Here is a 144,179-nt window from a genome sequence, read left to right as displayed (position 1 = left end):
GGAAAAACAGCCAACATTTACACTGATTCCAGGTGTGCTTTTGGGATAGCCCATGACTATGGGCCCACATGGAAAGCCAGAGACTCCTTGATCGCTTCAGGTAAACCCATCGAAAATGGGGAAGCAGTGAGGTCTCTGATGGAAGCCCTCTTGTCACTAACATGAGAGGTGATGATAGCAACGAAAGGCCACTGTAAACAGATGCAGAGGAGGCAAAGGGGAAAGCCACGGCAGATCAGGTGGCAAAAATGGCTGCCAAATTACCTAAGCAGACCCCTGTCTTAAGTGGCCACAGTTCAGGTCCCTGAAATAACTCCTCCTGTCTCCCGAAAGTTCTTAAGACCTTACAGAACCAGATGGGGAAGGAGGAAAGGGACTGGTGGATGGAAAAGGGGGGACTACAAATAAGAAGGGAAACTTTGCCTTCCCAGGTCCCTCTAATCCACGATGGCACAGGCAACCCATGGAGTGACGCACCAGACAAAAACTGCTATGTGTGATTTAGTACGTAGCATATGGTACGCCCCAGGGTTCAGCACTGTAACAGTCAGACATACTCAAGGATAAATGGTTCGTGTCCAGAACAACGTGGACAAGGTGGTTAAGGTACCCAAGAAACACATCTTGCTTTTTGTATCTGTTTCAACGTTTACAGACTACCTTCAACTACACAAGGTGGACATGTATGAGTATGTATTGATATGTGACTTGTTTTCAGGATGGCCAAAACCGTACCCAAAGAAGTAAAAAAGATTATGGCCGAAGTTGTGTGCAGGTATGGGGTACCTTAGATCATTGAAAGTGACACAGGTGTTCACTTCACAGGTGAAGTGATGCAGGAGATGATAAAGGTTTTGGGTGTAGGACAGGCCTTACATGCTTCGTACCATCCACAAAGCAGCAGTAGAGTAGGGAAAAGGAACTGAACGGGACACTAAGTTAAAGATTCAAAAGCCTTAGAGTGCCTGCTGGTAGCCCTCTTTTAGTAAGGTATACGCCTAACCGTGAGACGGGCCTTTGTCCCTATAAGGTCCTTTTTGGGTCAGGCCCTAGGATAGGATTTTATTTCCCACAGAAGCTTCAGATGCAACATGGTTGTCTGACAGATTATGTGATCAGTTTTGTACAATTATTTGACTAAAGTACATTTTCCAGTTATTGCTTCACTTCCAGGTTTTGATAAAGTACCAGGAACCCACCCACTTGTGTCTGGAGATTGGGTGGTAGAAAAAGACACGTTAGAAAAGTCCTAAAACCCTGGTTTGATGGTCCATTCCGAGTGTTGTTGACCACAAGCACAGTGAAGCTCAAAGAAAAGGAAAATTGGATTGATTTCAAGGAAGTGTTGAGACTGGTTTTCCCTTGTGTGACTGTTGATCATGACTTAAAAGAATATGGAAAAATTGTATGAAAACATTGATCCAGAAAATCAGAAGCACTGATGACCTCCAGTCCCCCCATATAATGTCAACGCCAGTTAGGGAAAGAACATCTGACTTCCCCGTGCTCAAATCCAGTGTCACGGGAGGCTGTTCGCTAGGTATGGCTTGTCGTGGAAGCTGGTGAAGAGGAGGCGGAGCATTGGGACAGATGTTTAGGTTTAGGGAGAGAATGAAATTCAAGGGGGGACTGTTAAAGATGTGTGAATTTTATTCTATATTTTGTATATCTAGGACTGTAATGAGTTAACTTTTTCTTTTCCAAGTGCCTCCCCCCCACCCCTCTCTTTGTTTCAAGGCTGGAGTGGAGAGAGAGGGGGGTAAAGTGCTGTGCTGTAAGAAGTGTCTGATTTCTCATCTTTATACAGGTGTCCCATAGAGTGTGGTGGAGATGCATAGACCAATCATATGACTTGATGATATATTATTCACTGCCTATAGAGAAGCACCTCTTTGAAGTGTCACATATGACGTATGCAGTATTATTGTTAGAATAGAAGCCATTACAAAATGGCGATGGTAACGAGATGTTTACATTAGTTCACATTCCAAAGTGGTATTCACTGAGCAGATGCCAGGGTGTTATCTATGTTTCTCTTATCACTTTTTCCTTTTTGACCAATGAAACAATGTTTAAGCCTCAGAGAGGACTGCCCTCTTTTGAAGATGTATAATACGGCTTACCTGATGTAATAAAAGTTAGAGATTGCTTTGACCAACTTCTGTGTCAGTGTTCAGTCTCTCAGCCACGCGTGGATATTAACCCCTGGGGGGGTACAATGATCTGGAACACCAGAGTGTATCTAAAATGCCCTAATTTAGGGCTGCTTTAACACTAACATGACCTAACCACTATTAACCTCGCTGAGGATATACATATTTATAATTGTGAATTCATGGATTCTCTTATTCTGCCTTCCCCCTCAAGTACGATTGAGACTATCAGGTCTTATATATGTTTGTATGTATCCTTGTTTGTTTGAAGTGGGTGTGCAGTACGCCAGTCCTTCAGGGGGAGCGAATGTGAGGTCACGGGGGTCAGTTAGCAGACCGAGGGTTGCTCTTGGTACTCACGATTTGTAGGATACCCTGGGCAGGCGTACAGCAGTGATGGAGAGGCTGGCACATGGATCTGGGGCACTCTCTGTGTATAGGGACCAGGCCGGGTGGTAGGTGAGGTGCCCTGGGTGTTGGGAGTTTAGTGTGCCGGTGGCAAGATCCCTTACAGTTTGTGACGCTAGTGCCGGTAACGGTGGCACACCGATTTGTTGGAGGAATAATTGAGGTACACAAGATTGTAGTGAACCAGAACTCCTTTTTACTGAACAGTTCAACTATATCCAGGCTTCAGATAGTTCCATATGCAGGATAATGATGTCAGGCAGGCTTTACATAAATGGCAGGTAAAATCCTAGCAAGATAACTCAGAGGGAATAAACTCACAGATCAGCCTGTACTTTCTGCAGAATCCTGTCTGAATTTCTCCAAGGCCCGGATGCCTAAAAGCTGGCTTTATACTTGGGTAGGGAAACCTTCCTCTGGTATAAATCCACTTGCTGTCAATAACCTTCTGCCCTTCAGCTTTCTACTTGGCTGGATAAGGTTAGCACTGCTCTATACTTTGCAAGCTGCAGGATAACTTCAGGAGGAAACTTCTTCTGGAGGCAAGCTAGGAGCTGGGCTATCTAGCTGCATGTTAGAAGCTGCTCTTCAGCTGAACACCTGACTAAAGTGCACACTTGGCTACTGACCACACACCCCTCTCCTGGACTGGACCTGACTATATATACTAGGGGGTTCCCTAGCTCCCTATACAGCTTGGGAGGAGAAACTACACCCCTAGCAGGCCTGGTACACAGGAGATAGCATGAAAATACACATTACAATGCAATATAAAATACCATGATCATGTTCCACAGGAGGTGGAGAACAACATGACCCAATTGACTCTTGAGTAGTGCCTACCTTTACGTAGTGGGACACTACAGGTGGATCATTGTTTATTTAATATTTAACATTAAAGTTACATTTTATTCATGCTTACTGTGATCCATAACATGACTTAACCCCTCAGGTGAACACCGTCAAAAAAACAACCCAAAAAACTGCTAAATAAACAATTTTTTGGTCACCTTACATTACTAAAAGTGCAAAACCAAGCGATCAAAAAGGCGTATACCCTCCAAAATAGTACCAAACTAACCGTCACCTCATCCTGCAAAAAATTAGCATCTACCCAAAACATTAAAAAAAACTATGGCTCAGAATATGGAGACACTAAAACATAGTTTTTTTTGTTTCAAAAATGATGTTATTGTGTAAATTGTTATTGTTATTGTGTGAAAAAGGGGTATTCCCATCAGCAGTTTTCATACTTACCTGCGGCGCGACGTTCACTTCCTGGATTCGGCTTGGCGGGCTCAGTCAGCTTGATTGACATCTTCTCCCAGCCGGGCCGCGTGCTGTCTTCAACGCGCACGCCGCTGCGCATGCTCCATGGTGACTTATTCCTGGCCTGTATAGTACAGAGCCGGCGTGCACGTTCGCGGCTCTGTGCTATACTGGCCAGGGAGAAGTCACCATGGCGCATGCGTGGCGGCGTGCGCGTTCAGGACATTGTCCGGCCGGGAGAAAATCTTCTGTCTTCTGCGCAAGCGCAGCCACAGGATTCAACAGGCGAGGCGAAAGACAACAATCAGGTAAGAGGGGACTTATTTTCTCAAAAAGGGTGGGAATTCGGTAATAAAATGTATTTACAAAAATGATCACTGTCAAATCATTAACAGATTTAACAGTGATCATTGTGATGGGAATACCCCTTTAAGTAAATAGGGGGGGGCGGAGCCTGGATGCTGAGGTGAATGACCACATGAAGCCTCCTCCAACCTGAGCGTCTATAAGCCATCTCACCAGCAGTGACCTGATCTAAAATGGTCAAATATGGCAGAGAAAAGGGGCCTGACCCACTGGGCACACCAAAACCGCAAAGAGGGCAGCAGGACTTGCAGCGCTTTTGAACAAGAAAGACACTCAGGCACAAGGCATAAGCATTAAGATGGCGGTGGCAGTGGGCACAGAGGAAGGAGAGGAATCGGATGCGGAGAGCTTACAAGGAGATGAGACAGAGGCACAGGACCGCTCACCAGTATCCAAATCCTTCTTAACTAAGGTACTGGGTCAAGCGTTAGAGCGGGCAATCAGACATGTTCTGTCTGTACTGTCGGACATTAAAACTGAGCTCTTGCAGATAGGGCACAGAGTGGAGGCATTAGAGGCTACGGCCCAGGAGATAGTGACACACTCGGCAGGCATGGTGGATTGAATTGCGATGCATACTACAGAGCTCGACAGAGCCATTATATTGCTTGAAGATCAGGAGAATCATAGTAGGAGGCGTAATATACGTATTAAGGGGCTCCCGGAGACATGGGCAGCGGAAGCACTCTGGAAAGTGGCCATGGAGATTTTCTCTGATTTACTAGGCCAAGAAGCTGCCTCATCGATAATAATACAGCGCATACACAGAGCGTTAAGGCCAGCCCTGAAACCCTCTGAAAGACCCAGGGATGTAGTGTGCGGCATCCTGTCATTCGTGGACACTGCCCATATCCTTTCAACGGCCAGAGAGAAAGGTCAGCTCACATATGCAGGAGCAGACATAGCCTTATATCAGGACATTGCAGCGTCCACTTGGGCAAAGCGCTGTATTATGAAGCCGCTTCTGGAGGCCCTACGAGCACATAAAATGCCCTACTCATGGCTGTATCCTTTTGGCCTGTCCATACTTGAAAGTGGGAAGAGAATTACCATCCATACTCCAGAGGATCTGGAAAAAAAACGTGGCCGGCCCTAGGCATTCAACCTCTGGACATACCTAGCTGGATGCCTGTGATACATCCACCTACACTACAGAAGCTGCCACGAGTGGAACCCTGGAAGAAGGTACGGGCAGCCAAGTCCGCCAAGATGACAAAAGTAGTGAGCAGATCAGCGTCTCCCCCAATCTGAGGATCTGTGATGTGAAAGAAGCTTGCTTTCCGTAGGAGATATGGATTCCTACCATATGTAACTGTCCCATGGGGAATGACCCAAAGAAGAGGACACAGTAGACGTAGTGCATTTATACAGGGGGGACTCTGATTTAAAGCTTATATGTGTCAAGTAGCAGTGAGTGGGGTTTATAGGTTTATAAGCCTCTTTCGATTGACAGTGTTTAAAAGGGGTTTATGGAATCAAGGGGATACATGTAATGTTTTTGTCCGTAAAGAAAAGTATTTTGAGGCATTGGCTGTATCCTTCGGTGCCCATGTTGGAGGAAGTCTTGGGTATAGCAAAACAGATAATGTACATGGAAAGATTAGACACAGAACAATGTAAAGTTAGAGCCACAAAGAATTTCTTCAACAAATGGAGAAGCTTCATTGTTAAGATACTACCCCAAGACAAGATAAAGGAGCTGGTAGCCCCGTTCCTGGGCACTCAGTGGTATCTCTTAGAAAAAACAAAGGGTACGCTTGGAAGGCTAGACAGTGAGTGGCAAGAAGGATGAGATAGGTAGTGAGTTATGGAATTCAGGTTTATGCAACAGGAGACTCACACGATGAGCCATAAGGAGCTAATTTTGTTAGTTGGGGATATAGTTTGATTTTGATTTTGGGGGGAGGGGCGTGTTCAGCGCATAAAAATAACAAAAATGTAGAAAATGTATACTGCTAATGTCTTTTCTATCGAACAATTTGTGAAAATGGAAATGTAATGATGAGACATGTCAAGTCATGTACAATATTGTCATTTTCTGACAATAAAATTTGTTTAAAAAAAAAAGGGGTTTATTCCAGGGTAAGTTAGCCCTGGACAAGACCGGCTATATCTGTAGAACAAATCACATCTACTAACAGAGGAAACTATAGTCGGGATTACAGTTATCTGTTGTTACTGTATTCATTTGTCTTTGTGTCTGTCTTTGCTCTCTCCCTTACTACTTGACTACTTCCTAATTGCACTTTCCCTTTTACCGTATTATCTGAAAACCCTTGTGTTTCTAAACACTCGTTTTTCTTGATTGCTCAAGTGACTTCAAAGTGACACAACACGCCATGAGTGACCTTAAGATAAACTCTTTTAATGTGAGGGGGATGAATTCCCTAACAAACGTAGCCAATTGATGATTTCCATACGTAAAATGCTATCTCATATAGTTTTTCTGCAGGAGTCTCATCTTCGGCAGAAAAAAATGCCAAAGCTGCCAACCCATCCATATAAACAATGGGTTCATAGCACACATCCTACATCTGCTTCTAAGGGGGTATCGATTGCTATACATCATACAGTTCAGTTTGTACTGAAGCAACAGCTAACGTATGCTGAAGGTAGAATGTTGATTTTAAAGGGAGAAATAGCATCTGAGAAGTACACATTAGTTAATCTTTATGCCCCAAACACATCAACGGTACAGTGGCTGCTAAAAACCTTAGACACAATTAAACTATTCGCCGAGGGCCCCATAATATTAGGAGCCGACCTAAAATTGGTTTTAAGTCCTGTGCTAGACCAAAGGATTACACGTTCTTTTCCAATCCACGTAGATCTTATCAAAGCCTGGATTATGTATTAACTTCTGCCTCTCTCTTGCCTTCTCTCAGTGCCGCTGTAATAAGAAGTATCACCATCTCAGACCACGCTCCCTGCACTGTGTCTCTCACCCTGGCCTCCTTGCCTAGAAGGGACTGGAATTGGAGACTCAACGAGTCTCCATCTGAATAACAAGCAACACACGGAACAGGTCGGATCTCAGTTAGAGATGTACTTTGAAAATAACTCTTCCGCACACAGCTCACACTCGATAATTTGGGAGGCTCACAAGGCCTACATTAGGGGTATATTTATCGCTCTGGGCACTAAAATTAAGAAAGAACAACAGAAATCTCTAGACTCCCTTCTAGCACAGATACAGTGGGATGCGAAAGTTTGGGCAACCTTGTTAATCGTCATGATTTTTCTGTATAAATCGTTGGTTGTTACGATAAAAAATGTCAGTTAAATATATCATATAGGAGACACACACACAGTGATATTTGAGAAGTGAAATGAAGTTTATTGGATTTACAGAAAGTGTGCTATAATTGTTTAAACACAATTAGGCAGGGGCATAAATTTGGGCACTGTTGTCATTTTATTGATTCCAAAACCTTTAGAACTAATTATTGGAACTCAAATTGGCTTGGTAAGCTCAGTGACACCTGACCTACATACACAGGTGAATCCAATTATGAGAAAGAGTATTTAAGGGGGTCAATTGTAAGTTTCCCTCCTCTTTTAATTTTCTCTGAAGAGTAGCAACATGGGGGTCTCAAAACAACTCTCAAATGACCTGAAGACAAAGATTGTTCACCATCATGGTTTAGGGGAAGGATACAGAAAGCCGTCTCAGAGATTTCAGCTGTCTGCTTCCACAGTTAGGAACATATTGAGGAAATGGAAGACCACAGGCTCAGTTCAAGTTAAAGGGGTTATCCCATCATAATGATCACTGTTAAATCTGTTAATGATTTGACAGTGATCATTTTTGTAAATATACTTTATTAACAAATTCCCACCGATTAGGATAAAATTCATCCCCACTTACCTTATTGTTGTGACTCGGTCTCCCCTGGTTACGACCACCGCTCTTCTGAAAAATCCCGATGGTCGCGCTTGCCCAGAAGACTCCTTCTTTTCTCCCAGCCGGGCCACTTGCTGTCCTGAACGCGCACGCTGCCGCGCATGCACGAAGGTGACTTCTTCCCGGCCAGAATAGTACAGAGCTCTGTACTATACTGGCCAGAAATAAGTCACCATGGCGCATGCGCAGCGGCGTGCGCGTTCAGTCCAGTGCGCGGCCCGGCCGGGAGAAGACTTCAATCAAGATGAAGCCCGCCCCCAGCCAGAATCCAGGAAGTGAACACGCGGTGGCAGCAGGTAAGTATAAAAACGCAAAGTGGGATAACCCCTTTAAGGCTCGAAGTGGCAGACCAAGAAAAATCTCGGATAGACAGAAGCGACGAATGGTGAGAACAGTCAGAGTCAACCCACAGACCAGCACCAAAGACCTACAACATCATCTTGCTGCAGATGGAGTCACTGTGCATCGTTCAACCATTCGGCGCACTTTACACAAGGAGATGCTGTATGCGAGAGTGATGCAGAGGAAGCCTTTTCTCCGCCCACAGCACAAAAAGTGCCGCTTGAGGTGGGCTAAAGCACATTTGGACAAGCCAGCTTCATTTTGGAATAAGATGCTGTGGACTGATGAAACTAAAATTGAGTTATTTGGCCATAACAAGGGGCGTTATGCATGGAGGAAAAAGAACACAGCATTCCAAGAAAAACACCTGCTACCTACAGTAAAATATGGTGGTGGTTCCATCATGCTGTGGGACTGTGTGGCCAGTGCAGGGACTGGGAATCTTGTCAAAGGGACGCATGGATTCCACTCAGTATCAGAAGATTCTGGAGACCAATGTCCAGGAATCAGTGACAAAGCTGAAGCTGCGCCGGGTCCGGATCTTTCAACAAGACAACGACCCTAAACACTGCTCAAAATCCACTAAGGCATTTATGCAGAGGAACAAGTACAACGTTCTGGAATGGCCATCTCAGTCCCCAGACCTGAATATAATTGAAAATCTGTGGTGTGTCTTAAAGAGAGCTGTCCATGCTCGGAAGCCATCAAACCTGAATGAACTAAGGATGTTTTGTAAAGAGGAATGGTCCAAAATACCTTCAACCAGAATCCAGACTCTCATTGGAACCTACAGGAAGCGTTTAGAGGCTGTAATTTCTGCAAAAGGAGGATCTACTAAATATTGATTTCATTTCTTTTTTGTGGTGCCCAAATTTATGCACCTGCCTAATTTTGTTTAAACAATTATAGCACACTTTCTGTAAATCCAATAAACTTCATTTCACTTCTCAAATATCACTGTGTGTGTGTCTCCTATATGATATATTTAACTGACATTTTTTTATCGTAACAATCAACGATTTATACAGGAAAATCATGACGATTAACAAGGTTGCCCAAACTTTCGCATCCCACTGTAGCAGAGAAATAAACAATCATCCAGTAGAGCCTTCCAAGGGGAACACTCCAATTGCATGAACTCTTGTCTCAGAAAATAGCTAAGCACATGTTTAACTTTCAGCATAAAATATACGCACACGGTAATAAAGGGGGGAAGTTAATGTCCTCTCTTCTTAAAAAAAGCAGAGATGTGACGTATATACCCAAAGTCAAGGGGTCGGATGGATCTGTTCACACAGAAACACCAGCAATTGCAAAAGCCTTCCAAAAATTCTATACAGAACTGTATAATCTTAATCAAAAAGAAAACCGGGACCAGAAGGAGTTAAGACAAACACGTATTTCTGAATTCTTAAAATCCCTTAACTTGCCCACTATATCACATATTACACTGATATAAGTACGTCAGATAATAAATTGTTTTCCTCCGGGTAAAAGTCCAGGTCCAGGTGGCTTCCCACTACTTTATTATAAAAAGTTTTAAAAGATCCTTGTACCCAGATTCACAGAAGTGTGTAATACACTATTGCTGGGATGGGAGGTTCGCTTCCTAGACAAACACAGGAATCTTATGTGACACTAATACATAAGGAAGGCAAAGACCCGCAAAACTGTGGCAGCTATAGGCCAATTTCTCTGTTGAACTTGGATCTAAAGATTTGGGCAAAACTATTAGCGGCCAGATTAGGAAAAATATTAACCCCCCCTAATAGGGTGTGAACAATCCGGTTTTGTTTAAGGTAGGGAAGGGAGGGATAATTCTCTTAGGATTTTCCAATCTATTCACTTGGAACGTACAAGAAAGATAATACTAGTCTTAATGGGTATAGATGCTGAAAAGGCGTTTGATAAGGTGAATTGGGACTTCATGAGATTGACACTAAAAAAATTTGCCTTTCCAGACTCCTTTATCAAGTCTATACTTACCCTATACGAACAGCCACACGCTCGCTTGAAAGTAAATGGCACGCTCTCTCTGACGTTTGAAATTACAAACGGGACAAGACAGGGGTGCCCTTTTTCCCCTTCTCTGTTTATCCTGGTAGCAGAGACATTTATACAATTGATTAGACAGAATGGGGTAATCTCAGGTATTAATTATGGGGCGAGAGAACTGAAATGTACAGCATTCCCTGACGATTTACTAATCTTAGTGACGAATCGGAGTGAGGGACTGGGACTTCTGGAGAAAAGGATAGAGGAATTTTAAAGTAAACTCAACTAAATCAGAGGTTCTGAACATCACTCTGCCTCAGACACAGGTAGCTGAGTTAAAAGCTTTATCTCCTTCTCACTGGTCCTCAGGACCTATAAAATATATCGGGATACAAATCCCAAATGGTCTAGATGACTTATATAAATACAACTACTCTCCCCTGTTAGAAACTATAAAGCAGCTTCTGCAAAAAGGACGAATGTCCTAAAAACATACGTATTACCTAAAATTCTATACACCCTACAAATGGTACCCATACACCTTCCGTTAACGTTCTTTCAAGACATTAAAAATATATTTAATAGTTAACTGTGGAACAGAAAACGAGCTTGTATACCCTATAAAATCATGACTAGACACAGGAAGAAAGGGGGATTGGGTTTACCTGATGTGGCCAAGTATTACAAGGCGATACAACTTAATAGGAGGTTAGAATTAGTAGAGCCTAAGAGACAATTGGATGTTAAAGAAATATGTGAATATAGCACAGGCCGTATGCTCCAAAGCATTATGTGGCTAACTTTACACAAAGTAAAAGAACTACAGGGTGGGCCATTTATATGGATACACCTTAATAAAATGGGAATGGTTGGTGATATTAACTTCCTGTTTGTGGCACATTAGTATATGTGAGGGGGGAAACTTTTCAAGATGGGTGGTGACCATGGCGGCCATTTTGAAGTCGGCCATTTTGAATCCAACTTTTGTTTTTTCAATAGGAAGAGGGTCATGTGACACATCAAACTTATTGGGAATTTCACAAGAAAAACAATGGTGTGCTTGGTTTTATTCTTTCATGAGTTATTTACAAGTTTCCGACCACTTATAAAATGTGTTCAATGTGCTGCCCATTGTGTTGGATTGTCAATGCAACCCTCTTCTCCCACTCTTCACACACTGATAGCAACACCGCAGGAGAAATGCTAGCACAGGCTTCCAGTATCCGTAGTTTCAGGTGCTGCACATCTCGTATCTTCACAGCATAGACGATTGCCTTCAGATGATACGAGATGTGCAGCACCTGAAACTACGGATACTGGAAAAAACTAAAGTTGGATTCAAAATGGCCGACTTCAAAATGGCCACCATGGTCACCACCCATCTTGAAAAGTTTCCCCCCTCACATATACTAATGTGCCACAAACAGGAAGTTAATATCACCAACCATACCTGAAACAAAGGAAAGTCTCTGCACTTTACTCACTCATAGGAGACCAGGGGGAGAGTTTAAAACCGCCATATTTGGTGGAATGGGAAAAGGAACTGAAGATAGTATTGACTGAGCAGGAAACAAAAAGAATCCTGGCATCCTCGCACGGTTATTCGCAATGTATTCGTTTCCAGGAGAACCATTTCAAACTCCTGTCCAGGTGGTATAGAACACCAGAATTCCTTTTTAAAAGAGGACTGAACCCTACAGGTCCTGGAGATGTGAGGGAGAGGTGGGATCATTGTCACATATCTAGTGGAATTGCTATTTGAGAGCTCCCTTCTGGAGAGGGATTGTGTCATGGCTGTATGTGAGCAACAATAGTACACACAGTAAAAGAGCTACTGACCGGACCCAAACTAGGGAGGATAAAGGGTGACCCCTGTCCGACCCTCAAAGCTCTCCCTATGCTGCTAAGCACATGCCCGGATCCAAATGGCGGAACGAGGCATGCCCACGTACCTAAGACTGATGACCACTGTAACCCCTACAATAGTGGAAGGGGCACGGCCACCGGTGCCCTACTCAGTATATGGAGGGAACCGTGGCCACCTCAGATCCAGTCAGAAAATGATCTGGTACACAACAATGTCTGTACACTTAGCTGAAGGTGTTGCAGCCGCAGAGGAGACGGATCCAAGGACAGCTGGCAATATCCGGAGTGCTTGCTGCAGCAGAACACAGGTCCAGTGAACTGATAGCTACAAGTGAAGATACTAAAGCAAGAGCTACAACTGAAATGAGAACTATAATCCACGCCCTACAATAGGAGGAGGGGTGATATAAAGAGAGGGAAATCAAACGCTTGAGGAACAGCTGGGAGGAAGGAAACCAAAAGTAAACAGAGCAGTGAGAACTCCTCCCAGCTCTAGTAGTGACATCATCACAGGGGTGGAGAAACAGAGCTGTGAGAACGTCCCAAAGCTCTGGTAGTGACAGATTGAGGAAGAAATAAAAAAGCTTACTTCAAAAGAATTTAAGATTACCCTAGAGATGCTAGTTCTATCTAAATCATCTAGTCAGTACTCTCCCTCAAAAAGAAACAGTGACCCATTTACTTGCTGCAGTCAAAACTCTCATTCCACTCCACTGGTTGGAGGTAAATCCCCCTACAATAGCGGAGTGGAGAACTAAAGTAAATCAAACATGCCAATTTGAAGAGATGACGAGTTGGCGCAACAGAAATCACGAAGGGTTTGTAAAAGTGTGTCAGAAATGGAAATCACAAGCTGCACTGTGAGATAGTGCGTAAGTTTATTTTGATGTAAGGCAAAAACGTTACTTATCAAGATAGTATTAAAGGATGAGGAGGTATCGCAGTAACTCGGGAAGTACAAGGGATTAGATGGGTCTGAGAGAGCAAGATATCTTTATTCACTATTTTTTATTTATTTTCTTTATTTTTTTATTTACTATTTGTTTATATGTTTCCAATACTGGCTAGTTGATGGTTTAAATCTTGAGGGTAGTATTTGGAAATATGTACAGTCAGGTCCATAAATATTGGGACATCGACACAATTGTAACATTTTTTGCTCTATACACCACCACAATGGATTTGAAATAACACAAACAAGATGTGCTTTAACTGCAGACTGTCAGCTTTAATTTAAGGGTATTTTCATCCAAATCAGGTGAACGGTATAGGAATTATAACAGTTTGCATATGTGCCTCCCACTTATTGAGGGACCAAAAGTAATGGTACATAATAATAATTATAAATCAAACTTTCGCTTTTTAATACTTGGTTGCAAATCCTTTGTAGTCAATTACAGCCTGAAGTCTGAAACGCATAGATATCACCAGACACTGGGTTTCATCCCTGGTGATGCTCTGCCAGGCCTCTACTGAAACTGTTTTCAGTTCCTGCTTGTTCTTGGGGCATTTTCCCTTCAGTTTTGTCTTCAGCAAGTGAAATACATGCTCAATGGGATTCAGGTCAGGTGATTGACTTGGCCATTGCATAACATTCCACTTCTTTCCCTTAAAAAACTCTTTGGTCGCTTTTGCAGTATGCTTTGGGTCATTGTCCATCTGCACTGTGAAGTGCTGTCCAATGAGTTCTGAAGCATTTGGTTGAATATGAGCAGATAATATTGCCCGAAACACTCCAGAATTCATCCTGCTGATTTATTCAGCAGTCACATCATCAATAAATACAAGAAAACCAGGTCCATTGGCAGCCATACATGCCCACGCCATCACATTACCACCACCATGCTTCACTGATGAGGTAGTATGCTTAGGATCATGAGCAGTTATTTTCCTTCTCCATACTCTTCTCTTCCCATCTCTCTGGTACAAGTTGATCTTGGTCTCATCTGTCCATAGGATGTTGTTCCAGAACTGTGAAAGATTTTTTAGATGTCGTTTGGCAAACTCTAATCTGGCCTTCCTGTTTTGAGGCTCACCAATAGTTTACATCTTGTGGTAAACCCCCTGTATTCACTCTGGTGGAGTCTTCTCTTGATTGTTGACTTTGACACACATACACCTACCTCCTGGACAGTTTTTTTTGATCTGGCCAACTGTTGTGAAGGGTGTTTTCTTCACCAGGGAAATAATTTTTTGGTCATCCACCACAGTTGTTTTCCATGGTCTTTTGGTGTTGCTGAACTTATCGATGCGTTTCTTCTTTTTAAGAATGTTCTAAACAGTTGTTTTGGCCACGCCTAATGTTTTTTCTATCTCTCTGATGGGTTTGTTGTGTTTTTTCAGCCAAATGATGGCTTGCTTCACTGATAGTGACAGCTCTTTGGATCTCATCTTGAGAGTTGACAGCAACAGATTCTAAATGCAAATAGTACACTTGAAATGAACTCTGGACCTTTTATCTGCTCACTGTAATTGGGATAATGAGGGAATAACACACAGCTGGCCATGGAACAGCTGAGAAGCCAATTGTCCTATTACTTTTGGTCCCTTAATAAGTGGGAGGCACATATGCAAACTGTTGTAATTCCTACACCGTTCACCTGATTTGGATGTAAATAACCTCAAATTAAAGCTGACAGTCTGCAGTTAAAGCACATCTTGTTTGTTTCATTTCAAATCCATTGTGGTGGTGTATAGAGCCAAAAATGTTAGAATTGTGTAGATGTCCCAATATTTATGGACCTGACTGTATATGTATCACACAACCATATGCTTTAAAATGTGCTTTGTAAAAAAACAAAAAATTCCAAAATAAAGAATTTATTTAAAAAAACCTAAGCAAATAAAAAAAGTATACATATTAGGTATTGCCGTGTCCGAAACAATCTGCTCTATAAAAATACTACATTACCTAACCCTTCAGGTGACCACCGTAAAAAAATTAAAAAAAATTTAAACTGTGTCAAAAAAGCAATTTTTTTGTCACCTTACATCACAAAAAGTCATATGTACCCCAAAATAGTGCCAATCAAACCATCATCTCATGCTGCAAAAATCATACCCTACCTAAGACAATTACCCAAAAACTGAAAAAACTATAGCTGTCAGAATATGGAGACACTAAAACAATCCCTAGTACGACAAATTTCTGACCTAGTCACTGAATCGACACCTTTGCCGGGAGGTCAAATTTCCACCGATCAGAATCAGAGGCAATTTACCATTCCTTTCGCTAGCCTTCTGTCTCCAATTCTATCAAAAAAAGATCAAAACTCTGTGCAACCTGTAGATGAGAGTAAGGCCTAGTTCACACGAACGTGTGTGATCCGTGGCCGTATTGCAGCCCGCAAATTGCGGGCCGCAATACACGGCCACAGTTCCGTGTGCATTCCGCATCACGGATGCGGACCCATTCACTTTCAATGGGTCCGCAAATCCGGAATTGTGGAACGGCCGCACGGAAAGGGACCCCTCGGAAGCACTACGGAGTGCTTCCGTGGGGTTGCGTCCCGTACTTCCGTTCCACAAAAAGATAGAACAGGTCCTATCTTTTTGCGGAACGGGCGGATCACGGACCTATTAAAGTGAATGGGTCCGCGATCCGATGCGGCTGACCCACGGCCGGCGATCGTGCATTGCGGGCCGCAGCACGGGCACGGGTCACACACGTTTGTGTGAACTCGGCCTAACAGTGATGATCAGGTTAGTTTTTCCGTTGGCAGGTGAAATGGAGGAATTTAGCAATATTCACATTCATGCTGATTTTGACGAAGGGGAAATTCTGGATTTTAGGGACAACTCGTACGACCCGTTGATGGTATGCCACTGCTCGTCTGATCAAATTGCATTACAGTCAATTTTGGAAAATAACCGTGATTATTCTTTTACAGAACTAAATGTAGAAGACATGGTCAATGATCCAAAATTCATTGTTAATGAAAGTTGCCTGGATGTACTTCTACGTCAGTTGAAGTGCCAGGATGACGATGGTTGCAACCTAACCATAATTTCCATTACAAAACAAAGGAAGGGAAGTGCATTGATCATTCGAGGTCGTTGCAAGAGAGGGCACTCGTCTTTACTATGGAATACCCAGCCCAAAATAGGACATTTTTGGAGTGGGAATGTCCTTTTGGCAGCGTCTATCTTGTGCAGCGGACTCAACTTTCAAAAGGGGCATGAGTTGTCTAACATTTTTGGTTTGTCTATATTTTCAGAGACTACTTTTTATCGTTACCAGACCAGTTTCATTTTCCCTGCAATAGATATTGCCTGGCAGCAAGAAAAGAAAAAAGTTCAAGAAGAAATGCAAGAAGTTCCGATTTGTTTACCTGGAGATTATCAATGTGATAGCCCTGGCCACTCAGCGAAATATTGTACATACACCGTTATGGATCTGTACACCGAAATAATAATTGATTTTGAAGTCGTTCATCGAAGCCAGTGCAGTTCTTCGGTTGCAATGGAGAAGTTTGGTTTCAAAACAGTAATGGAAAGAGTTATTAACAACGGCTTTGATGTGTATGTCTTTGTCTCTGATTGTCATGTCAGTATACAAAAGTTGATGCGCGAGTTGTTCACTGACATTGACCATCAGTTTTTGTTCACTGACATTGACCATCAGTTTACTATCAAGATAGTAAACAATTTTGTCACGGTCCCTCAGGTGACTGATGTCAGGAGATCAAGGAGACTGGTTGAGTGTGGAGGAATCTAACAGTCTCCTTGATTTCTCCTGATTCCTTGTTGATAGAGTTAATGACCACTTCCCTTGTCTCAGCTGTTGCTCAGTGGTCATCACTTCTACCCTTTATATTAGTAGAACTACAGGTAACAGCACTCCGCTGGTCAATTGCAAAAAGATATGCAATTATGGAGGTGCTGGTTTGTTTGTTTTTCTTCCCTATTGTCACTGCCACTGGGGGGGGGGGGGGGGGTAGCGCCCCCTGGTGGTGAGTTTGAACCGTGCACCACCAGCCCATTTACCATGTTCTTTTAATTAGATAGCTTGTACAGCTGTATTCTACTTAGCCCATACTGCAGGCTCACAGCCTGGGAGAGGCATGTGTAGGATACAGCTGGGTACTACTTTGCCCAGATTGTAGGCTGTAAGCCCAGAAGAGGCATGTTAGAGTAGGACCCATCTGATTAGAAGCCACCTTGTCGTCTGGTAGATGGGCCCGAAATATTTTTGATCAATTATATTTGCAAAGAGCTTCTAGCTGCATTTGCAGTAAGTATGGCCACCAGGCAGTTATTTTTTCAGTGTTTGCTTATATCTTTGTGCAATTGACCAGCGGAGTGCTGTTACCTGTAGTTCTACTAATCCAATTGTGTTTCAGCCAAGGTAGCGTGCACCTGCATTCTCATATTTACTTATTATGGAGGTGCTGGTTCGTTTGTTTTTCTTCTACCCTTTTTAGTCTGACCCCACCCTTTTGACTATGCGGTAGATTGCTTCATTTGATTTTGGAAAAAGCTGGAGTGTGGTTCTCCCTGTGTTCCTGCTCATCTTTCTACAACAGAAGCTTAGTATCGCTTGTTTGTATTTTGTCTTTCCCCTTGGTTGTTGTTGCTAGGCCTCAGGGAGACGCTTGTTCCTTCATCTGGGAAGGAACGGGTTGTCTCAGCCCTGCCAATATCTTTAGGGCTCCACAGGGTCTCCAGGGCTTCCACTTTCCTGTGTATGGGCATCTCTACCTTCAGGGGGTGCCCATACAGTTAGGAGTCAGGGCCAGGAGTAAGTTCTTTTTTTGGTGTGACCCTTTCCCTTCCCCAGTTTTGAGGCCTAGTGGCTTTTCCCTCCCCCCTGGTTGTCAGGGTGGCGTTTACTTCTTTACCTCATCCGTGACACATTTCTGGTGAAGTGTGAAAACATGCGACCACAATTAACTTTTTCTTCATGGAACGATGGAATTCACATAGTCGACATGCATGAGTGGGAAGATGCAGAACACTACAACAAATGTTCCCATGAAGAATTGAGCAATGAAAACACATCCGTTTTATGGCTGAAAAAAGAGAGCACCGCTTTTCGTAGATTGGAGGAGATCATCAAAAATCCACAGATCATCAGCGATGTTTCACACTTGATCCGTAATTGTCATACCGGACCACTAGAAGCCTTCCACAGTTTGGTATTGAAGTATCGTACCAAAAGGATACACTTTGGAATAGATGGCATGGAATCTAGAACTAAACTTGCAATTTTAGCTCATAATTCAAATATTGGAAGAAATCACGCAGTTGTTCAAGTACCGACCACAGTGTCAGCACCTATTAGTACCATAAGAACCAAATTGATACTTCCACAGGGGAAAAAGCGGTGGATAGTGAAGAATGTTTACAAACCAATAAGCGTTGAATATGTATATAAAAATTTTAGCTGACTGTTTGAAAATTGCTGTGGGAGAGATCACATCGGAGTGGAAAAGTCGAACACCTGATCTTCCACCCAACATTGCAAATGTTGAGCGCCCAAAAAAGGAAGACGATCTTTGACATTGGTCTCGGTTTGGTAAAAAAGTAACTATTGAAAGGTTAGTTCTCCAAAAAATGGTAATGTTGGTTTTCAGTTACAACAAAAATACAGTTCAGGTATTACGTTGCTTTCTTATTATTTAATGTTCAGTTTGTATTACTTTTGTTAAAACATTTTTTTGGGTAAGTGATTTTCTCTTTGCAGAATCCTTTTCAAATTCAAATAGAAATAGGGACAATCCACCATGAACTTATAATACACTTTAAATGGTAAGTGCCGGCAAATATTTTTTTCCCCCTTCTTTCAAATGCTAAATAAAACAGTTATGCAATATCATCTACCTTTTTACGCAGGGGGAGAACTTGGAAACCCCGTGGCTTGCCCCTACCGGACGGCCCCAAGCGGTGCGCTGACTAGGTGAGCAGAGTGCACCGTGCACAGCTCCCACCTAACCAACTACCCTTTTTTTTATCCTTAGCTGTCATTGAATCTGTTGTTCCATCTCCCTTTGTCTTTGTTTGTGTCCTATTTTATAGGTGGAAGGCCTGTGCAGAGGAGTATTGTTCTCTAGCTGTGCCGTATGAATACATGAGGTCACTTATTGGTAAGAGCATGAGAAGCGGGAGGGAAAGTGCATCCATGTAGCTTTCCACAGACACTTTCTAGCTCTCTGTTTTGTTACTATCATCTACCTTTTTACGCAGGCGGAGAACTTGGAAACCCCGTGGCTTACCTCGACCAGACGGCCACAAGTGGTGCGCTTACCAGGTGAGCAGAGTGTACTGTGCAAAGCGCCGACCGAACCAAATACATTTTTATTATCCTTTGATGTCTTATCCCTTCATAATTTTATTTTTCTAATTCGACAGGCAGGACGCAAGAGTGTTTGAGCAGTTTGTGTTTTATTATTATTTTTTCCACAAATGAATGGACGAAACTGTCCAGATGTTTAATAAAAATATTTTTATTCCAAGTAATGTATGATAAAATATTTAAAGTGTCTATATATATATATACACTGCTCAAAAAAATAAAGGGAACACAAAAATAACACATCCTAGATCTGAGTTAATTAAATATTCTTCTGAAATACTTTGTTCTTTACATAGTTGAATGTGCTGACAACAAAATCACACAAAAATTTAAAAATGGAAATCAAATTTTTCAACCCATGGAGGTCTGGATTTGGAGTCACACTCAAAATTAAAGTGGAAAAACACACTACAGGCTGATCCAACTTTGATGTAATGTCCTTAAAACAAGTCAAAATGAGGTTCAGTAGTGTGTGTGTGGCCTCCACCTGCCTGTATGACCTCCCTACAACGCCTGTGCATGCTCCTGATGAGGTGGCGGACGGTCTCCTGAGGGATCTCCTCCCAGACCTGGACTAAAGCATCTGCCAACTCCTGGACAGTCTGTGGTGCAACGTGACGTTGGTGGATAGAGCGAGACATGATGTCCCAGATGTGCTCAATTGGATTCAGGTCTGGGGAACGGGCGGGCCAGTCCATAGCATCAATGCCTTTGTCTTGCAGGAACTGCTGACACACTCCAGCCACATGAGGTCTAGCATTGTCTTGCATTAGGAGGAACCCAGGGCCAACCGCACCAGCATATGGTCTCACAAGGGGTCTGAGGATCTCATCTCGGTAGCTAATGGCAGTCAGGCTACCTCTGGCGAGCACATGGAGGGCTGTGCGGCCCTCCAAAGAAATGCCACCCCACACCATTACTGACCCAATGCCAAACCGGTCATGCTGGAGGATGTTGCAGGCAGCAGAATGTTCTCCACGGCGTCTCCAGACTCTGTCACGTCTGTCACATGTGCTCAGTGTGAACCTGCTTTCATCTGTGAAGAGCACAGGGCGCCAGTGGCGAATTTGCCAATCTTGGTGTTCTCTGGCAAATGCCAAACGTCCTGCACGGTGTTGGGCTGTAAGCACAACCCCCACCTGTGGACGTCAGGCCCTCATATCACCCTCATGGAGTCTGTTTCTGACCGTTTGAGCAGACACATGCACATTTGTGGCCTGCTGGAGGTCATTTTGCAGGGCTCTGGCAGTGCTCCTCCTGTTCCTCCTTGCACAAAGGCAGAGGTAGCGGTCCTGCTGCTGGGTTGTTGCCCTCCTACGGCCTCCTCCACATCTCCTGATGTACTGGCCTGTCTCCTGGTAGCGCCTCCATGCTCTGGACACTACGCTGACAGACACAGCAAACCTTCTTGCCACAGCTCACATTGATGTGCCATCCTGGATAAGCTGCACTACCTGAGCCACTTGTGTGGGTTGTAGACTCCGTCTCATGCTACCACTAGAGTGAAAGCACCGCCAGCATTCAAAAGTGACCAAAACATTAGCCAGGAAGCATAGGAACTGAGAAGTGGTTTGTGCTAACCACCTGCAGAACCACTCCTTTATTGGGGGTGTCTTGCTAATTGCCTATAATTTCCACCTGTTGTCTATCCCATTTGCACAACAGCATGTGAAATTGATTGTCACTCAGTGTTGCTTCCTAAGTGGACAGTTTGATTTCACAGAAGTGTGATTGACTTGGAGTTACATTGTGTTGTTTAAGTGTTCCCTTAATTTTTTTGAGCAGTGTATATATATATCTACTCACCTAAAGAATTATTAGGAACACCTGTTCTATTTCTCATTAATGCAATTATCTAGTCAACCAATCACATGGCAGTTGCTTCAATGCATTTAGGGGGGTGGTCCTGGTCAAGACAAACTGAATGTCAGAATGGGAAAGAAAGGTGATTTAAGTAATTTTGAGCGTGGCATGGTTGTTGGTGCCAGACGGGCCGGTCTGAGTATTTCACAATCTGCTCAGTTACTGGGATTTTCACGCACAACCATTTCTAGGGTTTACAAAGAATGATGTGAAAAGGGAAAAACATCCAGTATGCGGCGGTCCTGTGGGCAAAAATGCCTTGTGGAGGCTAGAGGTCAGAGGAGAATGGGCCGACTGATTCAAGCTGATAGAAGAGCAACGTTGACTGAAATAACCACTCGTTACAACCGAGGTATGCAGCAAAGCATTTGTGAAGCACAACACGCACAACCTTGAGGCGGATGGGCTACAACAGCAGAAGACCCCACCGGGTACCACTCATCTCCACTACAAATAGGAAAAAGAGGCTACAATTTGCACAAGCTCACCAAAAATGGACTGTTGAAGACTGGAAAAATGTTGCCTGGTCTGATGAGTCTCGATTTCTGTTAAGACATTCAAATGGTAGAGTCCAAATTTGGCGTAAACAGAATGAGAACATGTATCCATCCTCTGATGGCTACTTCCAGCAGGATAATGCACCATGTCACAAAGCTCGAATCATTTCAAATTGGTTTCTTGAACATGACAATGAGTTCACTGTACTAAAATGGCCCACACAGTCACCAGATCTCAACCCAATAGAGCATCTTTGGGATGTGGTGGAACGGGAGCTTTGTGCCCTGGATGTGCATCCCTCAAATCTCCATCAACTGCAAGATGCTATCCTATCAATATGGGCCAACATTTCTAAAGAATGCTATCAGCACCTTGTTGAATCAATGCCACGTAGAATTAAGGCAGTTCTGAAGGCAAAAGGGGGTCCAACACCATATTAGTATGGTGTTCCTAATAATTCTTTAGGTGAGTGTATATATACTGTATATATATATATATACATTTTGGGGCATCCGTAAAAAATTTAAAATATGGATTTGAAAACTCTCAGAGGAATTTAGTTTGTAATCGTAGACATTAGATGGTACCCAATCGATTTCAACAGCCTTTTTTTTTTTTTTTGGGTGGTCGGGGATTAGTTGGTCAACCAAAATTACATATCCCAAGTTCACATTTCCCTTTCATTTGCCGTTATTTGGATTCTTTACAAGTAAAGTCAAAATAAAAGTTAAACTGGTCACAAATTGGTGATCCATTCAGTAGAATTTTTTAAGTTGTGGACACCAATAACTGCACAACAGTCAGGAATTCAGGGTTGTTTCCGGTATCGAATTTTCAATACCCAATCAATACTTTTGCCTGGTATTGACCTCGATACCAGGATTTGCCTTTTTTCGATACTAGGCTTCGCTATTGCGCAGACAAGTATCAGAGAACAAGGAGCGCACTGCTCTCAGCGCGCTCCTTGTTCTCCTCAGCAGCACAGGGAAGGAGGAGCAGTCTCTCCCTCCCCCCTGTGCCGCTGCTACCAATGAGGAGAGAGGGGCAGGCGCACTGCGCCACCAATGAAAGTAAATGTTTAATACAAATCCCGGAGGCGGGTGCTGGCGGGGACCCTTCAGGTGCGCACCCGCCTCCTGTATTAAATGTTAATTATATTATCATTGGTGGCGCAGTGTGCCCTCCCCCCAGTATTAAAATCATTGGTGGCACAGTGCGCCCCCTGCCCTCAACCCCTAGTATTAAAATCATTGGTGGCACAGTGCGCCTCAACCCCCCAGTATTAAAATCATTGGTGGTGCAGTGCCCCCCCCAACCACCCCCAGTATTAAAATCATTGGTGGCAGTTCCAATCGGAGCCCCAGCAGTGTAATCCTGGGGCTGCGATCGGTTAATATGGCAGCCAGGACACTACTGAAGCCCTGACTGCCATGGTGAGATCCCTGCTGCTGTGTGCACTATGCACAGGGCAGCAGGGAGAGTGTGAAGTCCTATTCACCCTGATAGAGCTCTATCAGGGTGAATAGGACAAGGGATTAAAAGATCCCAGGTTCTGGCCCCTAAGGGAGAAAATAGTTCCATAAAATGCGGAATGCACACTACTATTTTGGGTGTTTTATTTTTTTCTCATGGCATTGAGTATCGCAATACTTTTTTATGGTATCGAAACCGAATAAAATTTTAGGTATCGAAACAACCCTACAGGAATGTAGTTTAAAGGGGTATTCCCATCACAGACAATGGGGGCATATGGCTAGGCTATGCCCCTGTTGTCTGATAGGTGCGGGTCCCACCTCTGAGACCCGCAACAACAATGAGAACGAAGTGGGGAAATCAACGGAGGGCGCACTGCGCATGCGCAGCCGCCCTCCATTCATTTCTATGGGGCCGCTTAAATTAGCCTGGCGCTGGCTCAGCTATTTCCGTCTGCCCCATAGAAATGAATAGGAACAGGGGCCGCGCATGCGCGGTGCGCTCCCATTCACTTCTATGGGAGCAGCATTTGGCAGTAGACAGACCCGGGGTCCTCCAGCCACAGCTCTCCCCACACCATTCTCGTTGTAGGTGCGGGTCCAAGAGGTGAGACCCGCACCTATCAGACATCGGGAGCATATCCCAGAGATATGCCCCCATTGTCTGTGATGGGAATACCACTTAAAATTATGATTTTCGAAGTGAACTGAATAAGGCAAAATGAAATAAGCTTTTCAACTATTCCCTTACATGGTCCGTCCATTGAAGTTTTGTAGATTAAATCATTCTTAACCCCCTTTACCTTAAAAAAAAAAAAAAAAAACTACGTTGCATATAATGTGGAGTTTTCTCTGAGAGTTTGTAAATCCATAATCGATGACATTTTCTGAAATATACTGTATGTAATGAATGTCCAAAACCATGATGTGAGGATTGGTAAAGGCAATGAGGGGATATGGAGGAGGCCTTTAAAAAAATATATATATATATACCAGTATATAGATATAGACACTTTTTTTTGTTTTTATATCTGTGTATATTTTGTAAAATGTATTATTGAATAAACATATATTCAATTTATATTGTAATCTAAGATTTTGTATTTCTTTATTGTGCACTATGGTTACATAAGTGGTTTCCAGTTACTACATTGTTATTGACAAATCCTCTGTATGGGTCATCATTATATGATTGTTGATATTTTCAGTCTGCAGATTGAAAAGGCATCAACGCTTCATTGTAACACCGGTGCCTTGTGAGTTTTTCAGAGGACGGTGACCACAAGTTCAGCTCACACATGGCCTAGATGTTGCTTGTACCATATTGAAGTGAATGAGGCCCAGTGAGAAACAAAGCGCAGCAGCCATACAACGTATGCTTGCTGAGCGGAGTGAAGGATGCATCGCAACAGCTACAGAAGACCTGAACCGAGGATAGGTCATCTGTAGTGCAATATTGGCAAAGCCAATAAATAGTTAATTCTCTAAAGCACACATTTAGCATGACAATGTTGTAGGTCTCTAGGAATGTAACCTATAACTATAAATGTTTGCGGTCATGAACAATTTACTACAATGGGTACAAGATCGTCAAATTCCTATTTTGGAATTAGTGGACGTCCAGCATGGGAACACCTATATCTAGTGGTGTCACCAGGGGGGGCCAGAGGGGGCCACGTCCCCCCCTACATCATGCTGTGCACCCCCATGTGCCCCCCCAACTAAAATGCCCCCCCCAAGTGAGCCGCCGCAGTCGGGCACAGGGAGATGATCGCTTCCATTGCGCTCATCTCCATAGTCATCTGCCTGTGCTGCGGCGGGGCAGGGGAAGGAGAGGCGTGTCCCTTCCCCTTCCTCTGATAGGCTGCAGGCACTAGGCCGGCAGCCTATCAGAGGCCGGCGCAGGCGGTGCGATGACGTCATCGTGCCGCCTGAGCCATACAGTGCGGGACACAGGCCGGAAGAGGCCTGCATCGCATCGCTGACATGGAGGTAAGTATAAGTGTTTTTTTTTTGTTTGTTTTTTACAATAGTTTTACAGGCTCTTGTTACTGGCACATTGGGGGGGCTTATTACTGGCACATTGGGGGGCTTATTAATGGCACATGATGTGGGGGCTTATTACTGGCACATGATGGGGGGGCATATTACTGGCACATGATGGGGGGCTTATTACTGGCACGTGATGGGGGGCTTATTACTGGCACGTGATGGGGGACTTATTACTGGCACATGATGGGGGACTTATTACTGGCACGTGATGGGGGGCTTATTACTGGCACATGATGGGGGGTTTATTACTGGCACATGATGGGGGGTTTATTACTGGCACATGATGGGGGGGCTTATTACTGGCACATGATGGGGGCTTATTACTGGCACATGATGGGGGGCTTATTACTGGCACATGATGGGGGGCTTATTACTAGCACATGATGGGGGCTTATTACTGGCACATGATGGGGGGCTTATTACTGGCACATGATGGGGGCTTATTACTGGCATATGATGGGGGGCTTATAACTGGCACATGATGGGGGGCTTATTACTGGCATATGATGGGGGGGCTTATTCCTGGCACATGATGGGGGGCTCTTGTTACTGGAACATTGGGGGGGGCTCTTATTACTGGCACGTGATGGGGGGCTGGGCTCTTATTACTGGCATATTGGGGGCTCTTGTTACTGGCACGTGATGGGGGCTCTTGTTACTGGCACGTGATGGGGACACTTATTACTGGCACGTTATTGAGGGCACTTATTACTGGCACATTATTGGTGGGCACTATAGGGGCATCTACTGAGGCCACAAAGAAGGGGTATTTTATATGGGGGGCTCTGTACAGTAGCATTTTATACTGGGACACATTATGGTGGGTACTATGGGGAAGGGGGAGAGGAGTACTATGGAGTCATCTACGGGGGGCACTAAGAAGGGGTGTTTTATACTTGCAAATTATGGGGGACACTGAGGGCATCTACTGGGGCACGATATATGGGGCATTTTATACTGGTACATTATGGGGGGCACTAGGAGCAAGGGGGGGGAGCACTATGGGGGTATTTACCGGGGGCACTACAGGGAGTGCAGAATTATTAGGCAAGTTGTATTTTTGAGGATTAATTTTATTATTGAACAACAACCATGTTCTCAATGAACCCAAAAAACTCATTAATATCAAAGCTGAATATTTTTGGAAGTAGTTTTTAGTTTGTTTTTAGTTTTAGCTATTTTAGGGGGATATCTGTGTGTGCAGGTGACTATTACTGTGCATAATTATTAGGCAACTTAACAAAAAACAAATATATACCCATTTCAATTATTTATTTTTACCAGTGAAACCAATATAACATCTCAACATTCACAAATATACATTTCTGACATTCGCACCATTGCGTGCAGCAGCAACCACAGCCTCCCAGACACTGTTCAGAGAGGTGTACTGTTTTCCCTCCTTGTAAATCTCACATTTGATGATGGACCACAGGTTCTCAATGGGGTTCAGATCAGGTGAACAAGGAGGCCATGTCATTAGATTTTCTTCTTTTATACCCTTTCTTGCCAGCCACGCTGTGGAGTACTTGGACGCGTGTGATGGAGCATTGTCCTGCATGAAAATCATGTTTTTCTTGAAGGATGCAGACTTCTTCCTGTACCACTGCTTGAAGAAGGTGTCTTCCAGAAACTGGCAGTAGGACTGGGAGTTGAGCTTGACTCCATCCTCAACCCGAAAAGGCCCCACAAGCTCATCTTTGATGATACCAGCCCAAACCAGTACTCCACCTCCACCTTGCTGGCGTCTGAGTCGGACTGGAGCTCTCTGCCCTTTACCAATCCAGCCACGGGCCCATCCATCTGGCCCATCAAGACTCACTCTCATTTCATCAGTCCATAAAACCTTAGAAAAATCAGTCTTGAGATATTTCTTGGCCCAGTCTTGACATTTCAGCTTGTGTGTCTTGTTCAGTGGTGGTCGTCTTTCAGCCTTTCTTACCTTGGCCATGTCTCTGAGTATTGCACACCTTGTGCTTTTGGGCACTCCAGTGATGTTGCAGCTCTGAAATATGGCCAAGCTGGTGGCAAGTGGCATCTTGGCAGCTGCACGCTTGACTTTTCTCAGTTTATGGGCGGTTATTTTGCGCCTTGGTTTTTCCACACGCTTCTTGCGACCCTGTTGACTATTTTGAATGAAACGCTTGATTGTTCGATGATCACACTTCAGAAGCTTTGCAATTTTAAGAGTGCTGCATCCCTCTGCAAGATATCTCACTATTTTTGACTTTTCTGAGCCTGTCAAGTCCTTCTTTTGACCCATTTTGCCAAAGGAAAGGAAGTTGCCTAATAATTATGCACACCTAATATAGGGTGTTCATGTCATTAGACCACACCCCTTCTCATTACAGAGATGCACATCACCTAATATGCTTAATTGGTAGTAGGCTTTCGAGCCTATACAGCTTGGAGTAAGACAACATGCATAAAGAGGATGATGTGGTCAAAATACTCATTTGCCTAATAATTCTGCACGCAGTGTATAAGCACCCTTGTTCTGTGGCGGCGGACAGAAAATAATCTGGAAGTGCCCCTCCCGAGACCAGGCTCTGGATCCGCCACTAGTCTGGACCGCTCACAGGAGTGTACATTTCTTCTAAACTGTAATCCGTATGCTCTGACCTGCAGAAATCATCACTCGCTCGGTAACAACTAACAGGCAGTGCCTGTAGGCTGTAGCCTGGCCCTGGTACCGAAGCTAGCCGAGTGGTGTAAGGTTAAGGTACTAGTAGAGATGAGCGGCCGCTTAATCCTGATTTAAAGTTAAAGTTACTGCAGGATATGGATTACAGTTTAGAAATGTCAAATGTACAATCCTGTGAGCGGCGGGGAGGGAGATCTGTGGATGACACTGTTATAGGGAGGGGGGTCTGTGGATGACACTGTTAGGCCCCTTTCACACAGGCGAGTATTCCACGCGGATGCGATGCGTGAGTTGAACGCATTGCACCCGCACTGAATACCGACCCATTCATTTCTATGGGGCTGTTCACATGAGCGGTGATTTTCACGCATCACTTGTGCGTTGCGTGAAAATCGCAGCATGCTCTATATTCTGCATTTTTCACGCAACGCAGGCCCCATAGAAGTGAATGGGGTTGCGTGAAAATCGCAAGCATCCGCAAGCAAGTGCGGATGCGGTGCGATTTTCACGCGCGGTTGCTAGGAGACGATCGGGATGGAGACCCGATCATTATTATTTTCCCTTATAACATGGTTATAAGGGAAAATAATAGCATTCTGAATACAGAATGCATAGTAAAATAGCGCTGGAGGGGTTAAAAAAAAAATTTAAAAAATTAAACTCACCTTAATCCACTTGATCGCGCAGCCCGGCATCTCCTTCTGTCTCCTTTGCTGAACAGGACCTGTGGTGACGTCACTCCGGTCATCACATGATCCATCACATGATCTTTTACCATGGTGATGAATCATGTGATGGATCATGTGATGACCGGAGTGACATCACCACAGGTCCTGTTCCTGCAATGAATGCTCACCACAGGTTCTGTTCAGCAAAGGAGACAGAAGGAGATGCCGGGCTGCGCGATCAAGTGGACTAAGGTGAGTTAATTTTTTTTAATTTTTTTTAACCCCTCCAGCGCTATTGTACTATGCATTCTGTATTCAGAATGCTATTATTTTCCCTTATAACCATGTTATAAGGGAAAATAATACAATCTACAGAACACCGATCCCAAGCCCGAACTTCTGTGAAGAAGTTTGGGTTTGGGTACCAAACATGCACGATTTTTCTCACGCGAGTGCAAAACGCATTACAATATTTTGCACTCGCGCGGAAAAATCGCTCGTGTTCCTGCAACGCACCCGCACATTTTCCCGCAACGCCCGTCTGAAAGAGGCCTTATAGGGAGGGGGATCTGTGGATGACACTGTTATGGAGGGGGAAATGGGGATGACACTGTCATGGGGTGGTTCTGTGAATGACACTGTCATGGGGTGGATCTGTGGATGACACTGTCATGGGGTGGATCTGTGGATGACACATATAGCATAAGATGCTATATACAGTATGTGTCATCCACAGATCCCCCTCCCTATAAAAGTGTCATCCACAGGCAACTAGGACATGTTGAAATCTGAGTGATTTTATTTTATTTTTTTAACCACAGACAGCAGGACTTTTCTTCCCTGTTGCGGTTTTAGGTATTGGGTAAAGTATCGCAGCATTTCTAAGCGTACTTGTGTAAACGTATAGTTGTTATAGCTGCCCCCCCTACTTTTGTCCTGGCCCCCAGTGTGCCCCCCCCAAAATTTGAAAGCTAGAGACGCCACTGCATATATCACTGTCGTACGGCTTTTATCTCCATTAGGGCTCATGCCCACCGCTGACCCATTCACTTGAATGGGGTCCGCGATCCGCATTGCAAAAAAGTAGGGCATGCACTACTTTTTTGTGGAGCGGAAGGACGGAACAGAACCCCATGGAAGCATGGGGACCCCATGGTAGTACTTCCGTTCCGTGGTCCCGTTCCGCATCTGCAGATTTGCGGACCCATTCAAGTGAATGGGTCCACATCCGTGATGTGGAATGCACACGGCTGGTGCCCCGTGTATTGCGTACCTGCTGTATGCGGGCCGCAATTAGGCCACGGCCGTGGGCATGAGCCCTTACTCTGCAGTGCAACAGATCAAATGTGTCAAATTTTTTCCTATTTTTATAACTATCACTCAATCTTTACGCAAAGCAAAGCATTACATGTTTCACTTGACCGTTCCACCTTGTTCTGCATAACACTATTTGATTGCGCCAACATGGTCGTATTAGAAAGTGCCATTCTGACATCTTATGTAAGAATAACAAATGTTTGGTTGAATTCATTGATTAAAAAATTTCAAACAATCATGGCTGAATCATTTAGCAGGTCAGTTCTACCTGTGCATACTAGTCCTATCTACTATATGCCAATACCACAACTATGTGGATGCAGCACAACACGTCTTTCAATCTATAAGGAAGGGCTAATTTGATAAATAAATAAGCGTAAAAAATGTGATGTATCCCACACAAGTGTCATTTTGTAGAACATTTATCGTAAGCTAAATCGATTCTTTTTATAATACAAATTACAACAAAAGGTTTTAAAAATGTTTTTTGATTTATTTGGCCAAAAAGAACAATAAAAATTTGTAATATCGAAATTGAGAAATCAAAATTCTGAAAATGTACACTGCATATTAACAAGACTACTCCATGGCCAGATACTCTGCCGGCTCTTCTCTGCCCATTAGAAAACCACAGTAATATTGGTCCGGGTCAGGAAATACTTTTCTTATTACCGAGACGGCACAAGAAGGAATTAGTCTTCTTTTTCCAACGCCAAGATAACCGTGTATCCAGGCTGTGAATCCATGATATGCAGTTTTTCTCAGTAGACTGTAAAATATATAAAATATGAATATTTTCAGTTATGAACAATAAAATAATACATATTTTCATAAATTTTACAAGCATTACTGTATCAAAATCCAAACTGCCTGTACCATGGTTTTGCATCAATACGGTTATATAGTGAACCGTACGTAATCCAAATTTGCAAATCTGTTCAAGTCTTTATCCGGTGGAGGATGCATGACTTGCCCAATTGCCTGCATTGAGACCTCCACCCTTCCTCGATTTTGACAAAATTGATTTTAGTAATCATGTTCAATTATACATCCCATGTCTTCTAAATATGGATCAATATTTGCCACTTCTTTGCAACAGATTGATTCCACTTCAGTCGGCATCAGTTCACAGTTTGCACAATTACACCATACGTTATTGCCAATTCTGTTGTCTGACTCTTCGGTCCCAATGTTCTCTTCATTGTTTATTAATCGAGTGTGATTTTCAGGAAAACATGGTTCCGAATCAACAGGGCTTCCACATTTTCTTAGCAGTCGCATCTTCAGCCATTGCAACTATTTAGCTAGTGAAGACAAATATGAATTGTTAATAATGGATTAACCAGAAAATGTATTAAATAAAAATAAAAAATTGTGAATGGATCAATCATTATATTCCATGTATGGCTAGCACTAGTGCCACAAAATAAGTATTATTTCTAAGGTGCAAGAAAATCAGTGCAAAGTAAATTAATAAATTATTTAGTCAAAATATGAAACTTCCATAAAAAATAAATGCAACCTATCTAATAGAAAAAAAACTATCCGCAATTATACCTGCAGCATTATTGTATGAATATATAAAAAATTAAAACCGCTAGCTTTTGTTTTATCTTTTAAATAAATGTATTGGTTTTTTATAATTACTTTTTCAGATCGTGATGCTGTAGCACCAGGTGGCAGTTGTTCTGAGGCTCCATCCGTCTTTAAACCTGAAAAAAAAAAAAGAAAAATATTACAAACTATGCCACAGGGTACTTGCGTGCATGCGTGTGGCAGGTGGTATGGCTAAAAGCAGTATTGACCTAGGTGGACGGGAGAAGTAGTATCAGCCCAGTCAGTTGTTTTCATAGGGGTGTTAGGACAAGTATTATTTTTGAGAGTAAATGCACAGGAAGGTTGGACTAATCCTCCCCGAAAAACGGACAACCTGTCTCGTACAAGGGTGTTATCATTGTAATGTACATGTTGATATCTGTGTATTTTACCCACATAACTTGTAGTGTAGCACAACAAATTCGCAAAGAAATAAGAGTTGCGTGTGGTGGATTAACCCCTTCAGGACCCTGACATTTTTCACCTTAAGGACCAGGCCATTTTTCGCAAATCTGACATGTGTCACTTTATGTGGTGATAACTTTAAAGGGAATCTGTCACTAGCAATTTACCAATTTCTTTTTTTCATGAATCCATGTTTAACAGAGTACCTTTTATCCATCGGTCTTGTTCTTTTAATTGTCCGTCTTGTCATTTCTTCAAAAAATCGATTCTTATGATATGTAAATGACGCTGTAAGGAGCCCAGAGGGGCGTTCTTCTTTCTCCACGGTACCCAGGAACGCCCCTCTGAAGTGCCGTGCCCGGCAAAATTTGAAAATTAATAACGCCTTCAAGTTCATCTAAATCGCCTCCCAGAGGCGCGGCTAAGTACTCAACAACGCCCCCACCCCCCCTCAGCGCCGCGCTCTGCGGCAAACACCCCGATCCTCCTCTCGCCGGCATCCCAAATCCCGCGCAGGCGCAGTGCCGGCGATTGCCTGCGCTATGATAAGATGACTGTCGGCACTGCGCCTGCGCGGGATTTGGGATGCCGGCGAGAGGAGGATCGGGGTGTTTGCCGCAGAGCGCGGCGCTGAGGGGGGGTGGGGGGCGTTGTTGAGCACTTAGCCGCGCCTCTGGGAGGCGATTTAGATGAACTTGGAGGCGTTATTAATTTTCAAATTTTGCCGGGCACGGCACTTCAGAGGGGTGTTCCTGGGCACCGTGGGCTCCTTACAGCGTCATTTACATATCATAAGAATCGGTTTTTTGAAGAAATGACAAGACGGACAATCAAAAGAACAAGACCGATGGATAAAAGGTACTCTGTTAAACATGGATTCATGAAAAAAAAAATTGGGTAAATTGCTAGTGACAGATTCCCTTTAAAACGCTTTTACTTATCCAGGCCATTCTGAGAGTGTTTTCTCGTCACATATTGTACTTCATGACAGTGGTAAAATTGAGTCAAAATCTTTTATTTTTATTTATAAAATAAATTCCAAATTTTCAAAAAAAAATATGAAAAATTAGCAAATTTACAAATTTCTATTTCTCTACTGTTATAATGGATAGTAATACCTCCAAAAATAGTTATTACTTTACATTCCCCATATGTCTACTTCATGTTTGGATCATTTTGTGAATGCCATTTTGTTTTTTGGGGACATAAGAAGGCTTAGAAGTTTAGAAGCAAATCTTGAAATTTTTCAGAAAATATCTAAAACCCACTTTTTCAGGACCAGTTCAGGTCTGAAGTCACTTTGTGAGGCTTACATAATAAAAACCACCCAAAAATGACCCCATTTTAATAACTACACCCCTCAAGGTATTCCGCAAAACGGACAAGAATAGGACAACACGGAGTGCTGTCCGCATCTTTTGCGGCCCCATTGAAGTGAATGGGTCCACACCCAAACCGCAGAAAATGAGGCTTTACACAATGATTTCATTTTTTAAAACAAAAAAAATCCTGTTTTAGTGTCTCCATAGTCTGAGAGCCATAGTTTTTTCAGTTTTTGGGCGATTATCTTGGGTAGGGTATGATTTTTACGGGATGTTTGATTGGCACTATTTTGGGGTGCGTATGACATTTTGATCGCTTGCTATTGCATTTTTTGTGATGTAAGGTGACAAAAAATTGCTTTTTTACGCAGTTTTTATTTTTTTCAAAAATTACAGTGTTCACCTGAGGGATTAGGTCATGTGATATTTTTATAGAGCAGGTTCTTACGGACGCGCCAATACCTAATATGAATACTTTTTTTTTTATTTACTTAAAGAGGACCTTTCACCAGGATACATGTATTGAAATAGTTATATTACCTTACGAAAGGACCCCCCCTTTCGTCCGCTGTGGTCCCCGTTTGTTTTGGCACCTCATATGCTAATGAGGCGATTCGGTTCAACTAGGCGGGGACTTGAATTTGTCCTGGGCGCGGTTATCTTCTCCCTGGCTGCGAGCGCATCCAATCAGAGCGCCCCGCTCTTAGCCAGGGAGAAGGAGCTCAAGTTCTCGCCATCTTGAAATCCCCGGCGGATGCTGCTGCTGCTGCTGCTGCCGCCGCTGCTGCGGTGCTCTCCGCCGGGTATTTCAAGATGGCACACAGTTGGATAATCCATGGCTGGTTATGATAAAATAGAGGACCCCAGTGCTTCATTTCCACCAACATTTGAAAAAAAACAAAAAAAACACATAACCAGCCAAGGTTTAACCAACAGCTGTGGGCTGCCATTATCAGGGTGAGACGGTCCATGGTTTTTGGCCCCTTCTTAGCCTAGTAATAACAGCCCGCAGCCGCCCCAAGAGCAGAACCATCATATAAAATGGTTTCATCTTTGACGGCAACATGGCTCTTCCCAGCCCTCTTGGGGCTTTGGGTACCAGGGTAATTGAGGGGGGATTACTGTTGGCACTGTGGTGGGAAAAACACTGCTGGCTGACAATAAGACCCAGTCATAGTTATGGGAGCGTCTGTAAAGATCCACCCATTACTACCACTGCAAGAAAGGAAGTGCACAAAATAAAATCCATGTTAGAAATACCTTTATTGAAATAAATACTCCCAAACTACTGCCCTCGTTAACCATTTTAATCAATAATTTCCACGTGACTCTTTTATGCTCTTCTGCGATTCTGATGTAATCCAAGATACGACCTAAGAAAAAATAAACAGATAACAATGAAAATCCTATATATTCCATTACTATACAAAGACAGTAAGACACCTTCTGTGGTGGACATTGACCACATTTTTATAACTCCAGACTAATTTGAGGTCCCCCATAGTGGCAATAGCTACAGTAATATTGCCCACAGTGGCCCATGATGTCTCCTATTCTGGACTGGGTTGGCGAGTGTAGTACTAACCTATAATCACCTCTATCATGCTCGTCGTCTGAGGGGGTTGTGGTGCTCAGTATTATAAACCCCAGCATGCTCGTTGTCAGAGGGGGTTGTGGTGTTCAGTATTATAACCCCCAGCATGCTCGTTGTCAGTGGGGGTTGTGGTGCTCACTATTATAACCCGCAGCATGCTCGTTGTCAGAGGGGTTTGTGCTGCTCAGTATTATAACCCCCACCATGCTCGTTGTCAGAGGGGATTGTGGTGCTCAGTATTATAACCCCCAGCATGCTCGTTGTCAGAGGGGATTGTGGTGATCAGTATTATAACCTCCAGCATGCTCGTTGTCAGAGGGGGTTGTGGTGCTCAGTATTAAAACCCCCAGTATGCTCGTTGTCAGTGAGGTTGTGGTGCTGACTATTATAACTCCCAGCATGCTCGTTGTCAGAGGGGATTGTGGTGCTAAGTATTATAACCCCTAGCATGCTCATTATCAGAGGGGGTTGTGGTGCTCAGTATTATAACCCCCAGCATGCTCGTTGTCAGAGGGGGTTGTGGTGCTCAGTATTAAAACCCCCAGTATGCTCGTTGTCAGTGAGGTTGTGGTGCTGACTATTATAACTCCCAGCATGCTCGTTGTCAGAGGGGGTTGTGGTGCTCAGTATTATAACCCCTAGCATGCTCATTATCAGAGGGGGTTGTGGTGCTCAGTATTATAACCCCCAGCATGCTCGTTGTCAGTGGGGTTGTGGTGCTGACTATTATAACTCCCAGCATGCTCGTTGTCAGAGGGGGTTGTGGTGCTCAGTATTATAACCCCTAGCATGCTCATTATCAGAGGGGGTTGTGGTGCTCAGTATTATAACCCCCAGCATGCTCGTTGTCAGAGGGGATTGTGGTGCTCAGTATTATAACCCCCAGCATGCTCGTCAGAGGGGTTTGTGGTGATCAGTATTATAACCCCCAGCATGCTCGTCAGAGGGGTTTGTGGTGATCAGTATTATAACCCCCAGCATGCTCGTTGTCAGAGGGGGTTGTGGTGCTAAGTATTATAACCCCTAGCATGCTCTTTTTCAGAGGGGGTTGTGGTGCTTAGTATTTTAACCCACAGCATGCTTGTTGTCAGAGGGGGTTGTGGTGCTCACTATTAGAACCCCCAGCATGCTCGTTGTCATAGGGGGTTGTGGTGCTCACTATTATAACCCTTAGCATGCTCGTTGTCAGAGGGGGTTGTGGTGCTCAGTATTATAACCCCCAGCATGCTTGTCAGAGGGGGTTGTGGTGATCAGTATTATAACCCCCAGGTTGCACGTTGTCAGAGGGAATTGTGGTGCTCAGTATTATAACCCCCAGCATGCTTGTTGTCTGAGTGGGTTGTGGTGCTCAGTATTATAACCCCCAGCATGCTCGTTGTCTAGGGGGTTGTGGTGCTCACTATTATAACCCCCAGCATGCTCGTTATCTAGGGGGAGTAGTCCTGGAGATTGCCCAGCTTGTTTTCTAGGGGTGATATTACAGTTGTGTTCAAAATTATTCAACCCCCAATGCTGTAAAGGGTTTTAGGGAATTTAGTGTACATTTGTAATTGTGTTCAGTTTTTGTGATTTCTTCATTGACACAATTATTCACAATTATTCAACCCTTTAAAGACTACCACTCTTAAGAACAGAGGTTCATTCAAGTGTTTTCGATCAGGTATTGAAAACACCTGTGGATGTCAAGGAGCAGCAATCAACCATAATAAGCACCAATTTCCACGTGACTCTTTTATGCTCTTCTGCGATTCTGATGTAATCCAAGATACGACCTAAGAAAAAATAAACAGATAACAATGAAAATCCTATATATTCCATTACTATACAAAGACAGTAAGACACCTTCTGTGGTGGACATTGACCACATTTTTATAACTCCAGACTAATTTGAGGTCCCCCATAGTGGCAATAGCTACAGTAATATTGCCCACAGTGGCCCATGATGTCTCCTATTCTGGACTGGGTTGGCGAGTGTAGTACTAACCTATAATCACCTCTATCATGCTCGTCGTCTGAGGGGGTTGTGGTGCTCAGTATTATAAACCCCAGCATGCTCGTTGTCAGAGGGGGTTGTGGTGTTCAGTATTATAACCCCCAGCATGCTCGTTGTCAGTGGGGGTTGTGGTGCTCACTATTATAACCCGCAGCATGCTCGTTGTCAGAGGGGTTTGTGCTGCTCAGTATTATAACCCCCACCATGCTCGTTGTCAGAGGGGATTGTGGTGCTCAGTATTATAACCCCCAGCATGCTCGTTGTCAGAGGGGATTGTGGTGATCAGTATTATAACCTCCAGCATGCTCGTTGTCAGAGGGGGTTGTGGTGCTCAGTATTAAAACCCCCAGTATGCTCGTTGTCAGTGAGGTTGTGGTGCTGACTATTATAACTCCCAGCATGCTCGTTGTCAGAGGGGATTGTGGTGCTAAGTATTATAACCCCTAGCATGCTCATTATCAGAGGGGGTTGTGGTGCTCAGTATTATAACCCCCAGCATGCTCGTTGTCAGAGGGGGTTGTGGTGCTCAGTATTAAAACCCCCAGTATGCTCGTTGTCAGTGAGGTTGTGGTGCTGACTATTATAACTCCCAGCATGCTCGTTGTCAGAGGGGGTTGTGGTGCTCAGTATTATAACCCCTAGCATGCTCATTATCAGAGGGGGTTGTGGTGCTCAGTATTATAACCCCCAGCATGCTCGTTGTCAGTGGGGTTGTGGTGCTGACTATTATAACTCCCAGCATGCTCGTTGTCAGAGGGGGTTGTGGTGCTCAGTATTATAACCCCTAGCATGCTCATTATCAGAGGGGGTTGTGGTGCTCAGTATTATAACCCCCAGCATGCTCGTTGTCAGAGGGGATTGTGGTGCTCAGTATTATAACCCCCAGCATGCTCGTCAGAGGGGTTTGTGGTGATCAGTATTATAACCCCCAGCATGCTCGTCAGAGGGGTTTGTGGTGATCAGTATTATAACCCCCAGCATGCTCGTTGTCAGAGGGGGTTGTGGTGCTAAGTATTATAACCCCTAGCATGCTCTTTTTCAGAGGGGGTTGTGGTGCTTAGTATTTTAACCCCCAGCATGCTTGTTGTCAGAGGGGGTTGTGGTGCTCACTATTAGAACCCCCAGCATGCTCGTTGTCATAGGGGGTTGTGGTGCTCACTATTATAACCCTTAGCATGCTCGTTGTCAGAGGGGGTTGTGGTGCTCAGTATTATAACCCCCAGCATGCTTGTCAGAGGGGGTTGTGGTGATCAGTATTATAACCCCCAGGTTGCACGTTGTCAGAGGGAATTGTGGTGCTCAGTATTATAACCCCCAGCATGCTTGTTGTCTGAGTGGGTTGTGGTGCTCAGTATTATAACCCCCAGCATGCTCGTTGTCTAGGGGGTTGTGGTGCTCACTATTATAACCCCCAGCATGCTCGTTATCTAGGGGGAGTAGTCCTGGAGATTGCCCAGCTTGTTTTCTAGGGGTGATATTACAGTTGTGTTCAAAATTATTCAACCCCCAATGCTGTAAAGGGTTTTAGGGAATTTAGTGTACATTTGTAATTGTGTTCAGTTTTTGTGATTTCTTCATTGACACAATTATTCACAATTATTCAACCCTTTAAAGACTACCACTCTTAAGAACAGAGGTTCATTCAAGTGTTTTCGATCAGGTATTGAAAACACCTGTGGATGTCAAGGAGCAGCAATCAACCATAATAAGCACCAATTAGGCAGATTTAAAAGGACTGTGATACTCAGCTCCTTCTAGACATTTACTGGTGTGTTTACAAACATGGTGAAGTCAAGAGAATGGTCCAGGAAGACAAGAGAAGAGGTGATTTCTCTTCACAGGAAGGGCAATGGCTATAAGAAGATTGCAAAGATGTTAAACATACCAAGAGACACCATAGGAAGCATCATTCGCAAATTCAAGGCAAAGGGCACTGTTGAAACGCTACCTAGTCGTGGCAGAAAGAAGATGCTGACTTCGACTGCTGTGCGCTACCTGAAGCGCAAAGTGGAGAAAAGTCCCCGTGTGACTGCTGAGGAACTGAAAAAAGATTTGTCGGATGTGGGTACTGAAGTTTCAGCTCAGACAATAAGGCGCACACTGCGTAATGAAGGCCTCCATGCCAGAACTCCCAAACGCACCCCCTTGCTGTCTCCAAAGAATAAGAAGAGTCGACTGCAGTATGCCAAAAGTCATGTGGACAAACCACAAAAGTTTTGGGATAGTGTTCTGTGGACTGATGAAACAAAATTAGAACTGTTTGGGCCCATGGATCAACGCTATGTTTGGAGGAGGAAGAACAAGGCCTATGAAGAAAAGAACACCTTGCCTACTGTGAAGCATGGCGGGGGGTCAATCATGCTTTGGGGCTGTTTTGCTTCTACAGGAACAGGGAAGCTTCTGCGTGTGCAAGGTACCATGAATTCTTTAAAGAGAGCGGCATGACGTAGGCGTGCCGCGCTCCTCCTCCGGCTGCCGCCTCCGCTCTCTCTCCTCTCTCCGCCTCGCCTAGCTTACCTCTCCCGATGTGAGCCTGAAGGAATGCCGCCCCCTGGCCAGGCCTGGCTAGTCGAGCCTAGATGGGAGTTCGAGTTACCTGCTCTTGCCGCCTACTGCACGCTACTGCACGCTGTGACCTGCCGTAAGCTGACTGCCTGATCCCGCCTGCCTGCTGTGACCTGCGGCACGATGTTCTTTCTGAGGTGCCGTGTGCTGGCGGTGGTAAGCCTCTGATATATCGGACTGCGGCTCTTGTTCTCCTGTTCTACCCTGCTCCCTGTTGTACGTGGTCATCAGTTATCTGCCGCCACCAGTCACCTGCTGTATACCGCCCGCTCTAATCCGTCACCTGACGCCCGATGCCCGCTCCCTGCCGTGACCTGCTGTGGCATGCTCCATGTTGCCCTGCTGCCTGGGGGGTCCTAGGTGTTGGTGCTGGTAGCCACTAGGTAAATTGGGCTGCGGCCCTTGTGGGTGAAGTAGGGGTTCGGTGCCAGACGCCCCGTGGGTGAATTGGATGTCCCGCCCCTGATACCGAGTGCTGAGGAGTGTGTCGACCCGTGGTGTGGTTGGGGGATGGTGGTGGCGTGGTGTTCCTAGCCTGCTGTGCCATCTCTTCTGTCCCTGTTGGGGACCCCGGCTGTTTGTGGCGGCTGGCTGCGGGCCCTGGGGCTGTCAGCTGTGTGGTCTGCTGTGGTCGCTGGGGTCTGGGGCTGCGATATCAGTGGAACTGTCCCTCTTTCTGTGCAAAGCACAGACGAACAGTAAAGGCCCATAAAGACCCTCATCAATTTACAGTCTTCTGGACTTTGCCTGCTTTCCTCTGGATGGACTGGCCCCCCTGATAAACTCAGTTGCTAGGGGCAATCTGATATCGCATCTGTGTAGCTGAAAAGCCAAACTTTGGTGTCTGCAGCATATTGCTTATGGGACATACTCCTTAAAACCTTGCTTCAATAATCGGTTTTGATACTAACTGGGTTTGTTCCATTCATATCTGTATCACATTTGTATGACTGTTATATAACTGCCGGCAACCTTATTTTAGCCTGTTAGCGGTTTATTTCGCCTCCACCTATATGACCGTTATATAACTACAGGCAACCTTATTATCACGGTCGGCGTGACTACCACATACGTGACACAGAGGGAGGGAACAAGGAAGGCCCTGCCCAAGTGAGAGGGAAGGTGGTGACCCCTGACTCACCTAGCGGCTGGCACCTGGCTGCCCTGACGTCCCTAGACGGGTTCCTCACCCGTACGCCGATCACGTGCCTAAAGCCCTGGCTTTCCCTAAGCTGAGCCCTAGATAGTGAACAGGGCGGTGGGAACACTAGTCCGCACCACTAGCTCTAAAGGAAAACACCAAGGGAAGGACAGACAATACAGACTCAACATATAATCCCAGGTGGGCGACAACAGGAGACAACAAGAAGCCCAACAGGGATCCGGAGGGTAGCACTCTGGAACGACAACCAGGATTCACAACTCCAGTGGGTCAGTATAGATGTCCAGGCAGGAAGCTCTATAACTGGCAACTAGAGAAGTGTGAGGGGAGAATATAAGGAGGTTGGGAGTGGCAGACAAGAAACAGCTGAGGAGGAGAAGCTACGGATCCCTGATTGAGACAAAAAGGATAGCAAGGCAAACACAGAAAACAATCACTAAGAAACAACGTGATCTTTAGATATAGAGCGCGCAGCCACCCGCTGCGACCTCCTGACCCCGGGTATAACGGAGTCAGACGTGGCTCTTGATACCCTCGTGACAGTACCCCCCCTTTCACGAGGGGCCTCCGGACAATCAGGACCAGGTCTCTCCGGATGAGAGGCATGGAAAGTCTGAATTAACCTGTTGGCGTTTACCTCTGACGCTGGAACCCACATTCTTTCCTCGGGACCGTAACCCCTCCAATGCACCAGATACTGAAGAGAGCGGCGGACCCGACGAGAATCAACAATTCTGGCTATTTGAAACTCCAGATTACCATCCACAATAACAGGAGGAGGTGGCAGCGGTGATGGTTCTAGAGGTGGAACATACTTCTTGAGTAACGATTTATGGAAGACGTTATGGATCTTAAAAGTCTGAGGTAGCTCCAGGCGAAAAGCCACAGGGTTAATGACGGCTACTATTTTATAAGGACCAATGAACCTAGGGCCCAGTTTCCAAGAGGGAACCTTCAACTTAATATTCCTAGTAGACAACCACACATAGTCATTCACCCCTAGGTCCGGACCTGGCGACCGTTTCTTATCGGCCATGCATTTATATTTACCACTCATCTTTTTCAAGTTAACTTGCACCTTCTGCCATACCGATGAAAGAGATGAAGAAAACCGTTCCTCTTCGGGAACCCCAGAAGACCCCCCCTCTTTGAAAGTACAAAATTGGGGATGAAAACCGTATGCACCAAGGAATGGTGACTTGCCAGTGGACTCCTGATAATGATTATTTATGGCAAACTCAGCTAACGGTAAATATGATGACCACAACTCTTGGTTTTCAGACACAAAACACCTTAAATATGTTTCTAGGTTTTGGTTGGTACGCTCAGTCTGTCCATTCGACTGAGGATGGAAAGCTGAGGAAAAGGACAAGTGTACCCCCAAACGGGAACAAAAAGCTTTCCAAAACTCAGAAATAAACTGGGTTCCCCGATCCGAAACCACATCGGAAGGGACCCCGTGAAGCTTCACGATTTCACTGATAAACACCTGAGCAAGAGTTTTAGCATTAGGAAGTGCGGGTAGCGCAATAAAGTGTACCATTTTGCTAAACCTGTCTACTACTACCAAAATAACAGTTTTACCAGCAGACAACGGTAAGTCAGTGATGAAATCCATTGACAGATGTGTCCATGGCCTATTGGGGATAAAAAGTGGCAATAAACACCCTGCTGGACGTGTATGAGAGACTTTCGCGCGTGCACAAGTAGAGCAAGTAGACACGAAATCCATTACATCCTGACGCAACCTTGGCCACCAAAAACGACGAGATAATAGCTCCAAGGTTGCTTTACTACCCGGGTGCCCAGCAAGTGCCGAATTATGATGTTCTTTTAATAATTCAAGACGCAGGTTTAACGGTACAAACAATTTCTCTGAGGGGCAAGAGGCCGGGGCGTCCCCCTGGGCCTCTAACACCTTTCCCTCTAGAACAGAGTGTACAGCAGAGACAACCACTCCTCTTTGTAAAATAGGTACCGGATCACTAACATTACCCCCTCCAGGGAAACTACGAGATAACGCGTCTGCCTTGGTATTTTTTGCCCCAGGACGATAGGTGATTACAAAGTTAAATCTGGTAAAGAATAGCGACCACCTAGCTTGTCTAGGGGTGAGACGCTTAGCCGATTCTAGGTACAGAAGGTTTTTGTGATCCGTAATCACCGTGACGGGGTGGATTGCTCCCTCTAAGAAGTGACGCCACTCTTCAAGCGCCAGTTTAATCGCCAACAGTTCCCTATTTCCAACATCATAGTTCTTCTCTGCAGAAGATAATTTTTTGGAAAAGAAAGCGCAAGGGCGCCATTTGCCAGGAGACGGACCCTGAGACAATACAGCCCCCACTCCCACCTCTGACGCATCTACCTCAACAATAAAAGGCTGGGAGACATCAGGTTGAATTAGAACAGGTGCCGAGGTAAACCTCTCTTTTAGAGAGGAAAATGCATTTTTAGCGGCGTCAGACCATTTGGAAAAATCAGTCCCCTTCCTAGTCATGTCGGTAAGGGGTTTAACGATCACTGAATAATTTTTAATGAACTTTCTATAGAAATTTGCGAAACCCAAAAACCGTTGTAGGGCTTTAAGGTTCTCAGGAAGATCCCAATCTAAAATTGCCTGGACCTTCCCAGGATCCATACGGAAACCTGAAGCAGATAATAGATATCCCAGGAACTGTATTTCCTGAACGGCGAAGACACATTTTTCAATTTTCGCATAGAATTTATTCGTCCGTAGGACCTGCAGTACTTGCCTGACATGCACCTCATGTGTTTTCAGATCAGCCGAATAAATTAAGATATCATCTAGGTATATGACTACAAACCTGCCGATGAGATGACTAAAAATATCATTAACGAAATGTTGGAAGACAGCGGGGGCATTGGTCAGACCGAAAGGCATAACTAGATTTTCATAATGCCCCTCAGGGGTGTTAAAAGCTGTCTTCCACTCATCCCCTTCCCTGATACGAATCAGATTGTAGGCCCCCCTAAGATCAAGTTTGGAGAACCACCTAGCACCCGCAATCTGATTAAAAAGGTCAGGAATGAGAGGAAGAGGGTATGGGTCTCGGATGGTTATCTGGTTTAGCTCACGGAAATCTAGGCAAGGACGCAGGCCCCCATCTTTCTTTTTAACAAAGAAAAACCCTGCAGCCACGGGTGAAGAAGAGGGTCTGATGTGTCCCTTAGCCAGACTCTCGGAGATATAATCTTTCATGGCTTGTCTCTCGGGACCCGAAAGATTATACAACCTGGACTTGGGTAATTTTGCACCGGGAATCAGGTTAACCGGGCAATCATAAGGACGATGAGGTGGTAGCTTCTGACAACCCTTTTCAGAAAAAACGTCCTCAAAGTCCGAAATAAATGTAGGTAGGGAAGCTATGGAGGCGATTAAGCAATTGTTATTTAAGCAATTCTCTCTGCAATGCTCACTCCACTCCAATATCTCCCTGGCCTGCCAATCCACCACTGGATTGTGCGCTACCAACCAGGGAGGACCCAATACCACAGGAGAGGGAAGGCCCTCCAGAACGTAACATGAAAGACACTCATTATGGTGGTCCCCTACCCGAAGGTGTAAATTATGAACAATGTGGGTGAGGTTTCTCTGAGACAGAGGAGCCGAATCTATAGCGAATACGGGAATAGGTCTCTGCAGCGTACAGAGAGACAAACCCATAGTGCGGGCAAAATGGGCATCTATCAAATTTACCCCTGCTCCACTGTCTAGAAAAAAAGAAATAGACTCCGTCTTAACACCAAAAACAAGAACCGCTGGTAACACAAATTGAGATGTTCGTATGGAGGAAACGTATACCCCCCGGCTGACATCCTCCGCACAGCCTGGGGTTAGTAGTTTTCCGACGGTCTTTTGTTTTTGAGAAAGGAGGGACAGACATTAATGAAATGACCCTTCCCCCCACAGAAAAAACAAGCCCCCCCCCTACGGCGAACCTCCGGAGGACGGACCTGACGAGAAGTTCCGCCTAGCTGCATAGGCTCATCTAAGTCAGTACAGACTAATTGTTGCTTGGGAGAGGTAACCAATTGCTCAGGAATTTTCGATCTCTCCCTAAGACGCCTATCTATTCTGATAGAGAGGGACATAACAGCATCAAGGGAAAGGGGGGTCTCATACAGCGCCAGTGCATCCTTAACCCTTTCAGATAACCCAGAGCAGAACTGACTCCTGAGAGCCGGGTCGTTCCACTGAGTATCCGTAGCCCACCTACGGAACTCTGAGCAATATTCCTCTGCTGACCGATCTCCCTGTAGGAGTCTCCGTAACTTCGACTCAGCCAGGGCGACTCGGTCAGGGTCATCATATATGAGACCCAAAGCCCCAAAAAATCCCTCCACTGACCGGAGAGCCTGGGAACCAGGGGGTAACGAGAACGCCCAGGATTGTGGGTCCCCCTGAAGCAGGGAAATGACAATCCCTACCCGCTGTTTTTCATTACCTGAGGAGTAAGGGCGCAACTTAAAGTATAATTTGCAGGCCTCACGGAACGTCGCAAATTTGTCCCTTCCCCCAGAAAATCTGTCAGGAAGAACAACCTTGGGTTCTGTAACAACCTGGTTACCCATAGCAACCGCTGGGGGTGCGGTCTGCTGCATTTGCTGCTGTTGTTGGAGGACAGACGACTTCAATCCTGCCACCTCCAAAGACAGGCCTTGAAGCTGTTTTGCCAAGGCAGCAATAGGATCCATATTGGATTCTAAGTAGAGAAAAAAAAACAACAAAAAGAAAATTTTATTTTATTTTATTTTTTCTCAAAAAGTAAGGGCCAGTTATAATATCACGGTCGGCGTGACTATCACATACGTGACACAGAGGGAGGGAACAAGGAAGGCCCTGCCCAAGTGAGAGGGAAGGTGGTGACCCCTGACTCACCTAGCGGCTGGCACCTGGCTGCCCTGACGTCCCTAGACGGGTTCCTCACCCGTACGCCGATCACGTGCCTAAAGCCCTGGCTTTCCCTAAGCTGAGCCCTAGATAGTGAACAGGGCGGTGGGAACACTAGTCCGCACCACTAGCTCTAAAGGAAAACACCAAGGGAAGGACAGACAATACAGACTCAACATATAATCCCAGGTGGGCGACAACAGGAGACAACAAGAAGCCCAACAGGGATCCGGAGGGTAGCACTCTGGAACGACAACCAGGATTCACAACTCCAGTGGGTCAGTATAGATGTCCAGGCAGGAAGCTCTAGAACTGGCAACTAGAGAAGTGTGAGGGGAGAATATAAGGAGGTAGGGAGTGGCAGACAAGAAACAGCTGAGGAGGAGAAGCTACGGATCCCTGATTGAGACAAAAAGGATAGCAAGGCAAACACAGAAAACAATCACTAAGAAACAACGTGATCTTTAGATATAGAGCGCGCAGCCACCCGCTGCGACCTCCTGACCCCGGGTATAACGGAGTCAGACGTGGCTCTTGATACCCTCGTGACACTTATTTAGCCTATTATTTGGGGGAGGTAACCAGTTAGCTTGCACATATCCTGGGTTTTCAGTATTTACTGTACATCTACTCAGTGACCACTCTTTTCTTTGATGCGTATACCTAACTGGTATTTGCCTCTTTTTCCTATGTGCTCCGGCTAATATAAATGAGTGGTACCCTGTACATACTTATATATGAGATATAGCTATTCATTTATTAATTTAGTGACTTTTAAAATTACCTTTATTAATCGACGTGCGGGTATAGGTATGTATATACCAACAGACAATGCTACAATTCAAAAGAATTATATATAAGTTACTTTTGACTGGGGAGTAGCAACCCCTCAACATACATTAGTGACACACAGATAGTCTAGATACTTGGTAGTTCGAGGAATGAAGACATGTACTGCGGTAGGGCAGGGCAGACAATTGCTTACCCTAAATGCCCTAACGTCTGCTCAGCCCAGGGTCGCCCCCTGATGGTGGGAGTTCCCTGTCCCCGAACCTAGGGCTAACGAATCCCTAGATTGACCCTATCCAGGGAAAAAGTATTGGATACACAAAAACAGTTAAAAAAGGCCCATGAAGCCGCAAGTGGAAGGTGTTCCAAAAATATGGAATAACCACCTGCCCACTCGGGGCATACACTGGAATTAATCAGGATATGAGGAGAGGAGAGAGGAGATAGATTTATAAGATAGCACACAATCCTCTCACAATAACAATAACACGTACGTTTTCATATGCCCATCCTAATACAAAAACCTTGACGCGTTTCACCTGAAACGAGGCAGGTTCATCAGGAGGTAGATAGGTACTTGGACATAGTCCAGGGATGGTACAAACAAAACCTGAGACTAAAAAATATGATAATATATGTGGGTCTATACTTAGCTATAGATGCTTCAGAGAGACGGGGAAGTAGAAGCTCAATGGCTACCAGGCGGCAAGATAAGCCCCCATCACAGGATACATGATAGTAATACTGGCAATGTTACCCCCCTCTTAGCTAGCCTGCTCAGAGGTCCAGGTGATAAGGAATCTTCTAAATAATCTAATTAATTGGTAATTTTGTGAGATATAGCTATGTTGGAATTGTGTTCATAGATGCAATATATTGAATTATATAAAAATGCCGCCAAAATATCGTAAATCAGGTGGTCTGCCCTCTCCAAAAGGTGGATTAGGGGGGAGCCCACAGGCTCGACTTGATAAATTTTTGAAATCACCACCCCCTAAAACTAGAGGAGGGGTACAGAGATCTGCTCTTCAGGCTGAGACAGGATTGGATAATGCGGATCGGTCAGAACAGGGTATATTAAAGACTAGCTCCTCCCATAGTGAAGGCTTTGAGAGCATTAATAAAAAATTGCAAGATATACTGGGAGTTGTAAATGCTACCAGCACTTCGGTTGCAGAGTTGGCTTCTTCCCTTGCAGTAGTACAGGGGGACGTCACCATAATAAGAGACGAAATGACGAAGCTGAGACTAAAGGTGAAGGAGTTGGAAACTGCAGTTAACTCTGTCAGTGTAGAGAACGGTGTATTAAAGAACAAATTAAAAGAAGTAGACGAAGACCGTACTTGGTTAAGAAGGAAAGTGGTAGAACTGGAGGATAGATCGCGTAGGTATAATTTGCGATTAGTAGGGTTCCCAGAAGGGGCTGAACAGGATAACTCGCCGAATTTTATCCAGAAGTGGTTGGTAGAAAACTTGGGGCCAGACTATTATGCATCTACCTTCTGTGTGGAAAGGGCCCACAGGATCCCCTTTAAAAAACCACCTCCAGGTGCCCCTCCTAGGGCAATTTTAGCTAAATTTGTCTGCTCAAAGGATCGGGACTGGGTTCTTAGACGTAAAAGAGAAGTACTAGAAACATACTTCAACAATAACCAGATATCAATATTCCCTGATTTCTCTCAAGAGACGCAAAGTAAAAGAAGATCCTTCTATGATGTTAAGAAAAGACTGATCTCAGCTAAGATTAAGTATTCAATGTTATATCCCGCTAAATTAAGAGTGGTAGACAATGATACTGTCCGTTTCTTTTCTACACATGAGGAGGTGGCACAATGGTTGGATTCTAGGGGTCTATGAAATATTATGAAGAGGAGGTGGGGAGGGGGGTGGGTGAGGGGAGGTGGCGGGGGGGAGGTTTGGTGGAAGGTGAGAGGTTGATGGGTATTGTAAAATGCCTTGTCAATCATGCAGGGGGGTTTTTGGGGGTGGGTTTTAGGGAGGGATTGGCTGCCGTTCTCCGTTACGTGGTCATGCGTGCCTCTCAGCTGAGATTGTGGATGCCTTTACTCATATGATATGCCTTGTAACATTTTATGTTGGAATGTGAGAGGGTTGGGAGACAGAGTGAAGAGGACGGTGGTATTTGACCTTGTGATCCGTCATTTGCCTGCGATTGTGGTATTGTTAGAGACTCACGCAACAGCAGATAGGATTTATACACTGAAAAGGAAATGGGCATCTTTGGAGTACCATGCTTGTTACTCTTCTTATGCAAGAGGTGTCAGTGTGTACATCCATCGAGGGATAGAGTTTCAATCGTTAGACAGCTCCATCGATAAAGAGGGGCGATATATATTTCTTCATGGGTTTTGGAAAGGGCAGGAGGTGATATTGGCTTTTATGTATATCCCCCCTCCATTTAAATCAACGTTTTTTTCACATTTAGCTCAATATATATCTACTAAAAATCAATGTGCCTTATTGGTGGCAGGTGACTTTAATGCGGTACCAGACCCTGAGTTGGACCGGTTCTCTTCACTCTCTGGGCGCGGTCGCAGTGGGTCCCCCTTGACTGCTGTGTGCCAGGAGCTGGCGCTGGTTGATATCTGGCGCCACCTCTATGGCAATAAAAAAAAATTCTCATGTTTTAGCCAGTCATACGGGTCTATGTCCCGTATTGACCTGGCTTTTGCTAGTCGGGATCTGTGCGGTCGCGTCCTGAGAATGAGGTACGAGCCTCATGGAATCTCGGACCACTCTCCAGTCTTGATTGCGTTTGCGGAGGCTCCTACTTCAGGAAGAACCTTTAAATTGAACTCGCATTGGTTTGAGGTGATAGGGGAGCAATCCCGTGTAGATCAGGATATTCAGGAATTCTGGGGCTTCAACGTAGGCTCAACACATATTCATTATGTGTGGGACGCGTTGAAGGCCCATATTAGGGGTCTGTATTTTAATAAAATCCATAGATTCAGAATGGAAATACGACGTAGGGAAAAACATTTGACAGACTCAATAGGGAGTTTGCGTGCCGCATTGATTAACCGTCATGAGGAGCAACTCATTAGCCAATTAAAGGAGGCTAATTCTCAGCTTAAGACACTTTTATATAAAAAAGCACAACATAAGCTCCTTTTTCAGGGTCAGAACCGTTTCTGCGAATCTGGTAAAACCGGAAAGTTTTTGGCTCGTTTGGTGGCCAACCAGAGAGAGGTTACCACTATAAAATAAATTAGGAATTCTCAGGGAATTGGGGTGAGATCTGCAGAGGAGATTAGAGAGGAATTTGTGAAATATTATACTACCCTCTATAAATCTGAGTCTATGTTTAGACGTACCGACATGGATCAATACCTTCAACAATTGGCGCTCCCCCAGTTATCTACCCAAGAGAGAGGGATGCTGGACTCCCCCATCCTTTTGGAGGAACTCCAAGCGACTCTCCCGTTCTTAAAGTATAGTTCATCTCCCGGCCCAGATGGATTGCCGTTTGAAACCTATAGGTACCATGCTAGATCTCTTTTGCCGATTCTACTTCAAGTTTTTAGGGAATCCTGTGCACTCGGCTCTTTGCCACCATCATTTAGAGAGGCGGTGATTGTTCTGGTCTTGAAAAAGGAGAAGGACCCATGCGATGTGGGGTCATATAGACCCATATCGCTCTTAAATACGGACTATAAGATCTTTGCAAAAATCTTGGCTAACCGCTTGAAGCGGGTTATAGCCGGTCTGGTTCATCCTGACCAGACGGGCTTTACCCCGGGCTGCCAAATACAGACGAGCATATATAGGGTCTATCTGAATCTGTCTGTCGGGGGTAGTGTCGACCACTCCATCCTGTCATTAGACGCCGCAAAGGCATTTGACAGGATGGAGTGGCCTTTTCTCTGGGCTACGATGTCTTGTTTTGGCCTTGGGAATTCATTTTTGGAAATGACCCAAATGTTATATGAACAGCCAGTTGCATATATTAATATCAATGGTGTGAGCTCCTCTCCCGTTGAGATGTGGAGAGGGATGAGACAGGGCTGTCCCCTGTCTCCCCTCCTTTTTGCTCTTTTTATTGAACCGTTGGCTTGTCGGATCCGCTTGGAGAATTGTATAGAAGGCTTCGGGGTGGCGGGAGTGAACGATAAAATAAGTCTATATGCAGACGATGTGATTCTGTTCCTGGATCAGGGATGGAAAATCCTTCCATATGTCATAGAGGTAATAGAGAATTATGGTAAATTATCAGGTTATATGATCAACTGGACAAAGTCATCGCTCCTCCCGCTGAACCGGAAAGCTGTAGATGTAGGGAGCCGAGTCCTTGTCTTGGCTCCGAACGATTCCTTGAACTATCTGGGGGTTAAGATCGGGGTTCCAATAAGTAGGTTTTATGACCTGAATTTGGCCCCAGTTTTGAATAAAGTTAGGACCAAAGTTGGTGCTTGGCGGAAATTAATATTGGCACAGACAGATCGAATTGCATTGATCAGGATGATTATTTTGCCTATAGTTTTGTTCCCGATGTGTGCTTCTCCTATCTGGATTGATGATATCTTTTTTCATAGATTGGAGACCCTGAGTAACGACCTAATCTGGGGCAGAAAGAGGGTGCGTATAAAGCAGAGATATTTATGGTTGTCGGAGGCAGATGGTGGGCTGTCGCTACATTTTTTTCAAGGTTATTATTTTTGTGCGCAGATCCAGCGGTGTTGTTATTGGAAAGAGAGTTTACTTTCACGTTATTTGAATAAAGTTATTGACAGGCCAATAGAGAATGTTTTTGCGTGTTTGGAAACTGGGACTATGGGAATGAGGAGGTCCTTGCCTATCCCTTGCTCACTACAGAGGGTGTGGAACAGGCTGAAGGAGATCCTTAAAGTCTCCGGCCCGTTTGGTTTCACCCCTCTGTGGGGGAACGGGGGGCTGGAGGAATTCTTCAAAATTACAGATTTTGGTTATTGGTCACGAAATGGCATCTATACGGTGTCTCACCTTTTTTATTTAGGTCGCTTTAAATCACTTTTGGAATTCGGTTTTAATCATTGTTCACCACTAGATGTATTTATGTATGCACGTTTGAAACATGTATTTGAAGCCTCTAGGAATAGGGGTCGTATTTTTCCACGAGAGAATATTTTTTTCGATTACTGTGACGCCCAGAAGGATGAGAAGGTGAAAATATCTAGATTATATACTAAACTCCGAATGGCACTGGCAACTGTAACGCCTTTTAAAAGCCCAAGTAAATGGGAGCAAGAGTTGAACTGCCCTCCTTTACAGTGGCCCACTATCTATAGGAACGTGACAAAGGCGACAGTTTCCAGCGCACATAGACTAATTCAATTTAAGATCCTCCATAGGTTGTACTACACGCCCAAAATCCAAGGGAAATTTCCCCAAAATAGGGGCCGGGACTGTTGCTGCCCTAAATGTGGATATGTTAATGCGAACTATGTCCATTTGCTTTGGAGTTGCAATAAAATAAGAAAATATTGGGATGAGGTTTTCTTTGCTTTACAAAAGGAATTCTCAATGAACTATAACCCGGGGATCTTGATAGTGATCTTTGGAGACTATGGTTCAGAAACGGAAGTCCCCCCCCAGGTTAGACGGATTTGGATGAGAGGTTTGATGGTGGCGAAGGCTATATTGGTGAAGTACTGGGGCTCTGTCTCTCAGCCCTCTTCTAGGGAGTGGGATCTATACCTTCAACAAATTAAAATTTATGAGGATATTGAAAGGAAGCGGAGAGTAGCACGCAGAGCCACGTAGATATCTTTAATGTATTTATTGTTTGTTGTATTTAAATGAATTGAGGGGAACGACAGCCAATGGGGGGGGGGGAGGGCTATAAGGATATTTATGACTGTTATACTATATACACTGATCTGTTATAAATTGGTCTATGTACTAATTTTATGTCTTTTCAAAATAAAAATTTAAAGAATAAAAAATAAAATAAAAAAAAGTACCATGAATTCTCTTCAGTACCAGGAGATATTGGATGAAAATGTGATGCAGTCCGTCACAAACCTGAGGCTTGGGAGATGTTGGACCTTTCAACAGGACAATGATCCCAAGCATACCTCCAAGTCCACTAGAGCATGGTTGCAGATTAAAGGCTGGAACAGTTTGAAGTGGCCATCGCAGTCACCAGACTTATATCCGATTGAGAACCTCTGGTGGGACTTAAAGAAAGCAGTTGCAGCGCGCAAGCCTAAGAATGTGACTGAACTGGAGGCTTTTGCCCATGAAGAATGGGCGAAGATACCCGTAGATCGCTGCAAGACACTTGTGTCAAGCTATTCTTCACGTTTAAAAGCTGTTATAACTGGAAAAGGATGTTGTACTAAGTACTAAGATTGAATGTCACTTGGGGGTTGAATAAAACTGATAATGATGTGAGCACAGAAAATACATTTGTGGTTATTTCATTATAAATGTTATGTTATATTTGTCTGACTTACAAGTGCCTCTTTGATTTAATTGTAAACAAGATGACTGAAATGATCAAAATCAATGTCAAACTGGCCAAAACACTCAATTTCAGTGGGGGTTGAATAATTTTGAACACAACTGTATACTTACCTACACGCTGATGCTGCTCCTGCCTCCTCAGACGGTCCGGTCCTACTCCCGATCCTCTGATGCTCTCTGTCCGTGCTTCCAAGATGGCGCCCGCCCTGGAAGTACTAGATGCTCAAGTTCTCATGAATCTCGCAAGAACTTGAGCTCCTTCTACCTGGCTGAAGGATCACGCTCTGATTGGATCGCGCTCACAGCCAGGAAGAAGGAGACGCCCACTGAGAAAGACTCAGTCTCCTCCTCCCTGTACCGATGCCTCTCATTATAAAAAAAGGTGCCAAAAACAACGGGGCCACTGTGGAGGAACGGGGGGGGGGGGACGGGGGGGGGGGACGGAAAAAAACAAGCAATGGCATCAGTGGGGGCAGCCCTATAAGGTAACTACATAAGTGGACATTTACTAAACTGATGAAAGGTCCTCTTTAAAAGCAATCAAAAAGCTCTCTGTTATAGTCCCCTTGTGGGACAATTAAGTGGTAAAAAAAAAAGTAAAAAAAAAAAACAAAAACATTTATTCAATAAAAAAAAATCCCATTAAAAAAATTACATTTTTTTTCCATTGAAAATACACTTTTCAATGAAGAAAAATGAAAAAAAAAATAATAATTTTCCCATATGTTTGGTATTGCTACGTCCGTAACGACCTGGACTACATAAATATCATGTAAATTATCCCCTACGGTGAACGCCGTAAAAAAAGACAAAAAAAGACAGAATTGCTAATTTATTCTTAGTTGCCACTGAAAAAATGTAATAATAAGCGATCAAAAAGCGCCATTTACTCCAAAATTATACCAACGAAAAATACAAGTCGTTCCACAAAGATCAAGCCCTCACACAACTCCATAGAAAGAAAAATAAATAAAAAAGTTATCAGTATTGGGAAGTGGCAATGCAAAAAAAAGGGGTTTTATTGCAAAAAAGTAGTTAAAGAGGACCTTTCACTTGTAAAAACATTGTGAACTAAGTATGCTGACATACAGAGCGGCGCCCGGGGATCTCACTGCACTTACTATTACCCCTGGGCGCCGCTCCGTTCTCCCGTTATCCCCTCCGGTACGTTTGCTCTGTAAGTTATAGTAGGCGGTGTTTTCCCTTGTCCTGTGGGCGTCTCCTTCTCCTAGGCTGCAGAAAAAAACCTCCCAGGCTGTGAGCTGCTTACTAACACAGACCCTATCTGGGAAGGATTTATTTATTACTTAAACACTATTGCCTACTCGGCTAGCTAACCACTCTTGTCCCAGACTAATAAAACATAACTTTTACTTCTTCATGCTTAAAAAAACAAAATAATATATTGTGAGCTACCTATAGGGTTAAAAGCACTGTACCCCATGAGGCTTACTGCATATAAAGGGTCACTTAGGTGTATGAATTGGCGGAAGTGCACTAACACCGCTCAGTCATACATCATTATCCCAGTTGTATAGACATATTCAGAAAAAATTGCCTGATAACTACTTGGCCCCCATGTTTGGGGAATACGCACCAAGGTTAGATACACTTAAAGGTACCATATGTAGTGGTATCAGGCACACAAAACACTGTAAGAGCTCAGTAGGGTCAGCAAGTTAAAACCTAAATTCCGCTGTGAGCTATGCGCTGCGATTGGCCAGCGCTACAGCCTAGGAGGGGGAGACGCCCACAGGACAAGGGAAGACACCGCCTACTATAACTTACAGAGCAAAGATACCGGAGGGCATGACGGGAGAACGGAGCGGCGCCCGGGGATAATAGTAAGTGCAGTGAGATCCCCGGGCGCCGCTCTATATGTCAGCATACTTAGTTCACATTGTTTTTACAAGTGAAAGGTCCTCTTTAAATGTAAAATAACTATATGTATCACTGTAATCGTATTGGCCCATAGAATAAAGATATTATGTTATTTATACCGAAAAATGAACGCCGTAAAATTTAGAACGTAAAAACGCAATGGCAGTATTGCTGTTTTTCCCCATCAGAATCAGAATCAGCTTTATTCGCCAAACACGACACAGTCGATCGTGCTCGGAATTGGGTTAGGCACAGGTACAGGCATAGTACTAGGGGGAGGGGGGGGGGGTAGGGTTATGCAATGGGCACATCAGGGGCGAGGGATTATGAGCGGGTGATGGGGCGTGGTGAGTTCAGCAGTCTGACGGCCGTTAGGAAGAAAGTGTTCAGCCTCCTCGATGTCCTTGCAGGGATGGCCTGATACCTGCGGCTGGACTTTAGACATCTGAAGAGATGATGGCCCGGATGGGAGTGGTCGATATTTTCAGAGCCCTGGAGCACAGTCTGTTGGAGAAGATAGAGTCAAGGGGTGGTAGTGGCAGTCGAGTAGTTCTCTCCGCCGAGCTGATGACCCTTTGTAGTTTTCGCTTGTCACTGGCTGATGAGCCGGCTGTCACGAGGGTATCAAGAGCCACGTCTGACTCCGTTATACCCGGGGTCAGGAAGTCGCAGCGGGTGGCTGCGCGCTCTATATCTAAAGATCATGGTGTTTCTTAGTTATTGTTTTCTGTGTTTGCCTTGCTATCCTTTTTGTCTCTCTCAGGGATCCGTAGCTTCTCCTCCTCAGCTGTTTCGTGTCTGCCACTCCCTACCTCCTTATATTCTCCCCTCACACTTCTCTAGTTGCCAGTTATAGAGCTTCCTGCCTGGACATCTATACTGACCCACTGGAGTGGTTAATCCTGGTTGTTGTTCCTGTGTGCTACCCTCCGGATCCCTGTTTGGCTTTGTTGTCTCCTGTTGTCGCCCACCTGGGAATATATGTTGAGTCTGTGTTGTCTGTCCTCCCCTTGGTGTTTTCCCTTAGAGTTAGTGGTGCGGACTAGTGTTCCCATCGCCCTGTTCACTATCTAGGGCTCAGCTCAGGGAAAGCCAGGGCTTTAGGCACGTGATCGGCGTACGGGTGAGGAACCCGTCTAGGGACGTCAGGGCAGCCAGGTGCCAGCCGCCAGGTGAGTCAGGGGTCACCATCTTCCCTCTCACTTGGGCAGGGCCTTCCTCGTTCCCTCCCTCTGTGTCACGTATGTGATAGCCATGCCGACCGTGATATTATAACTGGCCCTTACTTTTTGAGAAAAAAAAAATAAAATAAAAATTTCTTATTTTCTTATTTTTTGTTTGTTGTTTTTTTTTCTCTCTCTACTTAGAATCCAATATGGATCCTATTGATGCCTTGGCAGAACAGCTTCAAAGCCTGTCTTTGGAGGTGGCAGGATTGAAGGCGTCTGTTCTCCAACAACAGCAGCAAATGCAGCAGACCGCACCCCCAGCGGTTGCTATGGGTAACCAGGTTGTCACTGAACCCAAGGTTGCTCTTCCCGACAGATTTTCTGGGGGAAGGGACAAATTTGCAACGTTCCGTGAGGCCTGCAAATTATATTTCAAGTTGCGCCCTTACTCCTCAGGTCATGAAGAACAGCGGGTTGGGATTGTCATTTCCCTGCTTCAGGGGGATCTGCAATCCTGGGCGTTCTCGTTACCCCCTGGTTCTCAGGCTCTTCGGTCAGTGGAGGGATTTTTTGGGGCTTTGGGTCTCATATATGATGACCCTGACCGAGTCGCCCTGGCTGAGTCGAAGTTACGGAGACTCCTACAGGGAGATCGGTCAGCAGAGGAATATTGCTCAGAGTTCCGTAGGTGGGCTATGGATACTCAGTGGAACGACCCGGCTCTCAGGAGTCAGTTCTGCTCTGGGTTATCTGAAAGGGTTAAGGATGCACTGGCGCTGTATGAGACCCCCCTTTCCCTTGATGCTGTTATGTCCCTCTCTATCAGAATAGATAGACGTCTTAGGGAGAGATCGAAAATTCCGGAGCAATTGGTTACCTCTCCCAAGCAACAGTCAGCCTGTACTGACTTAGATGAGCCTATGCAGCTAGGCGGAACTTCTCGTCAGGTCCGTACTCCCGAGATTCGCCGTAAGGGGGGGGCTTGTTTTTTCTGTGGGGGGAGGGGTCATTTCATTAATGTCTGTCCCTCCTTTCTCAAAAACAAAAGACCATCGGAAAACTACTAACCCCGGGCTGTGCGGAGGATGTCAGCCGGGGGGTATACGTTTCCTCCATACGAACATCTCAATTTGTGTTACCAGCGGTCATTGTTTTTGGTGTTAAGACGGAGTCTATTTCTGTTTTTCTAGACAGTGGAGCAGGGGTAAACTTGATTGATGCCCATTTTGCCCGCACTATGGGTTTGTCTCTCTGTACGCTGCAGAGACCTATTCCCGTATTCGCTATAGATTCTGCTCCTCTGTCTCAGAGAAACCTCACCCACATTGTTCGTAATTTACACCTTCGGGTAGGGGACCACCATAATGAGTGTCTTTCATGTTACGTTCTGGAGGGCCTTCCCTCTCCGGTGGTATTGGGTCTTCCCTGGTTGGTAGCGCACAATCCAGTGGTGGATTGGCAGGCCAGGGAGATATTGGAGTGGAGTGAGCATTGCAGAGAGAATTGCTTAAATAACAATTGCTTAATCGCCTCCATAGCTTCCCTACCTACATTTATTTCGGACTTTGAGGACGTTTTTTCTGAAAAGGGTTGTCAGAAACTACCACCTCATCGTCCTTATGATTGCCTGGTTAACCTGATTCCCGGGGCAAAATTACCCAAGTCCAGGTTGTATAATCTTTCGGGTCCCGAGAGACAAGCCATGAAAGAATATATCTCCGAGAGTCTGGCTAAGGGACACATCAGACCCTCTTCTTCACCCGTGGCTGCAGGGTTTTTCTTTGTTAAAAAGAAAGATGGGGGCCTGCGTCCTTGCTTAGATTTCCGTGAGTTAAACCAGATAACCATCCGTGACCCATACCCTCTTCCTCTCATTCCTGACCTTTTTAATCAGATTGCGGGTGCTAAGTGGTTCTCCAAACTTGATCTTAGGGGGGCCTACAATCTGATTCGTATCAGGGAAGGGGATGAGTGGAAGACAGCTTTTAACACCCCTGAGGGGCATTATGAAAATCTTGTTATGCCTTTCGGTCTGACCAATGCCCCTGCTGTCTTCCAACATTTCGTTAATGATATTTTTAGTCATCTCATCGGCAGGTTTGTAGTCATATACCTAGATGATATCTTAATTTATTCGGCTGATCTGAAAACACATGAGGTGCATGTCAGGCAAGTAATGCAGGTCCTACGGACGAATAAATTATATGCGAAAATTGAAAAATGTGTCTTCGCTGTTCAGGAATTACAGTTCCTGGGATATCTATTATCTGCTTCAGGTTTCCGCATGGATCCTGGGAAGGTCCAGGCAATTTTAGATTGGGATCTTCCTGAGAACCTTAAAGCCCTACAACGGTTTTTGGGTTTCGCTAATTTCTATAGAAAGTTCATTAAAAATTATTCAGTGATCGTTAAACCCCTTACCGACATGACTAGGAAGGGGACGGATTTTTCCAAATGGTCTGACGCCGCTAAAGATGCATTTTCCTCTCTAAAGGAGAGGTTTACCTCGGCACCTGTTCTAATTCAACCTGATGTCTCCCAGCCTTTTATTGTCGAGGTAGATGCGTCAGAGGTGGGAGTGGGAGCTGTATTGTCTCAGGGTCCGTCTCCTGGCAAATGGCGTCCTTGCGCTTTCTTTTCCAAAAAATTATCTTCTGCAGAGAAGAATTATGATATTGGAAATAGGCGATTAAACTGGCGCTTGAAGAGTGGCGTCACTTCTTAGAGGGAGCAATCCACCCCGTCACGGTGATTACGGATCACAAGAACCTTCTGTACCTAGAATCGGCTAAACGTCTCACCCCTAGACAAGCTAGGTGGTCGCTATTCTTTACCAGATTTAACTTTGTAATCACATATCGTCCTGGGGCAAAAAATACCAAGGAAGACGCATTATCTCGTAGTTTCCCTGGAGGGGGTAATGTTTGTGATCCGGTACCTATTTTACAAAGAGGAGTGGTTGTCTCTGCTGTACACTCTGTTCTAGAGGGAAAGGTGTTAGAGGCTCAGGGGGACGCCCCGGCCTCTTGCCCCTCAGAGAAACTGTTTGTACCGTTAAACCTGCGTCTTGAATTATTAAAAGAACATCATAATTCGGCACTTGCTGGACACCCGGGTAGTAAAGCAACCTTGGAGCTTTTATCTCGTCGTTTTTGGTGGCCAAGGTTGAGTCAGGATGTAATGGATTTCGTGTCTACTTGTTCTACTTGTGCACGCGCGAAAGTCTCTCATACACGTCCAGCAGGGTCTTTATTGCCACTTTTCATTCCCAATAGGCCATGGACACATCTGTCTATGGATTTCATCACTGACTTACCGTTGTCGGCGGGTAAAACAGTTATCTTGGTAGTAGTAGACAGGTTTAGCAAAATGGTACACTTCATTGCGCTACCCGCACTTCCTAATGCTAAAACTCTCGCTCAGGTGTTTATCAGTGAAATCGTGAAGCTTCACGGGGTCCCTTCCGATGTGGTTTCGGATCGGGGAACCCAGTTTATTTCTAAGTTTTGGAAAGCTTTTTGTTCCCGTTTGGGGGTTCACTTGTCCTTTTCCTCAGCTTTCCATCCTCAGTCGAATGGACAGACTGAGCGTACCAACCAAAATCTAGAAACATATTTAAGGTGTTTTGTGTCTGAAAACCAAGAGTTGTGGTCATCATACTTACCGTTAGCTGAGTTTGCCATAAATAATCATTATCAGGAGTCCACTGGCAAGTCACCATTCCTTGGTGCATACGGTTTTCATCCCCAATTTTGTACTTTCAAAGAGGGGGGGTCTTCTGGGGTTCCCGAAGAGGAAAGGTTTTCTTCATCTCTTTCATCGGTATGGCAGAAGGTGCAAGTTAACTTGAAAAAGATGAGTGGTAAATATAAATGCATGGCCGATAAGAAACGGTCGCCAGGTCCGGACCTAGGAGTGAATGACTATGTGTGGTTGTCTACTAGGAATATTAAGTTGAAGGTTCCTTCTTGGAAACTGGGTCCTAGGTTCATTGGTCCCTATAAAATAGTAGCCGTCATTAACCCTGTGGCTTTTCGCCTGGAGCTACCTCAGACTTTTAAGATCCATAACGTCTTCCATAAATCGTTACTCAAGAAGTATGTTCCACCTCTAGAACCATCGCCGCTGCCACCTCCTCCTGTTATTGTGGATGGTAATCTGGAGTTTCAAATAGCCAGAATGGTTGATTCTCGTCGGGTCCGCCGCTCTCTTCAGTATCTTGTGCATTGGAGGGGTTACGGTCCCGAGGAAAGAATGTGGGTTCCAGCGTCAGAGGTAAACGCCAACAGGTTAATTCAGACTTTCCATGCCTCTCATCCGGAGAGACCTGGTCCTGAGTGTCCGGAGGCCCCTCGTGAAAGGGGGGGTACTGTCACGAGGGTATCAAGAGCCACGTCTGACTCCGTTATACCCGGGGTCAGGAAGTCGCAGCGGGTGGCTGCGCGCTCTATATCTACAGATCATGGTGTTTCTTAGTTATTGTTTTCTGTGTTTGCCTTGCTATCCTTTTTGTCTCTCTCAGGGATCCGTAGCTTCTCCTCCTCAGCTGTTTCGTGTCTGCCACTCCCTACCTCCTTATATTCTCCCCTCACACTTCTCTAGTTGCCAGTTATAGAGCTTCCTGCCTGGACATCTATACTGACCCACTGGAGTGGTTAATCCTGGTTGTTGTTCCTGTGTGCTACCCTCCGGATCCCTGTTTGGCTTTGTTGTCTCCTGTTGTCGCCCACCTGGGAATATATGTTGAGTCTGTGTTGTCTGTCCTCCCCTTGGTGTTTTCCCTTAGAGTTAGTGGTGCGGACTAGTGTTCCCATCGCCCTGTTCACTACCTAGGGCTCAGCTCAGGGAAAGCCAGGGCTTTAGGCACGTGATCGGCGTACGGGTGAGGAACCCGTGAGTCAGGGGTCACCATCTTCCCTCTCACTTGGGCAGGGCCTTCCTCGTTCCCTCCCTCTGTGTCACGTATGTGATAGCCACGCCGACCGTGATACCGGCATACCAAACCAGAATAGACGAGCACAGAAGGACTTCAGTAGGTCCTGTGCCATGCCGAACTTCTTCAGTTGTCGAAGGAAGTAAAGCCGCTGGTGAGCCTTCTTTATGATGGACGAGATGTTGGGACGCCAGGATAGGTCCTCAGAGATTGTCGTGCCTAGGAGACGGGCACTGGGTACCCTTGCGACTTCAGATCCGTCAATGTAGGTCGGGGGGGAACTACCCTTCTCTTCCTGAAGTCGATGACCAGCTCGACCGTCTTTGTGGTGTTTAGGACCAGATTGTGCACGCCACACCAGTTGCTGACCCTGTCAATTTCCTTATGGTAGGCCTGCTCATCGCTGTCGCTAATCAGGCCCACGAGTGTGGTGTCATCTGCGAACTTGATGACTTTAACTGAGGCCTCCTCCAATCTGCACTCGTTCGTGTACAGAGAGAACAGGAACGGCGATAGTACACATCCCTGAGGGGCGCCAGTGTTGTTGACCCTCGGTTTGGAGGTCAGATTGCCTAATCTGACAACCTGGGACCTGTTAGTGAGAAAGTCCATGATCCAATGTCGTAGTGTTGGGTGGACATCAAGCGCCGTGAGGTTCCTCTGCAGGATACTGGGGAGATAGTATTAAAAGCCCTCCCAGAGTTAATAAAAATTAATCAGAAAGTTATGTGTACCCCAAAATGGCTCCATTAAAACCCCTTAAGGACACTGGGATTTTCCATTTTTGCGTTTTGATTTTTCACTCCCCGCCTGCCCATAGTAATAACTTTTTTATTTTTCCATTCACATAGCCTTATGAGGGCTTATTTTTTGAGGGACAAGTTGTACTTTCTAATGGCTCCCTCTTCTGCTGCTGCCTCGACCTCTTCCTCCGCCTCTGGAGGAACATTGGCTCCTGCCGCCCAGCAAACAGAGGATGTGCCACCAACAACACCACCTCTGTCACCAAGCATCTCCACCATGTCACACGGAAGCGCTCAGCTCTCCATCTCACAAACCTTTGATAGAAAGCATAAATTCCCACCTAGCCACCCTCAATCCCTGGCCCTGAATGCCAGCATTTCTAAACTACTGGCCTTTGAAATGCTGTCATTCAGGGTGGTGGAGACGGACAGCTTCAAACAGCTCATGTCGCTTGCTGTCCCACAGTACGTTGTTCCCAGCCGCCACTACTTCTCCAGGAGAGCCGTGCCCTCCCTGCACAACCAAGTATCCGATAAAATCAAGTGTGCACTGCACAACGCCATCTGTGGCAAGGTCCACCTAACCACAGATACGTGGACCAGTAAGCACGGCCAGGGACGCTATATCTCCCTAACTGCACACTGGGTAAATGTAGTGGCGGCTGGGCCCCAGGCGGAGAGCTGTTTGGCATACGTCCTTCTGCCGCCAAGGATCGCAGGGCATCATTCTTTGCCTCTTGTTGCCTCCTCTTCCTACTCGGCTTCCTCCTCCTCTTCTACCACCTCCTTATCCGGTCAGCGACAGACCTTCACCACCAATTTCCGCACAGCCAGGGGTAAACGTCAGCAGGCCCCACACCGCGCAGGAGTTGTGGCCGGGTATAGAACAACAGACCGACGAGTGGTTGCTGCCAGTGAGCCTCAAGCCCGGCCTGGTGGTGTGCGATAATGGGCGAAATCTCGTTGCAGCTCTGGGACTAGCCGGTTTGACGCACATCCCTTGCCTGGCGCATGTGCTGAATTTGGTGGTGCAGAAATTCATTAACAACTACCCCGACATGTCAGAGCTGCTGCGTAAAGTGCGGGCCGTCTGTGCATGCTTCCCGCATTCTCATCCTGCTGCCGCTCGGCTGTCTGCTCTACAGCGTAACTTCGGCCTTCCCGCTCACCGCCTCATATGCGACGTGCCCACCATGTGGAACTCTACCTTGCACATGCTGGAGAGACTGTGCGAGCAGCAGCAGGCCATAGTGGAGTTTCAGCTGCAGCACGCACGGGTCAGTCGCACTGCGGAACAGCCCCACTTCACCACCAATGACTGGGCCTCCATGCGAGACCTGTGTGCCCTGTTGCGCTGTTTCGAGTACTCCACCAACATGGCCAGTGGTGATGACGCCGTTATCAGCATTACAATACCACTTCTATGTCTCCTTGAGAAAACACTTAGGGCGATGATGGAAGAGGATGTGGCCCAGGACGAGGAGGAGGAAGAGGGGTCATCTCTAACACTTTCAGGCCAGTTTTTTAGAAGTGGCTCAGAAAGAGGATTTTTGCAACAGCAGAGGCCAGGTACAAATTTGGCCAGCCAGGGCCCACTACTGGAGGACGAGGAGGATGGGGATGAAGCATGTTCACAGCAGGGTGGCACCCAACGCAGCTCAGGCCCCTCACTGGTGCGTGGCTAGGGGGATACGGAGGACTCAGACGATACGCCTCCCACAGAGGACAGCTTGTCCTTACCTCTGGGCAGCCTGGCACACATGAGCGACTACATGCTGCAGTGCCTGCGCAACGACAGCAGAGTTGCCCACATTTTAACGTGTGCTGACTACTGGGTGGCCACCCTGCTGGATCCCCGTTACAAAGACAATGTGCCGTCCTTAATTCCCTCACTGGAGCGTGATCGGAAGATGCGGGACTACAGGTGCACGCTGGTAGTCGCGCTCCTGAGAGCATTCCCAACTGACGCCGGGGGACAAGTGGAACCACAAGGCGAAGGCAGGGGAGGAGGAAGAGGTCGCCAACGCCGCTGTGTCAGTGCCAGCACCTCAGAAGGCAGGGTTAGCATGGCCGACATGTGGAAAAGCTTTGTCACCTCGCCGCAACAACCGGCCCAACTGCTGATATGGATCGTGTTAGCAGGAGGCAGCATTTGAACAACATGGTGGAACAGTACCTGTGCACACGACTACACGTACTGACTGATGGTTCTGCCCCATTCAACTTCTGGGTCTCCAAATTGTCCACATGGCCAGAGCTTGCCCTGTATGCCTTGGAGGTGCTGGCCTGCCCTGCAGCCAGTGTACTCTCTGAACGTGTATTTAGCACGGCAGGAGGTGTCATTACAGACAGACGCAGCCGCCTGTCCACAGCCAACGTGGACAAGCTCACAAGACTTGTCTGTACCTTGTGCAGAATAGACAGTTCTAACAGCCTCAACCAACCATCCTTGTACTCAAGTGCACTTATTCCTTTTTTTTTTTTATATATGTCCCAATATTTTGGGGGGTACCCCTATGTAAAAATGCAAAATAAGACACATCTGTGTTGGCTACCTATTCCTCCTTCGCCGCCGCTTCCACCTAGACCGCCACGTGAGCCTACACCGCCACATCCACCCATTCATCGCCTCTTCAACCTCTTCCTCCTACATCATTCCTAACTTTTATGTTTTTTTTATTCATTTCCCTATCCACATTTGTTTGCAGAGCACTTGCCATGCCCTTAAGCAGATTTTGCTACCTTTTGCAGCCCTCTAGCTCTTTCCATGACATTTTTACAGCCGTTTTAGTGCTCAAAAGTTTGGGTCCCCATTGACTTCAATGGGGTTCGGGTTCGGGGTCAAGTTCGGGTCCCGAACCTGAATTTTTTTTTCAAGTTCGGCCGAACCTGCCGAACATCCAGGTGTCTGCTCAACTCTAATTCTGACCCCTATAACTTTTTTGTAGCTACAGTGGGATGCGAAAGTTTGGGCAACCTTGTTAATCGTCATGATTTTCCTGTATAAATCGTTGGTTGTTACGATAAAAAATGTCAGTTAAATATATCATAAAGGAGACACACACAGTGATATTTGAGAAGTGAAATGAAGTTTATTGGATTTACAGAAAGTGTGCTATAATTGTTTAAACAAAATTAGGCAGGTGCATAAATTTGGGCACCACAAAAAAGAAATGAAATCAATATTTAGTAGATCCTCCTTTTGCAGAAATTACAGCCTCTAAAAAACCTCTTTAAGTGACACCACAGATTTTCAATTATATTCAGTTCTGGGGACTGAGATGGCCATTCCAGAACGTTGTACTTGTTCCTCTGCATAAATGCCTTAGTGGATTTTGAGCAGTGTTTAGGGTTGTTGTCTTGTTGAAAGATCCAGCCCCGGCGCAGCTTCAGCTTTGTCACTGATTCCTGGACATTGGTCTCCAGAATCTGCTGATACTGAGTGGAATCCATGCGTCCCTCAACTTTGACAAGATTCCCAGTCCCTGCACTGGCCACACAGCCCCACAGCATGATGGAACCACCACCATAGTTTACTGTAGGTAGCAGGTGTTTTTCTTGGAATGCTGGGTTCTTTTTCCTCCATGCATAACGCCCCTTGTTATGGCCAAATAACTCAATTTTAGTTTCATCAGTCCACAGCACCTTATTTCAAAATGAAGCTGGCTTGTCCAAATGTGCTTTAGCCCACCTCAAGCGGCACTTTTTGTGCTGTGGGTGGAGAAAAGGCTTCCTCTGCATCACTCTCGCATACAGCATCTCCTTGTGTAAAGTGCGCCGAATGGTTGAACGATGCACAGTGACTCCATCTGCAGCAAGATGATGTTGTAGGTCTTTGGTGCTGGTCTGTGGGTTGACTCTGACTGTTCTCACCATTCGTCGCTTCTGTCTATCCGAGATTTTTCTTGGTCTGCCACTTCGAGCCTTAACTTGAACTGAGCCTGTGGTCTTCCATTTCCTCAATATGTTCCTAACTGTGGACACAGACAGCTGAAATCTCTGAGACGGCTTTCTGTATCCTTCCCCTAAGGCTCAATTCACACCTGAGCGTTCTGAAAGGAGCGCTCTGTATGCGCGATTGTACGGACGTTTACAAGCGCGCATACAGAGACAAGTGTGCACACAGTGTCGCGCGTTTCCGAAAGTCTATGTACGGGAACGCGCGACAAGCGCCCAAAAAAACGCTCCTGTACTTGTGTGAGCGTCGGGCGTTTTACAGCGCGATCGTACGCGCTGTAAAACGCCCAGGTGAGAACCATTCCCATAGGGAAGCATTGGTTTCTCCTTGTTGAGCGTTTTACAGCGCGTAGGAACGCGCTGTAAAACGCTCAGGTGTGAATTGAGCCTAAACCATGATGGTGAACAATCTTTGCCTTCAGGTCATTTGAGAGTTGTTTTGAGACCCCCATGTTGCTACTCTTCAGAGAAAATTAAAAGAGGAGGGAAACTTACAATTGACCCCCTTAAATACTCTTTCTCATAATTGGATTCACCTGTGTATGTAGGTCAGGGGTTACTGAGCTTACCAAGCCAATTTGAGTTCCAATAATTAGTTCTAAAGGTTTTGGAATCAATAAAATGACAACAGTGCCCAAATTTATGCACCTGCCTAATTTTGTTTAAACAATTATAGCACACTTTCTGTAAATCCAATAAACTTCATTTCACTTCTCAAATATCACTGTGTGTGTCTCCTATATGATATATTTAACTGACATTTTTTATCGTAACAACCAACGATTTATACAGGAAAATCATGACGATTAACAAGGTTGCCCAAACTTTCGCATCCCACTGTATGTGTATGGGGCTGTGTGAGGGCTCATTTTTTGTGCGACGATCTGTTCTTTTCAGTGATACTAGTTTTAAGTGTGTGCAACTTTTTGATCACTTTTTATTAAAAAATTATTGGGTAGTTAAGTGACATAAAATGGCAAATTGGCTGTTTTTTTTTTTTTTTTTCCCGCTACGCCATTTGCCGTATGCCATTAATATTATTATATTTTAATAGTATGGGCATTTTCGCAAAACTTTTTTAAACTTTTTTTTTAAAGAGGACATTTCACTAGTTTAAAAACTAAAAACTAACTATATCAGTGGGCAGAGCGGCGCCCAGGGGTCCCCCTGCACTTACTAGTATATCTGGGCGCCGCTCCGTTTGCCCGGTATAGGCTCCGGTGTCTGCAGCTCCCTCTTTTGTACAGGGCAGAGTTTTTGTATTAGGGTTGTCCCTTGCTGCAGCGCTGGCCAATCGTAGCGCACAGCTCATAGCCTGGGAGTCCCAGGTGCGCACAGCTCATGCTCATAGCCTGGGACTCCCAGGCTATGAGCTGTGCGCTACGATTGGCCAGCGCTGCAGCAAGGGACAACCCTAATACAAAAACTCTGCCCTGTACAAAAGAGGGAGCTGCAGACACCGGAGCCTATACCGGGCAAACGGAGCGGCGCCCAGATATACTAGTAAGTGCAGGGGGACCCCTGGGCGCCGCTCTGCCCACTGATATAGTTAGTTTTTAAACTAGTGAAAGGTCCTCTTTAAGTCACCTTGGGTGACAATAACTGCCAATCATTCGATTGCCCATAGTATTCAGTGATGGATAAATAGCCATCATTGAAGACTTTATTTGCACTATATCAGAACAAGACTGACACCTAGTGGCCTGTATTGATATATACATCTAATTGACTCTGAAGTCTGCTTGAGGCTTTGGTCAATTAGCGCAGGTAACAGATTCCCCAATCTCAGCTGGGGAAAGCTGTTACCGGACCAGAAGTGCGCGAGCTCCGGTTCCGGTCTGTGCAGATGCCGTGGTCACATTTGACCACGGCATCTGAAGGGTAAGATGTATGCCATCAGCCTTATGGCTGATGGCATACATGTGCCGCAGGTCTCTGCTATTTAAAATAGCAGAAACCCTGCAGCTAAAACGCCCTCTGCACGTGCGAGCAGGCGCCATGTTTAGGGATCCAACCCATGACGTACAGCTACGTCAGGAGTCCTTAAAGGGTTAATAACCCCTTAGTGACCAGCTTGTTTTGGGCCTTACTGACCAAGCGTTTTTCTTTTTTTCATCGTCGCGTTCCAAGAGCTATAACCTTTTTTATTTTTCTGTCCACATAGCTTTATGAGGGATTGTTTTTTGAGGGACGAGTTGTAGTTTTTAATTAAGGCGCAAAGAGGGACAAAGGGACTTGTGTTAAGGTGAGGGACTGTCCCACCAAAAAAAGGGACACTGGTCTGGTGTAAGATGGTGTGATTTTGGTACTATATGGCGCAGTACAATATTATGTGGGATGAATATGGCAGTATTATGTGGACAGTGTATGAAAGTATGGAGGCATTCTAGAGACACTGTATGATGGCAGAAATGTATCTGTGTGCTGTAACAGCCCAAGTGTCCGTTTGCCCAGGGCCCCATTACTTTTCAGTTTTCGTTCATTTTTGAGCTCCCATACAAATATAAATCTACTATACTGACTTTCCTGATGGCATGGTAAGGTGGCGCGCACGGGCACGCGCGGATTACCTTGTGCACATGCGCACTGAGGCTCCGGGGGACGCGGTTAGTGGGCGAGCACGCACTAGAACCCACCTGAGCTCCCATCTTTCATGTCACCGAGAACATGCTGTCACGAATATCCGTCGTCCCGCGGCTGAGCCGCTGCTACGGGCTCCAGGGAGAATGCGTGGCCGAGCTGACTCGCGGGTAAGGCGGACTGTTCTGCGGGGCGTCCTGCCGACATGGGTGGAGCAGGTGGTCACTTCGAGCGTGCGGGGAGGCATTAACCCTTTGTATGCCGCCGGGCTTGAACCCAGGTCTTTACAGAAACGTGGATGAACACTAAATATTAACGCAACCAAACCGTCCGTGTGTGACCTTGGACCTGCCAGATGTATAGTAGACATCCTCATTATGGGGATTATGGTTAAACTTGAGTGTAAATGGGCTGATGAGATAATCCTTGTGATTTTGGTTGTGTAAGACTGAATGGGTCCAAAATCTGCAAGTGTGCCCCCAGGTTTATGGATTTATTTTCCATACGATCACAATCACTACTTTTAAAGTGCACATTGGGGCGTACCGCCAACTGGTGCAACAGTATGCCGTAACGCAGCGCACAGTGAGCTATGACCGGCTCCTGTGTTTATATCCATTGTTCTAAATCAGGGGTGCGCAACCTGCGGCCCTTGATGCCATTCTGTGCGGCCCCCAGCCATCTGGTAACAGACATGTATGTCTATGTCTTGTGGCTGCTCGCATGTATTCTCCCATTAGATGGGAGTACTAGAAGTGTAACCAGACATTTATAGTATATACTGTATGTATAATACCGTACATAAATTACAGTATTTCAGTTAGTGCCTTTTTAAATTTTATTTTTGGCCCTTTTCGTTGGTTCAGTCTGACAATGTGGCCCCCAGCCAGAAAATGTTGTGCACACCTGTTGTAAATCATAGGACCAGGAAGTGCTGGACAGTCACCATTGACTATAGGGGCCCCTTCACACGAAGTGCTGGACAGTCACCATTGACTATAGGGGCCCCTTCACACGAAGTGCTGGACAGTCACCATTGACTATAAGGGCCCCTTCACACGAAGTGCTGGACAGTCACCATTGACTATAAGGGCCCCTTCACACGAAGTGCTGGACAGTCACCATTGACTATAAGGGCCCCTTCACACGAAGTGCTGGACAGTCACCATTGACTATAAGGGCCCCTTCACACTAAGTGCTGGACAGTCACCATTGACTATAAGGGCCCCTTCACACGAAGTGCTGGACAGTCACCATTGACTATAAGGGCCCCTTCACACGAAGTGCTGGACAGTCACCATTGACTATAGGGGCCCCTTCACACGAAGTGCTGGACAGTCACCATTGACTATAGGGGCCCCTTCACACGAAGTGCTGGACAGTCACCATTGACTATAGGGGCCCCTTCACACGAAGTGCTGGACAGTCACCATTGACTATAGGGGCCCCTTCACACGAAGTGCTGGACAGTCACCATTGACTATAGTGGCCCCTTCACACGAAGTGCTGGACAGTCACCATTGACTATAGGGGCCCCTTCACACGAAGTGCTGGACAGTCACCATTGACTATAGGGGCCCCTTCACACGAAGTGCTGGACAGTCACCATTGACTATAGGGGCCCCTTCACACGAAGTGCTGGACAGTCACCATTGACTATAGGGGCCCCTTCACACGAAGTGCTGGACAGTCACCATTGACTATAGGGGCCCCTTCACACGAAGTGCTGGACAGTCACCATTGACTATAGGGGCCCCTTCACACGCTGCAGATTTTGTTGCAGAAACCAGAAATGGAACTGATCATCAGTTGTGGAAATTTCTGCAACAAAATCTGTAGCTTGTGAAGGGGCCCCTATAGGCTCTGCCGGGTTTTCTCTACTAGTAAGGGTCCATTCACGCGACCGTAATTCTGAGTCCACATCTTTTTCATAATTTTGCGGGTGCGGACCCATTTATTTTAATGGAGCTACAAAAGATGTGGACAGCACACAGTGTACTTTCCTCATCTGTAGTTCTGTTCCGCAGCCCCGCAAAAAATATAGAGCATGTCCTATTCTTGTCTGCAATTGTGGACAAGAATAGGCGTTTTCTATATAGCACCGGCCATGTGCGGTCCACAAAACACTTGCGGTCGTGGGAATGCCTCCTTACCATGGAGTTTTTTTAGTTTTTTTTTGTTCAGGCTACTTTCACACTGGCGTTTTGGCTTTCCGTTTGTGAGATCCGTTCAGGGCTCTCACAAGCGGTCCAAAACGGATCAGTTTTGCCCTAATGCATTCTGAAAGGAAAAGGATTTTGCCTCCGTTCTGTCTCCATTCCGCTCTGGAGGCGGACACCAAAATGCTGCTTGCAGCGTTTTGGTGTCCGTCTGATGAAACTGAGCCAAACGGATCCATCCTGACACACAATGTAAGTCAATGGGGACAGATCCGTTTTCACTGACACAATCTGGCACAATAGAAGACGGATCCGTTTTGGCTATGTTAAAGATAATACAAACGGATCCGTTCTGAATGGATGCAGACAGTTGTATTATCTGAACGGATCCATCTGTGCAGATCCATGACGGATCCACACCAAACGCGAGTGTGAAAGTAGCCTTAGTTAGGATGGGTCATCAGTATCTGATTGATGGGGGTCTATTATGGAAATTTTTCTTCTATCTTTTTATTTAATAACTATTACCCCCCCTTAGGGGCTAGAACCCTTGTCCTATTCACCCTACTAGAGCTCTATCAGGGTGAATAGGACTTCACACTCTCCCTGCTGCCCTGTGTAGTACACACAACAGCAGGGAGCTTACCATGGCAGCCGGGGCTTTAGTAGTGTCCTGGCTGCCATGGTAACCGTCCTGGATGTCATGGCTCTGATCAGAAGCTGCCAAAGTGATACATGATGGGGTTAATGTAAGGAACAGGTCCAACCGTCCCCCCCATGTGCCTCATAATAATAATCCTATCAAGTATCTATATCCTTGCATAATGGGCAACATGGGGTTAATGCATGAGCTACACGAACAGTCACTTGCTATTGGCACAGTCTTAGGAATTTTGACTTCTAATCCTCGTGCCTCATATTATTAATAAGTGCTCTGTTTTCTGTAACTCATATTAACCCCATGTTGCCTATTATGTGAGATGGTACTTTGGGGGTCACTTACTATTAATGTGAGGCACATGGGGTCCAGTCCAAAAGCATGTGCCCAGCCTGAAATTAAAAATAAGTGACCCCCATCATGTTTAAAACATGGCAGTGGCAAGATTGGGGTTAATGAGTCACATTAAACCCAATCTTACTGGCTGCCTGGTGTTTTTTGCCTACCTTATTTTGAGGCAGGCTAATCACTCTTGCACTGTGTGGGGGTGGGGTACCTGCTATGTTCAGTGCACTAATGCACGCTGACTCTGGGGCCCAGCCCGGGCTGACCCTGAGGAGCACAGGACAGGACACTCAGGAGGGGGCTGACGCTGAGGAGGACAGGACAGGACACTCAGGAGGGGGCTTACGCTGGGGAGCACAGGACAGGACACTCAGGAGGGGGCTGACGCTGAGGAGCACAGGACAGGACACTCAGGAGGGGGCTGACGCTGAGGAGCACAGGACAGGACACTCAGGAGGGGGCTGACGCTGAGGAGCACAGGACAGGACACTCAGGAGGGGGCTGACGCTGAGGAGGACAGGACAGGACACTCCGGAGGGGGCTGACGCTGAGGAGGACAGGACAGGACACTCAGGAGGGGGCTGACGCTGAGGAGGACAGGACAGGACACTCAGGAGGGGGCTGACGCTGAGGAGGACAGGACAGGACACTCAGGAGGGGGCTGACGCTGAGGAGGACAGGACAGGACACTCAGGAGGGGGCTGACGCTGAGGAGGACAGGACAGGACACTCAGGAGGGGGCTGACGCTGAGGAGCACAGGACAGGACACTCAGGAGGGGGCTGACGCTGAGGAGGACAGGACAGGACACTCAGGAGGGGGCTGACGCTGAGGAGGACAGGACAGGACACTCAGGAGGGGGCTGACGCTGAGGAGGACAGGACAGGACACTCAGGAGGGGGCTGACGCTGAGGAGGACAAGACAGGACACTCAGGAGGGGGCTGACGCTGAGGAGGACAAGACAGGACACTCAGGAGGGGGCTGACGCTGAGGAGGACAAGACAGGACACTCAGGAGGGGGCTGACGCTGAGGAGCACAGGACAGGACAGGACACTCAGGAGGGGGCTGACGCTGAGGAGCACAGGACAGGACAGGACACTCAGGAGGGGGCTGACGCTGAGGAGCACAGGACAGGACAGGACACTCAGGAGGGGGCTGACGCTGAGGAGCACAGGACAGGACAGGACACTCAGGAGGGGGCTGACGCTGAGGAGGACAGGACAGGACACTCAGGAGGGGGCTGACGCTGAGGAGGACAGGACAGGACACTCAGGAGGGGGCTGACGCTGAGGAGGACAGGACAGGACACTCAGGAGGGGGCTGACGCTGAGGAGGACAGGACACTCAGGAGGGGGCTGACGCTGAGGAGCACAGGACAGGACACTCAGGAGGGGGCTGACGCTGAGGAGGACAGGACACTCAGGAGGGGGCTGACGCTGAGGAGGACAGGACACTCAGGAGGGGGCTGACGCTGAGGAGGACAGGACACTCAGGAGGGGGCTGACGCTGAGGAGCACAGGACAGGACACTCAGGAGGGGGCTGACGCTGAGGAGGACAGGACACTCAGGAGGGGGCTGACGCTGAGGAGCACAGGACAGGACACTCAGGAGGGGGCTGATGCTGAGGAGGACAGGACACCCAGGAGGGGGCTGAGGAGCACAGGACAGGACACTCAGGAGGGGGCTTCCGCTGTTCGCCGAGCTCCCTAGCTCAGACGGCGCAGCAGTTTATTCCCTCCCCCATCCTTCCTCCTGCTTTAATTAGCTGCATATTCATTGGTGGCGGTAGGGTTGGACGATATCAAAAATATTCCCACGATATTAAGAAATTTATCGCGATAACGATATATATCGCGATAAATGCCCATTTAGAAGAAAAAAACACTTGGGGCCACAAGGAGACGTTACACTGTATGGGGGCAGCCACAAGGAGACGTTACACTGTATGGGGGCAGCCACAAGGAGACGTTACACTGTATGGGGGCAGCCACAAGGAGACGTTACACTGTATGGGGGCAGCCACAAGGAGACGTTACACTGTATGGGGGCAGCCACAAGGAGACGTTACACTGGGGGCAGCCACAAGGAGACGTTATACTGTGTGGGGGCAGCCACAAGGAGACGTTACACTGTATGGGGGCAGCCACAAGGAGACGTTATACTGTGTGGGGGCAGCCACAAGGAGACGTTATACTGTGTGGGGGCAGCCACAAGGAGGCGTTATACTGTGTGGGGGCAGCCACAAGGAGACGTTATACTGTGTGGGGGCAGCCACAAGGAGACGTTATACTGTGTGGGGGCAGCCACAAGGAGACGTTATACTGTGTGGGGGCAGCCACAAGGAGACGTTACACTGTGTGGGGGCAGCCACAAGGAGACGTTACACTGTGTGGGGGCAGCCACAAGGAGACGTTACACTGTGTGGGGGCAGCCACAAGGAGACGTTAGACTGTATGGGGGGCAGCCACAAGGAGACGTTAGACTGTATGGGGGGCAGCCACAAGGAGACGTTAGACTGTATGGGGGGCAGCCACAAGGAGACGTTAGACTGTATGGGGGGCAGCCACAAGGAGACGTTAGACTGTATGGGGGGCAGCCACAAGGAGACGTTAGACTGTATGGGGGGCAGCCACAAGGAGACGTTACACTGTATGGGGGGCAGCCACAAGGAGACGTTAATTACGATACCAATTATAACAATTAAATAAATAACACATTTATTTTGTGACCACTGACCAACCAAAAGTCCAAAAAACAGCCCCCAGCCTCTGATCAGACCCCCAGCCTCTGATCAGCCTCTCATGTGCCCCCCCCAGCCTCTCCCTCTTATCAGCCCCCTCTGGTAACTCAACCCCCCCCCCCCCCAGTATTAATCATTGGTGGCAGTGGCCACAGGGTCCCCCTCCCATCATTGGTGGCAGTGGGCAGTGCGCCCCCCCCCTCCCTTCCCAGTATTAATCATTGGTGGCAGTGGCCACAGGGTCCCCCTCCCATCATTGGTGGCAGTGGGCAGTTCCGATCGGAGCCCCAGCAGTGTAATGCTGGGGCTCCGATCGGTTACCATGGCAGCCAAGACGCTACTGAAGTCCTGGCTGCCATGGTATGTTAGTGAGCAGCATTATACTCACGTGCACTGTGGCCGCCGGGCGCTCCTTCTGTCACATGGACATTAAAAAAAGAGACAAAACTGGTCTTGTGACCATGTTACACGTATTATGTGCAGATTTTCTTGTAAAAAATCCATAGTGTAATACAGTGCCAGCTAAGTAGATGAGGTTTTCAATATCGTGTGTACAGGACTTTGATCTGTGGTGTAGATGCCAATTGTTTGTGCGGATCTTCAGTGCAGTGCCATTTACAATGCAATGGATGAGGTCTGGGGCAAATCCACATCAAAGTCCTCAAGTAATACCAGCAGATTTGGTGTGAAAACTATGCAGACTACACTGCCGTGTGCATGTACCCTTAGGTTCTTCTGCCACAGCGTAATACAGTACCAGCAAAGTGAATGAGATTTCACAAATTCCAGGTACACTTTGCTTTTTTTCTTAGGTGCAGAAATCGACCTGTTGTTTGGATTTGAAAATTCGCTTGTTTGTGTGATACATATATATGTATATAGTGGTTTCCCCATAGACTTCAATGAGGTTGTTAATATCAACAGAAACACATACTACAGCAATGGTAAATCGTACTGATTTAGGCCTCATGCACACGAACAATGTTTGTTTCCGTGTCCGTTCCGTTTATTTATTTTTTTCCGGATAGGATGCGGACACATTCATTTCAATGGGTCCGCATCAGTATGTCCGTTCCGTAGTCCCGCAAAAAAAAAAAATAGAACATGTCCTATTCTTGCCAAAAAAATAAATAAAACGGATGGCATACGGATGTGATCCGTGTTTTTTTTTTTTTTTTTTTTTTCGCATCCACAATTTGCGGACTGCAAAACACATATGATAATGGTTGTGTGCAATGCATGTAGCCTTATTTGCGGTTTTGGTGCAGATTTATTGCACTCAAATCTGCAGTGTGTACAGACACCTTAAGGCCACCTGCACACCTTCAGTTTTTCCACGTGGAAGATGCGCAGCATAGAATAGTACGAGTAAAGTGTTTGAGATTGCACAAATGTTAACGCTCATACACTTTGCTGGTATTGTAGTACGCTGCAGAATTTATGCACGCTAAGAAACCAAGTATAATCCGCACAGTGTGCAGGCATCCTTAGAAAAACATCTGAGCGCCATTCTTTTTCATGCAAATGAAACAAAAAATGAAGATACCCGTATACATTAATATGCTGCATTGACACGCAGATCAAAGACTTCTTACTGGTGTTTTCTCCTGCTGGTGTAATGCTGGGCGAGGGGACGTGCCCACTATTGCACCATTCATTTACAGCATCTAGCAGTGATGACCGGTCATGTTGTGCCCCCTCACAAGTGTGCACTGTGTGAGGCCAGGGGTGAGGGGGGTAAAGGTTGTGTTTGTTTCGTAGACTAACCTTTTGCTCTGTGGAGCCAGTAAACAGGATTATCCAGCATCCTGTCCCTCTGCTCTCGTTCTTTGGTTCTGTATCCTGAAGATTACAGAGCTGAGGTCTGAGAGGAGCACTTTCTGAGAAGCCCCCTCCAAGGTGGTGGAGATAGTCATAATTGCAATTGTTACAATGGTTTTATTTGTATCTATATTTTCATTCTCTGGATAATCCTGATTTTTTACAGTGGTTCCTTTTTAAAGGGGTTTTCTCATCTTGGAAAATTGGGGCATACCGCTGGGACCTGCACCTATATTGAGAACGGAGCCCCGAAAGTGAAGGAGAGCGCACTGCGCATGCGCAGCCGCTCTCAATTCATTTCTACGGGGCTGCCAAAAATAGCAGAGCGCTGGCTTGGCCATTGCCGTCTGCCCCATAGAAATGAATAGGAGAATGGGCCGCGCATGCGTGGCACGCTCCCATTCACTTCTATGGGAGAGACAGGGATTAGCGCTTAGTGGTGGACGGACCCCGGGAAATCTGGGGTCCTCCAGCCACAGCGCTCCCCGCTTCGTTCTCGATATAGGTACGGGTCCCAGCGGTGGGACCCGCACCTATCAGACAATTGAAGTATATCCTAGCGATATGCCCCCATTGTCTAAGGTGGGAATACCCCTTTAAGTCTCATAGTCTCTCCATCGGCCCTCGAAACCATTCTGTGCGGCCTACAACCATCTGGTAACAGACATGTTGTCTATGTCTTGTTGGTGCTCATGTGTATCTTTTATGTAGACTTCCATCAGATGGGAGTCCTGGAAATGTAACTAGACAGTAATAGTATATACCATCTGTTCAATATGCCATAAATACAGTATTTCAGTTGTTAATACTCTAAGCTTTATTTCCAGTCCTTGGGAATGCTTCAGTCTGACAATGTGGCCCCTAACCAGAAAAAGTTATGCACCCCTGCCCTTGTGGGACCCCAGCGGTCATTTGTAATCTAGGGGGAAAACCTGGCAATAAGGGTTCTCCTACAACACCACTAGAGGGGAAATTGAAGGAGGTTTTTTTCCTGATCTATCTATGTACTGAGTAGTTTCCAGTACCAGCTCATTGACTAGGGCAAGGCCACTTGGCATTTGCCCCCCATGGTGTCACTTCTTTAATGAAGACTGCGGCCATTTTAATCCAAATTGATAATTTGTCAGTATTTAACCACCTCCGGACCGCCTAACGCAGGATCGCGTTCCGGAGGTGGCAGCCCTGCGCAGAGTCACGCATATATGCGTCATCTCGCGATGGCCGAGATTTCCTGTGAACGCGCGCACACAGGCGCGCGCGCTCACAGGAACGGAAGGTAAGAGAGTTGATCTCCAGCCTGCCAGCGGCGATCGTTCGCTGGCAGGCTGGAGATGTGTTTTTTTTTAACCCCTAACAGGTATATTAGACGCTGTTTTGATAACAGCGTCTAATATACCTGCTACCTGGTCCTCTGGTGGTCCCATTTGTTTGGATCGACCACCAGAGGACACAGGTAGCTCAGTAAAGTCCCACCAAGCACCACTACACTACACTACACCCCCCCCCCCCGTCACTTATTAACCCCTTATTAGCCCCTGATCACCCCTGATCACCCCATATAGACTCCCTGATCACCCCCCTGTCATTGATCACCCCCCTGTCATTGATTACCCCCCTGTAAAGCTCCATTCAGATGTCCGCATGATTTTTACGGATCCACTGATAGATGGATCGGATCCGCAAAACGCATCCGGACGTCTGAATGAAGCCTTACAGGGGCGTGATCAATGACTGTGGTTATCACCCCATATAGACTCCCTGATCACCCCCCCTGTCATTGATTACACCCCTGTCATTGATCAACCCCCTGTAAAGCTCCATTCAGACGTCCGCATGATTTTTACGGATCCACTGATAGATGGATCGGATCCGCAAAACGCATCCGGACGTCTGAATGAAGCCTTACAGGGGCGTGATCAATGACTCTGGTGATCACCCCATATAGACTCCCTGATCACCCCCCTGTAAAGCTCCATTCAGATGTCCGCATGATTTTTACGGATGCACTGATAGATGGATCCGATCCGCAAAACGCATCCGGACGTCTGAATGAAGCCTTACAGGGGCATGATCAATGACTGTGGTGATCACCCCATATAGACTCCCTGATCACCCCCCTGTAAAGCTCCATTCAGATGTCCGCATGATTTTTACGGATGCACTGATAGATGGATCCGATCCGCAAAACGCATCCGGACGTCTGAATGAAGCCTTACAGGGGCATGATCAATGACTGTGGTGATCACCCCATATAGACTCCCTGATCACCCCCCTGTAAAGCTCCATTCAGATGTCCGCATGATTTTTACGGATGCACTGATAGATGGATCCGATCCGCAAAACGCATCCGGACGTCTGAATGAAGCCTTACAGGGGCATGATCAATGACTGTGGTGATCACCCCATATAGACTCCCTGATCACCCCCCTGTAAAGCTCCATTCAGTTGTCCGCATGATTTTTACGGATGCACTGATAGATGGATCCGATCCGCAAAACGCATCCGGACGTCTGAATGAAGCCTTACAGGGGCATGATCAATGACTGTGGTTATCACCCCATATAGACTCCCTGATCACCCCCCTGTCATTGATTACCCCCCTGTAAAGCTCCATTCAGATGTCCGCATGATTTTTACGGATGCACTGATAGATGGATCGGATCCGCAAAACGCATACGGACGTCTGAATGAAGCCTTACAGGGGCGTGATCAATGACTGTGGTTATCACCCCATATAGACTCCCTGATCACCCCCTGTCATTGATTACCCCCCTGTCATTGATTACCCCCCTGTAAAGCTCCATTCAGACGTCCGCATGATTTTTACGGATCCACTGATAGATGGATCGGATCCGCAAAACGCATCCGGACGTCTGAATGAAGCCTTACAGGGGCGTGATCAATGACTGTGGTGATCACCCCATATAGACTCTCTGATCACCCCCCTGTCATTGATCACCCCCCCTGTCATTGATCACCCCCCTGTCATTGATCACCCCCCTGTCATTGATCACCCCTCTGTAAGGCTCCATTCAGATATTTTTTTGGCCCAAGTTAGCGGAATTTATTTTTTTTTTTCTTACAAAGTCTCATATTCCACTAACTTGTGTCAAAAAATAAAATCTCACATGAACTCACCATACCCCTCACGGAATCCAAATGCGTAAAATTTTTTAGACATTTATATTCCAGACTTCTTCTCACGCTTTAGGGCCCCTAGAATGCCAGGGCAGTATAAATACCCCACATGTGACCCCATTTCGGAAAGAAGACACCCCCAGGTATTCCGTGAGGGCCATATTGAGTCCATGAAAGATTGAAATTTTTGTCCCAAGTTAGCGGAACGGGAGACTTTGTGAGAAAAAAATTAAAAATATCAATTTCCGCTAACTTGTGCCAAAAAAAAAAAAATTTCTATGAACTCGCCATGCCCCTCATTGAATACCTTGGGGTGTCTTCTTTCCAAAATGGGGTCACATGTGGGGTATTTATACTGCCCTGGCATTCTAGGGGCCCCAAAGCGTGAGAAGAAGTCTGGTATCCAAATGTCTAAAAATGCCCTCCTAAAAGGAATTTGGGCACCTTTGCGCATCTAGGCTGCAAAAAAGTGTCACACATCTGGTATCGCCGTACTCAGGAGAAGTTGGGGAATGTGTTTTGGGGTGTCATTTTACATATACCCATGCTGGGTGAGAGAAATATCTTGGTCAAATGCCAACTTTGTATAAAAAAATGGGAAAAGTTGTCTTTTGCCAAGATATTTCTCTCACCCAGCATGGGTATATGTAAAATGACACCCCAAAACACATTCCCCAACTTCTCCTGAATACGGCGATACCACATGTGTGACACTTTTTTGCAGCCTAGGTGGGCAAAGGGGCCCATATTCCAAAGAGCACCTTTAGGATTTCACAGGTCATTTACCTACTTACCACACATTAGGGCCCCTGGAAAATGCCAGGGCAGTATAACTACCCCACAAGTGACCCCATTTTGGAAAGAAGACACCCCAAGGTATTCCGTGAGGGGCATGGCGAGTTCCTAGAATTTTTTATTTTTTGTCACAAGTTAGTGGAAAATGATGATTTTTTTTTTTTTTTTTTTTTCATACAAAGTCTCATATTCCACTAACTTGTGACAAAAAATAAAAAGTTCCATGAACTCACTATGCCCATCAGCGAATACCTTGGGGTCTCTTCTTTCCAAAATGGGGTCACTTGTGGGGTAGTTATACTGCCCTGGCATTCTAGGGGCCCAAATGTGTGGTAAGGAGTTTGAAATCAAATTCTGTAAAAAATGACCTGTGAAATCCGAAAGGTGCTCTTTTGAATATGGGCCCCTTTGCCCACCTAGGCTGCAAAAAAGTGTCACACATCTGGTATCTCCGTAATCGGGAGAAGTTGGGGAATGTGTTTTGGGGTGTCATTTTACATATACCCATGCTGGGTGAGAGAAATATCTTGGCAAAAGACAACTTTTCCCATTTTTTTTATACAAAGTTGGCATTTGACCAAGATATTTATCTCACCCAGCATGGGTATATGTAAAAAGACACCCCAAAACACATTCCTCAACTTCTCCTGAATACAGAGATACCAGATGTGTGACACTTTTTTGCAGCCTAGGTGGGCAAAGGGGCCCACATTCCAAAGAGCACCTTTCGGATTTCACAGGTCATTTACCTACTTACCACACATTTGGGCCCCTAGAATGCCAGGGCAGTATAACTACCCCACAAGTGACCCCATTTTGGAAAGAAGAGACCCCAAGGTATTCGCTGATGGGCATAGTGAGTTCATGGAAGTTTTTATTTTTTGTCACAAGTTAGTGGAATATGAGACTTTGTAAGAAAAAAAAGAAAAAATAAATAAATCATAATTTTCCGCTAACTTGTGACAAAAAATAAAAAGTTCTATGAACTCACTATGCCCATCAGCGAATACCTTAGGGTGTCTACTTTCCGAAATGGGGTCATTTGTGGGGTGTTTGTACTGTCTGGGCATTGTAGAACCTCAGGAAACATGACAGGTGCTCAGAAAGTCAGAGCTGCTTCAAAAAGCGGAAATTCACATTTTTGTACCATAGTTTGTAAACGCTATAACTTTTACCCAAACCATTTTTTTTTTACCCAAACATTTTTTTTTTATCAAAGACATGTAGAACTATAAATTTAGAGCAAAATTTCTATATGGATGTCGTTTTTTTTGCAAAATTTTACAACTGAAAGTGAAAAATGTCATTTTTTTGCAAAAAAAATCGTTAAATTTCGATTAATAACAAAAAAAGTAAAAATGTCAGCAGCAATGAAATACCACCAAATGAAAGCTCTATTAGTGAGAAGAAAAGGAGGTAAAATTCATTTGGGTGGTAAGTTGCATGACCGAGCAATAAACGGTGAAAGTAGTGTAGGTCAGAAGTGTAAAAAGTGGCCTGGTCTTTCAGGGTGTTTAAGCACTGGGGGCTGAGGTGGTTAAGTTGCCCAATGTGACACCAGTTTTGCCCTAATGCATTCTGAATGGAAAAGGATCCGTTCAGAATGCATCAGTTTGCTTCCGTTCCGTCTCCATTTCGCTTTGGAGGCGGACACCAAAACGCTGCCTGCACTCCTCCTGACGAAGTGGAGCCAAACGTATCCGTCCTGGCACACAATGTAAGTCAATGGGGACGGATCCATTTTCTCTGACACAATCTGGCACAATAGAAAACAGATCCGTCCTGGCACACAATGTAAGTCATAATAGAAGACATAATACAACTGGATACGTTCATTACGGATGCAGGCGGTTGTATTATTGTAACGGAAGCGTTTTTTCAGATCCATGACGGATCCACAAAAAACGCTATTTTGAAAGTAGCCTAAGGCCCCATGCACACAGCCGTTGGGCAGCCGTGGCCGTATTGCGGCCCGCAAACGGTGGGTTGGCAATCCACGGCCACCGGCTGTGTGCACCATGCATCACGGATGGGGACCCATTCACTTGAATGGGTCCGCAATTCCGGAGATACGGAACATCGGAAGCACTACGGAGTGCTTCCATGGTGTTTCTTTCTGTTGTTCCGCACTGCAAATTAAATATGACATGTCATATTTTTTTCCGATGCAGACAGACCATGGACCCATTCAAGTTGAATGGGTCCGGCCCGCTGCACGAATGCAATTGCGGTCCCCAATGCACAGAACGGCTGTGTGCATGAGGCCTTAGACAGGTTGCCTAGATTTATCGCAGTACCTCGGGCTGGATGATAAATCTGGTGCCAGAGTAGAAACCTTTCTCTGACTCTATACCAACTACTGGTTGGCCTACTTTCAGATAGACTTTTACGACAAAATTGTGAAATAGCCATAACAACCGGTCATATTATTGCTTTAAGAGCATGTTAAGAGGGGTGGATTTTGTTGTATGTTCTGCGCAGCATGGCGGCTCAGGTCCTAGATTCCTCCCAAAGACCTGACTGTCAGTGACAACGTAAGGCTGGTTTCACATCTGCTCTCAGTATTTCCGTTCTTCTGCTCAGTTATAGAAGCAGAAAAAAGAAAATACCGGAAGTGCTGGATTTGGCATATAACAGAAGCAAACGTGGCCTAACAGACCTCGTTGACTATAATGGGGTCCGTTAGGTTTACTTTCAGGAGAACGTTTTTGTAGCACAGGACTTTTCTCTTTGCTATTTTTCAAAACTGAGCCTCTGACACGGATGTGAAAGCAGGCTAAAGCACTGCAGAATATGTCAGTGAGTCAAATAAATAATAATCCACATGAAAAGTTCCTCTCCCATTGTTTTCAGTGGAAAACCTTCATATTGATGACCTATCCTTCCGATTGGTCATCAATATCAGATCGGCGGGGCCCGACCGTTGGCACCCCGGCAGGAGCTATTGTGTAGTGGATGGGGCTGGTGGCTGCATTTATTTCAGTGGGAGCATTGCCAGATCTACACAGCGTTGTCCACCACATAGTCCAGTGCTGGAATCTAATGTTAATGACCTATCTCAAGTGTTACATGGCTGAGGCTGTGGTTTTCGCGCTCTGCATTGCAAAGGGGGGAGGAGATCCCACCATAATTTCACATGCTGCAGATTTCAAATCCGCGCTGCTAGTCAATTTATGCTGCAGTTTTTTTTTTTTTATTTGTTTTTTTTACGCCGCCTGTTGACATTTTTCTGAAAATCTTCTTTGCCGATGCTGTACAATGCTGCGGATTTTCTGCGCCATTCACGTTTATGACTGTACGGTATATTGTTCTTGAAGTGAGTTCTGAAGGCATAACATGTGAGGTTTCAGTTTATGAAAAATGAATAATTCATTATGAGGTGTTCATGGAGCGGCATCACCTGAGCCATGAGAAGTATAAAGCCATTGGTGAGCCTTGGGGAAATTACCATAGGTGTATAACCAGTATATTACCAACTGATGGACTTTTACATCAAATTTCTTTGTTTCCGTTCTGGAATACCCTTTTAAACATTTCACTAGTATGGATCATCAAGGATTTTAAAATTGTATGCTGTTGCCCAGAGACCCATTTTCTCTATATGTGGCCAGCCCTGATGGTAATATTAACTAGCAAAGCAATTTAACCCAAAGTTGTGCGGCCCCCGCTCCCATTCATTTCTATGGGGCCAACGGAAATAGCTGAGCCAGCACTCAGCTATTTTCTGCGGTCCCATTGAAATGAATGGATGGCGGCTGAGCATGCACAGTGCACCCTCCACTACTTTCCCCGCTGTCTGTTCTCCGTGTAGGTGCGGGTTCCAGAGGTGGGACCCGCACCTATCAGACAATGGGGGCATATCCTATCAATATGCCCCCATTGTTTGTGAAGGCAAAAACCCTTTAAAGAGAACCTGTCTCCTCTCCTGACATGTCTGTTTTAGTAACTACCTGCATTTCCCATGTAATAACAATTCTGGAGCATCTATAATGTACCATTCCTTTATTATTCCTGCTAGAAGTTATAAATAAATTGCTAACAGTTTCCAACGAAGGTCCAGATGGGTGTTACCAGTTGGAGGTGTGCATCTGCACAATCTAACATTGGCAGCACTGATTGGATGGTGCCAGACTGTGCAGTGATACTCCCCCCAGTTATACTTCTCTGGACCTTCACTGCAAACTGCTAATAATTAATTCCATTAATTTCTAGCAGGAATAATAGCAGAATAGTACAACATGGAGTCATAAGAATAGATTCTCCGGAATTATGACGTGGGGAATGCAAGTATTTGTCAGGAGAGGTGAGGTCCTCTTTAACTGGGATTGACTGGTATGGTGATGGTACAGTACGGATGTAGACTAACAAAAGTATATTGGTGGTGAAGCGCTAAGAAACGAATGAAAGAACGCACTGTTTGCCACATTTGACCCCACGCCTTCTGTTTTAGGATGTAGATCGTGTACAGACTGACAGGCCATTAGAGGTGCTTTTCCTCTCTGACTGGCTTAGTGGAATCTAGTGACTGAGCTTTAATTTTGGCATCGCTTGTGAAGAAGTTGTAAATGAAAGAGAGTACAGATAGGAATTGTGTACTTACCAACACTCTTACTCTGCCCTCCAGAATGCCCCCAACCACGAATGGCCTCTTCTAGGTGGGGCTTACATAAGACCCATCCATTTTCACTTTGTCCTTGCAGCATCTCATCCAGTTATGTGACATCTCTGATTCCATCTCTCTGTATGTGACTTTGTGTATGTCCTGAAGCTACCCTATGGAATTGGGTGGTAAATTAAAGTGGTTATCCGGGCTTTTAGTATTGACGACCTATCCTCCGGATAGGCCATCGATATCAGATCGATGGGGATCCGACACCCGGCACACCCGCCGATGAGCTGTACGAGGAGATGGCGCGCGGTGTGCCGGCATATTAACCCCTTGTATGCCGCGGTCAAAGCAGACCGCGGCATGCGGAGGGTACGGGTGCCCTCCGCATCTCCATCGGGTCCCCGCGCTGCAGTGGCGGGGACCCGATGGCAGAGAAGGCAAGCCCTATGCCTTCCATAGGCATCGGGGCTTGCCTTCTAGGGAAGCCTGTGAGATCCAGCATACAAACTGACATGCAATGTATTACAATACATCCTGTATTGTAATACATTGCAAAGGGGATCAGACCCCAGATTTTGGAGTCCCATAGTGGGACAAAAAAAAGAAAAGAAAAGAAAATTTCCCCAAAATAAAGTACATAAAATTATAGAAAAAAAAAGAACCAGACATATTGGGAATTGCCGCATCCGTAACCGGCTATATAAAAATATCACATAATCCACCATAATCCAATTTTTCTCAACGCCGTAGAAAAAATTAAATAAAAACTGCTAAAACAATAATTTTTTTTTTTTTGTCACCTTACATCTCAAAAAAGTGCAACACCAAGTAATCAAAAAGGTGTATGCCCCCCAAAATAGTACAAATCAAACAGTCACCTCATCCTGCAAAAAATGAGCCCCTACCCTACATAAAACAATCAGGCAAAAAATAAAGAAAACTGTGGCTCTCAGAATACGGAAACAATAAATTGTTTTGTTTTTGTTTTTTATTTCAAAAATGCTTTTATTGTTAAAAGTGAAAAAATTAAAATAAAAAAGTATACACATTAGGTATCGCTATGTCCATAGCAACCAGGTCTATTAAAATATCAAAAGACCTAAACCCTCAGGTGAACACCGTAAAAAAAGAATAATTTAAAAAAGGTGTCAAAAAAGCCAATTTTTGCCACCTCACATCACAAAAATACCAAGCGATCAAAAAGTCATACGCACCCCAAAATCATACCAATCTAACAGTCATCTCATCCCGCAAAAAATGAGACCCTACTTAAGACAATCTCCCAAAAAAATAAAAATAAAATATGGCTTTCAGAATATGGAGACACTAAAAATCTTTTTTTTTTTCAAAAATGCTGTATTATGTAAAACTGAAACAAACAACCCAAAAATTTTCATATTTGGTATTGTCGCATCTGTAACAACCTGCTCTATAAAAAATAGCACATAATCTAACCTGTCAGATGAACACTGTAAAAAAACTCAAAATAAAAACTGTGCCAAAAGAGCTATTTTTCGTTACCTTACCTCATAAAAAGTGTAATATAGAACAACCAAACATCATATGTACCCTAAAATAGTACCAACAAAACTGCCACCTTATCCCATAGTTTCCAAAATGGGGTCACTTTTTTTTGGAGTTTCTACTCTAGGGGTGCATCAGGGGGTCTTCAAATGTGACATGGCATCTTAAAATTATCCCAGTGAAATCTGCCCTCCAAAAACCACATGGCGCTCATTTCCTTCTGCGCCCTGCCGTGTGCCCGTACAGCAGTTTACGATCTGTAAACTACAGAATCGGGGTAAGGCCTCATGCACACGACCGTTGTGTGCATCCGCGGCCGTTGTTCCGTTTTCTTTTTTTTTTTTTTGCGGACCCATTGACATTCAATAGGTCCATGGAAAAATCGGAAAATGCACCGTTTGGCTTCCGCGTCCGTGATCCGTATTTCCAGTCCGTGAAAAAAATATGACCTGTCCTATTTTTTTTCATGGACAACGGTTCACGGACACATTCAAGTCAATGGGTCCGTGAAAAATCACGGATGCACACAAGATAGTCATCTGCGTCCGTGATCCGTGTCCGTTTTTCCTATCATTTTCAATGAAAACTTGACTGTTTTTTTTTTTTCACTTTTCATCTCCGTGGATCCTCCAAAAATCAAGGAAGACCCACGGAAGAAAAAACGGTCCCGAAACAACGGAAATCCGTTTTGCGGACCGCAAAAAAAAACGGTCGTGTGCATGAGGCCTAATAAATATAGAGTTTTGTTTGGCTGTTAACCCTTGCTTTTTTTTTTTTTGCGGAAAAAAATGGATAAAAAAAAAAAAAGTGAAATTCTAAAATTTCATCTACATTTTCCTTTAATTCTTGTGGAACACCTAAAGGGTTAACAAAGTTTGTAAAATCATCGGGCCATTTATGGGTGGTTTCTATTATGTAAGTCCCACAAAGGGACTTCAAACCTAAATTGGTCCTTAAAAAGTGGGTTTTGGAAATTTTCTGAAATAGTTTAAGATTTACTTCTCCCTTCTAACGTCCCAAAAAAATTAAAATGTAATTTCCAAAATGATCCAAACATGAATTAGACATATGGGAAATGTAAAGTAATAACTATTTTATGAGGTATCACTATCTGTTTTAAAAGCAGAGAAATATAAATTTGGAAAATTGGTAATTTTTCCAAATGTTTGGTAATTTTTTTTATTTTTTATAAATAAAAATGAAATATTTTGACTCAACTTTACCACTGAAGTACAATATGTGACGAGAAAACACTCTCAAGTGACACATGCCAGATTGCAAATGGCAGGGTCCTGAAGGGGTTGTCCCAGAAGAAGTCTACAGTTTTCAAACCAACACTTGGATCTGAACACTTTTGTTCTTGCATGTAATTTAAAATTTCGTATAGCCACTGAGTTATTCAATAAAATCTTTATAGCGCCACCTGCTGTTTGCTCTTTCTAATTTCTCTTTTCTGCTCACTGAATTGGAAGCACATGCTCTGTTCCATCCTTCATCTGACACCAGCTGTAGCAGACAGGGCACGCCCTATGAGTAAGGACACACCCCATAGCTGCAGAGCAATACATGGGGAGATCTCTGGATCCATGTGAGGTACAGGGCTGGTTCTAACTTTGTTAGAAAGAGATTGTCATGGACTATATGATATTGGATTTAAATTTTTTACATTAAAGGGGTTTTTTCACTTCAGCAAATTATATTTCTCATGTATGGAAAGTTAATACAAGGCACTTACTAATGTATTGTGATTGTTCATATTGCTTCCTTTGCTGGCTGGATTAATTTTTCCCTCATATTATATGCTGCTTGTATGCAGGGATTACCTTGCAATCCAGCAGTGGTGGTCGTTCTTGCACACTATAGGAAAAGGTGTCAGCCTTTCTTGTGGCCGATACCATGGCAGTGCATAGGCCGGCGCTTTTTCCTATAGTGTGCAAGTATGACTACTGCTGCTGGATTGCAGGGTGGTCGTAACTCCTGGATACGAGCACAGTATAATGTTATGGAAAAATGAATCCTGCCAGCAAAGGAAGCAATATGGATAATAACAATATATTAAGTGCCTTGTATTAACTTTGTCTACATGACGAATGCTATTTGCTAAAGTGACAAAACCATTTTAACTGTGGGATAACCCTTTTAATGACCCATCCCCACCCAATGGACCAATGCACCAATAGAGCATGGTGCACTGTTTTGTCCTAGATTTTTTATGGAATTTGGGACAGGGCCTTCAATAGCCTAATATGTCAACATAGCCTAATATTGTAAGTTTTAAGCTTCGTGGTCTATCCTTAGGATAGCTATGCATGTCACACAAGGGCAGACTGGCCATAGGACCTACAGGGAAAACTCCTGGTGGGCTGAAAGCCATGGTAAGTAATGATCTGATGCTCCCCTCATGACTCCTAAATTCAATAGTATTTCCATCCTGATGCAACTGGAGTAGGAGCACAGAACTGGGAGGTATTTTGTGCCGCTGGGGCGGTATTCTTTGATAGACTGCAGTATTTGGCTCTGCTGGGGTGGTATAGTGGGTCACAATATGGTAATGCTGGCCCCGCCTACTTGTGTTGACCCTGCCTTCTGTCAGTTTGGGTCCCACTACAAAATAGGGCTACTTTCAGTTTTTTGTTTTTATTTTCCAGGGTCACTAAGTTCCCAGTCCGTCCCTGCACACAACTCAATACCATGCCATATGGCGGTACTTACTGTTCACTTCTTATTATTCAGCTACTTTCACACAGTCAGCATCTGTAAGCCAAAGCCAGCAGTGGGTCCAGAACCTAGAATCCATTACTTTTTCTCTGTAGGTTCCCATCCTGGTTTTGGCCTACAAATACTGATGTAAAATACTGACCGTAAAGTGGCTTATCTCTGTATCCTGTCAGTGATCTGCTGTAAAAACCACCAGACTGTACTTTGTTATCCATTAACTTTCAAATAAAAATGATAGGATGACTTTTGGACTGTAAAAGTGAAAGGCGTTGTATGCGGCGGTGTCACAACTCTTTCTTAATCACCCCTTTAGCATTAAACTGTATATTACCAAGGTACTGGTTGCCAACAAATATAAGAGTAGTTGTTAAAGTGAAAATCCACATTTGGAGTCACTATTAAAGGGGTTGTCTGATTTATTTATTTTTTGGTCAGGATAAGTCAGCAATATCAGATTGGCGGGGGTCCTACTGCTGGCTTGAAGAGAACGCAGCACTCGCCGTTGACATTGCAGCTCCTCCGTCCCATTCACTTTAAAGGGATTCTATCATGAGATTTGAGCCCTATAAGCTAAGCATATGGCCAGGTCCGTACTAATAACATGAATCCTAAACTGCCCTTATTAAACCTGCTTGTGGCTCTATTAGCCCAAAAAACTGGTTTTTATAAGCTGTCACTCTCCTACCTAAGGTGCCCAAGGGGTTTTACGTTAACCCAGGGTGCCCGCCCGCACCCCTCGCCGTCTGGTGCCCAGCGCCGCCTTCGCAATCCTCCCGTCCCTCTGCTAGATCCGGCGCCTGCGCACTAGGCTCAGCCTAATGCGCCGCGGACTCCTGGCAGCAGCTTCGTTGAGCGAAGTGCGCATGCGCCGGCCTGATGCGCATGCGCACTTCGCTCAACGAAGCCGCTGCTAGGAGTCCGCGGCGCATCAGGCCGAGCCTAGTGTGCAGGCGCCGGATCTAGCAGAGGGACGGGAGGATTGCGGGGCTGAGGTGAGGAAGGCGGCGCTGGGCACCAGACGGCGAGGGGTGCGGGCGGGCACCCTGGGTTAACGTAAAACCCCTTGGGCACCTTAGGTAGGTGAGTGACAGCTTATAAAAACCAGTTTTTTGGGCTAATAGAGCCACAAGCAGGTTTAATAAGGGCAGTTTAAGATTCATGTTATTAGTACGGACCTGGCCATATGTTTAGCTTATAGGGCTCAAATCTCATGATAGAATCCCTTTAAGCAACTTATGGTCCTGTTGTTGCTGCTTTTTGTTCAGTAGACACTTAACAGCATATCCTAACTTTCCATTCTTTTCCTACTAGGTATTCGTCTGACTCTAAAGAGAGCAGCTGGCTTCAGTCCCTTTTTGTAAGGAAGGTGCATCCACGCAAAGATGCACATTCAACTTTGCTGTCTAAGAAGGAGACCAGTGGCCTGTACAAAATTCAATGTAAGCGAGCAGTTTCTGCGAGTTGTCTGCTGTAGAGAATGAAGTAGTGTACAGCGGACACACATTGATTTCTGTGTGCAGCGTGATGCTTGATCAACGTGTCTAAGTGGACCTGTTATTTCAAGAGGTGGTGTTTTTTTATTTTTTGTTTTTTTTTTAGGGTTGTCCAAGTCAGACAAACCCAAGTCAGACAAACAGTACAGACCAAAAGTTTGGACACACCTTCTCATTCAAAGAGTTTTCTTTATTTTCATGACTATGAAGGCATCAAAACTATGAATTAACACATGTGGAATTATATACATAACAAACAAGTGTGAAACAACTGAAAATATGTCATATTCTAGGTTCTTCAAAGTAGCCACCTTTTGCTTTGATTACTGCTTTGCACACTCTTGGCATTCTCTTGATGAGCTTCAAGAGGCAGTCCCCTGAAATGGTCTTCCAACAGTCTTGAAGGAGTTCCCAGAGATGCTTAGCACTTGTTGGCCCTTTTGCCTTCACTCTGCGGTCCAGCTCACCCCAAACCTGTCACGACCATGGTATGGCCGTGACTCCTGAACTGCATGCGGTTGCCTGTGGTCTGGAGTTGTTGTCAATCACAGGTGAGGGCTGAAGTATGTTGCCTCACCTGTGGTTGCCGCTGGCAACATTAGGTTTGTGACAGTAGAGCAGCTGGAGCTGGTTGCTAGGCTGCTCGCTGTCATTGCATGCGGTTGCACCTGGCAACCTGTCTATTAGGTGTGCCTTGTGTTTGTTTGTTGTGCACAAGGTTTTTGTATGTGTGCACGTCCCCTTTAAGTGTCTGTCTTCCTTTCCCTGGTGTGAGAAGGGTTAATTCCCTTCCTAGTATGTGAGCACTGGGTGTGTCTGTGTGGGTGTGGCTACATGGGCTATAAAGCCTCAGTTGAGAGCAGATGTCTGAGGGGTACTTCAGCCATGGTTAGCTGGAGTCTTCCTCCTGGTTTATATCCCATCTGCCAGTGAGGGCCACCCTTGTGGTCTTAGGTTTGTGTTACAAGATGTTATGAAGATATTTGGTTTTTATTCTTTGCAGCTTACGGTCCTGGGTTCCTGTGTGATGTGTGGCGTGTGTGCTGTGTCCGTTTGTGTTGTTGTGGACAGCAGCACTTGCACATGGGTTCCCGGCTTTGTGTCTGTGGCAGGTGAATGTTGTGTTTGTGGCATGTACCTGCCATTGCCATAAGTTGTATATGTTCCCCCCCTTCCATGCAGCTTGGCCAGTGAGACTCCTGTTCCTCCATATCCAGAAGGAACAGGTCGTCTTACCCTGCTCCTAGTTTAGGGCCACCCTGAGGGCTAGCAGGGACTTCAAGGTTCCGGAGCATGAGCCCTCCTACCATCAAGGTCGGCTCATTCAGCTAGGAGTCTGGGTCAGATTAGGGATGCGATAGGAGGTGACCTGCTCCCTATTTCTGTGGTCCTGGCCAAGTAGCGACCTACCATCTCCTTGCATCGCACGGCTGAGGGTTTTCCCCATCCTCAGCCGTGACAAAACCATCTCGATTGGGTTCAGGTCCGGTGACTGTGGAGGCCAGGTCATCTGGCGCAGCACCCCATCACTCTCCTTCATGGTCAAATAGCCCTTACTTTCAAAGTTTTCCCAATTTTTCGGCTGACTGACCTTCATTTCTTAAAGTAATGATGGCCACTCGTTTTTCTTTACTTAGCTGCTTTTTTCTTGCCATAATACAAATTCTAACAGTCTATTCAGTAGGACTATCAGCTGTGTATCCACCTGACTTCTCCTCAACGCCACTGATGGTCCCAACCCCATTTATAAGGCAAGAAATCCCACTTATTAAACCTGACAGGGCACACCTGTGAAGTGAAAACCATTTCAGGGGACTACCTCTTGAAGCTCATCAAGAGAATGCCAAGAGTGTGCAAAGAAGTAATCAAAGCAAAAGGTGGCTACTTTGAAGAACCTAGAATATGACATATTTTTAGTTGTTTCACACTTGTTTGTTATGTATATAATTCCACATGTGTTAATTCATAGTTTTGATTCCTTCATAGTCATGAAAATAAAGAAAACTCTTTGAATGAGGTGTGTCCAAACTTTTAGTCTGTACTGTATATATAGTATGTGTGTGTATATAGATATAGAAATTTCGGATTGCTGGCAAAACTTGTCAGGCAGATATGTAAATGATTACAGGTATGGTCTGATTAGACACTGGGACTTCCCACAAGGGGGCATAAAAGTGCTTCCCCTGATGCCCTATAAAAAGGCTCTCAGAGGTTTCTTTTGATTAGTGTACATCATGGTCACAGATAGTTGACTGCTAGACATGGCTCTATGACGAACCCAAAGACATTTTGCCCAGTTGACAGACGTTGAGAGGGGACGCATCATTGGACTAAGAGAAGCAGGGTGGTCGTTCTGATGAACTGGCTGTCATCTTGGCTGTTCTGACCTACATGAGGGCATGCACGCAAGGTGAACAGCCTCCAGACGGCCCAGACAGACCACCAGTTGAGAGGATTGTAACATCTCCCCATGTAGAACTATCAGTGACTGACAGCTATCTATGTATACACCCTCACACAGGGAATGCTATCACTGATAACGCCTCCCCGTGTACACTTAAGTCAGAAATAGCAGATATATAAATGACACATTTTACTGAATATTTTCCCATAAAACTGTATATCAATCTGCTCAGCTCCTCCTGCTCTATAACATGCTGTATGCAGACTGCACTGCATTTTGTGGTGACAGGTCCTCTTTAAAATTTACCGGTAGTTGGATGATCTGAAACATTTACAGCAAAATGTGACAAATCAGCATATATAGAAGAAATTGAGTGAGAGCAGGGGTGGATTTGAAACATAAAGTGACCTTAAAAAGTATCTAAAAGTTGCCTAATTTAGTAGGCGTCTCCAAATTGACAAGAAAGGGAAAAAGTTGTTTCACAAGCAAGGGTAAGGGTACTTTAACACTAGCGTTATTCTTTTCCAGCACGGAGTTTTGTCATAGGGGCTCAATACCGGAAAAGAACTGATCAGTTTCTTCCCCATGCATTCTGAATGGAGAGAAATCCGTTCAGGATGTCTTCAGTTCAGTCACTGAACAGCGTTTTGGACGGAGGAAATACCGCAGCATGCTGCAGTGTTCTCTTCGTCCAAAATTCTGGATCAGTTGCCGGCCTTAATTTAATTTGAAATGTATTAGTGCCGGATCTGGCATTAAAAACACCATGCGCAGACATGTAAAAATGTAAAATTAAAACGGATCCGTTTGTCCCAGAGAGAAGGGCTGAATCCTAGCTGCTGGACTACTAGATATCTAGGAGCACTAAGAAGGGGCATTCCTTTTGGGAAGCACTAAGGGGCCATTAATCATACTGGGGGGCACTATGGGGACCATTTTATGTCCAGGGACCTGGGAGCACCATGGGGGGCATTATGTACATTGTGAGAACACTATAGGGGTTGGGATGTTAAAAACCCCATAGTGTATGGCCATTAAAAACGGCCATAAAAACAGATACCTGGCCAGAAAATGGATGCAGACACTGATGCAAACTAATGGCCATGTGATCAACAATTGCAAGAAGATGATGATCAGCACTGGTCTCTGGAGACACTGATGCGTGGTGTGTGTATTTCTGTATACTAGAGATGTGGTCAGCCACATGAGGGCATGACTTGCTTGGTCCACCGGGATTTTCCCGGTGCAGTCAGTGCATATACTATTTTGCAGATATTACCTTTCATGGGCACCACAGTAGAAAATAGCCTCAAGGTGACACTAATGTGTGGATACCACTTAGCCGTAGTATGCGATGGTTCCTGTCTCCATGCCTCGCAGCTAGCTGTCGACCCCTGTTCTGCTATCTAATATTATAAAACAAAACTACTTTTAATGGAAGCTTATATTTTTTTTTCACTGCAGTCCATAACGTGAAGCCAGAATGCCTGGATGCTTATAACAAATTGACGTGAGTATCATCTATGTAAGTGGGCTGGATCACTGTGATTGAAAAGACAGTTCTGTGTATTTATGTTACGGAAAACGATACAATTATGCAAATTGTTTTCCTGTCGCGTGCTATAAACTGACAATACATTATTTCTACTCTATTTTTGGGGGTATTGTACCTTTTACCATTTCATTCTGTCAGTCCTCACGTCATAAACAAAAAAAATATTATATATATATATATATATATATATATATATATATATATATATATATATATATATATATATATATATATATATATATATTTTATATTTATTTTTTATGAAAAATCTTCAGAGAGAAACCGATATAGAAAGCGGACATCTTGTTAATCACCTGATTGCCATGGGTCCCCCACTCCTGGCACCCCTGGTTAACAGCTGATTTCACTGGGAGAAGCAACTGCCATCCAAGCATTTCCTTTGGCAATTGCAGGGGAAATATAGTATTATATGGTGACCATGCCAATGAATGGCCATCGATGTCATACAAAGATGACTGGAGTACGCCAGAATACTACTAGTAGTATATTAGTAGAGAGGGAGACTCTCTCTCTGTATTCTCTATAGGAACTGTCTTCATGAGAAAACCTTTTTTAATGTAAAATTCGTATGTGCTGTTTTACTGTGGATTCACAAATAAATAGGCTTAAAGAATGGCTAAGTGAATAAATGATTAACTGAATAATAGCAGTGATAAAAGATGGATAGAGCACCAGTTTTATTAAAGCATATAACGTAAAGAAACAGTCACGTCTCTCGGGTCAGATCCTGATAAGCTCAAGATGGTGGATAACAAAGAAATGTGTGTTCAAAAGATGTCTTATTTAGAGGTTACCCTCTGTGACCTGTAAAGAGAGAGTATTTATATACTGTGGCTAATATCCAGAGTAGAGAGGTCTTTGAGTGACTCAGTAGGGTCCTGGTAGGTTGCCACAGGTATCTGGAGCAGTGCAAACCACAGCTGATGGAGACTGCATGGGGGAGGATCCATAGAGAACACAACGATCAAGGTGGTTCCACAGATGCTCAATTGGGTTCACGTCTGGGGAACTAGTGCGCCTGGGTAGTATTTGGAAGTCTAGATTATGCTCTTCCAATGAATGTCGGACCTTTCTAGCCATGTGACATGTTGGATTTCTTGCTGGAAGATCCCATCCACTCCAGGTAAGATAGTCCGCATGTATGGGTGTATGTGACCTTCAAGGATAGATTCATACCCAGATTGGTTGAGAGGGACCAGAGAATTCCACAAAAGCATTTCCCACCATCAACTTGTGTTCTTCCAGCAATGGTTGCAGGGTGTTTGTTCTCTGATGTTTCTCACCTGACAGCAACGTCTACATTCGATGAAGCAGAAAACGCGACTCATTGGAAAGTGTAACCCTTTGCCAATCAGTGGAGGTGTGAACCCTTTTCTTTTCTGTCATTAGCACAGGTGCAGAGACCATCTGTCTGCTTCTGAGCCCCATACACAGTAGGATTAGCTGAACTGTTGTGGGCCCCCTGGTTCATTTTGGCGGGGAGCTGCTCCGCTGTAGCGTGTCTGCCTGCCTTTGTGTGATGGTCATCTCTCACATTAATGGCATGTGGTGCTCCACAGTTTCCACTTCGCTAATTGCCAATTTGTCTACTCACGATACACTTTCACCACAGCAGCACATAAACAGTTCATAGAAATACAGCCAACCCTTGACTGAAATGCCAAAAATCATCACAACTCTGATGAATCGCCCCTTTTACCCATTACCGCAATCAGTATCCAGACAGCCTATCGCACACGTTATATACCCACCAAGCCAGCTCACGAAATGTGACTCTCTGTATGAGCTATGTGCTGCCGAAGTCAAAAGTAGGACTGTATACTCTTATGGGGTCATTTATTAAGACCAGCGTTTTAGACACCAGTCTTAATACTCCTGCGCTGGAGCTTTATGTGCCTAAGTTATGTAGAAGTGCCAGCCTCTACATAACTTGGGCGCATTCAGCGCCTAACAGCCGTAAATCTTTAGATGGTTTTCTATGCCAAAAACTGACAAAGAAAATGATGATAAATGAGATGGGCCTGCCCTATTCTCCGCCCATGCCTTTTTTTTTTTTTTTACAACCCGCGTACGTGGCATGGAAGGGTTGTTTGCTTGTTCATGCTGAGAAAATTGAAGTTTTAATATATGCAAATGAGCCTCTTGGAGCAATGGGGGCACTGCTCTCTAGAGGCACTGCTCTCTCTGCAACTGCCGCGGCCTCTACACTTTGACAGGGCCAAGCGTTATGATGTTTTCACTGCCTGGCCCTGTCAATTAAAGTAGAGAAGGCATGGCAGTTGCTCCTAGAGGCTTATTTGAATATATTAAAACCATTTTTCTCAGCAATGCGGGCACATATGACCATGGGACCAACACAGGTGTCTTCAGCTGCCAGCGCACATGTAACAGGTCAGCCAGTGTCATAGGTACAAATCTGCTGACAGATGCCCTTTTGAAATGGTGGCCATATGTATGACATAAATTGTTCAGTCAGTGGCTATTCTTCTTAACTCTGCCATATTTGTTTATTTAAATGAAACCAATAACCTGATGGGGCTTATTGAAAGGGGGTTTTCATGAGACAACCCCTTTAATTTATGTGACTGTTGTCTAATACACGTTACTTGTCTCTTCTATATGTATATAGAGAGGAAGTGCTGCCTAAACTGCACCAGGACCCAGATTACCCATGTGATTTGGTGGGCAATTGGAATACGTGGTATGGGGAGCAAGACCAAGCAGGTGGGTACAGACTTGTTGGGAGGGTATTTGCACAGTTGCTGGTTAAATGCTGGTTTTCATTTCAGTTCATCTCTGGCGATTCTCTGGGGGATATCCTGCACTCATGGACTGTATGAATAAGTTGAAAAATAACAAGGTAATGAGCAAAGACAATGTAACACAATCCTCTAGTAGACAAACTATATCTGTGGTCCGTAGCCTTCATTTGACGCTTACTTTATAACCAGTCTTTTCTTTTCTTCTACCTTTCTTCCACCACAATGTTGTTGTCTATAGTTTCCCATGAAGAAAAATACATGGCTCCTGCTTACCGGTTCTGCTAATGCAGCTTATTCCACCTTCCTCTGCAGGAATACCTGGCTTTCCGTGAAGAACGTAGTCACATGCTACTGTCGCGGCGAAACCAACTGCTTCTGGAGTTCAGTTTTTGGAATGAGCCAACACCTCGTAAAGGTCCTAATATCTATGAATTGCGTACATATAGATTGAAGGTCTGTTCAAAGACATTGTTTCTTATTACTCTACGGATTGTGAAGTCTTTTGGTTACCTATTCAAAAAAAACATTTAAAGAGTAACTACATTTTTTTTTTTTTGTGAACATGTCCCTAATGTACTATGCCAGGATTAGCTGAGCGACGCGGGCTTCTGCCAGCTTTGCTAAGCTAAAAGCTGAAATGCAGGACTCTTAGCCTAGTGAAGCAGGCGCAGGCAGGAGCCTGCTCCGCTCAGCTAATCCTGGCATATTACAGGGTGCCCATGCGCTATTCCAGGAGTTAGTAAACCTCCAGGGGGACACAGGCAGGAGCAGCAATATGTGCTCCTGCCTGTACTCACTGCGCTGCGGCCCCATTTATAAAATGTGTTCTCCATGGTTATAAGGGAAAATAATAGCATTCTTAATACAGAATGGTTAGTAAATTAGGGATTGAGGGGTCAAAAAAATAAAAAATTTACTAAGCATTCTGTATTTAGAATCCTATTATTTTCCCTTATAACCATGTTATAAGGGAAAATAATAAAATCTGCACAACTCCAATCCCAAACCCGAACTTCTGTGAAGAAGTTCGGGTCTGGGTACCAAACATGCTGATTTTTCTCACGCGTGTGCAAAACGCATTAAAACGCTTTGCACTCGCATGGAAAAATTGCGCATTTTCCCGCAACGCCTGTGTGAAGGAGGCCTTAAAGAGATCTGGGGCCCCTCCATTTTTTGGCAGACAGCTGAGGTAATGTGGGAGCTTGGCATTTCGTGAAAGCAGTTGCACATAAATATAGTGTTAAACAATAGACTTTGAAATGGGACCATGTAATACCACACTACTCCAGAGAGAAGAAATTTAACAGTTTTGGTTGCAATATGAGATGGTGGAAGTGGAATATTCCTCCATCCTCTGCTGACCATGTCAGACCTACACAGCAAACCTGACAAGTAGCTGCCGGAGGTTTCTGCTTATTGCGGCTAGTGTGAAAACTAATACAGTGAAATCTTTTCTACTCATCCGTATCATTGGGGGACACAGTCTTGACCTTGGGTATAGCTGTTGCCACTAGGAGGCGACACTAAACAAAAAAAAGTGTTAGCTCCTCCTCTCAGCTATATCCCTTCTGCAGACACTGAGCTAATCGGTTTTAGCTTAGTGCCTGTAGGAGGCAGACCTCCCTGCTTTGTAGGTCTGCTGAATTTTTTTTTATTTTCATTCTTTAACATTTTTCTCATTCTTTCCTTTAGCTGGGCTGATGGCAGTCTCCAAGCTGCCTGCGTTCCCACCCAGCAGACGGGAGACCCAAACCCCCTGCTCCTTCCTGTGCTCCAGAGGAAAAGGAGGACCAGAGGTTCCTGTAAAAACCTCTGTCTCCCGCCAGCATTCACATCACCACAGCCGTCCACCGCAAGTCCCCTCTGTTTCTGGTGTGGCGTCCCTCACCAAGGGGCCGCACACCGAAGGTGGTGATCTGGCTGGAGCCAGGGGGGCAGAAAACGCCAGACGGGTGAGTATTCTCTCAGTCCCCAAGGCCCCCGTTCCTCCTCAGGTTTTTTCATGTGAATATCCCCCATGGAGGCCCACTTACCTCCACCTGATGCCTCAGTTTCGGCAGGTGTCCCTTCCCCAGGAGGGGGGAGACTTTCCCTATTGGCTCAGTGTGTTATTAGGTTGTTTCCTAAGAATAATGCCCTAGTAATCTGGTGATTAACCTGCATGTGCATTTGGAAGCTAAGCAGGATGTGTTGTTAATGAGAGTCCAACCTGGTGTAGTAATTGCTCTTGCCCCACCAGCTGCCAATAAGCTCCGCCCCTGCCTTCTGCTTAACACCTTCCTTGCCTCAGTGCTACTGTGCTGAGGAAAGCGCTTCTGGGCTCTCTGCTGAGGCTTGCAGTGCTGGTTATTAGTACAGATGGATGTGGGTGCAGTTAGAATTGAGCTGTGTGTATAAAAAAAGGGTTTAGGCACGTGATCGCCGCACGGGTGAGGAACCTGTCTAGGGACATCAGGGCAGTCAGGTGCCAGCCGCAAGGTGAGTCAGGGGTCACCACCTTTCCCTCTCCCTTGGGCAGGGCTTTCCCTTTTCCCTCCCTGTGCGTGACGCCGGTCATTACACTTAGGCGGAGTACTTGCACTTCTATTGGGTACTATATAGCCTGTACCATTACTCTTCTTCCATAGACAGGGTAATAGCACTTCCATAGGGTACCATACAGTCCGTTCCATTATTCTATTTCCATAGGGGAGTAGCGCCACTAGCTCTATTTGCAATTCCAGTGGGTGCCGTTCGGCCGGTAGCATTACCCTCCTTTTTTAAAGGACGAAGTGTTTTCACAATTCTTAGGCAGAATATTGGCACCTTCGGTGGGCTCCTGTACAACAGGTAGCATTGTTCTCCTTCCATAGGCGGACTATTTACACCACCACAGAAGTCCTGTAGTACTACCCTCCTTCCATGGCGGAGTAGTTGCACTATCACTGGATCCTATGCTTCCGCTAGCATTCCTCTCCTTCCGTAATAGGAGTATTTGTACTTACTCCGTATACTGTACATTTTGTGGTATTACCCTTTTTGTATAAAGTGGTTGCTCTACCACTGGTTCCTATACATTGGGCGGGTAACTGCACTTCCGCTGGGTACCATACGTCCTGTTGCATTACCCCCTCCGCAGGCTGAGTAATTGCACTAATACTGGTTGTAATCTGTCCTTTCAGTTTTCCCCCTTCGATAGGTGGATAAGTGGCACCACAATTGCATACTGTAGATCCGGTAGCATTGCCCTCCTTCTATTGGTGGAGTAGTTGCACAACCAGTAGTGCTTACACTACCCGTGGATTGTGTCGGGTTTCCTTTTTCAGTCAGCGGAGTGATGCTCTATCGCATTTTCCGTCTTTCTTAGGTGGGACGGTAGCTGACAGGCTGTGGACTCAACACGATCGACATCCATTCTCTGTCAGTAGGTGGAACAGATGCGCTGCTTGTCATTTTTCTTGCTCCTCAAGTGGAGGATGGCGCTAGCACCATATTCTGGGTGTTTACTGCTGTTTGGCTTCATTCTCAGGGGGAGCCTCTCCTCTGGTCCTGGAAACTATAGTTGGGCTATGGCCTCCCCCTATGAGGCAGCCTTGCACTGGCCATAGATTTGATGGCTACTCTCGTTCCGTGCCCCTATTGTGTGACTCCGTCCCAGGGGGAGCATTTCTGTTCATCGTCCCCCTTCTCGGGGTGAAACCTTCTCGCTAGTTGTAGCTGTGATTGTGCCTTCATTTCCTTATCACAGATGGCACTGTTCTCATGTTCTGCCAGCACAAGGTGCGATAGATCCTCCAGGCCTTATATGTATGGGGTTTCTGAGGCGCTGGCTGTCAGGTACTTATTCCCTATAGTGCGGTCATCTGCCCATACCAGGACAGGTTTCAGCTGGTGGGTTTGCTCACTTCTCATAGGTATTAGTACGGCTTTCGGTGCATGGTATAACCTGCCGATTTCTAGGGCGCGGGCTTTGAGCCTTTACAGGTAGTGCATTGCCTTTACCTTCTACTACGGTGACAGCATTGCCTCAGTGTGGTTTTTGGGTATGCACTTATTCAGTTTGCATATGTGTATTGTTTTCATGGCTCCCCTTCCCGGGTAGAGCAGTTGTACTTTCTTTGTTGTCACCCCTAGATGCTGGTTCCCTACTGAGCTGCATCAGCTTTTTCTACTTCTCCCCTTTCGCAGGGTGAGTAGTTGCACTTTCTACACATACTGTTACTGCCTGCTCGTCTAGTGTTCATAGAAATTGGGGGCTTGCATGCCCCCTTACTGCTGTGGGGTGCCTGCGCATGTGGTGTTGGTCCAGGTTCTCTAGCCCTGACTTGTTCGTCATGGTCCCGCTAGAGTTCTTCTCTTCTGGCAGTCCGGTATCGTGTGTGGGACCTTTGCATCTTCTGACACTTCTTTGGGGCGTAGAGTTTTGTAGAAAGTGGTCCTCGGATTGGCAGGATGGCTTCTTTGTTTTTAACCCACCCTGGGGACTGCTCTGGAACGTCCCAAGGTCAAGACGGTGTCCCCCAATTATACGGATGAGAAAACTAGATTTTTGTACTTGCCATAAAATCAGTTTCTCTTCTGTTCATTGGGGGACACAGGTCCCACCCTGTATGTACATTACTGGTTCTCTTAGATGGGTCCTTCTGGTTCTTCAGGATGACCCATCTCCGGTTTTCTTCCTCTTTATTATTTGCTGTTGGCTTCTCCTGACTGCTCCTACTGCTTTTGTACAAACTGATTAGCTCAGTGTCTGCAGGAGGGATATAGCTGAGGGGAGGAGCTAACACTTTTTTTTGCTTAGTGTCGCCTCCTAGTGGCAATAGCTATACTCAAGGTCCCCCAATGAACAGAAGAGAAACAGATTTTACGGCAAGTACTAAAATCTAGTTTTCATGACCTCCCAAAATTGCAGTGGCCTTCAAAGGGGTTTGTCCTCTCAAGGTAGAGGCTAAGGTCCGTCAGGCCATGATCTGTTCTAAATGGAGGATGGTCCTCTCAAAATGGTATCCTTTTGGAGAGGTTTCTGAGTTTTTTTAAGATTCATCTTATAATTATAGTCAAATAAAAACAGTAAAATAAATTTTATATATTTATTGTGGGAATTTGCTCTTGTAGACGGGGTGTGCGGACGCAGTACAGAGGCAAATTGCCAGTTCTTAAATCAAGCTTCCGTGTTTATTCACACACAAAGCAAAAACCAAACATCACTTTGCAGTCTTGGTGTGTGTTCACACACAATGGAAAGTCCACATAGCAGAAATCACCTTGTTGGCAGTTCTGCCTCCAGCAGTAGTCACCCACCCAGCACTTTGACTACTCCCAGTAAGAGCCGTCCCGGATCAGTTATACAGCCATATTAAGTAGGGATCGACCGATTATCGGTTTGGCCGATATTATCGGCCGATATTGAGGATTTTGAACGTTATCGGTATCGGCATCTATTTTGCCGATATACCGATAACGTTTTGGGAACACAGAACGCGCTGCTCTCAGCGCTCTCTGTGTTCCCTCCGCAGCACAGGGGAGAAGGAAGCAGTGTCTCCTCCCCCTGTGATGCTGCTGCCGCTGCCGCCAATGAGGGGATAGAACATAAGAGGAGGGGAGGGGCTGTGGCCGCTGCGCCACCAATGAAGATAAGCCTTTCATTCATTCATATACAGGAGGCGGGAGCTGGCTGCAGAATCACATAGCCGGCTCCCGACCTCTATGAGCGATAGCTGCGGTCCGCGGTAGTTAACTCCTCAGGTGCCGCGGATCGCAGCTACCGCTGATAGAGGTCGGGAGCCGGCTATGTGATTCTGCAGCCAGCTCCCGCCTCCTGTATATGAATGATCGATAGACTTATCTTCATTGGTGGCGCAGTGCGCCCCCCCAAGCCCCCCAGTATTAATCATTGGTGGCGCAGTGCGCCCCCCACCCCCCTCCCGGCCAATAGTAAAAACATTGGTGGCGCAGTGCGCCCCCCCCCCCCCCCCCCAGTATTAATCATTGGTGGCAGTGGCCACAGGATCCCCTCTCCCCTGCTCCTCCGATCGGAGCCCCAGCTGTGTAAGCCTGGGGCTCCGATCGGTTACCATGGCAGCCAGGACGCTCTTGAAGCCCTGGCTGCCATGTTCAGCTCCATGCTGCTGTGTGCACTATGCACAGAGCAGCAGGGACAGTGTGAGATCCTATTCACCCTGATAGAGATCTATCAGGGTGAATAGGACAAAGGTTCTAGTCCCTAAGGGGGTTAAAAGTTAGTAAAAAAAAAAACACAAAAATATTAAGTATAAATGAAAAAGATTTATAAAAAAAAAATACACATTAACAATAAACATATTAATTTTCAGCAGATTTGTGTAGGAATTTTTTTTTTTTCTCAAAAATGAAAATTCCCAGAATATCGGTATAAATTATCGGCTATCGGCCTGAAAGTTCACAAATTATCGGTATCGGCCCTAAAAAATCAATATCGGTCGATCCCTAATATTAAGTATTAAGGTGTCAAACAGCAACTACTGCTGATACATAAAAACCGGCTCTTCACACGGGCGTTGCGGGAACACCCGCAATTTTTCCGCGCGAGTGCGAAACTTTGTAATGCGTTTTGCACTCGCGTGAGAAAATCGGTGTTCTGTAGATTGTATTTTCCCTTATAACATGGTTATAAGGGAAAATAATAGCATTCTGAATACAGAATGCATAGTAAAATAGCGCTGGAGGGGTTAAAAAATAAATAAAAAATAATTTAACTCACCTTAATCCACTTGCTGGTGCTGCCGTCATCTCGTCTGTCTCCTTCTTTGCTGAACAGGACCTGTGGTGAGCATTCATTCCAGGACCTGTGGTGACGTCACTCCGGTCATCACATGATCCATCACATAACCCATCACCATGGTAAAAGATCATGTGATGGATCATGTGATGACCGGAGTGACGTCACCACAGGTCCTGGAATGAATGCTCACCACAGGTCCTGTTCAGCAAAGAAGGAGACAGACGAGAAGCCGGGCTGCGCGAGCAAGTGGATTAAGGTGAGTTAAATTATTTATTTTTATTTTTTAACCCCTCCAGTGCTATTTTACTATGCATTCTGTATTCAGAATGCTATTATTTTCCCTTATAACCATGTTATAAGGGAAAATTATAATGATCGGGTCTCCATCACTATCGTCTCCTAGCAACCATGCGTGAAAATCGCACCGCATCCGCACTTGCTTGCGGATGCTTGCGATTTTCACGCAACCCCATTCACTTCTATGGGGCATGCGTTGCGGGAAAAACGCAGAATACAGAACATGCTGCGATTTTCACGCAACGCACAAGTGATGCGTGAAAATCACCGCTCATGTGAACAGCCCCATAGAAATGAATGGGTCGGTATTCAGTGCGGGTGCAATGCGTTCAACTCACGCATCGCATCCGCGCGGAATATTTGCCCGTGTGAAAGGGGCCTTACTCCACCGAGGCCAGGAACCTCGGTGACACGTACCTATCATCCTATGATTCCTTGTACCTTTTATTTATTATATATATACCGTATTTTTCGCCCCATAAGACGCACTTTGCCCCTGCATCTTATGGGGCGAATGCTGGCAGTTTTACATTGCAGGATGCGATGTACGAGCGAGCGGGGAGGGACTGGGAGGAGGAGCTGGGGGCCGGCAATAGCGGCGGGGCGGTGCAGTCAGTGTACTATAGCCCCGCTGCTCCGGTATACTAATATAAAATGTCTTATTCAATTAAAAGTTATTAAACATGCCCCCTCACTCCTAATAGTACCGTACATCCTAATCGCTTCAGTAGAAGGCAGGCCGGGCGGGCGGCATCGTAACTCCCTGATGTCACGTGCCTGCGCCGCCTACTTTATGAATGAAGTAGGTGGCGCAGACAAGTGACGTCAGTGAGTGACTCGCCGCCCGGACTGCCTGCCTGCATTGTACTGAAGCAGTTAGGATGTACGGTAATATTAGGAGTGAGGGGGCATGTTTAATAACTTTTTATTGAAGAAGACATTTTATATTAGTATACTGGAGCGGCGGGAAGGGGGGGGGGGTCTGTGGATGACAGTTTTATGGGGAACATCCGTGGATGGCACAGTTAAGGGGTGGGGGGGGGGGGGGTCTGTGGATGGCACTGTTATGGGGTGGGGGGGTCTGTGGATGGCACAAATGTAACAGTGCCACCCACAGATCCCCCCCCCCCCCCTGTAACAGTGCCACCCACAGATCCCCCCCCCCCCCCGTAACAGTGCCATCCACAGATTCCCCCCCCCCCCCCGTAACAGTGCAAGCCACAGATTCCCCCCCTCCCATAACAGTGTCCGTCATCCACAGATCCCCCCATAACAGTGTCCGTCATCCACAGATCCCCCCATAACAGTGTCCGTCATGCACAGATCCCCCCCATAACAGTGTCCGTCATCCACAGATCCCCCCATAACAGTGTCCGTCATCCACAGATCCCCCCATAACAGTGTCCGTCATCCACAGATCCCCCCATAACAGTGTCCGTCATCCACAGATCCCCCCATAACAGTGTCCGTCATCCACAGATCCCCCCATAAGTGTCCGTCATCCACAGATCCCCCCCCATAAGTGTCCGTCATCCACAGATCCCCCCCCATAAGTGTCCGTCATCCACAGATCCCCCCCCCCATAACAGTGTCCGTCATCCACAGATCCCCCCCCATAACAGTGTCCGTCATCCACAGATCCCCCCATAACAGTGTCCGTCATCCACAGATCCCCCCCCATAACAGTGTCCGTCATCCACAGATCCCCCCCCATAACAGTGTCCGTCATCCACAGATCCCCCCCCATAACAGTGTCCGTCATACACAGATCCCCCCCATAACAGTGTCCGTCATCCACAGACCACCATTAGTTCCAAACCCACCAAAAGCACACCTTTTGGTTAAAAATATATTTTTTCTTATTTTCCTCCGGTGTGTCTTATAGGGCGAAAAATACGGTATATGTGTATTATAATGAAAACCTGACTTAAATAATGACATTTTCTGCTGATACATTCTTTATAGAAGTTGTAACAAGTGAAAGAACAGAACCATGTATGTACAATTTTTTTACCTACTAGAGGGGTGAGAAGATAAGCATTGGCCATCATCTGGTCATTTATCGACCCCATGATGTAGCATCTGGGTTGTGGAGATTTTTGGTCTTTGTTCCTGGTGATTTTGTGAAAATATGCACTTAATGGACATGAGTTACTAGTATAAACTCTGAACACATTTTATTTCAATTTTTTGGAGGTGGTGTACATCTAAGGCCACTTTCAGACTTGTGTATTTTGGTCAGTACTTTGCAACAGTTTTTGTAAGCCAAAACCATGAGTGGAACTTACGCAAAGCATAAAGCCTCATTCACACGTCAGTGTTTCACGGACGGGGGCTGTAGGTGTTCTCCACGGACAGCACACATCCCCATTCATTTTAATGTGTGTATTCAGACATCAGTGTTTTAGCACTGTCCGTTGGTCAGTGTTTTGAGCATGGATGCATGCTCTATTTTGTCCGTGTTCACTGATATCAATCACGTCCATTATAGTGTATGGGTCCATGAAAACCACGGATGCCATCCGTGTTGCATCAGTGTTTCACGGATCATTAAGAAGAGATGCTTTGAAAATTATTTTTCAGCTGTTCAGTGTCGGTGAAACACGGATGCAATACGGACAGCAAATAACGGACACACGGACCCAACACGGATGCTTCACGGATGCATCACTGACCACCTGCTCACGGATTTGAGCACGGACACGGTCATGTAAATGAGGCTTTATTGAAAGATTTGTGCCTCTTCTTCTGTGTTTTGGACCCACTCCTGGTTTTGCTTTTAAACACAGATGCAAAATAGTGTCCACAATATGTAAGTGTGAAAACGGCCTTAGGCTCTGCTTGGGTCAGACGTTTAGCCACGAACATGAATGTTCGAGTGCAACACATCCACGAGTGTAAAGTCCTAGGTGGCATTTTCACAATGTGCCAGTTGTCTACTATCAAAAAGCATATGGCTTTAGGGGTTTTAATATGATTTTTTGAATCGTATGTCTTAAAGTTATGTATGAAATGTCAATAATAATCAACAAAGTTTAAGTATAACCTACGGTACTTTGATCGCACGCTGTCATTTTGAGATTATACTAATGTGATGTATTTACTTCCAGCCGGGAACAATGATTGAATGGGGAAATAATTGGTAAGTATGCCATCCTATGCTGTAAAGTTTGTTTTTTCTTTTACTTGAATTGTAGATTTCACTGGGTACCTTGTCCTAGAAACCAAGCAGGAAAATGTTTTTCATGTTTGAGAGGGAAAAAATATCTTGAAGTATATAGCAATAAACATAATGTGGAGTACAAATACATGTACAGAAGTACAGGAAAGACACAGGATTATCATACCCATGAGGGAGCATAAAAGTTGTCTAGGATTTGTATATCTATCAAGAAGCTTAAATGAGGTGCCTCATCTAGACAACCATCAACAGAGCCCTGTGCTTCTGGGAGCTGAAACCCCTGGCAGTCAGCAGAATCTGCAGGAAAATGAACATATATGTACAGCCCTGATTCCAAAAAAGTTGGAACGTTGTGTAAAATGTAAATAAACAGAATGTCATGATTTCTAAATCTCAGACCCATGTTTTATTCACATTTTCTAATTTTATGAAAAAAATAACTCATTTATAACTTGATGTCAGCAAAGCATCTCAAAATTTGGATAAGGCCATGTACAACATCTGTGAATTGAAGAGACCAATTGCTGGAGTTTTGGGAGAGGAACGTTGTCCCATTTTTGTTTGATTCTTGCTGCTCAACAGTCCTGGGTCTTTTCTGAATTTTTTGTTTCATGACCTGCCAAATGTTTTCTATTGATGAAAGCACCCGGACTCCTTTTTATTTTTTTTAAGCCATGCTGGTGTGATGCATGCAGTATGTGGTGTATCATCGTCTTGCCTTCCATGAAATACTTTGTCTGGATAAGAGCATATGCTTTTCTAAAACCTCTATATACCGTTCAGCATTAACAGTGCCTTTCCAGATGTGTCAGCTGCCCACGCCATGGGCACTAATGTAACCCCATACCATCAGAGATGCAGGCTTTTGGACTGTGTGCTAATAAAAAGCTAGAAGGTCCCTCTCCTCTTGAGTCTGCAGGACATGGCATCTATGGTTTCCAAAAAGAATTTCAACTTTTGATTCATCTGTCCACAGAACAGTTTTCCATTTTGCTTCAGTCCGCATTAAATGAGCTTTACCCCACAGAAGATGGCGGTGTTTTTGGAATATATTGACATATGATTTCTTCTTTGCATTGATACAGCTTTAACTTCCATTTATGAATTGCACAGCAAACTGTGTTCACAGACAATGATATCTATAAGTGTTCTTGAGCCCATGCAATGATTTTCAGTACAGAATCATGCATGCATTTAACGCAGTGCCGCCTGAGGGCCCGTAGATCACAAGCATCCAATATTAACCGTCTGCTTTGTCCTTTGCACATATGGATTTCTCCAGATTCTCTGAATCTTTTGATATCATGTACTGTAGATGGTTTGATATTCAAAGTCTTACAATTTTACATTGAGCATTTTTTCTGAAATTGTTCCATAATTTTTAGTTGCAGGTTTTTTACAGATTGATGACCCTCTGCCTCTGTATTAGGCTCCATTCACACGTCCGCAAATGGGTCCGCATCCGTTCCCCAATTTTGCCGAACGGGTGCGGACCCATTCATTTTCTATGGGGACGGAGCGCGGCCCCGATCTTCAGGTCCGCAGCTCCGCAAAAGATAGAACATGTCCTATTCTTGTCCACAGCTTGCGGACAAGAATAGGCATTTCTATAGGGGTGCCGGGCGGGTGTGTTGCGGATCCGCAACACACCACGGACGTGTTAATGGAGCCTTGCGCTGTTCTCATACACAGTCATGCCACTTATTTGCTAATTGGTCCTCCAGCTGTTTTTTATTAGGACAACATACTTTTCTAGCCTTTTTTTTTTATTGCTCCTGTCCTAACTTTGAGATGCGTTGCTGCCATCAAGTTCTAAAAGCATTACTTTTTTCCATGAAATGGTAAAATGTTGTTTTCAACATCTGATATGTGTTCTGTGATCTATTGTTAGTAAAATATAGGTCTATGAGATTTGCAAAGCATTGCATTCTGTCTTTATTAACATTTTAGACAGCATCTCAAAGTTTTTTGTATTGTATTACACAGTACCCTTTTGAAATGGGGACCATGTAATGCTATAGTACTTCAGAGAGGGGCCTGCCCATTGCAGTGTCTCTTCTCTAGCACCTGGGACAAAAAAAAGGTATTGTTTTATTCTGCATGATCTTTAAGGACAAATACAAATGAGGGCTTGTTTTTTGCAGGACAAAATATATATATATATATATATATATATATATATATATATATATATATATATAATATATATTTTTTTCATCAATGTATCCATATTGGATTGTTTTGTTGCTGGATTGGATATCCCAAAGCATTATAGCCTATCCGTATGAGACTGACAAACATGGGGCCTTTGACTGTGGCATATAGGTGGTTAAACAGGTATAAATGGAGTTATCTCTGATCCTGGCTGTTACAGCAGGAGCCCAGCTTCAGTCAATGCTGGTGTCCTTCAGTGCTGTATAACCAAGACAGAATCAATATCAACTGAAATGGCATTAATAAAACGCATTAGACTAATCACTGAGCCCTAACTCCTAGGCTGAATATATATATATCTCTATCTCTATCTCTATCTCTGCTCCAGGATGACACATCCATATGTGCTGTTGCTAGAAGTTTTGCTGTGTTTCCTAGCACAATCTCAAGAACTTGGAGACAGTACCAGGACATGGGCTGTTACACCAGGACAACTGGACAGGGCTGTTTGAAGGGCATCAACCCAGCATCAGGACCAGTATCTGCTCCTCTGGAGCACTGCCAAAGCCCTACAAAATGACCTCCAGCGGGCTACTGGTCTACCTTTTTCTGACCAAACTAAGAGACACAGAGGGTGATATGAGGGCCTGATGATTTGACATGGGACCTGTGCTCTTAGCCCAGCACAGTGCAACTTGATTGGCATTCGATGAGAACACCAAATTGGCAGGTCTACCATTGGTGCCTCATTGTCTTCACAGATGAGAGCATGTTTACACTGAGCACATCACAGATGTGAAAAAGTATTTAGACACGGTGCTAAATGTTATGCTACCTGTATCCTCATCCAGCCTGACCACTTTGGCAGTGAATCGGTGATGGCCTTGGGAGGCATATCCTTGGAAGGTTACGCAAACCTCCACGTGATAGACAACAACATCCTGACTGCTGTTTGGTACCGGGATGAAACCCTTTGAGCTATTGTCAGACTTTATCTAGTGCAGTGGGGCCCGAGTGTGTAGGTAGTTATTGGATGACAAAGGCATTGATGACATTAACAGACCCTACTGTTTCCCAAACCTGAATACAATTGAGAACCTCTGAAACATTCTGTATTATTGCAAAAACTCACTGAAAAAAGTGGCTTAAACGGGTGAAAATGCTCCAAACCCAGACACTGTAGCGTGTCTATAACCGGGGGAGCAATTCCTCCGCATGCGGTCCGCAGACAACGGCAATCCCCAGCAAAAAAAATGCGTACAATGCCGGAGCGGACTGCATGCACCACAAGGACATCTTACACAAAATGATACATTGTGCAGATGAAAAAATATATATACACACAATTCACTGCAAAAAAATGCACCAAAATGATACTCAACTGACAATACTTGCTAATTCCTCAGGCCGGTGTTAAAAGCTGAGAACTTTGCCAATATCTTCCAGTCAGGAACATATCGGAGCCCCTCAAGAACATCTTACACAAAATGATACATTGTGCAGATGAAAAAATACACATACACAATTCGGTGCTGTATTATTGCATCCAGCACCGCCAAGTAATGCCACAGACTATCCTGGAGCTCACTGATGCCCTGATCCAGGTCTAGGAGGAGATCCCCAAGGACACCATCCACTGTCTCATGTGGAGCATGCCCAGACATTATCGGAAGGGTATACAGGCACGTGGCGGCCATCCTACCGAGTCATATTATGAGTGGTTGTGATGAAATTTACGAAAATAGGATCGACCCGTGATAAGAATATTTTACCTTGATTTGGGGTGAATTGGAATCCAGCCCTCATTAAGTTAATGATTTTGGTTTCCATTGACTGTTAATACATCAGTTTGTTCGAATTACACAGTTTATATTAGATTTTCAACTTAAATATTTTGTTCATCAAGATCCATTGTGTGATTTAAGTGTTCCCTTAATTGTTTTTTGAGCACGGTATATACAGTTGCAAGAAAAAGTATGTGAACCCTTTGGAATGATATGGATTTCTGCACAAATTGGTTATAAAATCTGATCTTCATCTAAGTCACAACAATAGACAATCACAGTCTGCTTAAACTAATAACACACAAAGAATTTAAATGTTACCATCTTTTTATTGAACACACCATGTAAACATTTACAGTGCAGGTGGAAAAAGTATGTGAACCCCTAGACTAATGACATCTCCAAGAGCTAATTTGAGTGAGGTGTCAGCCAACTGGAGTCTAATCAATCAGATGAGATCGGAGGTGTTGGTTACAGCTGCCCTGCCCTATAAAAAACACACTCCAGTTCTGGGTTTTCACAAGAAGCATTGCCTGATGTGCATGATGCCTCGCACAAAAGAGCTCTCAGAAGACCTACTATTAAGAATTTGTTGACTTGCATAAAGCTGGAAAGGGTTATAAAAGTATCTCCAAAAGCCTTGCTGTTCATCAGTCCACGATAAGACAAATTTTCTATAAATGGGGAAAGTTCAGCACTGCTGCTACTCTCACTAGGAGTGGCCATCCTGTAAAGATGACTGCAAGAGAACAGCGCAGACTGCTCAATGAGGTGAAGAAGAATCCTAGAGTGTAAGCTAAAGACTTACAAAAGTCTCTGGCATATGCTAACATCCCTGTTAGCGAATCTACGATCTGTAAAACACTAAACAAGAATGGATTTCATGGGAGGATACCACAGAGGAAGCCACTGCTGTCCAAAAGAAACATTGCTGCATGTTTACAGCTTGCACAAGAGCACCTGGATGTTCCACAGCAGTACTGGCAAAATATTCTGTGGACAGATGAAACCAAAGTTGAGTTGTTGGAAGAAACACACAACACTATGTGTGGAGAAAGAGGCACAGCACACCAACATCAAAACCTCATCCCAACTGTGAAGTATGGTGGTGGGGGCATCATGGTTTGGGGCTGCATCAGGGCCTGGACGGATTGCTATCATCGAAGGAACAATGAATTCCCAAGTTTATCAAGACATTTTGCAAGAGAACTTAAAGGGAACTTGTCACCAGTTTTATGGTGTCCTAACTAAGGGCAACATACACTCACCTAAAGAATTATAAGGAACACCATACTAATACGGTGTTGGACCCCCTTTTGCCTTCAGAACTGCCTTAATTCTACGTGGCATTGATTCAACAAGGTGCTGATAGCATTCTTTAGAAATGTTGGCCCATATTGATAGGATAGCATCTTGCAGTTGATGGAGATTTGAGGGACGCACATCCAGGGCACGAAGCTCCCGTTCCACCACATCCCAAAGATGCTCTATTGGGTTGAGATCTGGTGACTGTGGGGGCCATTTTAGTACAGTGAACTCATTGTCATGTTCAAGAAACAAATTTGAAATGATTCGAGCTTTGTGACATGGTGGATTATCCTGCTGGAAGTAGACATCAGAGGATGGGTATATGGTGGTCATGAAGGGATGGACATGGTCAGAAACAATGCTCAGGTAGCCCGTGGCATTTAAACGATGCCCAATTGGCACTAAGGGGCCTAGAGTGTGCCCAGAAAACATCCCCCACACCATTACACCACCACCACCAGCCTGCACAGTGGTAACAAGGCATGATGGATACATGTTCTCATTCTGTTTACGCCAAATTCGGACTCTACCATTTGAATGTCTCAACAGAAATCGAGACTCATCAGACCAGGCAACATTTTTCCAGTCTTCAACAGTCCAATTTTGGTGAGCTCGTGCAAATTGTAGCCTCTTTTTCCTACGGTATTTGTAATGGAGATGAGTGGTACCCGGTGGGGTCTTCTGCTGTTGTAGCCCATCCGCCTCAAGGTTGTGCGTGTTGTGGCTTCACAAATGCTTTGCTGCATACCTCGGTTGTAACGAGTGGTTATTTCAGTCAACGTTGCTCTTCTATCAGCTTGAATCAGTCGGCCCATTCTCCTCTGACCTCTAGCATCCACAAGGCATTTTTGCCCACAGGACTGCCGCATACTGGATGTTTTTCCCTTTTCACACCATTCTTTGTAAACCCTAGAAATGGTTGTGAGTGAAAATCCCAGTAACTGAGCAGATTGTGAAATACTCGGACCAGCCCGTCTGGCACCAACAACCATGCCACGCTCAAAATTGCTTAAATCACCTTTCTTTCCCATTCTGACATTCAGTTTGGAGTTCAGGAGATTGTCTTGACCAGGACCACACCCCTAAATGCATTGAAGCAACTGCCATGTGATTGGTTGACTAAATAATTGCATTAATGAGAAATAGAACAGGTGTTCCTAATAATTCTTTAGGTGAGTGTAAATAAGTGACTGATTCTCTTAGCAAAATGCTGGGTCACTTTCTTTAATTGACCCAGTCCATCCGCTTACATCTTGTATTGAAAAGTGATAATGATGAGTCCTGAATATTCATGAGCTCCTGACTCTCCCCGCCTACCTGCTGCTGATTGACAGTTATTTTCCATATGAATCAGCAGCAGGTGGGCAGGGGAGTGGCTATAGCTCTGAATTAAATATATGCTGGACTCAATGACATCACGCTGGACTCAAATCAGCTCATTAGCATGCAGCATCTTTGTGTGTATATTATGAGGTAACCATCTGTCACACCAGTAAGTGAATACATCTAAGGTACTTTTTAGTAGTTCATGATTGTATATAATTAGTTAGATTATAATCAAATATCCACATGACGGGTTCCCTTTAAGGCCATCTGTCCACCAGCTGAAGCTCAACAGAAGATGGGTGTTGCAACAGGACAACAACCCAAAGCATAGAAGTAAATCAACAACAGAATGGCTTAAACAGAAGAAAATACGCCTTCTGGAGTGGCCCAGTCAGAGTCCTGACCTCAACCCGATTGAGATGCTGTGGCATGACCTCAAGAAAGTGGTGACTAACTTTCTTGAGGTCATGCCACAGCATCTCAATCGGGTTGAGGTCAGGACTCTGACTGGGCCACTCCAGAAGGCGTATTTTCACCCAAGAATATTGCTGAACTGAAACCGTTCTGTAAAGAGGAATGGTCAAGAATTACTCCTGACCGTTGTGCATGTCTGATCTGCAACTACAGGAAACGTTTGGTTGAAGTTATTGCTGCCAAAAGAGGTTCAACCAGTTATTAAATCCAAGTGTTAAAATACTTTTTCCACCTGCACTGTGAATGTTTACATTGTGTGTTCAATAAAACATGGTAACATTTAATTCTTTGTGTGTTATTAGTTTAAGCAGACTGTGATTGTCTATTGTTGTGACTTAGATGAAGATCAGATCACATTTTATGACCAATTTGTGCAGAAATCCATATCATTCCAAAGGGTTCACATACTTTTTCTTGCAACTGTAACTAGTGTTATAATATAAATAGTGGCAGTCACAAATATTGTACCGCTGCATTACTGGTACTATATTCTCACTGTGCTGCTAGGTTACTGTTGCGATTTATTACTGATTTACAGAGAGGTACCATAATACCAGTAATATGGCAGCACAATTAGATGCACTGATCTTATTGTGCTGTGTAGTTACTGGTGCTAATATGCACAGTGACTGATTTTTATTTTTATGTTTTCTTTTTAATTTTCAAACTAAAGGTCAATCACGGGTGGCTAAGTGGGGTTGTTGGAGGAAGTGTGCTGCTGCCTATGACGATACAGAGCTCATAACGAAGTGACCGATATATTCTCTAATTACTCCTAATAGCCAAGCTGCACAGTTTGTTACAGTAACAGTAGAGCGGACATGTCCCAAAGTTATGCTGCCTTTGCATATTTAAAGAGGACCTTTCACCCATTATGACAATGTGAACTAAGTATACAGACATGGAGATCGGCGCCCAGGGATCTCACTGCACTTACTATTATCCCTGGGCGCCGCTCTGTTCTCCCGCTATGTCCTCCGGTATCGTCGGTCACTAAGTTATGGTAGGCGGAGTCTGCCCTTGTTCTGCTGTAGCGCTGGCCAATCGCATTGCAGAGCTCACAGCCTGGGAGAAAAGAACCTCCCAGGCTGTGAGCTCTGCGCTGCGATTGGCCAGCGATACAGCAGAACAAGGGCAGACTCCGCCTACCATAACTTAGTGACTGAAATCTCCACCTACCATAACTTAGTGAGCGGAGATACCGGAGGGCATAGCGGGAGAACGGAGCGACGCCCAGGGATAATAGTAAGTGCAGTGAGATCCCTGGGCGCCGCTCTCCATGTATGTATACTTAGTTCACATTGTCATAATGGGTGAAAGGTCCTCTATGACATGGGGTTTCCAGCAGATACATTGCCAGTAGCATGTTTGTTGGAAATGGCTGTAGTGTCTTTTTTTATTTTAAATGGGTTGCCCCCTTAAGACAGCATATCCCCTATCTACAGAAGAGAGGATGTGTCTGATTTGGCATGCGTCTGACCTCTGGGGCCAGTCAAAAAAATGGAGTGGCTGTCGCGCACGCTTCTGCTTAATTCAGCTCTATGGGGCTGCTGTAGATTGCTTTGCTTTGACTCATTATTGGTAGCAGGAGGTCCTTCTTCACATAACTGTTTATATTGTTGCATTTAGGGCCCGTGCAATCAAGTATCGCCAAGAGAATCAGGAAGCTGTGGGAGGATTTTTTTCTCAGATTGGAGAGCTGTATGTAGTGCATCACCTGTGGGGTAAGGATTTTGAGACACTGTAAGCAGATTTTTGTTTAAAATACATTATAATTTTTTTAAACAGTGTATCTTTGTAGTGGTCTGGGATAATTTTGTTTTCAGATACAGAGCTCCAAATCCCCAATATAGTTAAATTAAATTATAATAAAAAATTTATATTTATATATATATATATATATATATATATATATATATATATATATATATATATATATATATATATAAAATCTATCTCTATCTCTCACCAGTGGCCATTTGATTTCTGCCTCTCATTCATTTCAATGCAGACCGTCAGTTTAAATCCATGGCCATGCTGAGAAACGACCAAAATTCCATCTGCAAAAAATGCCATGGGAACAGGCCCTAAAAGGATTGTTCAAGATGAGAAAAACATGGCTACATGCTTTCAGAAATGGCACCAATCATCCATAGATTTTATGCAGTATTGCAGTTCAGGCTCATTCACTTCAGTAGAGCTGATTTGCAAATACCAGACACAACTCGTGGACCGGAGTGGCACTGTTTTTGGAAGAAAACAGCCAATTCCTCTAATGAGAACTGCTTTGGCCATAACTGGTATTGGGAGGTAGACACTTCCAACTAAAATAAAGATATTTGCTATATCAAAATCGGCAAAAACTATATGATTGAATTTTTTTAATGCAAATTTAATTGGCTGTCTTACCATAGACAAAGGACCAAGAAAACTGTGCTCGGGCTTCTTACCGGCATCCTCTGTGGCCAATGAGGATGCCGGTAATTGGTTTCAATGCGCTAAAGAGGCTGAGGGCATTGAAGCTGCAATTCTTATTTTGGCCAGGTGGCAGGCCAACATAAGAAATGAGCAATAGTCAGTAATAAATTAATTTAAAAATCCATGATTGTTCCAAAAAAATAAAATAAAAGGATTTTCTACGCTCAAATACAAGCTTCAATATCATTTGAAAAAAGTTAAAAAATCTTTAATATTTTTTAATTTTTACATATTTAAGTTTAAATTGATAAATAAATAAAATATAAACATCGGTATCACTGCGACCGAAAACGCCCGTACTATTGAAATATAAAACATTTTTTCCAATACAGTGAATGGCGTAACGGAAAAAAGGGTCAAAATGGCCAATTTGCCATTTTTTTTCATTGCTTCTCTTACCCAAAAAAATGAATGTAATAAAATGTGATCAAAGTCACACGCACTCTAAAATGATATCAATAAAAACTACAGATTGTTCCGCAAAAAATTAGCCCCTCACACAGCTCAGTAGATATAACTCTAAAAAAAAAGTTATGGGGTCAGAATATGGTGATGTAAAAAAAAAAGTTTTTTTCAAAGCTTAAATTTATTTTTACACTATTTAGACATAAAGAAACATATACATATGGGGTATCGTTGTAATCGTACTGACCCAGAGAGAATCAAGGGCATGGGTCAGTTTTGCCACACGCGGAATGAAAAACTGTGGAGGAATTTTTTTTTCAATTCCACCCCATTTGTATGCCATAATTAATGGTGGCATTAGAAAGTAAACTTGTCCTGCAAAAAATAAGCCCTCATACAGCTATGTGAACGGAAATATAAAAAAGTTATGGCTTAAAGATAGGGAAGAAAAATTAAAACTGAAAAACCTCCAGTATCCTAACGGTTAAAGAGGTTTTCTTAGCCACTGTCAAAAAAAAAAAAAATCACTCAGAATGGTTTAAAATAATAGAAGTAATACTCACCTCCCTGATTTTCACACCCTTCCGTTCCAACCTTCCTGGATTCTTTCAACATGGAAATGTTCAGTAGATAAGTGACTGTGTGTGCATTATGGTGGAGAGTGGTAGAAGACAGAGATTTGTGTGAATATCGAGAGATTAAAAGGAGTTATGCAAGTTTGAAAACCCCCCTCTAGGATGCCTGACCCCGCACATACTTATCGGGTCCACGACGCTGGTTTCCAAGCCGGTATAAATAAACTTCCGTGCTGGCAGAGGGCGATAAGCCCTTTTAAGGTTCCTGCAAGGATGTGCTAGTTTATAGGCTGTGGGCACAGTTGAAGGGGGAAAGAATAGAATAGGTAAGTAAATTGCGTTCAGAAGGATAGGTTAGATGGGGAACAGAGGCAGATGAAGATGAGATTTAGTGTGCTTGTTCGTCATTGTAGGTGGCTGTAGACTCAGAGGACTGTTGTGAGGGGATAAAGGTGGAAGTTAGTGATGGCAGTTTGGAGACAGTTACTGTATCTTTCACTATGTAAGATGCACTTTTTTCCCCCCAAAAGTGTGGGGGATAATTACAGTGCATCTTTTATAAAGCAAACACTAGTAAGCGCTTCCATAATGGAAGCCCTCACTCGTATGCAGGAGACGAAAGATACGGTAAATGGCATGTGTCATGTCGGGTATATAAAGCAAATGCTTTATATAAAGAAAAAAAATAATATTTAGCGGATCAAAAGAAAAATTATGCAAACGATATTGATCCGTGAGATGGACATAATCATCTCAAGACGAGTTCGATCAAGAACCTGATTATTTTGTGCAATCAGTAAAACAGGGTACAAGCGTCTATGCAAAAATATAAATGGTTTATTATACAATAGTTTAATATACAATCAAAAATGAATCAACATAAATTTCAATAATATACAATGATATGCAGTACCCAGAATTCACCACTATATGATGCCAACAAAACAAGACTCAACCAACACAAGAATATTATGCAATACAGCTTTAAATTTGTGAGAGATATACAATCAATGGATTATGCGGAAAACTCAATCAAGAAGATGACAGATACGAGCCCTTGCTCCACCAAAATTGATGACCAAACTCAGATAATGGTAGTATTGCAACAAAACTTATAAATTATTGGCTTGATGTCAAACTAGGGAATACTAAGATTCCCAACAGAGAGTTTCTCCAATATTATCCCTTTATTCAGTTATATGCATCGTAACTGAAATCAGAGACAATACTGATGTAGCAACTAACGTTACACGTCCGCAAATGAGCGGGTATTTGACTAAGTATCAAGCCAATTAATTTAGATCAATACTACATAAAACAAAAATATACATTACCGAAGGGTCAAGTGATGTGCAGAGTCTTGGGGCAGCCAGCTCTCAAGAGTTTTTCCCGATAATCCAAATGATTCTCCAGAGATCTATAATCCAAATGTTTCTTTGTTTTTGTTTTTCTGGGAACTGGTTTCTTAACCCAAAAATCAGATGAACACGCCCTCCGGGTTTGGAACTTTCCAATCATGGTTGGGTGGGCGGGGGCATTGATAAGGAGCATGACATCATAATACTACCCAGAATGCACTTTTGCTACTGATGTAGTATTAACTGCTCATATCTAGGTGGCACTGTTGTATAAGCAATAGGCATCATACCATTAAGGGTTAACTCATCCATGCCTGATATTTTCACTACTACACCTCTGATGTCTGTAGGCCTTGTCTCAGGGCCGAGGAACAAACTTTGATACATGAATATATACTTTGAGGAACATCTAGACAATTCTCACACTGTGAAATTCATGTTCAGATATGAAAAACAATGAAGCCTCAGAATCTGCAGGTGCGGTGTATCTTCTAACTTTCTAAATGTATAATATATTGTTACTATAACACTAGCTTTTGAACAGCACAGTAATCTTCTCATGGACTTACTTTGGCCTACATGAAAATCCATACAAAACAGTGAATATAAATCAACATTGCTCTTAAAGGCAATGAATACCCATTATAACTAAAATAAGTAGATATAACTGTTTACACTTATGAAAAAGCACAACAGTCAGTGTTTAGGTTGAAGTTACCTATGATGGTATTGGAGATGTCATTTAAAAGGAGGTGTAGGAGTCAGGTAGTGAAGTGGTCGATAAAGGTGGTGGCAAGGCCAGGTGATTGGTAGATGATGGCTGTTTGGAGGATAGAGGTAAAATAGATGCAGACTGGTGGTACGTCAAAAGATGCGAGGTTGAGGAAGGAAAAGGGTGGAGGTGGGTTGAAGAAGCAGCTATCTGATAGGAGAAGACCGATATCTCCACGCTGTGGTACAGAATGTTAGCCAGGTTTCTGTTAGTTCCAGCAAGGATAGGTTGTGAGAAATAAATAAGTCGTGGAGGCTGGAAAGTTTGTTGCAGAGAGAGAGAGAGGTCATGTGCGAGTAGTATAGGGCATGAGGTGCTTATGTGTGTTTAGAGAGGAAAGTTTTTAATGTCTACAAGTAGATCAATGGAGCATTTGAGGCGAGAGGGTAAAGGAGAGAGATGAGTGTAGGGGTTTGGGGAGAATTGTAAAATTTTAGGGCTAGGGAGGGGTAATTGCGATTGGAAACTAAACATTTCCACTTCTCTCTGGAAATGTTTTTATCATGTGGTTGTTTAATACAGGCTTTACTTTGCGTTTATCTTCTGTTCACTTCTGGTTTAATTTGCCAGATCAGCAGCAGAAGCTTAGCTATGTGACAATACTAGATTCTGCAGGATCAGCAGTTTAACCCTTCAGATGCAGTGGTTAGTAGCGACGAGGCATCTAAGCCTGTTGTCCCTAAGCTTTCACCCTCCCTGCTCAACATGATGGCTATTATTTTCTGTGGTGTTAAATAGTAAAACATAAGCTAAAGACCTGCACAATAAAGTTAACTGCTCTGTAAACCCTGTAAAAACAAAACCCTAAAAAAAAAAAAACCTCAATCAAGAATGACAGCATGTTATAGATCAGCAGGAGCTGAGCAGATTGACATATAGTCTTGTGAGAAAATATTCAGTATAAGGCTACATTCACACAACCGTATGTGTTTTGTGGTCCGCAAATTGCGGATCTGCAAAAAAACAAAAACATATGACGTACATATGGATCCATTGTAACAATGCCTATCCTTATCCGCAAAACGGACAAGAATAGGACATGTTTTTTATTTTTTTTGCGGGGCTACGGAAAGAACATACGGATTTGGAATGCACCTGGTGTGCTGTCTGCACTTTTTATTCGGACCCATTGAAATGAATGGGTCTGTATCCTTTGAAAAAAATGGAACGGACACGGAAACAAAATATGTTTGTGCGAATGTAGCCTTGTTGTTTGTACATATGGTTCTCTGCTTTTTCTGAGCTCACTTATACATCTTATCAGTGACTGACAGTTATCTCAATATATATACACATTTGAGGGCCTATTAGATTGGACCATTTTCAGGCCAGTTATCAGAAACAAGCGTTCGGATAATTGGCCTGTATAATTGTACTGCTGATCAGCCAGTAAAGAGCAAAGGCTTTTGACAGCTGATTTGCATCTGTCAGGATGAAAGTTACACAATTATCATCAGCAAATCTCAGGGATATGCTGCCAATAATCAATAGAACAGAATGAGGGAGGAACGACTGTGGTAGCAATCATTCCTCCCACATTAACTTTACATTGGCTTGTGAAATGTGTTGATCGTTGATCCATGAAAACGTTGATCCCACTCAATTGCATCGGCCTGCCCGAACATCGCACAGTGTAATAGGGGATTTACACACAGAATGCCATCAGTCTTGAGCTCAGAAAGAGCAGAGAGTTAAATGTATAAAATTGCAAGTTTAATTGATTCCTTTCCTTCAAAACAATGTATCAATTTGCACAATTTCTGGCTGTTCAGTCATAAGAGGTTCTCTTTAAAGGGGGTGCCAATGCCTAACTTAACAAAATAATGCGCCCCAGGTGCTTAAAGTGGGCCTGAAAAAAAAATTACAAGTAGCGCAAGGTTGTAGGTAGGTCTGAAGGCGGGGCCAACACAAGTAGGTGGGGTCAGCATGGCGGAACAACGTACTGCACCAGGAACACCAATTAGCAACACATATGTCTACATAGGTTGCCCCTTTGTGATGGCCAGTGCCAGCTGCAACTTTCAGTCCTCCTCCTCCAGGTGTCCCTAAATAAGATATGGAGGAGGGGGCTGAGGAGGTGACATTCTCTTTCCTCATTTTCTTCATTCTGCCCAGACTGCCATGGTGACTTTTTTCAGCCTCATCTCGCTTTTGCAGAGTTTGCTACACACATCTTACATTTCTCAAATCTTCATCATCCTTCTGACCTTCTCAACACTATCTCCCCATATTGGTACCCCAACAGTGTCATCCTGATGCCTCCTTCAGTACTGTGCCTGCTGTGCTCCCTAAATGCTATACTGCAGAAATAAGTGTCATACGGATAGTCTGCCTGAAAATATTAGTATCAATAATTGGGCAGTGTTTTTCTTTTTACTACTATTGAAACAATAAGTGTATGAGAATCGTATCTCACAATGCATGATAAGTTAGGTCGGAAGACCCTCTGCTTACATATGATGTAGGTTATATTTGTGGCTTGCGATGTACTGCTTTATTGACCAGTTGCACTGGTCCTGCCTTTTTTCAAAAGTACTAAAGTATATGTAATTATATGCTTTTTGATGTTGATAAACATAATAAAAAGAGAATGTTTAAAAAAAATAATAATAATAAAAAAATTGTTCAGTGTGCCCTCAACAATTCTCCCTAATAGTCTCCTCAGTAATAAAAGTGCCCCAATAATAATAATGCAGCCCCTAGTGCCCCAGGTAATAAGGTAATAATAAATGCCTCCTAGAATTCCCTGAGTAATGTGCCTTGTGGTGCCCCAGTAATCCCACCCCAAGTGGCAGAGGAAACTTAAAAAAAAAAAAAAAATCATCCTTAGGCTCCATTCACACGTCTGCAATTGTGGTCCGCATCCGTTCTGCAATTGTGCGGAACAGGTGCGGACCCATTCATTCTCTATGGGGACGGAATAGATGCACAGAGTGTGCTGTCTGCGTCCGCATTTCCGGAGCGTGCCGCCGATCTTCCGGTCCGTGGCTCCGGAAAAAAATAGAACATGTCCTACACCCGGCTGGCACCTCCTTTCTATGGGGGTGCCGGCCGGGTGTATTGTGGATCCGCAATACACTACGGACGTGTGAATGGACCCTAAGGCCCCTTTCACACGGGCGAGTTTTCCGCGCAGGTGCAATGTGTAAGGGGAACGCATTGCACCCGCACTGAATCCGGACCCATTCATTTTTATGGGGCTGTGCACATGAGCGGTGATTTTCACGCATCACTTGTGCGTTGCGTGAAAATCGCAGCATGCTTTATATTGTGCGTTTTTCACGCAACGCAGGCCCCATAGAAGTGAATGGGGCTGCGTGAAAATCGCAAGCATCCGCAAGCGAGTGCGGATGCGGTGCGATTTTCACACACGGTTGCTAGGAGACTATAGGGATGGGGATCTAATCTTTATTATTTTCCCTTATTACATGGTTATAAGGGAAAATAATAGCATTCTTAATACAGAATGCTTAGTAAATTAGGGATGGAGGGGTTAAAAAATTAATTAATTAAACCCGCCTCATCCACTTGTTCACGCTGCACGGCTCTTCGTCTTTCGTCTTCTTTGATGACCTGGGAGGAAAAGGACCTTTGGTGACGTCACTGCGCACATCACATGGCCCATCACCATGGTCATGAGCGCAGTGACGTCACCAAAGGTCGTTTTCCTCCCAGGTCATCAAAGAAGACAAGTCGGGCCGCGCCATCCCTCATTTACTTAGCATTCTGTATTAAGAATGCTATTATTTTCCCTTTATAACCATGTTATAAGGGAAAATAATAAAATCTACACAACACCGATCCCGAACTTCTGTGAAGAAGTCTGGGTACCAAACATGCCGATTTTTCTCACGTGCGTGCAAAACGCATTAAAACGCTTTGCACTCGCGCAGAAAAATTGCAACTTTTTCCGCAACGCACCTGCATCTTTTCCCGAACGTCACCCGCAACGCCCGTGTGAAAGAGGCCTAACTCCTGTTCCACGCTGCTGTCTGTGGTGGCCTGAGATGCCTGTGCCCAAGGCGCAGGCAGTTGCAATAACCTCATAATGCCACCTACATCCATTCTCAACACAGGTGGTCACAATTATGTCATTGTCATCTTCACAATGATGTCATCACTTCACACTGTTTATATGCTACCTAATAGGCTTCTGGCCTATGAGGGTGAATGGCCATTGTCTCCCATGCCCTTCAGCAGTATTCAACTGTATCGCTCTCCTGAGGATGACGTCACAGTTGAATTCCAGGGGCACCTGCGGCCGCCTGCTAGGTATACAACCACCTGACACTCTCAGCGTTAATTGATACTGGGAGCATCAGGTAAATATGTACCCAGCCAACAGCTATGAGGAGGGCTCGGCTGGCACCATTAGCCCACCAGGAAGTTTTCCAGTAGGGTCTATGTCCTGTCCGATCTGAATGAGCCTATAATCACCTGTTACTCTCCTGCCATTCCCAGCACCAAAGCTCTAATCTCCCTGCTGTTTTTGTGTACAAGGCTGCAGTGGTGACATAGTTAAGCCTCATGCACACTACCGTTGTGTTTTGCGGTCCGCAAACCGCGGATCCGCAAAACACGGATGGCATCTGTGTGCGTTCCGCAATTTGTGGAACTGCACGGACAGCCATTAATATAACTGCCTATTCTTGTCCGCAAAACGCTGACAAGAATAGGACAGGTTATTTTTTATTGCAGACTACAGAATGGAGCAACGGATGCGGACACTGTCCGCCGGACAACACACGGTGTGCTGTCCGCATCTTTTGTGGCCCCATTGAAGTGAATGGGTCCGCATCCAAGCTGCAAAAACTGCTGCTTGGATGCTGTGCAAAACAACGGTCGTGTGCATGAGGCCTTATACTGCACATGATTGCTGCGGCCTCATTATTTTAAGACATTTAGTGGAATCAGGCAGGTTTATTAGTCTCATGTCGCCGTTACGAAGACTGGATAAGACTAAGCCCTGGCCACCTTAGTAATGGTGAGATGAGACAACCCCTTTAAATGTCCCTCAAAATGATGCCAACTCATCCTGCAAAAAAATAAAGAAAATAAAACAAGCCTTAATAAGGCTAAGTCGACAGGAAAATTAATTAAAGAGCTATGGCTCTTGGGATTTGAGGATGGAAAAAGACGCTTGGTCACTAATGCACTAAGGCTGCGGTAGTTTCTCCTGTAAAATAAATGTGCAGCCAGCATCCACATCACAAAATTCGGTCAGTCTGTGACCAAATGCATGCGATTTTGGGCACGCAGTTTTCACAGGTGAACTTTTCACTTAAAAACTGCACTGCCAATGATCACATTACAAAACCATTGCAATACACAGTAAATAGTATCATTTCAGTGTGGGAAATATAGTTACTGGAGAAATACCTTCTTCCCTGCTGATGGTGAAAGCAGTAGATATATAGGGGGTTGTTGGTTAATGAAGATCTGTTATTACAGCAGTGATTAAAACGGCATATAAATTTACTAAATAGGAAGGCAATAAGGAGAACTTTCTGAAGGAGAAGTCTGCAACACAAATGGGTGAGAAACAGGTTTCACAGAGGTACTGCATATAAGGATCTAACAACACTGTAAAGTTTTTTGTTTTCCCCCTTAGACATACTCACTATGTCTTTGTCACTTGTTTAAATGTTGTATACATGTTATCCAATTAATAGTTATTTCTGAATGTCCTAATTATTGGTATTTTTCTCAGCTTACAAAGATCTACAGTCCAGAGAAGAAACTAGGAAATCGGCATGGACTAAAAGAGGCTGGGACGAAAATGTCTATTATACAGGTATTTTAAGGCCGTATTATTGCACATTCTCCTTTCTAATCTTGAAATGCCACTTTAATATATTAATTTGCTCCAGTTTTTAATCAATATATAAACTAGGGCACCATACATTTTTTTTTTTTTTTTTATATACGTATGAGTTCCAAGTATTGCTCATATCAGTCTTGTGTAACTCATGAGTAGGCTAAATGAATCAGGTTAAACATGGTGTTTTTTGACTGGCAATCCATTTGCCACTGGATTATCTGATATAAAAGTGCAGGTTCACTCGACATATACAGCTCACTCAAGGGAATGTATAATCAAAAAATTACATTATTTAAACCATATATTTAGGGAAAACATTAAAATGTTGCAAGTGTTTTTATTTTTTTTATTTTCCATGCCACTATCTATAAAAAAATTAAATGCTTAAAAGAGTTTCCCATTGCTTTTCATAGACCAGTGACGTCACGTTCATCATTTACGTGGCCCAGCCATGTTAGCCAGCTACAGCCCCTTTCTTCCTAAATACCAGCCAGAGCCCCTTTCTTCCTAAATACCAGCCAGAGCCCCTTTCTTCCTAAATACCAGCCAGAGCCCCTTTCTTCCTAAATACCAGCCACAGCCCCTTTCTTCCTAAATACCAGCCACAGCCCCTTTCTTCCTAAATACCAGCCACAGCCCCTTTCTTCCTAAATACCAGCCACAGCCCCTTTCTTCCTAAATACCAGACACAGCCCCTTTCTTCCTAAATACCAGACACAGCCCCTTTCTTCCTAAATACCAGCCTCCTTCATAAATTGTACCTACAGCCTTCTTCCCAGCAACATGCCTGCACTGAATACACATCTCATGCTGTAATACACCGTTATGTGTATTGCCTTTATGGAGGTGTGTGTTGCAGTGCAGCGGGTATGTATTCTGCTTGCATGTGTGGAATACACACCCGCGGCACAGTAATAAACCTCTCGATAACAGCAATACACACAACTGTGTAATGCACAGTAAACACTGCTATATTGGAGAGAGGGTTGGCTCCCGTCCCTATACTCTCTATCTATAGACCTGTTGTTCCCAGCTTAAAATGGCAGCTCTGTAGCTCAAGTGAACTGAAAGCATTTGAAGACGGATCCGTCTTCAAAATGCGTTCAGTGTTACTATGGCAGCCAGGACGCTATTAAAGTCCTGGTTGCCATAGTAGTAGTGGGGAGCGGGGGAGCAGTATACTTACAGTCCGTGCGGCTCCTGGGGCGCTCCAAAATGAGGTCAGATCACGTCATCCATGCGCGTGGGGCGCCCTGACGTCACTCTGGAGCGCCCGGGGAGCCGCACGGACGGTAAGTATACTGCTCCCCCGCTCCCCACTACACTTTACCATGGCAACCAGGACTTTAGCGTCCTGGAAGCCATGGTAACCATTCAGAAAAAGCTAAACGTCGGATCCGGCAATGCGCCGAAACGACGTTTAGCTTAAGGCCGGATCCGGATTAATGCCTTTCAATGGGCATTAATTCCGGATGCGGCCTTGCGGCAAGTGTTCAGGATTTTTGGCCGGAGCAAAAAGCGCAGCATGCTGCGGTATTTTCTCAGGCCAAAAAACGTTCCGTTCCGGAACTGAAGACATCCTGATGCATCCTGAACGGATTTCTCTCCATTCAGAATGCATGGGGATAATCCTGATCAGGATTCCTCCGGCATAGAGCCCCGACGACGGAACTCTATGCCGGAAGAAAAGAACGCAAGTGTGAAAGAGCCCTAAAATGAATAAAAAAGATACAATCAGAAAAAGTTAATAAAAGTAAAAAATTTCTTTTAATCAGTAATTAAAACAAAATCGTGACACATTTCCTTTAACTGGTTCCATATTTAGACCTGATTAGTTAAGGTTTTGCAAGATATTTTAAAAACTGTCAGACCAGGAGAGAGACCAGTAATAAAAACCTTACTTACTGCTCCTGCACTCCAATCCCTGCTAGCGCTGGTGCAAGAGCCGCAGGTCATTTAGAGACTAAGGGGGTCTCTTATTAAGACCGGCGTTTAAGACGCCGGTTTTAATAAGCCCCTGCGCTGGCGGCGGATTTGCCGAAGTTATGTAGAGAAGCCGGCTACTCTACATAACTTCGGCAGATTCAAAACTGCCTCTAAATTTACGTCAGCTTCCTTGCTGGCGTACATTTAGACCATTTTCTACGCCTAAAACAGGCATAGAAAATGATGACTGAGACGGGTCTGCTGGCCCGCCCGTGCCACGCCCAATTTTTTTTAGACCTGGCATGAGTGAGGAAAGGTCACAATCTGCACCAGAAATACGCCTAATATAGACTTATTTCTGTTAGTAAATAACGCTGTAAGTTTATTTTTTCCCCCCGAATGGGCCTTAATACTTTTAGCACATTTTATTTTTAAACCTGCAAACTGACACCAAAATAAATTAAAACGGGTTCCTTATTTTGTGTTAGTCATTTTGAAATAAGATATATACACTTTTGCGTGAACAAGGTGACTGTGGCCACAGTTTGGGTTGGCATGGACATATTTTTTTTTTTTCTTTCATTTTGTATTATTTTTATTTTTTTTAATCAGTTTTTATTAAACATTATTACATTATACAAAGATATTTTGACTCTCTCTTTACATAATATATGACATCTGATCACATAATGGATAAACAGAGCCATCATGAAAACCCAAAAATTTCAAAAAGAAATGAGAGAAAAAAAAAAAGAGAAGAAAACCAACCAAATCCCCCCACCCCCTAGCGAAGAGACGGTCTGCCCACTACTCCGGACACCGATCAGTCCGTATATAGAAAGAAAACAAAGGTTTCCTTCCTGTCCGTATGAAGAGCCTAGTAGCAATTAGTGCTATCCTTTTAATCCAGTCCTCAGAGACTCATCCTGTCACCACTTGGAACAGTTCCTAGACATACTCAATTCCCCCCACATTGCTTTAATTCTAAACGCATGTCTCGAATTATCATCTTCTTGTATTTGAGGCATCTGACAAATTCAGTGGAGAAGGTCCCAGCCCTAGCTGAGAGCCACCTGTCCCATATTGCCGCAAATTTGGCTTCACAGTTCCTTTTTAGATATACCCCCCTTTCTAGGCGTAATATGTCGGTCATTCTATTAAAGAATTCTGCTAGCGAACGGGGTTGAGGATGGATCGAGTACCTGGCTATCAATTTACGAGCTTGAAATAATAGACGTTGCACCCCAAGGCACATTTCCCAATCTCCAGTGATCATCACCCCCAAAAGACAAGCTCTAGGAGTGGCTGGTATCTCCACCCGATATGCGTCCTTAATATTTTGTGGCACCCTTGCCCAGAAGCTCGATAGCTACTCACATTCCCAGAACATATGTAGTAGTGATGCTGGTCCCCGCCCACACCTCGGTCAGGAATCATTCACTCTAGCCCCTATTTTGAACAGAAAGGACTGGGTTCTTTATACCCTATGAATCAACAACAATTGAGATTTAAAAAAAAAATTTTTTTACTTATTTTTTAAATATATTTTTTTGCCACATTTTTCCCTATCATATGCAATGAGAAAAGGAAATGGCAGAAGCAGTAATAAACCACTTCTGTCTTCTCTTCAGGGTACCCGGGACCCGACCTGCTCCTTCTAGATTGCTAGAGCCTTATTCCTGCTTCGGATTAAAGCCCAGCACTAGGCGCCATACACGTATAGTGCTTGGTCTTTATGGAGTTAAACTCCCCTTTCATGTAGCCAGCACTCTGCTATTTTCAGAAGTACCATAGCAGTGAATAGAGAAAGCTGTGCATGCATGGCGTGTTGTCCATTCATGGCAGGGGCCTGTTCTTATCAGACATTTATGGGGATGGGATAAGGAGTTGTCCGAGTTAAGTAAAAACTCAGGCAGCAGTGGTAAATTGCCTATCCACCTTTGTACTCCTCCAGTCCTGCGCCACTGACGTCAACTTCGTCATTTTGCAACCAATCACTGGCCTCAGCAGTACACAGGATGTCACTGCTGAGGCCAGCAATAGGCTGGCATGGTGTATGCGGAACTTCACTGCTGCAGCCCAGGGGGGAAAAAAAGCAGTGGGGAGGACCAGCGCACAATGCTGGATTTGGCAGGGGAAAAAAGTGGTTAGTATCATTTCTGTTTTTTCGCCACTGCCCAAGTTTTTATTTATCTCAGACAACCCTTTCATCTTTACAGTTTTCTGTGATAATTTGTACTGTGCACATGGCTAGATTATGTCTCCATTTTTTTAGATTCAGATGAGGGGGGGATCACTAAACAATTTGTATATCTTGCCTAACGTATTGGCATGGCTTTCTCATGACAAACTATTTGCTTCTTTTCTCTGTTTCCTTGCAGTACCTCTTGTGCGGAGCATGGAGTCTCGTATCATGATTCCCTTAAAGATCTCTCCTCTTCAATGAGGCAACTGTCATCTCTTCAACGAAACCATTCCCATTTTTGAGCTGTTGATAGATTCTGCTCCTTCACCAAAACTATATACACCCATAGGCCTCATGCACACGACTGTTGTGAACTTTGCGGAACGGCAGGGAGAGCCTTTAATAGCTGCCTATTCTTGTCCGCAAAGCGCGGACAAGAATAGGACATGTTATATTTTTTTTGCAGACCACGGAACGGAGCAACGGATGCGGACAACACACAGTGCTGTCCGCATCTTTTGCGGCCCTATTGAAGTGAATGGGTCCGCACCCGAGCCACCAAAACTGAGGCTCGGATGCGGACCAAAACAACGGCCGTGTGCATGAGGCCATAAGGGAAGATCTTGATCATGTTTAGCAAGATTAGACAAATGGTACTTTAGGTGTGGCATAACCATCTCAAAATGTGTGACTTGGTACACACAACACGTTCAGATCTCTATACTATCAGAATAAAAGTGAGCTGTTATTTTACGTGTAAGAGGATGATGTTAAGTGAGTGAGTATAGGTTTGTAGTCCCCTTCTGGGCTGCAACATATAGAATTCGGCAAAGCTAAGGGAAGGTGAACTTAAATCCCAGAATACACCAGACGGTGTATTAGTAAATTGTTCTCAGGGAAGTTTGCATTTACCACTTTTCTATAAGTGGGTGCTATTACACAAAAGCACAGTGTATGGACAGATGGCACCAGAATACGTTCATATCCTATAAGCTGCTGCTATTGTCCTCACTTGAAATTTTCCGCCCATTGTAATACAATGTAAATAATTCAATAAATCTCAGCTGAGTATATGTGTTGTCCATGGCTCTGTGGTATGTTCAAGCTATTCTGCTTGTGTTATTTGTACAGTACTGATGCAGAATTGCACAGTTTTTGATAACAGGATGCGAGAAAGCAGTATTAATTTCTTGGCGGCGGCAAAAGCTTAGATAGCTGTCATGCAGTATTCACTAGTACTAAAAGCAATGATGCTTATGTTTATGATTTAGGGTTTAATTTCGACTTTTAGATCATGCAAAACAGTTGAAATCAGTAAGGCTTTCATCCACATTCGCATTAGGACATTTTGGTACTCTGTTCCAGCAGAGTACCAAAATTGCTATATCTGATATAGCCAAACACTGTCCCTGCTGCACTCACAGGCTTCAGGCTCTTCCGCCCGGGTCCTAACTGGTTGTGTGATCTTCTTTTTCTGTTTGTCTGCATTTACTACTATGCAACTGAACAGGAAAAGCAGAGCACACATCCAGTGGGGACCCAGGTGGAAGAACATGCATCCTGTGTGAGTGCAGTGGGGATAGCAGCCTCAGTGGAGCAAGGTGTAGGTGAGTATTAACTAAACAGTTTGTCTGTTTTTTTCCACTAGGCTGAAGAAAGCGTAGGTTTCTTAAAAGCCTGGAGAATCCCATTAACTTTATGGGACTGAAGGAGCTAGCTGAAATGGCCCCATAGATATGAATGGAGATGCACAGCGCATGCATGACCACCACTTAATTCAAACAGGGGAGAACTAGCCCCTGTTCCCATGATTGGTGGGAATCGCAATGCTCAGACCCACGCCAATCACTTATCCCATATCCTGTGGATAGGAGATAAGTTGTCTTAAGCCTCACTCACATGTCAGTGTTTTGGTCAGTGATTTCCATCAGTGACTGAGCCAAAACCAGGATTGGAGTCTCCACAGACATAAGGTATAAGGGAAAGATCTGCACCTCTTCTGTGGTTAGTCGCACCTGGCTTTGGCTCAAAATCACTGATGGAAGTCACTGGCCGAACACTGACTGTGTGAATGAAGCTTTAATGGGAGAGACCCTTTTAAAGTGACCATATGGTGGCCAGATACCAGATGTACTCAGACCGCCAAGAGTATTATTATGCTGTAGACTATGCAAGAAGTACAGCACATACAGGTCAGAAGAGGTGATGGCTCCTCTGTGAATCCAGTGACTCACAGGTGGTGTCCTCTGATTGTAGACTTTCTAGTTACTTTTTCTTTTCCATCTGGCCCAGTCTGCCATGAGCACTTCTGACGATTAGAGAGTTGACTATCGAGAAATTTTTAGCCCCTTGCTTCTGCAGCCATCCACAGCCTCTACAGCAAAACAAATACATTGCAGTATGGTACGTCATAGAGCCATAAGAATACCGTATTTTTCGCCCTATAAGACGCACCTAGGTTTTTGAGGAGAAAAATAAGAAAAAAAAATTTTTTAACCAAAAGGTGTGCTTTTGGTGGGTTTTGAATTAATGGTGGTCTGTGCATGACACTATATTATGGGGGATCTGTGGATGACGCACTGTCATGTGGGGGACCTGTGGATGACACTATCATGTGGGGGACCTGTGGATGGCGCTGTCATGTGGGGGACCTGTGGATGGCGCTGTCATGTGGGGGACCTGTGGATGGCGCTGTCATGTGGGGGACCTGTGGATGGCGCTGCCATGTGGGGGACCTGTGGATGGCGCTGCCATGTGGGGGACCTGTGGATGGCGCTGCCATGTGGGGGACCTGTGGATGGCGCTGTCATGTGGGGGACCTGTGGATGGCACTGTTATGGGGTGGGGGGATCTGTGGATGGCACTGTTATGGGGTGGGGGGATCTGTGGATGGCACTGTTATGGGGTGGGGGGGATCTGTGGATGGCACTGTTATGGGGTGGGGGGGATCTGTGGATGGCATTGTTATGGGGTGGGGGGGATCTGTGGATGGCATTGTTATGGGGTGGGGGGGATCTGTGGATGGCATTGTTATGGGGTGGGGGGGATCTGTGGATGGCACTGTTATGGGGGGGGGGGGGTCTGTGGAAGACACTGCTATGTCATCCACAGATCCCCCTCATAACAGTGTCCCCCAATACACCGGCCCTCTGCTCACCGAAGTATTTATAAACATGAATCCTTATCCTGTTATTAAGTTGAACTAACGCTGCGCTCTCCCATGTTCCCCTGTATCCCCACAGCACTTACGAACAAGCTTCAATAGCAGGCAGAGCGGACGGCAGCAGTAACGTCACTCACTGACGTCGCGCGCCTGCTGCTCCCACTTTATGAATGAAGCAGGCGGAGCAGACGCGCGACGTCAGTGAGTGACGTTACTGCTGCCGTCCGCTCTGCCTGCTATTGAAGCTTGTTCGTAAGTGCTGTGGGGATACAGGGGAACATGGGAGAGCGCAGCGTTAGTTCAACTTAATAACAGGATAAGGATTCATGTTTATAAATACTTCGGTGAGCAGAGGGCCGGTGTATTGGGGGACACTGTTATGAGGGGGATCTGTGGATGTTCCGGACGCCAGCCCCTCCTCTCTCCCGGCTCATACATCGCAGTTTGCGATGCTGCAGCGTCGCAGACTGCGATGTAAAATGGAAGCATTCGCCCCGCTTTTGGGGGGGGGGGGGGGGGAAGAGTGCGTCTTATGGGGCGAAAAATATGGAGATGCTCCAGAATTGTTATTACTTGGGGATTCTAGTTAGTGACTAAAACAGCTATGTCTGGAGAGGTGACAGGCTCTCTGTAACTTTTCCTATTCGATGATGTTGTTTTGCACAAGATTAACCTCTATAAATGAAGGGGTGACATATTATGGAAATAAGAGCTGGTTCTTGAAGAACATGGGTTTAAGGTTCATGCACACAACTGTAGCCTGTTTTGCGGTCTTTAATTTGCAGATGTGCAAAACATGGATACTGGCTGTGTGTGTTCCATATTTTACGGAACGTCCGGCCCATAATAGAACAGTCCAATCCTTGTCTATAAGGCCCCTTTCACACAGGCGAGTTTTCCACGCGGGTGTAATGTGTGAGGTGAACACATTGCACCCGTACTGAATCCAGACCCATTCATTTCTATGGGGCTGTGCACATGAGCGGTGATTTTCACGCATCACTTGTGCGTTGCGTGAAAATCGCAGCATGTTCTATATTGTGCGTTTTTCACACAACGCAGGCCCCGTAGAAGTGAATGGGGCTGCGTGAAAATCGCAAGCATCCGCAAGCAAGTGCGGATGCGGTGCGATTTTCACGCACGGTTGCTAGGAGTCGATCGGAATGGGGACCCGATCATTATTATTTTCCCTTATAACATGGTTATAAGGGAAAATAATAGCATTCCTAATAGAGAATGCATAGCACATTAGGGCTGGAGGGGTTAAAAGAATAAATAATAATTACGGTAACTCACCTTAATCCACTTGTTCGCGCTGCCGGCATCTCTTCTGTCTTCATCTTTGCTGTGCACAGGAAAAGGACCTGTGGTGACGTCACACCGGTCATCACATGGTCCGTCACATGATCCATCACCATGGTAAAAGATCATGTGATGAGCGCAGTGACGTCATCAAAGGTCCTATTGCTCACAGATGAAGACAGAAGAGATGCCGGCTTCGCGAACAAGTGGATTAAGGTGAGTTAAATTATATATTTTTTTTTTTTTTTTTAACCCCTCCAGCCCTATTGTACTATGCATTCTGTATTCAGAATGCTATTATTTTACCTTATAACCATGTTATAAGGGGAAATAATAGTCGTGGCCAAAAGTTTTGAGAATTACATAAATATTGGAAATTGGAAAAGTTGCTGCTTAAGTTTTTATAATAGCAATTTGCATATCCTCCAGAATGTTATGAAGAGTGATCAGATGAATTGCATAGTCCTTCTTTGCCATGAAAATTAACTTAATCCCAAAAAACCTTTCCATTGCATTTCATTGCTGTCATTATAGGACCTGCTGAGATCATTTCAGTAATCGTCTTGTTAACTCAGGTGAGAATGTTGACGAGCACAAGGCTGGAGATCATTAGGTCAGGCTGATTGGGTTAAAATGGCAGACTTGACATGTTAAAAGGAGGGTGATGCTTGAAATCATTGTTCTTCCATTGTTAACCATGGTGACCTGCAAAGAAACGCGTGCAGCCATCATTGCGTTGCATAAAAATGGCTTCACAGGCAAGGATATTGTGGCTACTAAGATTGCACCTCAATCAACAATTTATAGGATCATCAAGAACTTCAAGGAAAGAGGTTCAATTCTTGTTAAGAAGGCTTCAGGGCGTCCAAGAAAGTCCAGCAAGCGCCAGGATCGTCTCCTAAAGAGGATTCAGCTGCGGGATCGGAGTGCCACCAGTGCAGAGCTTGCTCAGGAATGGCAGCAGGCAGGTGTGAGCGCATCTGCACGCACAGTGAGGCGAAGACTTTTGGAAGATGGCCTGGTGTCAAGAAGGGCAGCAAAGAAGCCACTTCTCTCCAAAAAAAACATCAGGGACAGATTGATCTTCTGCAGAAAGTATGGTGAATGGACTGGGGCAAAGTCATATTCTCCGATGAAGCCTCTTTCCGATTGTTTGGGGCATCTGGAAAAAGGCTTGTCCGGAGAAGAAAAGGTGAGCGCTACCATCAGTCCTGTGTCATGCCAACAGTAAAGCATCCTGAGACCATTCATGTGTGGGGTTGCTTCTCATCCAAGGTAGTGGGCTCACTCACAATTTTGCCCAAAAACACAGCCATGAATAAAGAATGGTACCAAAACACCCTCCAACAGCAACTTCTTCCAACAATCCAACAACAGTTTGGTGAAGAACAATGCATTTTCCAGCACGATGGAGCACCGTGCCATAAGGCAAAAGTGATAACTAAGTGGCTCGGGGACCAAAACGTTGACATTTTGGGTCCATGGCCTGAAAGCTCCCCAGATCTTAATCCCATTGAGAACTTGTGGTCAATCGTCAAGAGGCGGGTGGACAAACAAAAACCCACTAATTCTGACAAACTCCAAGAAGTGATTATGAAAGAATGGGTTGCTATCAGTCAGGAATTGGCCCAGAAGTTGATTGAGAGCATGCCCAGTCGAATTGCAGAGATCCTGAAAAAGAAGGGCCAACACTGCAAATACTGACTCTTTGCATAAATGTCATGTAATTGTCGATAAAAGCCTTTGAAACGTATGAAGTGCGTGTAATTATATTTCACTACATCACAGAAACAACTGAAACAAAGATCTAAAAGCAGTTTAGCAGCAGACTTTGTGAAAACTAATATTTGTGTCATTCTCAAAACTTTTGGCCACGACTGTACAATTTACACAACTTTGAACCCAAACCTGAACTTCAATGAAGAAGTTCGGGTCTGGGTACCACATTCAGTTTTTTATCACACGTGTGCAAAACGCATTGCACCTGCGCGATAAAAACTGAACAACGGAACGCAATTGCAGTCAAAACTGACTGTAATTGGGTACCTACTCGGGCGGGGACCCTATCCAGACACACTCGTCTGCAAGGGGCCTAATACAGTCGTGTGCATGAGCCCTCAATTGGAGATCTGTGGAGTGTTTGGTTACACCATGTTACGAATTCCTCAGAAAAACGTCACTTTCACTGGGCAGTGCGTTAAAATTGCCCCCCAATGCATATATTTGGGGGGTTCATCTAATCGCTGGTAGTGTTGTTGTTTTTTTTCTTTTTCTTTTTTTTTTATAATCATAATTACAAATGCCACATCCAATAGTAATTGTACAAGTATAAAAGCTCCAATAGTAATTGTAACAGTATAATATAATGTCTGCCATGGGATTAGTGGCAAGCACACTGTGGCATATGGTAGAAGTCGCAGCACTGTTAATATATTATTTTGATACTAACCATGACGATGAGCTGCTCCAATCAGTCACACAACTGACAGGATCAGAGACAGGAAAGCTGGTTAAAGGGAACCTGTCACCTGTACTATGCTGTGCTCACTTTTGAGCTGGCAGTCACTGCTTTTCTAGTATTGACACGCCGAACCCTGCCGCGCATGCCCGTGCTGCGAGGGAGATGAGTCCATTGAGACTTGTTGGCCCAAATCAGTGAGTCTGTCACTAAACTATGTTGCACTCAGTGAGCGCACCATAGTAAAGGTGAGAGGTCCCCTTTAAACTAGCCTATTGTGACATTGTCTCTTGAGATTGGTTTGTTAAGCTGGAGCAATTGCAGAGATTGCCGGTCAGTACCAAAGCTGACTGGTTCCTGACCAGCCATCAGGACATGTCCATTAAACGGTCATGCAATTTGGGGACAATGGAAGTTAAACTATCTCACATACACTACATATGTTAGGATGCGCAAAAGCACTGCATTCCCCTGTGTTCTTGTAGTTGATATTGTGTCAAGGTGTTAAATACTGTGGCGATCCGTAATCTGCTACTTGATATACAATGACTTCTCTATTAACTTCTTTTGAGGTGTCAAATGTAGACCTTCCCATTAGAAGTCAGGGCAGTAGGCTAAAAATGCCTTCACACGCTGTGGATTTCGAAGCAGAAATTCCTGCAACTAAAAATGAGTTCCATTCATTTGAATGGCAGGCAAGCACATGGATTTGGTCCTGATGATTCTAGGCCATGAGTCGTTCTTCAGCAACCAGGAGGAGGAAACCTCTAGGGTACCATGATGGAAGGACTGCCCGTCCCCTGGGCTGTGAAGAAAATGGCATGTGCTATAAAGGTAGGCTGATGCAGGAGGTAACTAACTAGTTCTGGGAATATATCTAACTGCGGGAAGTCCGTTGGTGGAAACAGAAACCGAGCCTGGAATCTGCCTCTGCTTGCTGAAGAGTCATTAGATTTTTTAACATGGTGGCCACGACGACGCTGACTTGTAGCAGTGTCATCACCTATAGCCAGATCTAATATTCACTGTCTGAACACAGCGAGATTGCTGGGAAATGGTTAACTGCTGAAACAATAAATATAATTCATTATGACTGAAGATGGAGCAACAGAATGTTTTATACAATTGTCTATGCTATTCACGTGGTGCTGGTCACACATAACCATGCCCAAATGGCACACATCATCACAGGGGAGCCAGACGACAACTGCACAGAGAAATCTTATGACTGCTGTGGGTAAATCTCAGATGAACAAAATGGCAGGCTCATATGGGTTATCCCACAACCGGTATTACTATGCAATAAATAATGTGTTTCATATGGAGTACTGTAGGTTTTCACATACATTACATTTTACTTGGGTCCAATCTCCTGTTTCTCCTCTGACTAATTTCTGGTCTACCTCCTGTTCATGTCCTCTTCTCAGTGCCTGCTAATGTCTGTAAAGCTCTGCAGAAAATGTCAGTCCTATATAAGGCTACTTTTACAGATGCGTTTTCCTTTCAGGTTTTGAGATGCTGCAGAAGATCTCAAAACCGGAGGAAAGAGCTTCAGTTCGATTTAATACAACCGGCTGCACCTGTTCCATTCGGATGTGGTTGTATTACATTGAAAATGAACAAACTGGAACAAACCTGTCCGAAAAAAACAGCATCTGGTACCATTGACTTACATTGTTTTTAGTGGTGGATCCGGCTTGTTCAGTCAAGTGAATGGGTCCGTGCCCGCAGAGGGGGCCACACGGACTGTGCCTGCTTATTGTGGATCACAATTTGCAGTCCGCAGCATGGGCAAGGCCGTGGTCGTGTGCATGAGGTCAAAGTGAGTAAAATAATAAGTAGCCCAAACACGCAGAAATGCATAGCTATATCTCCTTCTAGACAGTGGAGAAGGAAATTGAATTGCATACCATAGTGCTATTTATTAGTGAGGTCACTGGTGCTGTGTGTGAGGGAGAATTACACTTTTTTTGCGCTGATTTATATTGTAGTTGAAGTAACTGTTCTTTTTTTTTTTTTTCTCATTTCTGGGATGACCCCTTTAAAGACAAGTGTAAACTGTGATAAAAGTACTGCTTACACATAAGGCTACTTTCACACTAGCGCTTCAGTTTTGTCCCCATTCATTGTCAATGGGGACAAAACGTAACAGAACAGAATGCTCCAAAATGCATTTTGTTTCGTTCTCATACCGGAAAGCAAACCGCAGCATTCTTTCCGTCATGAGATGCAGAGCAAGACGGATCCGTCATGACACGCAATACAAGTCAATGGGGACGAATCCATCTTGGCTATGTAAAAGATAAGACAACCAGATCTGTTCATAACGGATGCAGATGGTTGTACAGTCCTGATGAAAAGTTTAAGACCACTTGAAAAATGGCAAAAAAAATCATATTTTACATTATTGGATCTTAACAAGGTTACAAGTAGAGCTTCAACATGCAACAAGAAGAAATGGGAGTGAGACAAAACATTTTTGAGCATTCAATTAATTGAAAATAACGATTAAACTGAAACAGGCTGTTTTTCAGCTGATCCAAATTTTAGGACCACATGTCCTTAAAAGGCCAAATCTGTGCAAAGATGTGGATTCATTGTCATTTTCTGTCAGGTAGTCACACGTTGTGATGGCAAAGGCAAAAAAACTCTCCCTTTTTCAACGTGGTCGGGATGTTGAACTGCATAAGCAGGGTCTCTCTCAGTAATCTGAGCTTTTCACTTTTTTCACATTTTGCTATGTTGTGGCCTTGTGCTAATATAAAAAAATAAATATAAATTCCCTTCATTCTGCACACAATACCCCATAATGAGAGTGAAACCAGAATGTTAGAAATCTTTGCTAATTTATTCAAAAGAAAAAACTCAAATCTTGCATTAATATAAGTATTCAGTATTCAATATAAGTATACTTGGTGGAAGCACCTTTGGCCGTGATTACAGCCTCCAGGCCACTAGGGTTCTACACTTGGATTTGGGGGTTTTTGCCATTTTTCTCTGCAGATCCTCTCAATCTCTGTCAGGTTGGATGGGGACCGTCTGTGGACAGCCATTTTCAGGTCTCTCCAGAGATGTTTGATTAAGTTTGAATCCCCTTGCAGACGAGCGTGTGCGGATTAGGTCCAGATGCGTTGCGAATGCGTTCAGTGAAAACTCTGCGAATTTGCAAATAAAGTCATTCAGTTTTGTCTGCGATCGCGTTCAGTTTTTATCGCGCGGGTGCAATGCGATTTAATACATTTTGCATGCACATGATAAAAAAACTGAGGGTATACAAACAACATCTCTTAGCAACCATCTCCGAAAAACGTATCGCATCCGCACTTGCTTGCAGATGCGATTTTCACACATCCCCATTCACTTCTATCGGGCCAGTGTTGCGTGAAAATCGCAGAATATAGAACATGCTGGGATTTTTCACGTGACGCACAAGTGATGCATGAAAAAACCAACGCTAATGTACACAGACCCATTGAAATGAACGGGTCCGGATTCTGTGCGGGCGCAATGCGTTCGCATCATGCATTGCACCTGCACGGAATACTCGCTCGTGTGAAAGGGACCTAAGGCAGGAATTCACACATAATGGAACAAGGTCCGCGAGATACCGGACTGGCATCCTCCTTAGTGCAGGAGCGCACGGCGTCATTGGTTGCTATAACGCCATGCGATTCGTGCTGCCGCTGCTGTACAGTAATACACTCGTATAGATCATACGAGTGTATTACTGTACTGCAGCACAAAGCGCACGGCGTCATAGCAACCAATGACGCCGTGCGCTCCTGCACTAAGCAGGATGCCAGTCCGGTATCTCACGGACCGCGTTCCACGGATGTGTGAATTCAGCCTAAGGGCTCTTTCACACTTGCGCTTTTGTTTTCCGGCATAGAGTTCCGTCGTCTGGGCTCTATGCCGGAAAAATCCTGATCAGGATTATCCCCATGCATTCTGAATGGAGAGAAATCTGTTCAGGATGTCTTCAGTTCAGGACCGGAACGTTTTTTGGCCGGAGAAAATACCGCAGCATGCTGCGCTTTTTGCTCCGGTCAAAAATCCTGAACACTTGCCGCATCGACGGATCCGGAATAATAGCCCATTGAAATGTACACTGCTCAAAAAAATAAAGGGAACACTTAAACAACACAATGTAACTCCAAGTCAATCACACTTCTGTGAAATCAAACTGTTCACTTAGGAAGCAACACTGAGTGACAATCAATTTCACATGCTGTTGTGCAAATGGGATAGACAACAGGTGGAAATTATAGGCAATTAGCAAGACACCCCCCAATAAAGGAGTGGTTCTGCAGGTGGTGACCACAGGCCACTTTTCAGTTCCTATGCTTCCTGGCTGATGTTTTGGTCACTTTTGAATGCTGGCGGTGCTTTCACTCTAATGGTAGCATGAGACGGAGTCTACAACCCACACAAGTGGCTCAGGTAGTGCAGCTTATCCAGGATGGCACATCAATGCGAGCTGTGGCAAGAAGATTTGCTGTGTCTGTCAGCGTAGTGTCCAGAGCATGGAGGCGCTACCAGGAGACAGGCCAGTACATCAGGAGACGTGGAGGAGGCCAACAACCCAGCAGCAGGACCGCTACCTCCGCCTTTGTGCAAGGAGGAACAGGAGGAGCACTGCCAGAGCCCTGCAAAATGACCTCCAGCAGGCCACAAATGTGCATGTGTCTGCTCAAATGGTCAGAAACAAACTCCATGAGGGTGATATGAGGGCCCGACGTCCACAGGTGGGGGTTGTGCTTACAGCCCAACACTGTGCAGGACGTTTGGCATTTGCCAGAGAACATCAAGATTGGCAAATTCGCAACTGGCGCCCTGTGCTCTTCACAGATGAAAGCAGGTTCACATTGAGCACATGTGACAGAGTCTGGAGACGCCGTGGAGATCGTTCTGCTGCCTGCAACATTCTCCAGCATGACCGGTTTGGCATTGGGTCAGTAATGGTGTGGGGTGGCATTTCTTTGGAGGGCCGCACAGCCCTCCATGTGCTCGCCAGAGGTAGCCTGACTGCCATTAGCTACCGAGATGAGATCCTCAGACCCCTTGGGAGACCATATGCTGGTGCGGTTGGCCCTGAGTTCTTCCTAATGCAAGACAATGCTAGACCTCATGTGGCTGGAGTGTGTCAGCAGTTCCTGCAAGACGAAGGCATTGATGCTATGGACTGGCCCGCCCGTTCCCCAGACCTGAATCCAATTGAGCACATCTGGGACATCATGTCTCGCTCTATCCACCAACGTCACGTTGCACCACAGACTGTCCAGGAGTTGGCAGATGCTTTAGTCCAGGTCTGGGAGGAGATCCCTCAGGAGACCGTCCGCCACCTCATCAGGAGCATGCATAGGCGTTGTAGGGAGGTCATACAGGCACATGGAGGCCACACACACTACTGAGCCTCATTTTGACTTGTTTTAAGGACATTACATCAAAGTTGGATCAGCCTGTAGTGTGTTTTTCCACTTTAATTTTGAGTGTGACTCCAAATCCAGACCTCCATGGGTTGAAAAATTTGATTTCCATTTTTTTATTTTTGTGTGATTTTGTTGTCAGCACATTCAACTATGTAAAGAACAAAGTATTTCAAAAGAATATTTAATTAACTCAGATCTAGGATGTGTTATTTTTGTGTTCCCTTTATTTTTTTGAGCAGTGTATTATTCCGGATCCGTCCTAACATCTTCAGTTGTTACAACGCAACGACGGATCCGGAAGTTGCGTCTGCGCCAGGAAGTAGGAAGGACTTGGCTGGCGCGAAAAGAGACTGATCCGGAAATCCTGAAGCCAACATCAACTTTTTTTTCCTAATCCGTACGACGGATCCGGAAAAAAACCGTTGATGTTGGCTTCAGGATTTCCGGATCAGTCTCTTACCAAAAAAGCCGGAAAGACGCATCTGGAAAGAAAAAATTATGCGTTCTTACGCGTTTTTGCGGATCCGGCGTGTAATTCCGGCAAATGGAGTACACAACGGACCCGGACAACGCAAGTGTGAAAGAGCCTTAAGTCAAGGATCTGGCTGGGCCACTTAAGGACATTCACAGAGTTTTCCCTAAGCCTCTCCAGCGTTGTCTTGGCCGTGTGCTTAGCATCATTGTCTTGTTGGAAGTTGAACCTGAGGTTCAGAGAACACTGGATCAGGTTTAAATTAAGAATATCTATGTACTTTGTTCTGTTCAGCTTTTCCTCAACCCTGACTAGTCTCCCTGTCCAGGCCACTAAAAAACACCCCCCATAGCATGAGGCTTACACCACCATGCTTCATTGTAGGGATGGTATAGGGAAGTGCATGGTTTCCTCCATGACGTATACAACCAGTGGCATGCCAAGGAACGGATGGGGAGCGATCAGCCCCGGGTGCCAGATGCAATGAGCGCTTCCGATAATATAGATACAGCAACAACATCTTCATTGCTTGGAGCCGCAACACATGCTGATGAGTACTGATATTCATGAGCACCCGTCTCTCTCTGCCCACCTGCTGCTGATTTCAATAGGAAAAAAAAGCAAATCAGGGGCTGGGAGAACCAAGTCCTCCTGAATATCAGGACTCGCTGACTTGCACTTTGTACTAAACACTCCAGGGCTGGAGCTGTTCACTACAAGATTTTAGCAGAATGGCTAGGTCAATGAATGAAAGTGACCCAATGGTTTGCTAAAGGGATCTGTCACTAGTAGAAAATAAAAACAGATAACAAAAAAAAAAGGAATATGATTCAGTAAATATTTTAATTCGCAAATAATATAGGTGATACATTCCCTTTAACATATTTGTGGTATTCAGTCTCCCTAATTTATAAGGGCTGATGCACAGGGTAATGTTTGAGAACGAACCGTTCCGGATCACTGTGATTGGGGATGAGCGAATCGCACTTCAGATCCACGATTCAAAATCGATGTGTTCCCCAACTATGTTTTAATGCTTCATTTAAATGTATGTGCTGCGTGCAGGCAAAATTCATTAAAGGGGTTATCCAACCCCCAAAATGCCTGGGCACCTCATACAGGTTATACTTACCCAGCACCCGTGTCGCTCCTGATGCCCGCACGGCTGCCACTTCATCTCCTTGTCACACGGATCAAAGCATCTGGCAACAGGAACGAGCCTCCCTAGCATCACGGGCTAGGGAGGCTTGTCCCCGTCATGGCCTGCTATTGGTTGCACCTGGGGAGATGCGGCAGTGGGCTTGTGGGCATCAGAAGCGACATGGGTGCTGGGTAGTGGGGTAAGTATAACCTGTATGAGGTGCCCGGGCATTTTGAGGGGCATTATTGGGGATGGATAACCCCTTTAAGTCTGAAGTCTCGTGAGACTTCGGTTAGGAACTTCGGGCTTCGATTCTACAACTTTAAAAACAGGAATCCGAATGGCTTCATCAGGCATGATCCTGATAAACTAAAAACCTAACAAGTGGAATATTGTATCAAAAAATGTCATTTATTATAAAATATAAAAGATATGGAGAACAACAGGATGTTATACAGTACACGGAGAAGCACAAGGCCAGTCACACCAAAAACACCACCATGGAACT

At 44.9% G+C, this 144,179-nt stretch overlaps 1 protein-coding gene across 1 annotated transcript; it reads left to right on the top strand.

Moving 5' to 3' along the window:
• Positions 1-68,187: 68,187 nt before the first annotated feature.
• Positions 68,188-130,031, top strand: NIPSNAP1 (nipsnap homolog 1). Its single transcript, XM_040416682.1, has 10 exons — positions 68,188-68,350; positions 90,000-90,127; positions 94,050-94,095; positions 96,791-96,885; positions 96,951-97,021; positions 97,236-97,376; positions 107,070-107,101; positions 115,816-115,910; positions 125,485-125,568; positions 129,903-130,031. Exons 1-10 carry the CDS (start codon positions 68,268-68,270, stop codon positions 129,965-129,967), a joined length of 840 nt encoding a protein of 279 aa, XP_040272616.1. The 5' UTR covers positions 68,188-68,267; the 3' UTR covers positions 129,968-130,031.
• The last annotated feature ends 14,148 nt before the right edge of the window (positions 130,032-144,179 follow it).

This window comes from Bufo bufo, chromosome 2 (genome assembly GCF_905171765.1).
Source record: "Bufo bufo chromosome 2, aBufBuf1.1, whole genome shotgun sequence".
Taxonomy (NCBI): domain Eukaryota; kingdom Metazoa; phylum Chordata; class Amphibia; order Anura; family Bufonidae; genus Bufo; species Bufo bufo.
This window is presented reverse-complemented; position numbering and strand designations above follow the sequence as displayed.

Bases quoted from the DNA above. Each gene is read 5' to 3' on its own strand.
- NIPSNAP1 (XM_040416682.1), top strand. From the start codon at position 68,268: ATGCTGTCACGAATATCCGTCGTCCCGCGGCTGAGCCGCTGCTACGGG. The intron at 68,351-89,999 runs GTAAGGCGGACT...TTTTCCTACTAG, and splicing joins GTGGCCGAGCTGACTCGCGG to GTATTCGTCTGACTCTAAAG. The intron at 94,096-96,790 runs GTGAGTATCATC...ATATGTATATAG, and splicing joins GATGCTTATAACAAATTGAC to AGAGGAAGTGCTGCCTAAAC.